Source organism: Pyrus communis, chromosome 12, assembly GCF_041283825.1.
Source record: "Pyrus communis isolate YQ-2024b chromosome 12, ASM4128382v1, whole genome shotgun sequence".
Taxonomy (NCBI): domain Eukaryota; kingdom Viridiplantae; phylum Streptophyta; class Magnoliopsida; order Rosales; family Rosaceae; genus Pyrus; species Pyrus communis.
In genome coordinates, this window is record NC_142576.1 from 22387561 (window position 1) to 22509323 (window position 121763).

Genomic DNA, 121763 nt, shown 5'->3' on the forward strand with positions numbered 1-121763 from the left:
TAATCATTATTTTCCCTCTAATAGGGAACAAGGGATTCTCTCCTAGCTAATATGCTTCGGGGCATCTTATAAACTGAATTTTTTAACTGTTAAATTGTTGTTCAAGTATGTAATGGCCAATATTTTACAGTTAAAAATCTCTAAGTAGTTTTTCTCGTTTCAAAATAATTTTTCTTATTAACTAGCTAATAATGCTACCATGCCTTTAGCTAGCTACATATTTTAAAATGTGTACCTTAATTACTTGTACTTTTCAATCCATTTGGATTGGGCATCTTTTGTCCAAAGCAGGTCTTTTATACAAGGAAAATAAAAGACTAGTTCCAGATAAATCCTAGAGCAGAAACAGATTTGAGCCAGTGACAAAACTGCCCCAACGTAATTAGGTTAAAGGAAGTACTACAGCTACTACTTGGAGATAAAATGAGAGTTAACCCGACCCAACAGGATCCTCTTCAGATCCTTTTGGTGAAGATCATGGGGATCTATGAATTATGTTTGTTTATCGTACATCGTGCAGTCAGTTTTTGTCAAGTATTGTTTGTGTTTAATTTTAAATAAAAATATTTAAAATAATTTTTGACCGCACGATGTACGATCAACGGACAGAATTGATGGATCCCCAGGATCCTCACAAAGAGGATCCCCAGGATCCTCACAAAGAGGATCCGGATTCTAGCCCGACTATGTTGATTTAGACATGTTGAATGACAAAGCAAATTTTAGAAATTGTTATTAGCACTCTAAAAATCTCATTCTACACATCTCATAAGTGTATTTTTCTTTCTAATTATAGAAAGATTGAAGTACAAAATAAGATTTTTGGAGTGCCGATGATAATTCTCTTATTTTATTATATTAAATATGGGTCAGGATCAGGAGACACACACTTTTTAACACACATTTTGACACACTTTCCTTGAGCCCATTCCATAATGTACTTAAATGATCCAACCATCTATCTTTTTGGTATTTCCTCGAAGATAATATCTACAAAAAAAATCACTCAAATGCGAAACCATATAACCGTTGGATTTATTTGTAGTCATTTTAAGTGTTTCCTTGTGAAACCTATTCGTCTATTTTCTTTACTACAATAAACGTTTTAATGGTTTTGGATTTGTCTCATTTTTTGTAAGGATAATATATGAATGATAAATTGAAATATAGACAGTTCAGCCTTAAAGAAACACTACTACATTTAACAGTTCTAACAATGAAGAACATTTGGTCACGCAAAGAGAAATTCCGTCACATAAATATTAAAGCGACAAATCTTCGTCATTTGCACAAGTTGTTGTGCAAAGGCCACGAAAAAAGATCTGCAGGACGAAATTATGAACTTCCTTGCGCAACAAACGGAGCCCCATGATAAAATGAGGTTTCATCGCAATAAATGTATTGGAATGAAGCTCTTCATCGCGGGAAGAATAAGGATACAAGAAAATGTTTCAAAATGGGTGTTCCCCAATCCTAACCCATTAAATATAAGTGATATACGTTACTCGTCATATTAAAGGTTTATAGAGATACTATATATATAAAAGAATAACTTTCATGTAGTCATAAAATTTTTAGGTCCCAACTTGGACTGGTTATATATTGGAATAAACCAAGAGAAAGAGCTCCAACGTATCTAATCCAAATCAAAGTAAAACAACGTACATACGCGTAGAAAAGGAGACATGTTCTCAATCTTCGCTTTACTATGCATCTTCCAGGTAGTCTTTAGCAAGAAAAATCTAGCAACTAGCCAAACATATTGAATGACAAGACAAAGCCAAACACATTGTGCATACTCACGATCAAAAAAGTGAGAAGATAAAGGACACTAGTTGTAATTTTTTGCGTCTTACTATTTTTCTTGTATCTCACAACCAAATTAAGTGCCTGGTAAGCCAAAGCCAAGACACTAGTTGGAAATTTTTTTGCATTCTCATATCAGAAGATAAAAAAAGGTTGAAGTACAAAAACAAAATAACAACTTTAAAAAATAATGCATATGTGTCATCCCAACCCACCCATCCATCCAATAACTTGATGGGCCAACCTAGAAAAGTAACAGATGTTTGAGTTAGCAAACCTAGAAAAGTAAAATACAAAAGTAAAGTCATATACTTATATGATTGTATATTTTAATATCTTAATTATCTTATCTTTATGAGTGTTAAGCTTAAACTTATCTGTCACGCACTTGTATTAGTAATAACAAAGGGCACTTGTGAATAGCGTGACCACTTCTCCAACATAGATGGCATACTCAGATTCTCAACTAAAATAAATACCAAAAGAAATCTAAATTAAAAGAAAAAAAAAGCATAAATGGAGATGTAGAGATGAGGATTGATGCGTGGTTATACCATCATTTCTTTTTACCTTTTGGGTCACTTGGTATTGTTTTTGTGGGGGCATTTTCTCACCACCTTCGTGTTGTGGTAGCAGAGTAATGCTAGGTAAACTAAATTTTGCAGACTAAATGATGTGTCATAAATAAGAAAAAAGCATGTCAATCAATATTTAAGTAACAATACAATCATGAACTTTCATGTCATTTAATTTACAAAATTCAATCGATAAATTTAGTCTCACTAGTATTACCTGGTGATGATAATATGCTCATATTCTATTTTTCATTATTATTGAATAAGTTTAAATTTTAAGATTTGTGTCTGTCTACTATCTCGATCTTGAAATTAAAACTCATTTAACATTAGTGATGAATAAGTTAAGAAGCATCATCATCCACTAAGGGTGGTGAGAAAAATAATTCCTTGTTTTTGTGGCCACTAGCCTCTCACTAATAGATCTCAACACCCTTGGTTTTGAAGTTGATAAATATTAATTAAATACAATAGCCCCAAACTTACCATATTATTATTGTTATTATTATTATTATTATTATTATTATAATAAATTATTTAATTAAGTTATTCTAATACTAAAATACAGAAATATATAAATACAAAAGTGAGACAGGGAGAGAGAAAATGTGTACGGTAATTTTATAGTATTAAGTATGGCACAAAGGCACATATTAGAAAGCGGGGTTGCATGAAAGCCAAAGCTCATTGGCCACTGGTGTGGAGTTCCATATCACTTGTGCGCATATATCATCGCTCTCTTCGGCCGTTTTTCTCTCCCCTTATCTCTCTCTCTTTCTCTCTCTCTCTCTCTCTCTCTGCTTTGCTCTTCTGCTTGTAACTGTACCGACATGGCTCCTAGCAAATGGGGTTTCTCTGCTTCCGTTTAGAACTCAAATTCAGCTGCTCCTTCCACTCACTCTACAAGCACTTCTGCAATTGAGTTCTTCTCCACCAACCTCACTGTTAAAACGGTCTGTTCGGAATCTTTAGACTTGTTTCTATGCTTTCCTTCTTTTCTTCAGTTATTTAGCTTCTACGGTTGCGATTTCCGGTTTTCGCTCACATGATTGTTGTTCTCTCTTCTAAGTAATCATATTTTTGCTACCTCACTGCTAAAAAGGGTCTGCTCGGAATCGTTAGACCTGTTTCTATGCTTTCTTTCTTTTCTTTCAGTTATTTAGCTTCTACGGTTACGATTTCCGGTTTTCGCTTACATGATCGTTGTACTCTCTTATAGGTTATCATATTTTTGCTAATATCCTTCACAATTCAGTATCTTTTGTTGAGTTTGTTTTACTCTTTCTGCTATTTCTCTTTTTTTTTTTCTTTTTTTTCTGTTATCTCATTTTTATGTATGTCTATTTCCTTCTCTTTTTTCTTTCGAAATATTCCATTTATTTATTCCCTAAATTCAGCTTGTTTTCATCTTCTATGTAGTAATTGGAAGCTCATATGAGCAGTTAGACATTCTTTTCTTATATCATAGGAACATTTTAGTTGCATATTGTTGTCAAATATTTCATTAAAATCACACACAGAAGAGGCATGTTGGTCGAGCGATTAGTAACAGAAGGAAAACTGTCCTCTTTGGTGGATTTATTTCAATAGATACATTTCAGTCCTTCTCCTTCTTTAACTGAAAGGTAGTATAAATGGTATGTTTTTAACATTCAACTTTGAATTTGCAGGCCTTGTATGGAATATTTGAATTAGAATTAAGTAAAACTCATTGCTGGGATCATTAATTTTGGAGGACAGTATGGCTATGCAAACTGTGTATTTCAAGGGACATGAAGGAATTGCCCCTAATCCCATAGGCCAGTTTTCATCTTCATTGTCAGGACCTTGGTGGAGTTCCTTGGGATCTCAACCGGTGTATGGTGAATCCTGTGGCCTGTCGAAACCTTCTACTAAGGAGCAGCCCAATACTGGGGACCATTTCACTGCCACTAAACTTGCCGGGCGGGGTACTGAACAAGGACTGGAAAAAGGGAACACAAATCAGTTCACTATCTTTCCTGGTATAATAATCTCCTCCTTTACTTTTGATGTCTTTCCTTTTCTAAAAGACTTCTATTTATGAAGTCTTTTGGTCAATAACATTTACGTAGTGGTTTTGAAAAGAAAAGGAAATGCTTTACTAGCTTCTTTTTTGTCGCTGAAATTTATGTCTGAAGATAAGGTTCGTATCCTTCGTCATGAAGATCCCTCGTTGTTTCCTTGTTCGTCATAGACTGATTGGAGATGGGCTAAAATGTGGGGTCAGGAAATGTGTTTTTTCTTTTCGTATCAAACATTTAAGGATTCCCCTTGGCGATGATTGAAGGTAAAGTGAGTAGCAAAGGTTTAGTCATATTTGGTGAAGAGAGTGAGTGTAGTTAGTACTTGAGAGATACTTGAGGGAGTATGAGAATCTTTCTTCGCCAACCTCGAGGTAAGTTTTTTTTTTTTTTTTTTTTTTTTCACGCGATCTTGTCGATAAGTTTTCTTAAATATCATTGCTGCAGCAAATCATGAAGAAACTAGTTAATAAGGTGTGTGGAAGATGAGAAATGAGATAGTAGAAGAAGGTTTATGAAAAAGACGCACCATTACATGTTCGAATAATATCCTTTTCGGGATCATATGTCAGAGCTTAAGCTGCGATGATCTTAGTGTTAGGGGTTTTAGGAAGTTAAGGTGGAGTTTCTTTTACTATAGTCTCCTTCCCAATAAATTTGATTATGCTGATGCGATATCGGATATCTTATAATTTTTTAAGTATGATCTTCATCAGGTTTAGAAATAATAAAGAAGGGGCTTATCTTTCCCCTAAAGATCGGAGCCTAAATGTCGAACCATCTAGATGCATTCATTGCTTATATGTTATAGGACGCTACTAATTGTACCTTCATTTGGAGTATTCTCATGAATCCCGGGGAGAGTAAGAAAATTATGAAACTGGACGCATAAGGTTTAGGTGATTCTCTAACATTGCCTAGAAAATCAGTGATAGCAATAACATTAACCATGTTCCTCCACTGCCCCTCCCTCACCACTCATTCGAGCTCTTCTTTACTCTGAAGCCTGATTATGTAGCCCACCCTTGTCCCGGTTTAATTATGAAGAAGAGGCTGTCTCAGATCACGTGGGAGTCGGAGCCCTACTGCTGAGAGTTATTTAATTTTAACTGCTTTTTAGTAATCTGGGTGAGAGGAATATGAAGGACCCATGAGAGACTGGTGAGGGTTTTGACGTGAGCAGCATTAAAGCGAGCTTTTAATCCTTTATCGACACTTTTATTCCAAACTGCTCTCGAAATGCCACCTTGTAGGAATTAGGTACAAAATTTGGTTGTCAATTTCCGAAGCATTCTGAGGGTCATTTCCAATGCAAAACTATTGGCTGCAAGTATCGAAAATGATTCGTAGAAGCGTGCGAGTGTAGTTCGCAGTATTATTGTGGAAATTAAATGTAGACTTGGTAAAGTAAGCTTTTCTCCTGCTGAGTAGACATGCCAGTATGAAGGAAATTACTTTATAAAATAAAAAAATGGTTACAAAGAATGCATGTAGATGCTGTAGGAACAAAGTCTTGGCAGTTGATGTTGTCCACTCAAAGTGCTTTGAAAGATCGAGTTCTTACTCAACAACGAAATAGTTGTTGATAATTGCATTATTAGTCACACTTGTTTTCTCACCTTTCCTGACCTTCTGTGGCAATAGAGATTGTTAAACTGGTTTGCTATTACAGAAAACCTTCCATCCTCCCTCACAAGCCCTTGTTAACTAGAACCGATGAATAAATTATCAACTCGTTTACATTATCGTTCTTTCACAACTTGTTCAAAATGATTTACTTCTCAAACAGAAGTTATATTTAGTCATGGTTAACCAGCCAAGTAGTTTCTCATTCAGGTGAATGTTAATTTTCAGGGGATGGACAGAAGTCCCAGGCAGCAATCTCTCTGCAATCATCTCCGGGAAAATATCATGGTCATTTTGAGCTTGGATTCAGCCAGCCAGTTGTAAGCCTTTCTTTTTCGATTACTTTTCATTTGTTTATTTGTGAATCAATAACTGTTTTAGGAATAATGAATATGGTTCTTGTCAAAATTGCTGATAAGTGGATTCTTTGTTTGGAACTTGAACTGTAGATCTGTGCAAAATATCCATTTATGGATCAATGCTATGGACTATTCTCAACCTATGGACCTCAAATTTCGGTGCTTCTTCCATCTCTTCTCCTACCTCACTATAAATGGAGCTATTACTTTTTCAATCATGTTAATTCCTTGAAAACAATATTTCTATTTCTCTGTAACCTGCTAATTTTGGAATATACTATCTTTTTCTTATGAGAAATAGAACCAGTTTAAGAAGCATGAATCTCTATTTATGTTCTTGGTTCTCTACGATAATTTTAGCTTTGCGAACTAGAAACTATTTAGGATTTAACTTAGAAAGTCTCTCTTAGCACCCCTCTGTGTATTTTCGTGAGTGAGTAAGCACGTCTTTGCATGTCTTTGAGTTTTACTCTTACTAAAGTCGGAAAAATGTCAAGACAAGTAGAGAATCTGTTTCTCTGCGAAAGAGGCAGTTCTTTGAGTGTAGCAAATTTACTGATGCACGTACTTATCCGTTTGCTTAGGGACGCATTATGCTGCCACTGAACTTGACTGAGGATGAAGGACCAATCTATGTAAATGCTAAGCAGTACCATGGAATCATGCGTCGCCGACAATCCCGTGCGAAGGCTGTCATTGAGAACAGAGCAGCTAGACTGCGTAAGGTATGACATCTGAATTCGATAGGATGCAAGTTTCAGAAACAAAATGCACATCTGATGAAAAAATATTTCTCTTGTGCAACGACATAGTCAGTTAGAATGACCTACGATCTATTTTGTTTCTACAGCCGTATATGCATGAATCGCGCCATCGTCATGCAATGCGCCGACCAAGGGGCTGCGGTGGTCGTTTTCTGAACACTAAGACTATGAACAATGGGGACAAAGGAACTGAAGGGAAGCAAGTTGGTGATGGGCAGCTGTTTAGGCTTTCAGGTTCTCAGAGTTCTGAAGTCTGGCAATCCGATAGTGGAACTTTAAACTCGTCAAGGGAAACGAATGGCAGCATTTCTAACATATCCGGATCAGAGGTGACAAGTATGTACTCTAGGGGAGACCTTGATTGCTTTTCAATCAATCATCCTGGTCCCTCCCTGCACTCTCTCTCAGACATGAGAGATAGTGCGCGTGGTATGGTCATTCCAACCAAATGGGTTGCAGCAGGAGATAACTGCTGCAACCTCAATGTTTGATAGCAAAGGAAAAGATGGGGTTGGTGCCAACTCCGTTGCCTCAACCCCATCTACTCCGCAACCAGATGGAGAAGCCTTGCTGCAGTTTCTGTTAAGGCTGTTGCAACAGGCTTTCGGTTCTAGGATTGTCCTGCCCCCATTTGGTTGCTGTCAAAAGGCAAATCATTCTTGGCTAATGCTTGCGGAAAAGTTTTCCTGCCGTTCGATGCAGTCATCCTGTTCGGGCGGCTAGCGAAAACAGCGGAAACCTTGAAGCAGCATAAATTAATCAGTAGACTATATATATGGCTCTCTTCCCATAAGAGGAATCAGAACTTGAGAGTCTGGTGTGTCTTTGTGATAAAAAAAAAAAAAAAAAACAAAAAGCTAAATTTCTTGTGTAATACTGTAATATCTTAGTGTCTGGATTTTTGACCTACTTAGTTGGTGTGATGTATAACTGAATGTTTGTGTTGTGTTCCGAACGTTTGGAAGAATAATGTATCATATTTTAAGACATATTTCTTGCCACATTGATGTCAAGGAAGATGCTTTCCAAGTGTGGTGATACTCAAGCCAATCACCTAAACAACACATATCGCATATTGTTATAAAAATTTCCACCTAGGTGCATGATGGTTGGCCACCGTCTTGATTAATCCCTAAGCATTTGAAAATTAAGAAATGGCTCCTAGACTTACTTAGGCACTGGTCTAGCCGATCCAAACCTGCCTAAGTTATGACTCTCACTTAGACAAAAAATAAATAACTTTCATTGAATTTTTTTTCTTTCAATAAATTATAAGAGACTTGTTGATTATTTAGATAAACTCACATTATATGCTTGTTCCCCATGGTTTCATTATGTTCTATTACTTTATAATCTATATGCTATTCTAGTTTGCAATTTATATATCCCAATGTAATTATGTACTTTTTAATTGTAAGAAGAAACTTATTTAAATGATAATATAATAAATTTACTTAAATCTGTCGGGTCTGCCTAGGACCCCTCCTACGCCCAGCCTAGGCCCCGCCTCCCGACTAGCGCTTACCTTCTTTTAGAGCAACTCCACTGTTGCTTATTGCCTAATTGGGGATAGGCAACCCAATCCACTCTCCTTTCCCCCAAAACACTCCAGCCCACTCGAGCAATTGGACCCAAGGCGAGCTCGATGGAAAAGTCAGACAATAATCACCTAGCTCAGCACCCTACCTATGTGACGTAAGGCTAACGTCAGCCTCAATTTAAATTATTAAAAGATTACAAAGAATATAAAAAATATATAATTTTTTTCTATAAAGATGTAACCATGGTCTTCCATTTTACAAATACGTAGCCACATTCTTCCACTTTACATTACATTTCAATATTTTCGAATACTTTCAACTAATCTTTTATTATTATATGAAATTTAAAATAAAGTTATCTTTTATTATTTTATAAAATAAAAAATATTAATATTTTAATATGAATTGCCTTGGCTATTCAATTTAGGGGTGGAGATGCACTCGGACAGTTACTATTCATTGTGGGCAATTACAGTTCATTTAAGGAGATTAAGTTGTCTATTGCCTAGGAGGCCTTCCTACATTAGAAGTGCTCTTAGAGCCTTGATATCAGGTGACGTTGATCTAGGCTCATTACCAAATTCACAGAGCAATACTTCACCATGGAATTTTGATTAGGGGTGGGTTCAAAAAACCGAACCGAACACCGAACCGAGACTGAAAAAATTGAACTGAATTGAAAAAACCAAACCAAACCGAATTCTTTTGGTTCGGTTTTGGTTTTAGTGGTCTGAAAATCGAACCAAACCGAATTAATTAAATTGATATTTATTTTATTTATTTATTTAATTATCTGTTTTGGATATATATATATATATATATATATATATATGTGTGTGTGTTGGAATGTGTAACAGGTAATTATTATATTATTAAAATAACTAAAGTTGGTCGACAAAAGTTGTATCAAGCACATGGGTGCTTGCTTTCTAAAGATAGAAATCTCTCTCTCTCTCTTATTCTCTATTGCCTTAAACTACTACCCTTTTCTGAGATCTAGCAAAAAGCCATCTTGAGCCCAAAGCCAAATGGCTCTCTTCCACATTTCCATCTGTCCTCTTTCTCAAAACAACCCATGCCTCCATTTCTCTGCTCTTTGCACAAATCTCATCGCTGCAACCAAAATCACAGAGCCTCCAATGGTGCATAAGTTTGTAAACGAACATCCAAGGGTGCATAAGTCTGCATACCTCATCGGAAGATCAGTCCCAAAAACAAACCCCCAAGGTAAAAATCTCTCTTGGCTGCTATTTAGTTTTATTGGGTTTATTTTCATGGAAAAATCAAAGAACTAACACATGCATACATTTTCTCTGTGAAAGCCCTCGGATCCACAACAAGAAAGATACACTGACACCCAATAATGTCAAATCCATGGCCGATCATCCAACTCCTGATCATCAGTCATAGAATCAAAACCGCACTCCCGATCATCAATCATAGAATCAAAACCCTCATCAGGTGTATAGTTTCCATCTGTTCTTGACTGCCCAGTTAAAAAATAAAAATAAAAATAAACAATTTTCATGGAAAAATCAAACCGGACTGAAGCTGAACCCAAAAAAACTGAAACCGAAGAAAAACTGAACAGTAACTTCGGTTTGGTTTCCGATTTCGGCCAAAAATCGAACCAAACGGAACCGAATCCACCCCTAATTTTGATTATCTTCACGAATGTGTGATGAAAGAGAGTGGAGTGTCAGAATCAGAAGCCTCTTTCATCACTCAAGGGTTTAGTATTTAGGGTTTAGGGTGTGCTTTACTGTTTCAAAAATATCCCCAGTAAACAGTGTACATGAATCTCTCTGCAGACTTGCCTCTCTCTCTCTCTCTCTCTCTCTCTCTCTCTCTCTAAAGTCTCTCCTTCTTCTTTCCCTCACCAAGGTCTTTACCCACAAACTCTGGTTCCTAGCCGTCGGCCCCTCTTTTGGTTGGGGTCGGTGGCAACCCTTAAATTTACTTTTCCTACAACTCTTAGCTTTCCTTACTTTTCTTGCTTTACTTTTGATCCTTGTATCTGAGCTCAATCTCACTTTCCCTTAGCTCGGTCTCACTTTCCCTGGGCTCTGTCTCAATTTTCTTGGGCTTTGTCTCAATTTATGGCAATTCTTGTCTCAGATTCAGAATTCATGATTTCTTCCACTCCAATGGTTGTTCCTAGCCGCGAGTCGCCGTCCACCAGCCTTTGCCACTCGACTTATCTTGTGTTTCCTCCATGGATCTCTTTGGGAGACATGCTTTGGGTTGGGTGGCTCTTAAAGTGCTTCTAACACTATTCGGTAGGATTATGGGAGCGCTCATAGTGCAGGTGGTTTTCAACCCCCGTTTTCCGCTTCATCCAATTGGTTTGTTGGATCTTCTTTGGTGGCGGCGACCTTGTGATGGTGGTGTGGCTGCTTAGGTGGTGATGGCTGGTCCCTCGTTCCAGATCTAAAGTTTTATGTTTTAGTGTGTTATGGGCTCTCCTGTTAGGCCCTTACCTTATATTTTATTTGGTTGTATTTTTGCTTACTTGGTTGTTTTGGTTTGTCTACGAACTTTCCTAACCTTGTATTAGGCTTTATTTAATGAACTTCACTTCTTTTGAAAACCAAAAAAAAAAAAAAAAAAAAAAAAAAAACCACCAGTCTACATGTATGTAAATAAATCCATAAAGGGGGTTATCAAATGAAAATCCAAAAATCCAGAAAGCTTATCCATGTCCCACACGTGGGCATTCGTCTTAGTCAAATGGGAAGCCCCTTCGTCCCGTCTTCTGCCACTCGAAGACCTTCCATCCCCAAACACCATTTCCTCCCACACAATGCTATCCATGGCTTCCACAAGCACTTCTTGTTCTTCTCCCCTCTGCAACAAAATCTCCAACTTCTCAATCTCCCACTCACTCACTCCAATTCCCACCCACTTCCCACCACACATTAAACTCCTAAAACCCCTCAAGCTCAAAGCCTGTTTCCACAGCTTCCCTCACCTCTCTCCTTCCCCCAGTTTCCGCCGCTCGTTGGCGGCGTTCGACGGCTTCGAAGTCGAAGAAGATAGTGAAAGCCAAGGCGAACTAGACCCAGAAGCAGAGCTCCATGAAAAGCAAGAAGAAGAAGAAGAAAGAGAGGAAGTGCCAAAGATATCAGACGCCGGGAGGCTGTATGTGGGGAATTTGCCTTATAATTTGACTTCGACCCAATTGGCTGAGGTTTTCCGGGAGGCCGGCACGGTGGTTTTCTCAGAGGTTTGAGCTCTTCTTCTTCATGTTTCCATTGTTTGATTTGATGGGTTTGTAAATTGTTGGTGATTGTGTTTGTGTGATGTAGATTATTTATAACAGGGTCACAGATAGAAGCCGGGGATTCGGCTTTGTCACAATGTCAACTGTTGAGGAAGCTCAGGATGCCATTAGGATGTTTGATGGCTCTGTAAGTATCAGCGAAATGTGTTTCTTGTGTTAGTTGATTCTTTTAACATGAAAAAACTCGAGAACTGTTATCCAAGAATGTCTATCCTTCGCTTCACCAAGTGCGATATGATTTTTTTGGAATGTCAATAACAGCTCCCAGAAATTCGAACTCTTTTCGATTTTTAATTGTTTGGGATGGTGGCAATGGTTGACAGCAAGTAGGAGGTAGAACTGTGAAGGTGAACTTCCCAGAAGTGCCCAGAGGAGGTGAAAGGGAAATTTTAGGACCCAATAGCACAAGGACAGGGTTCAAGGTGTACATAGATAGTCCACACAAGGTTTATGCAGGAAACCTTAGCTGGGGTTTAACTTCACAGGGTCTCAAAGATGCCTTTGAAGAGCAGCCAGGGCTGTTGGGTGCCAAGGTCATATATGAGAGGGTTTCTGGACGATCCAGAGGTTTCGGGTTTGTGACATTCGAAACTAATGAGGCTGCGGAATCAGCTATCGCTGCCATGAATGGAGTGGTAAGAAAACTTTCAGTATCTTATTACGTTGCCAGACTGTGAATACGAGCAGTTGGTTAGGTTAATTCTTAAATCAATGTGTGGTCTAGGTTCACATGGTTCCGTAATAATCCGTGTGTTTGTGTATGAAATTGCAAAACAGGAGGTTGATGGGCGGCCTTTGCGATTAAACATGGCGGCAGAAAGAGCAAGGCCTGTTGCTTCCTCTCCGGCAGCATCAGAAACAACTGCACAAGACACAGACAGCAGTGAATTGGTCTCTCCTCCCGCATCGGAAATAACCACAGAAGACGGAGACAGTGGCGAATTGGTTTCCAGCGTTAGCATCTGAATTTAACATTGCACTGAAGGGCCGCCTAGTACCAGTTTTACGAAACAAAATGATACCGGGGCTGCGGTGATTTTTCGGTTGCAGGGGCAGAGTGAGACTCGAGTTTTTCCAAGGAGCGAGTAATTAGGCCTTAATCATGTATAAACGAATGGAAAACAATTTCAAAGTAATATTGTTTCATGTATAAAATAAATCAATACAAATGTACCTATTATTTTAAAATGGGGCCAACAACTCGTCGGAATTTTTCTTCAAGTTCCCTGAACAATGGAGGTTTTCATGTTTTAATGGTCAATTTTGTTAACATGGAACTGCATCGAGTTTTTATCATAACAACCACAATGATTAACTTCATACGAAAATGTAATGCAGCCTGAGAACAAACAAATTAATCTCTTAAGCAAATTTAGGAAAACTCCCAACTCCTCGGAGTCAGATAAAATCTCGATTTTCAGAGCCAGAGGCAGCTAGCAAATAAATACAGAATGCAGTTTAACTATTTTCCCTACTATCCATCGTGTTGTTGAGTATGTCACTTTTAGAAGAAAAAGAAGAGGGTTACGTATTGCCATCCCAATAAAAAAGAGGAACTGAATAACCTTCGGCACGAAGGAGTTTGGCTTTATCACTGAGGGTCATGACCATCAAGTAGAGAATCTGCTGCAGAATCCAAATCCTGAGGAAAGAAAACCCTGCACAACAGTATGTTGTTATTAATCAAAGCTCATACCATGCGGTGATTGATTCTGCTGGCAGATATGGTGTGGAAAAACTGGCATTATCATGATCAGCTTGCACTATCAAAATTCATAAAAGCCAAAATACACAGCGAGAGGTAAGGTTTACTCCATGAGGTTCACTGCACATCTAAAGCAAACAGAGACTAGTACAAAATCCAGAGTCCAGGAACATTTACCTGCAAGTGTTGTGATACAATGTCCGGCTCAGCTGACCTATGTCATTGATACCTTTACAACCAGCTACCACCTCAAGAACTTGCCTGAAAAAAAAAAAAAAAAAAAAAAAAAAGGTCATATTGAATGACGAAGCAGATACATAAATTAGGAGCTAAAACAAAATTTACTTCAGATGAACATGCACTTACTAAGAAGGAAATTGTCATAACCGCCATGTTCAAACTAAATTCCATGTCCTAATGTCAAGTTCATGAAATGAAAAATAGACGGACCACAATGTCTTAATATCAAGTTAAGCCAAACAAGCATGTAAGAGACGGACTTTTCCCGACAAAGATAAATGCATGTGTATTGCAGATGCAAAAGCCCAAGGTTGATGATCACTCAATTGAGGCTGCAGATAGTATCTTGCAGATAAAATTTGGCTTGAGACCCATCTATTATTGTACAAAATTATGCAGTACTATGGCTTCCTAAGCAGTAAATGGTTCATGTTAGGGGAAATACTATTCACTGAACAGTAGAACAGTCCAACTTCACGCTATAAGAGTTTTCTTCTTACACATTACAGGTTCATTATTCTTTTTTACCACAAGAATAAAAGAAAAGAAATGGAGTTCATAATATGGTGGTAGAAAAATATTTCCACTTACCGAACCAAACACGGTTCATTGCGGTCTTTAACAATGCACTCTTGATCATACTTGTCTTTCTTCTTCGAAGGCCAAATGGACTTCACAAATTTAATCCCAGCACTTGTGTTCTTGATTCCACAATATGGAGAGTCTGTCTCAATCATCATCCTCTCAATAGGAATGTCCCTCACAACGTCGAGATTCTCAGTTGTCTTCAGAGAGCAACCATTTACTCCTGTTTAGAACCAAAAGGTATTCATGACCTCTATCTATACCAAGATAAACTGTTCAATATGTCCATCGTAACTAGCAATTAAAAACTACTATTTTATATTCAAAGAAGCAAAAGAGGAACTTTGTTCTCTCCTTTCAAACTTCAGATATGCAATAAAATCAGAAAATAAAAAACGTCAATGCAAAATCTGTTGCTCTATTTGCACAGGTTACAAGAAATATATATATAATCATTTTTGGAAAATGATTTGTAAATTCGATCAGAAATTCATTCTTATGGTGCTCATTACTCAAGATTAAAATAACCAAGTAGCCAGATGTGTTGTATAATGAGGGAAGAGAATCAGTAAATTATATAGGGCAATAAGACAAGTTAGACAAAAGATACCCCTGACCCTAAAAAAGTAAATATTTAACCAAAATCCAGTCTATAAAAAAATAAAAAATCTTTCTGCGCAACCCCATTTTGCCTGCACTGGGGTCATCTTATTCTCTATAAAGCCCCCAAAATTTCCCAAGTACCAAGGAATGTCGGCTAAATTAGTCATAGTGCACTACAGAATATTAGATAGAGGGATTTGAAAATGACTAGACGAAATGCACTAGGGGGATTTGTGACTACTTGAAATGAGTCATTTGAAAATCCTTTATTTAGTGGCTATGTAATGCTCATGTAGTGTGTTTTCAATCTCTCTTATTTAATGTTTTGTAGTGCATAACCATGAATCTTTAAGCATTCATCTACACATAGGATTTAGAGAAAGAAACAGACATTGTAAACTTTTGCAGGCATAGAAAGATTTGTATTAGAAGACATGCTATTTTTTATAATGTTTTCACCTATATACATGTTGTTGATGGAAAGAAGTTTATCACGATCTTCTGCACAACCAGTAAATGAGTGGGCCACCCCAGCGCTGAATCTGTGAAATAGTAGAGGAAATCTGACACGTCATGCACACATGTACAGCACACCACCATCACATAGAATTGAAAGACAGTCATAAAAATTCATTTAGTGCAGTACAAGGCAAAAGGGAAATAAAACAGGGACAAGATAAACTTGCAGCTATTCTTTCTCGTTAACAGAAATGATTATTCATCAGAAAACTAAAATGTACAGCTGGTATTTCAGTTGTCAAAAGTGCAAGTTTAATCCAATTGTCCAGTTTATTCTGCATCCCCAGTATAGTAACTTTGGAATTTGAGGGTGAACAAAAATTGAAAAAATAACTGAGAAAATAAAAACAGTGATGATGTTAACCACCACATTTTGACTCTAGAATTATGGTGCTAAGGATTCTCACCTGCCCCTATTTCTCTCTACAATTTCACAGAAATCTGGAGCAGCTGCACGCATATGCAGAAACATGGGAAGCTTAGTGGTGTGTGCCAATTCAAACTGCTTCTCAAAATACCTGGAGTTCACAATACAGAAAAGATGGAAGAGACACAACGTATCTTGTAACAGAATGAAAGTAAAAGCGTGCAAGCGGAAACAGATAATAAGAAAAACTACTTTTTTCAGAAACCACGTACTTTTTTTGGATCTCTGCTGGGCAAAACTGAAGCCTGTCATAGTCCAGTCCACACTCACCAATTGCAACCACCTTACAAGCACAAGAGAACGAAATAAAAAGTAAAAAATATATTGCTCCATGATATGAATATCTGACCAGACCACTCTCTCAAAGATGTTTTAATGACTTGAAACCCTATAATGCACGCCTCATGTTCGTCGTGATATAGAGAACTTAGGGTACGGGGCACACCTTTCCTTTCTCAATGCCCTCTTTGGCCAATGACAGAAGCGCCTGAAAATGCTTATCCGGATCCCCACTCTCTTCAAATTCCTAAACAGAATAGACAATGATCCTAATTCTCAAGCATCTCTAACCAAAACCGGAAATCAATAGACACACATATCAACTTCTTCCGCAGTTAAAAGTAAAAAGTGACAAAGAAAAAAGGGCAAACCTTGCATCTAGTGGGGTGCACACCAACCGTACAAAAAAGCCTTGCTGCAAAAAAAACCAAGAAGAAAACCCCCCAATTGTAGCTCAAATCGACATTTTTAAAACTTGGCAATGACATTTATTCACAACAATACAGTAACAGTAACAAAACAGAGCAAGCAAAAAAGAACCATCGGTTTCCGCAATTGTTAGAGCTTCCTTTGATTCCTCAAGTGATCCACCAGTGACCTACATTATCCATAAGCCTAGTTCCAATTTCAGAGCGCATTAAACCACAACAATTACTTAACAATTCAAATCGAAAAGGAAAGAGAGTACGATAATGCGGTCGACGCCGGCAGTCCAAGCCCTGCTCAAAACCGTGGCTATGTCCGAGACATGACACTGCTTTCCATTGTATACTCCTCTGAACATTCCATCTGTAATTTGCATTTCTCCAAAATTTCAGTTTCGATAGTCGAATTTGACAAGTATGAAGTTTGATTTTTGGCAAGACAAAACTGGCATGCCAAGTGTTCGATGAAATGCCTGAGTGACTGACCTGTGAAGTTGACGGCTATGTCTATATTGGGCATCACCAAAAACAGCAGAAAGAGAGAGAGAGAGAGAACGTAAGAAGAATGAATGGAGGTACGAATTGAATTGTTGCAGAAAGCAAGGATTTAGGAAGAGATACTTGCCTATCATGCGGATTGTTGCCATGGCCACGGCGAGAGGAAAAGGAAGAGCTGGTGCTGTAATGCTACAAAATGTCTGGTCTCTGGTTTTTGTATCGGTTAGGGTCCGGTTTGGTTCGGTTTAAAACTCAAATCAATCGAACCGGTGATATTGGTCAAATCATGATCGAATTTTATTGGGTTGGTTTTTCTTTTTACTAGATAGAACCTAACTGTAGCTAATGAGACGTTTACTTATAAATTGAATTGAATTAAATTTTGATTACAGAGTGCTCCAGCGTTTACTAAATATTGGAGAATAAAAAAATGATGGGATACAAATGAATTTTGGAATTCAATTCCTCATTTTGAAAGAATTAAACACTGTATATTTGTGGCATTCCAATTCCAAATGATGTTAAAAATCCTTTTTCACTTATTAGGGTTAACTGATTTTATGGGAATTTTAAATCGATTTTATCTGTTACAAAATTAATAATAAGCAACCATTTATGCATTTTCTTTTTTGTAATAATTAGGCTAACAAAAATGAAAAATATAAAAAGAAAAGGGAATTTAGCTTAGGACCAAACCGCCAGAACAGTGGTTCGGCTTCAATTTTAAAATAAAATTGATCCAATCCGAACTATGCTCACCCCTACTTAGCATCCACATGGACCACGTTTCTTTTGTTCATATCATCAACTGAATCTATGAATGTCTTTGCTCTTTGGCCACTACTACAAACTATATAGATCTCATTCTCTTTAATTAAAAAAAATATACAAAATGTCATAGAAAGATCACTATATATGAAAATAATGCACTCTTCAACCAACCAACCTAACCAAAAAAAGTACAAGTATATATATACACAATACAATATACGTACAAAAGAAATGGAGAGAAAAATAAGAACAAAAATGCATATGGACCACAGACATATCTCACGCAAAAAGGTGAAAATTAAAAGCTAAAGAAACGAAATGGTAACCAAATGACTGTTAAATTATGATTTACTAATTAGGCAGCGTCGAGGCCAATATAATCCCGACGATGATGAGTAAGAGTATGATGCCGTAACAGGTCCATTTACGGGTGTTTTTCTGGAAGAACCTGGCTTTCTGCAACTGCTGGGTGCCGGAATGCACGTACGAGTTAGCTCTCTCCACGTGGCCCTGAATGTCGTCCAACTGGTCACCTTGAGCTTGCACAAGAACTGCCATGTCCATGAACACCTGGTGCAACTCATTCAGATTCCTTTCCATGGCCTTCACACCATCATGTCTCTCTTGAATCTCTTGTATGGTGTCCAAAACCCTCCCTCTTCCTTGCTCTTGGATTGCCTTCTGTAAAAATGTCTCGCTCTCACCTACATACATATGCATATATAATAGTTTGCAAATTAGTATTTAGTTGTATGAGCATCATTGACACTCCACTCACTAATTTTGCACAGGGGTAGAGGTAATTAATAACTTAATACATTACTAATCACTACTCGTAACTTAATTAATATAGTACTAATCATTACTCTATAGTTTCATAATCGATCATTTTTTAGGTATTGAAAAATCATCCCTACACAATTCACTTCAATCATAAGTGGTTTGGTTGTCAGACTCTGACCTAATAAATAAGCTAATATAGTATTGTTAGTAATTAAACAATGAAATGTTCATAATAATAATATTCAAAGGGTTAAAATGATTTCTAAATTGAGAAATTTTTTGTAAAGATGATCTATGAATGAAAACCTAAATAAATGAACAAATGGGTTATTATACAAAATGGTCCCTGAGATTTGCATGATCAATAGAAATAGTTCCTGAGATTGAAAATCAATAGAAATAGTCCCTGAGATTGTCCACCATCCATGATTTTGGTCATTCCATTAAAAACAATTTTGGGCACTTTTCAAAGCTTTATAACTCAATCGTTTCTTAACCAAATTCGACCCATAATATATCAAAATGAAGATAGGAAAGTGTAGAATAAGATTATACCTATTTGGAAACTCAATGATTGCCGGAGATGGCCGAAAAACAGCCTGAAAGGTGACTGGTCCGCGAGAAAACTGGAAAACTCGCCGGAAATTGGGTAAACTTTAAACGTTCTTAACTTCTTCAATACTCAACCAAATCGAGTGATTCAAAAACAAAAATAATATTTCTTGACAAGACGAAGATAATGGTATCTTTTTCGAAGGCTAACTCATCGTGGTTTGGTCAGACAACTGCTCGAAAGTGGCTAACTATTTTCGACTTAGCCACTTTCAAGCAGTTTTCCGGTCAAACTACTGCGAGTTAGTAGTAAAGAAAAATACCATTCTCTTTGTCTCGTTGAGAAGTATGATTTTCGTTTTTGAATCACACGATTCCGTTGAGTATTGAAGAAGTTATGAAAGTTTAAAATTTATCCAATTTCCGGCGAGTTTTCCAGTTTTCCCGCGGACCAGTCACCTTTCAGACTATTTTTCGGCCATCTCTGGCAATCGTTGGGCTTCCAAATGATATAATCTTGTTCCACACTTTGTTATCTTCATTTTGATATATTATGGGTTTAATTTGGTTAAGAATCGATTGAGAAGCATTGAAAATTGTCCAAAGAGTTTTTAACGGAATGACCAAAATCATGGATGGTGGACAATCTCAGAGACCATTTCTATTGATTTTCAATCTCAGAGACCATTTCTATTGATCATGCAAATCTCATGAACCATTTTGTATAATAACCCTAAACAAATTAATTAGATTATCATATTATGTTGTAGAGGGCACTAGACTTACTAAATTATTAGCGTTTCCTATGTATATAGATACATGTACATCATTACGTATATGGCATGACATCTTAATACGGTGTACAAATTTACACAAATCATAACATGTGTATTATATATTATCAAGGGTTAATTTCAGTTTACTACCCTAAAATTTCTTGGCTTTCAACATTTCATACATCGAGTTTTTTTTTGTCTCAGTCTGATACATAAAGTCATAATTTTGGGACACTATCATACATCCATTAAGTTTTTCGTCAGAACCTCCTCTAACCGATGACATGAATGATGACTGGACACCACGTGGACATTAAAAAAAATTAAAAATTAATGTCCATGTGACGCCCAGTTATTATCCACGCGAGCGTCACACCATCAGTTAATAGAAGTTCTAACGGAAATCTTAACGGATGTATGAAAGTGTACTATAATTATGATTTTAAGAATCAAACTAGGACGAAAAAAAATTATTATATAAAATGTTGAAAACAAAAAAATTTCAAAACAGTAAACTAATATTAACCGTATTATTAATATCTAACTTCTAAATCTCAAATGAATCCAAGATCTGCACGCCCAAGTGTATCAAATATATGAACCCATATAGTCTTTCATATCAGTAGCACTCAAACCTAGATTCACTCTAGAACTCGCTTCTAGGGACAAATCATTTGTTGAATAAATTTGGTGGGCGTAACGTTATTGACCTGCTATTTTTATTTCAAATATTTCACACATGTTATGTTACCTGTAGAGATGAGAAGGTCTAGGGTTTTGTCGTCGGGGTTATCTCCGGTGACCGTGAAGTACCTACGCTGAACGGTCTCTCTATGCTCCGATGAGATCTTGTTCCTCAAGTCGTTAAAGCTATCCATGGAATCCTTTAGCTTCTTCCTCAGCCCATTGACCACCGACGTCCGTGTCCGGTCAGATGAGGAGCCAGGACCGCAGCCGGGCAAGATCCGATTGGCGGCGTTGGACTTGTCCAACGCATCCAACTGCACCTTAAGAACCTTAGCGGTCTTAAGGGCAGTATGGACGTCCGCGTCCATGCGGGATCGGAGGTCCTTGACTGCCTTGGAGTTGTGGAGACTCTTGCTCTGCTCGTGTGCGCTTTGCAAGCTCTTATTGATCTTTTGAAGCTCATTGAGCTCGTTCTGGATCGACTCCACGTCCTGGAAAAACTTGTTGAGTTCGATGGATGTCGCCGCCATTTCAATGACATGGTGGTCCGGCGAGTCCTCGGAGAAGGAGCTGGAGAGCAAATCGTTCATTTTCCGATGCCGTAATTTGCTCCGAGATCATATACTCTCAGAAGTTAAGCTTTTCTCTCTGAGTTTCTATGCACTCAAAATTTAGGTTTTGGATACATGTTATACACAGAGAGATGTTTTGGCAGTCTTTCTTGACCTGCAGGTCAGGTATTGGCTGCGTTTCAAGTTCTCAACTACCAAATTTGAAGGGTTCAAACAAACATTATCCCCCAAGTACCAAGTACATTCCTCGCAGCCAAGGACCATGTTTTTTCCAACCTTCTGGAATCTATTTGGAGAAATGTAGGACCGTTGTTGTAGACTAGTGGGAACATGTGCTAATAATCTGCCATGATATTTTTTTGGGAGCTTTTAGAGATAAGGACTTACTAAAGATGATTTTTAGAATATAACCTGCAAGGTTTTTAACATTTAGTGATCTTTCATTTTAATGCACCATAACATGCATTTCACCTACAATAATACCACATATTTTACCACTATTTACATGGTTGTCATCTTAATTTTTTAGAATGTAACCTACACTTCCTGATTTCAAAAAAGTAATAGAAGGGGCGCGAAAATATTCATATCACAGAATTGAAAACAAGACATGAAAGCAGGCTACAATTGCACCTGTAATCAATGAAAATTTTCAAATTTTAAAATGGCAACTGTCACAAAACAGTATGTTAGGTATTGTTACCTTCTACAACTCAATAAAAATCTATTTGAAGCTACAATAAAAAGAGAAATTATTGCTCGGGTTAACGATTCGATGCCTTTGTCGGAACCCAAGAATCACTTGTAAGCTGCGGTTTGTATTTTTATTGTTTTAATCAACACATCAGTTGGTACGGTTTGTGTTGTTGTTGTCTTAATCATAAGCTATACAGTGTGGAAAATGTGTGTAGCTCTCATAATCAACACACCAGTTGATACCTGTGTAGCTTTTTGGTACAATTGGTATGTTTAGGTTCGATAGTTTTCATTGTTTTAGCAAGGATAGATTATTTTGCAATGCACACCATGTGTTTGTTGAAATCCTATGTGGTAAATTTGAATTTGGTGGTTTTTTTTTTAATTTAGGTACGGCCAATTAGGTCTGATCGATTCAGTACAGTCAATTAGGTATGCTATATAGGATGTGAAGCAGAGATGGAAACATTGTAAGTAGAATAGGATGTGATGTGAAGGTGGGGGATGAAATCTCATTGAAAAATAGTGTAATGTACATTGTAGCTGGGTAGGGATTGAGGATATGGCCTAAAGTATTTGTTGGCTGTGAAGTGCCATCATTTTTTTGAATTTTTATATGGTCATTTAAGTCTGGTCGATTCGGTATGATCAGTTAGGTATGTTACTTAGGATAGGTTCAATCGTTTTGGTACAGTTAATAAGGTAAGGAAACCTTATGTTTGATTCCAAACAACATGTGATGACTCATATTTGATTCTGAACAACACCAAATTAACCATTGCTACAATTGAAAAACTTATATATGTTTGCTCGGTTCTCTGAGCTTGACAATGATTTTTACAACAATGGGTTGCCTTCAAATCCAACACCAATCAGCAATCCCATATTGGTTTACGAGTTCAAAAGCATGGAAATTGCCAATCAATATCACAGCAGCTTCACAACAACTGTAAGTGCAGTTGACGATGAGTAATAAAACTGAAATCACCGAAAAAAACATAGCTTTATCAATTTCTGGTTCAATATATAGAAAAGAAGCGTGAACATTGTCATCAGCAGCGAAGGAGGAAAAAACTTCATTGCTGCCAAAGATGGGGAATTACATTGTAACCAAAAGAGGAGAGATGTGAAGAATCAATAAATACAAAACACTAAAACATTGATTTGTAGGAAACTAAACTACAATAATTCTATTTTAAAAATGATTAAATATGATATGGAATACCATAATCTGACGTGAAGGACTATTTTTAGTTTTTAATCTCACATAGGGTATTACTGAAAAAATAATCTTATTTAGGGATTCAAATGAAGTTTTCTATATTTTTTTTCCTCAAGGTTTAGGTTTGGAAATCCTTTGCTCTATCTTGGAAGTAGGAAATCTTACATGCCCCAATCACAGATTGACATGTCTGCAATAACTTTTCTTTCTGTATTTTTTATGAGTTATTTTTGCTTACATGTCAAATTGTGATTAAAATGTAGAAAGTCTTTGCATATAAGTTAAACTAAAGTTGATTAATGCTATCTAAACACACATAAAATTTGACAAACTATCTAATACAGGTGAATCTCATATACAACCATATTATGGATTGATCTTTGGGGTTAATTACCGTAACTTCCTTTCACTAATTTTGCGATTAACAATCATAATGAAAGGTAACAAAGGACATCGATTGCTAAGCTTAAGTTTTGACCCAAAAAAAACAGCACAAAAATAGAATTACAAGCTTAAGTCATTTTTTTACACAACGGGTACGCACAATATACGTCATTTACAAAATTTAAACTTAAAATTTTTCATTTACCAACGATGATAGATACCACTTGGCTTTATAGATACCACTTGGCCGTAAAGCCAAGTGACATTTTAATTATGTCATTTTCTTGATGCCCCCCCCCCCCCCCCCCCCCCCCCCCAAAGAACCATTTGTGATATCCAATATTTATTAATATTTGGTACCACATAGTTATCACTCATCTCAATTTTCAGATTCCACGGAGAAAATAAAAAAAGAAAAGAACAAAAAGAGCATTTATACGTGTGATAATTGTCTAGTTGCACACTTCCACGTTTAATGTCCATCCTTCAAGTTAGCGAGTTAGAGTCAAAATTGATCTGCCCCCTTGACCACCAGGGCTCTCCAATAATGATCAGAAATGTCCATCCTTCAAGTTAACAACTCACTCATTATTTTGGCATGGAGGATGCAAAAGGATACAAGAATGGTAACTTAATACTACGGTCGAGCGATATTTTTCTTTACTTGTAAGTGAAAATTTTAAGTTAGAATCACATGATTGTGAAAATTCAGTTTGGGAAAGTCAATCTTCACCACTTATATTTCAGAGTTCAGACTACTTTGGATCCCCCCCCCCCAACCCCCGGGGCGCGTGGGAACTTTCACTAAGTCGTTGCCTTCCTAAATTTTTCCATCGGAAAATTAAGGACTCATGCTTATTTTTTTGGCCTTTTTCCCCCAATTGTTAGTTTTTGGGATGTGCTATCCACACACTTCATTTTACTTCTCACACACTCTTTGATAATTTCCGTCCATTGATCTTCTTCAATTCATCCGATCCGATGGCCAAAAATTAAAAAAATGTGTGAGAAGTAAAATGGGGTGTGTGGATATCACACCCCTAGTTTTTTATTATTATATCCAAATTTATGTTAAATGAAAGCATGTGTACAACATGTAAAGGTAGTTCGATCATTTCGTTCTTTAAAATAATTGAAAACCCTAGATTTAGAAAATGTCAACCTATGCAAATATGTGTGATTATGTTGCTTTTGTGTCTAAATGTTTAGCGAAGTGTCATTTTTTTTCTTCTAAACAAACGATATTATCTACGCTAAAGGAGTAGACTAAGCCTCACAATTGACTAGTAATAATGTGGTTCAAATTCACTTGGCGAGAATCGAACCTAAAACTTCTCACTTATAAGTAAAGAGAAATATCACTAAATTATAATACTAAGTGGTTACAATTTAACTTTTAAGTATTTTAAATCTCCAACCACTTTTCCCACCACAGGTTTGACTCTAAAACTGACCTTTACAAGGGAAAATGATCCCTGTGATCGTGACCGTTAATCTTACATCCTACGGTTAGAAATCATTTCAAAATTTCAAATTTAAAATTAAATATAAATAGTACCTAATGAAAACTAATCGCATGATATACGATAAGCGATCACAGGATCCTTAGGATCCCCAGAGATGCTTTTCCCTTTACAAAATCCATAAACAGAATAGGATAGCTAAAAAGAACACAAAAGGTTACAAAGCAAGCAATGAACCTATACGAGAGCTTGTATTTTTCTTTTTCATTTTTTTCAGACAAAGCGATATTTTAAGCTATTTTAGTACCGGAAAGAGATTTAAACTTGATACGGGTAAGCAAACACGTCTCTGATCAACTGGTCAAACCTAACAAAATAAAATGAAGAAACCCCTACTATAAAAAATAAATAAATAAATGTCACAAAAATTTAACACAAACAATAGGAATGTGGAATAAATCACAATACTCTTTACTCTCTCCTCTCCTACTGCGGCGGCGATGGCGCGGCGGGCGTCGGATTATTGCTATTATTGCTACCGCCACCCCAATTCCAGGGCTTCAAGCTGAGGATCACGATCAGAATAATAACCAGCAGCAGAATAATGGCGAAGCAAGTCCACTTGCGGGTGTTCTTCTGGGAGGCCCTGGCCTTGGTGAGCTGCTGGGTGCCACTGTTGACGAACGAGTTGGCTCTCATGACGTGGTTTTCGATGTCGTCGATCTGCTCCCCCTGCGCCTGCACCAGCACGGCCATGTCCAGGAAGACCTGGTGCAGCTCCTGTAGGTTCCTCTCCATGTCCTTTACGGCGTCGTGTCGCTCCTGGATCTCCTGAATCGTGTCAAGGACTTGGCCCCTCCCTTGCTCCTGTATTGCCTTCTGCAGAAACGTTTCGCTCTCTCCTGCAGATTTAATTCCCAATTTGGTTAATCAAATGGTTCATTAAGCATTACAATTGCAGGATTAGTTTTTAAATTGCGACCGAATGGGAGTTTTGGTCTTTAAATTAAAAATGATTGATCGAAACTGGTATTTGAATTCACACAAAATGTGAAGCCTTGGTCCTTCGTGCCAATTCACTAAGAATTTCCGTCACAATTAAGCGACACTAATAACAAAATCAAGTTACATAATTCTTTAGGCACTTTCGCTTTGCATGCTTAATTTTGACGGAAATTCTAGTTCGAATTATGGTTGCACTTTAAAGTTTTAAATACTAAATCCACGTAATTTTGACGGAAATTCTGACTAAAGTTATAAATAAGGATCAATGCTCTATATTTTGTCAAATTTAAATCGAATTTTAATGAATGTTTAGTTTGAAGGTAAAAGCTATAAGTTAGTCAAAGTGTGGGACTCATGTCACAACCCTCTTTACTTAATTCCATTAAGCAGCAAAATAAATGGCGACGAATGATAGTTAAAATGTTAGAATGACGGATTTGCCCTTACCGGTGGAGATGAGAAGGTCTAACGTTTTCTCGTCGGGATTTTCGCCGGAGACGGTGTAGTACCTCCGCTGTACGGTCTCGCGGTACTCGGACGAGATCTTTTGCCGCAGAGCGTTGAAGCTGTCCATGGAGTCCTTGAGCTTCTTGCGCAGGCCGTTGACGACGGAGATCCGCGTCCGGTCCGACGACGACCCCGGCCCGCAGTTCGGCAGGCTCCGGTTCGCGGCGTTGGATCGGTCTAGCGCCTCGAGGCGGACCTTCAGCACCTTGGCCTTCTTCAGGGCGAGAGTGACGTCAGCGTCCATGCGGGATCGGAGGTCCTTGACGGCGGAGGCGTTGTGGAGCGTCTTGCTCTGCTCGTGGGACGACTGGAGGCTGAAGTACACGCGCTCGAGCTCCTTGAGCTCGTCCTTGACGGACTCGACGTCGGCGAAGAACTTATCGAGGTTGACTCCGGCGGCGCCCGACCCCGCCGCCGCCGTCGACCCCATCTCGATTACGTGATCATCGCGCCGCGGCGACTGCTCCTCGCTCCGGAACCGCGAGAAGGAGCCGGAGAACAAATCGTTCATGATTTTGCGAGCTTTGAGTTTTTCAAATCGAAATCGAAACCAAAATCCGATCGGAATCGATAAGAATAATTGGGAATTTGGGATGAATTGGAGATATGAAATTTTGGGGAGGGGGTTTGAAGAGGAATGTGGGGGGTAGATTTAGTCAACGAGGACTCGGACTGTTCAGCTGTGAGAAGAAGAGAAGGGGATGTGGACGCGGTCTGGTGGACTGGTGCGAAAAACGAAAGAGGTGATTTCTTAGAAGGTGAACTGTCTCTTTTATGATTGGGCCACCTGTTAATCTAGAGAGAGAAAGAGGATGAGAGAGAGAGAAACTTAATCCTTAATCCGGAGAGAAATTTTTTTGTGTCGGAAACTAGTTCTGTTACTTTTTAAGTGGTTGAATTATTTTTTATAAGTATCCAACCATTTGTATTATAACATTTCGTGTATTGAGTTGTTTTCCGGCACACTGAAAAATATCTTGTTAGCAAGCGAGAGACTTAATCCTTAATCCTCTGTTTGTTAATGTGTAGCCACTTGGGCAAATTACGCGTAAGGACTAAGGGGAAGGAAAAAAAGGAAAATTAAGTTGGAAAGCGAGTTAAAACACATGGGACTTGGTCGGGTGTCATTGCATTTTTGGATTGTGAAATCGCCAATGACACACCCAGCATAAAATACTTCGTCGGCTTTATACACCCACGCGGGTACATTTCTTATCACAGGCATTTTACACGCGTGTTTTCACAACTCCTACACGAGAACAAGTTTAGAGAGATTACTAACGAAACATAAAGAGATACAGCCTTTTTTGTCTACTGAAAAAGGGTACATTCATCCATGTATAACAATTTCGGAGTACACCAACTAACATTCACTGCTCTAATTATTCAGAGAACAAAATGGAAAAACAATTTGATTTCATCTCCTAACTTTCCTAACCCTTTCATAGTTCCTGCTTTGCTAAAATAAAAAATTGAAAACAAAAGAGAGACATCGCGAACATTATAATTTACAGGCCGAAGATACAAAACACAGTACACCCATCGTTATGGAGGAGGTAAAAATGAAAGAAAAATTTCAATCTGACTGGAGTACGGTAAGGTAATATGGATATCCCTGGCATGTCCCGGAATACCTATCCCGATTTTCTTGATCGTTAGAAAGTAAAAGGTTCCAATGCAAAACATAGTTCGACAGGTCATGTGTCCCGGGAGAGAATACACAAACTTGAAGAGGAATTTCAGTTCTTGACATAGGATCAAGTTGGACTCTAGTTGAGCTTGACCCGGACCAAATAAATGGGGAGACGCTCTCCACGGCAATTGACTTACTGACCTGGGATCCAAGGGCATCGGAAGTCACTTTGATGTCAGTCGCTAGTGAGAGGTCATGCCATCCATCTTGGTTGCCAGAAGACGTGGCAGGTTGAACTGGAGTTGCATCGCCTGAATGATCACTAGCACTGGAGTCTGAGGTGTTTATGCGTACAGATGAAACGACATCTGATGAGTTGTAGATTGTCATGCTAAGATTTATTTCACAAAAGGAAGCAGAGAAGTTATGATACAAGGTTCGAGGTCCGTCCACTAGCCATGATATAGGACTTGGCCTTGCAGTACTGTAGATTAACCACCATAATAGATGTCAGCGTAACATAAATTAAAACAAGAAACTACAAAGTTAGGTAAAGAGAGCAAAAATCCATATTAAAACAAAACTTGCCTGCAGTGACATGCATGATGAGAATAAAGATGCGGTGGCTCGGAAACTTCAGGATTAATGTCATTCTTCAAAGGCCGGGAAATCAATATGAAGTCAACTGGATTAGTGTCTCCCTAATCCATACAAAAAGAAAAGGGTCAGTGTGAAAATAATGCTGAGAAGCAGCCACAGTGCACAAAAGCGTAAGCTAATGCGTCATGACTTGTACATGTTCTGATGCACACTTTAGTTCCCCTTCAAGACATGGTGATTTATGAGTCAAACCAAATCCAAACGGTGTCATGAACACAAAAAAAGATTGTAGAAATGATATAGCAAGAATATATCAACCTTATGTAAAATTTCCTGGTGCAGTCTTTCAGAATGGTGGAAATCTGCCAGGGGAGAGCTAGCTATATCAAAAAGTGGTCCATTACTGAATCTCAAATCAGTTCCCCGAAGTCGGGAATGGGAAGATTTCTCATCTTCAGAAGTTGATGACTTGCCATGATTCTGAATCCAAAATTAATTTCATTCATTAGAAAGAAACGAGGAGAGGGGAGGGGAATAGAGAAAGGGGATGGGGGGGATGAAATTCTGTAAAAAAAGATGGGACCACAGTTTCAGCTTCTTCACGAACCTTGAGCATGAAGAAACATGACAATGCTTGATGAGCGGTCAAAGATTGTGAAGGAATGATGTCATCAACAGGTTGAAGTAATGAGATTTCCCATTGGTTCCCAACAGATGACAACTGTTGAATTTCAAAACTTTCAGAGCTTGTCTTGTTGACAACATCCATGCGCACAAGAAACTCTTGCAATCTTGATGGACAGGGACTAATAAGGAATGACACATCCAATGACGGCAGTACCTATTAAAATAAATGTTCATCATTGATATATCTTAATCAATATATTTGAAGATAAGCATCTATTTCAAAAGATTGCATTGATTTATAATCATAAAATTAAAAATAAAAAAAAAACCATGAAATATTTCTTAGAAAAGTGAATCAAATCAAGAAACTTTCATAATTGACATTGATACACACACCTGCAAATTGTAATGCATGCGTAAAGTGCGATATCTCATGGTGCTTGAAGTATCGCCCATCTCATAATATATAGTTATGTACAAGGAAATGTTCCCAGGAGCAGCTGCCCGAAACCAAAGAGGCCACAATAATGGTGTTTCCCCTTGAATAATTGTGTCCTGAAGTATAGAAAGAGATCAACATAAAACACTAAGACCAGAAACTGGAAATTTATAGCTTCATTACAAACCGGGAGAAATTGGATGCTGACCTCTAGAAACAGTGCCTGAGAAATGTCATTAGGATTAGCATGTTCAGCACACTGATCAGAATTTGTCTTTTCTAAGCAAGCAGGAAACTCGGTGTTCAAACTTTCTCGCTTTCCAAGATTTAAGAATCTAGGATGACTAATCTTTATTTTCAGATTCTGCAAGAATATCAGGCCATAACATGTAAGCACATTAAACAGATTGTAAGAATATGGTAAGCCTCTGCCTAACATAAAGGTGTATAATCATTAGCTCATGCAATGGCATCTAGTACAACAATCCTGCATGGCAAAGTGATCAAAGAAATTTCAAGACAACTACCTAGACTACGTCCTAAACAATGAAGAGCAAACAAAAATTTCACAAAAACAACACAGATAAACCAACTAGCTGATTATAGATTTAGAACATAAGAGTCCAACTGAGCATACCTTCACAGCAAATTCAGATTTGTTCTTTAACTCCAACACAAGATGCCGTAAATCTCCCGCATATGCCCTTTTAGGTGGTGGATGAATGACACCCTCAAGCTTGGGTACACTCTGACATAGGAAAGAAGATAGTCAGAAGAAATGGATGCCCGAACATAGTCATTGCAGAATTCTGAAGGTGGAAAGAATAGGAGGTGGGAGCAAACACCTTAACAACTACAAACTTTAAATTATCACTATGAGGATGCTTAGCCTTCTGTATTCGCTTTCTGCTTATCTTCTTCATGGGGTTAGTGTCAAATTTATGGAAGCCAACAACAGAACCTGACAACTTCCACTTCACACCAACAATCTGTAAAATGCCTTCTATTCTAGGAGTAACCATTAGTTGCACCTGAAGGGAACGGGAACTGACAATAAGTAGAATTCGAGAAGTATAATAATGAATTTGTAAAAAAGATGGTTTATAAAATGTGTTATGGGAAATCAATTTAACTATATTTTTCAAGCAGAAAGAATAACCAGACATGTAAAATAGATCTCAAAATGTCTTCAAAATAAATAAACAATTGAAGTTGGCACAATGTGCACAGGAAGTACACAGGAAAAAATAAAAATGTAAAGGACTGAGAAAAAAAGGAAGAAAAGACAGTGATTGAAGTCATGCATCATATTAGCTAAAAACTCAGCTCTATTTTATTCTTAGTACAAAGTTACAAATCAAGTTAAGAATGAGAATTATAAAAACATATATTAAATTTTAGTAGTATAACTAACCAGTTTTATTAGTTTCAATCACAAGCGACTTTCTATCATTTGCACAGATCATGTAGATGCAAATTAATTCACTCCATAGACTAAGAAACACCAAAAGATATATAGTACTCAGTGATTTTAAAATTTTGCAAAAGGAAAAAATGTGAGAAAAGGGTCTTAATTACTTTACATTTATGGAGGATCCTAAAACACTTCATTCTGCAATACTTTAACAACACAAATGAAGTACTCACCACAATTTTTTCACCTCCTGCTAATGAAAAATCAACACCAGACAAAGAAAATAAAGAACTCTCAAAGTTCACATCCCTGCAAAAGTCAAGCAAACAAATCCACCTTAGCAGGTGCAAACATGATAAGAACCGAAATAGGGATATTGATATAGACAAGTAATGAATGTTTTCAAAGCCAAAGCTTAATTATCAAAGCATTTATGAGTAAGCCTTTGGGACACAAAGCTCTACAACAAGAAATATACACTGGTCATGGTTTAAGCCCCAAATACACTGACTTATTAAGTAGTCCATGGGACAGCCTAATATCCATTAAAATCATGAAATACGGAAGCCCACAAGCCCCACTATAAGGCCCAAACTTGGCAAAGCCAAAACTCATTTTACAAACCCAACTGGTTCTGGTTCATATTAAAATAAAATAAGTAAAGAATCCACCGGTTGTGCAATATAAAGGCATGCGGTCAGCCAAACCAATGACAGACAGTATTACTACAGGTTGATACTAGTCTTGCCAAAGGAGAAGATGAGATTTCTCTACGAACTCCTCAAACTTTCAGTGATGTCTTGATTAAGAGCTTGCAGAGTCATTAAAAGATAACTTTGGCCAGTAAGTATTCAAAAAAAAAAAAAAACTATCAATTCAGCAACAAAATAGCTCATGCCCGGTAATGCAATAAGATGCTGAAAGTCATCGCCCAATGCAGTTTAGGGTCGCATTGCACTGAATGCCTCACCAATGCCTTAAAAATACTGAAAGTAATTATAAACAATCATATACACACCTATGAATTAAATTAGTAGATTCCCCATCCTGAATCTCCGTCAATGAGCTACTTGCATCTGCATCATCACAAACCGATCCACCCAATGATTGTGACATGTGCTCGCCAATAATCAACTTAAAGAGTTAAATTGTGTTTGTGTGTGTTGGGGGGTAGTTACCAGATTTCATTTCATCAGAGCCTGCAGAAAGCTCGCATATTAGGGAAACACTAGACAGGAGGAGGGGGATTTGCAATGGGTTTTTGAATTCGATATCAACCCTGACAGCTTCTGCATATGGTAATAAAGAACAAAATATCAAGAAATGTCAACAAAGCGTAAAATAACCCTACAACATCTTCTTTCTTCAATATCAATGGCAAGAAGAATGTGCATTAATCCTTAGAAGGATGCAATTTAATATATAAAGTACAAATCATGCAACTTTATATATTGTTCGTGTTCATACCTCCTGCAACACAAACATTTGAATCTTTGTACTTCTTTGGGATAAGCTTTGATTGTAACTCCAACCAATTAGTTCTAGCAGTAGACAAATTTGGAATCATTTCCTCCTCTAAGGAGACCCATATTCTTTCCTTGACATTTGCCTGGAATGTTTGTAACACAACACTAGCAATTACAAGCCATGGTCTAAAAACCTTAAAGAGTCATTCAAGAAAGTCCATGAGAAAGGAAGGCTTCTCATCAGCATCACATATTTTTTTTTTGAGAAGAAACTATAACAGTTTATTAAAAACAAAGAGTAATACACAGAAGTGGATAAGAAATCCACCAAGAACAGAACAAGAAAATCTCTCCAGAGTATCAGATTACAAGTAGGACAACCTCAACCAAAATCATTTTACGACTGCTAACATATCCCACAATATGTGAGAAAGAGAGTAATTCTTAAAATCATTTGAAACTGAAGCCCAGAAAGCTGCCCAATATCTTATTCTTCCCCACAGATCTGCTACCCCCACACCAGAATAATCCTCAAAAATTCTTTTGTTACGCTCCAACCAAATGTTCCAAAAAACTGCCGACACCAGACAACCCCACAAAGCTTTAGCTTTCCTCCCGCTTCCTAGAGCCTCAAAATTAGTGCTTAGAAGCTCGAAACAACCCTTTGGGATGACCCAACTTACTCTAACCTCCTGAAACAATTTCCACCACAGTTGAATCGTGTAAGAACAATGAAGAAAAATGTGGTCAACACTTTCCTCCTTTGCTTTACACAAACTGCACCAATGGGGAGAAATGCAAATAAAGGGACTTCTCCTTTGAATTTGATCACAAGTGTTGAGCCTCCCAAAAGCCACTAGCCACACAAGGACTTTGACTTTCGGAGGAACTTTTGATTTCCAAATCTGAGAAGAGGGTGGAAAATGTTGCACAATCCCATTGTTGCTCAAGAAAGAGCGATAGGATTTGCATGTGAACAATCCTGATAATTCCAGTTTCCACCTTCTATCATCCACTCTTGATTGATACAAGCGAACATTTTCCACTTTCTGTAATAATCTAGCCGCCTCTTCTATCTCCACCTCGTTCAAATTTCTCCTGAAATCAAAATTCCAGCTCAAAGAATTGATAGAAAGATCCACAAAACTTGCGATGTTCTGGTTGTGCTTTCTCGAAAGCAAGAATAATCTAGGAAATTGTTCTTTCAATGGTCCCCCTTCCAACCAACCATCCTCCCAACACCTCACTCTCTCCCCATTGCCCACCTTAAACTTGCAACATTGTAGAAATGATTGGAGACCACACGAAATATCTTTCCAGGGGCTTCGACTTGAGCCCCGCAATGGAGGATTTGCATTCCACCCATTATCCTGCAGCCCATACTTGCTTCTTATCACCTTGTGCCAGAGAGAATTTGATTCCTTTGGAAATCTCCACAACCACTTAGCCAATAACGCTTCATTCTGATTCCTCAAATTCCCTACTCCTAAACCCCCTTCCTCCTTACTTTTAATAACTATCTCCCATTTCACCAGGTGATTTTTCTTTCCTTCCTCCACCCCCTCCCAAAGAAATCCTTTCATTAGTTTTTCTAGGCGTCCAATCACCCCGCAAGGAATTTTGAACAAGGACATGTAGTAGATTGGCAAGCTTCCCAAAACAGATTGAATCAAAGTTAATCTGCCTCCTCTGGATAAGAAGGCCTTCTTCCAATTTTGAAGTCTTTTTTCCATTTTTTCTACCACTGGATCCCAAAACGTAAGTGCTCTTGGCCTACCCCCAAGAGGGAGACCCAAATACTTTATTGGCCAACTACCCACCTCACAACCCCAAGAATCTGCCAACCTTTTTAATTTCTCACAGTCTGAGTTTATTCCAGCCAAAGAACACTTTGCTTTGTTGATTTTCAACCCTGAAACAGTACAAAATAAATTGAGCACCTCTAATAAATTGTTCCAAACTTCCTCATCATCTGGCAAGAAAAAAATAGTATCATCAGCAAATTGAAGATGAGAGATCTCCACCCTTTCTTGCCCAATGCCTAAACCTTTGATCAGTTGATTTTCTTGAGCCTTCTCCATTAATCTGCTCAAGACGTCCACTACTAAGGTAAAAAGAAAAGGTGACAGTGGGTCGCCTTGTCTCAAACCTCTTGAAGCATGAAATTTTCCCCTAGGCCTCCCATTGATCAAAACGGAGAAATTTGCAGAATTTAGACATCCCTGCACCCATTTTCTCCATCTAATGCCAAAGCCTTTTCTTTGTAAAACTTCGTCTAAAAATCTCCACTCAACATGATCATAAGCCTTTTCAAAATCGATTTTAAACACCAATCCCTCCTCTTTCTTCTGCCTCACCTCTTCTACCACCTCATTTGCAATAAGTACAGCATCCAAAATTTGTCGGCCTTTAACAAAAGCTCCTTGATGTGGAGAGATTGTGCTGCCCATAACCTCCCTTAATCTTGAAGCTAGGGTTTTCGCCACAATTTTGTATAAACCAGTAACTAGGCTTATAGGCCTGTAGTCTGTCACTTTCAAAGAATCTGACTTTTTCGGAATTAGACAAATAAATGTTTCATTTGTCACCGCATTTATTATTCCGGTCTCAAAGAACTCCTCCATGACCTTCAAAATATCCACTTTCAAGAAATCCCAACAGTGTTGAAACATTTGCAAGGAATAACCATCTGGTCCTGGCGATTTATCCCTTCCACAATCAAAAACTGCTCTTTGTACTTCCGATTCCTCAAAAGGCCTCTCAAGCCAAGCTGCCTCAGATTCACTTATTGAGGCCCAATTGATGCCTTCCAAGCCCCAACATACCTCTTCGTTACTACTAAACAGAGACTTGAAGAAATTAACGATATGTTTTTCTATCTCTTCTGCATCTTCTACCACTCCCCTATCATCCACTTCCAACCTTTCTATATAGTTTCTCTTCCTTCTTCCACTTGCTATTCTATGGAAAAATTTAGTATTACCGTCCCCTTCTTTAGCCCATTCCACTTTACCTCTCTGTCTCCACTTCACTTCTTCCTTAAAAGCTAGATCTTCCACAAGGAAAAGTAACTCTTCCTTCTTTCTTTTAGCAGCAACATCTAGCCCTTCCAACCCTTCTCTCCTATCTAAATCCTCTATGCTAGCCTCAGCATCCTTAATTTGTTTCTCAACATCACCAAAACTTTCCTTGCTCCAACTTTGCAACTTTTTTTTGATAGCTTTTAACTTGTACAAAAATTTATAACCTTCCCAACCCTCCACCTGCTCAGATTGCCACCATTGTTTGAACTTGTTCCTGAAATCTGGGTGCTGTAGCCACATGTTTTCAAATCTGAAAGGACTTGGCCCCCATTTCACCTTGTTAGTATCTAGTTGGATTGGACAATGGTCAGAAGTGACCCTTGCCAAAGCCATTTGTCTTACCTCTGGAAAAATCTCTTCACAACCTACCGAGATCAAAAATCTGTCTAACCTCCGACACACAGGATCTTCTCTGAAGTTTGACCAAGTAAATTGAGCATTGAGCAACTCCAAATCCTTGAGTTCTGTATCTTGGATGAAATCATTAAAATTCCTCATGCTTGTAGTCATTCTTCCCCCATTTGATTTCTCATTTACAAATCTCACCACGTTAAAATCTCCTCCTACACACCATCTTGGTCCGCAAAGACCGTAAAGGCCAGCCATTTCTTCCCAGAACTCCTTTCGCTCTCTATTTTTGCAGGGACCATAGACACCAGATAACCACCAGTCCAACCCATTGAGAGCTTTAATTTTTATGGAGACAGAGAAACCTCCAACCAAAGATTCAATAACCGAGATATGTTTGGTGTTCCAAAACACCGCTATACCCCCAGATCTTCCTTGAGCAGGGGCGAAAATCCACTCTTTAAATCTACTTCCCCAAACACTAGCCACAAGCGATCTGTCAATTGATTCTTTCTTTGTTTCTTGTAAGATAATAATATCGGGCTTTAATCGCCTGAATTGCTGTTTCAAAATCAACCTCTTCTGCCTACTTCCCAATCCTCTAACATTCCAGCTAATTATCTTCATTAAATCTGACAATGCCCCCTTGAATTTTCTTTTCTGCCTTGTTTCCACCCACAAGCTTGCTAGCAATGGCTTTCCCAGTATTCCTCTCAAGAAATAAAGACCTTTTCAGTGGCACCAAAGAAACTTTCATATTTGACATGAATTTGGTAGTTCGAGTTTGTGCTTCACGTTTGACTGATACTCTAGCCGACCTTTTCCTTCTGCTGTACTTTAACAGTTTCTTGTTTTTCCCAGTATCTTTGTATTCAAACTGTTCCACAGTGTCTAAATTCGCTATATGATGCGACTGAGAAGGTACCTCTTCCATCGTCGTCCTTGTTTCCATTGTTGTATCAGTGAAGAGATTGTGAAGCACATCGTTAGAGCGATCCAAATCATCGAAGGTTTCTTTTTCGTCTTGTGAAGAATCACCAAACTCCTCTGAAACTGATGATTGTGACATGTATTCGTCTACACCAGAATCTGATAATTGAGAATAATCCAGGCCCAGATCCTCTGTCAACCTCATCCTTTGTTCAGATGATTCCTCTTCAATCAACCTGCCCGATGGCCTAATTGGAACTTCATCGACATCACTTTCCTTTTCCTCCTTCTGTTCACAATCATTGTTTAAGAAGGTGAGATTGGGAGATTGAAATTCCTTCAGTTTAGGCCTCTCGAAAGCAGTCAGATAAGATCCGAACTCATCTGGAAGAACAAGCTTCAGTCTTTTTCCACAAATATCAGAATCGCCAAATCTCCCAAGGAAATTTAAATTGAAACACATTGGAGTTTTGCTTGAAACACCCTTGTGATGAGCTTTCATAGCCGAAGAACATTGAGAATTGTTCACTGTTGAATACTTTGAAGTGCTGCTTCCTATTGTCAACCAATTCGAGTGCTTTGATTCCACCGGCAAGGATGTCTGCGTTTTATCCATGGTTGACAAAACCATTCCTTCTTGTAGTTGAAATCTCGGCCCGTTGAAATTTAGATTAATTGGGCCTAAACATGACCCAGCAAACATATTATGTGGGTCAAGACCCTTGCCTATATCCGAAAAGACCACTTCTTTCTGACTTCCTTTCTCTATTGAATTATTAAAATAATCCCCTGCAACTGCCTTTTCTGCACCTTCTGAGAAAACCACCGCTTCTGTCATTTCCCCCGCTCCTGTCAGTTTTCCTACTCTCTGTTGTTCACCTTGCTTTCTTACAGAAAAGGTAGAGTCATTAATTACAGGCTTCTCAACCCGCACTCTCTCTGTCACATGCATGCTTTCTCCTTGCTTTCTTTCATATCCAACAGTGACAGGGCATTCAAAATCTCCAATCTGAAAACAGACACGTGTCCCTGAATTAAGGACAGTCTGTTGAAAATCTGCTTTCGCCGGAGGGATAATTCCGGTGATCCTTTTTAACTTCGATTCAGACTTCAAAGAGCCATTTGATATTGTGGATACTCCACAATCTGCAGCCGAAAGATTAGGTCTCTTTGCTGGCGAAAGTTGACGGATTTTTACCCTGAAAACTGATTCTCCATCAACCACATTTACGAACTCTGGAATAAATCCAATGTTGTTGGGTTTGATTTTTAACTTTGCTTCAATCAAAAAACCAAAGTTAGCTGTTCTCCGATCAACTTCTACCAAGCCACCGCATGCATCGCCGATCTTTTGGAAAAAATCATTGGTCCAAAGATGCGGTGGTAGACCTTCCAGAGCAACCCATCCACCATAACTAACCACCTTTCTGTCGTTTGATTTGATACTGTCCCACCAACCAGACATCACTACATCTGGTAACTTATTCATGGGTAGAACTCCAAGTTGTGCAATTTTTGTTGCTTCCTCTTCGTTCTGACAAACAAACAAGGCCTTGTTGCATTGGAACGGTGAAAGCCAAATTTTCTTTCCCAGCATATTTTGAAGTGAGGCCTCCACAACTCTCCAAGGCTGATGCACCACAAGTCTCTCACAAACGATTACACTCCCCCAACTATAGGATTCCGTGGAAGTATCTCTCGTATTCCAGTTTTTCTTGATCCATCTTTCCTCTCTGACGTTTGGAAGAGATGCCCCATTTGTCAACATCTTGCCTCCAAGAACTGCGTCTCTATACGAAACCTGAGGGCCAAAACCCGAGTGGCTGCTCAAAGGCTCAATTCCATCCCTCTTCACATTCCTCTGAGAAGCCCCGGCTCTCTTTCCCCCTTGGAGAATTTCAGACAGTAAATCCTCCAAACTTCTCCAGCCGAAAAAGTTACTTCCTTTAGGAACGAAGATATTCCTGACAAAACCATCCTTTTCTGTTTTGGACAGAACAAGAAAATCCCCGTTTTTGTTGTGGAATCTTTCAACCCAAAACTGATAATTATGACCTCTATATTTTCTGAAGAAATTCTGACCGCTTGTAACTACCGCCTCCTTTAACTGATCAATGAGCCAAGCAGCGCAGCCCAAATCGAAAGAAATCTGGTACCCTCTGTATCTAGTTCTCTCTGTTAACTGAATCCTTTCCCCAAAAGACTTATCTTCCACCTCTAAGATGAAAACCTTTTGCTCGACTTTGTAATCCCTGGATAAATGTCGGTAGGTCATCTTATCCCCCATATTCTCATATTGGCATGAAGGCAGAGATTCCTCTCATTCCCGTTCCAATAGCCACAAGAAAAACTGGAGGCTTAACCATCAACAGCATTGACCTGGACCTGCTAACTTGTATCCATGGCACTAGACTGAGGAAGATTGAACTGAGCTTAGAAAAAAAACTTCCGGTTTTGATCGACACAGTCTGCAACACCTCTGAAGGATTCTCGACAAATATTTGAATCGGGCTCTTTCTGAGTTGAATCAGGCTCTTGATAAGAAGCGTCGGCTCTGTACTCGGAGTCCGACCCGCTCGTGAAAGCCTAGCCGGATGGGATTGACCCTCCGGATTTAAGATCGAGAAGTCACCCAGTCACCGGGTCGACTCGGCCGCGATCTCCGAGGCACTCCAGATCTCCATTGATCAAGCGAAACTCGCCCTCGATACCCTAGCGTCGGCTCTGCACTCAGAGTCCGACCCGCTCGTGAAAGCCAAGCCGGAAGGGAATGACCCTCCGATTTTAAGATCGAGAAGTCACCCAATCACCGGGTCGACTCGGCCGCGATCTCCGAGGCACTCCAGATCTGTAAAACTTTGCGTCGGCTCAGTACTCGAAACACAAAGTATTCATCAGCATCACATATAGATGAAAGGAATAAGTATGATCACATTTCATTTTCTGCGCCTATGATCAAAGCACAAATTACGTGAGTTTTCATAAGTAATTCATGCTCATTAGTACATCATACTACGTGTACCACATTTAGAAATTCCTATACAACACTCTCAAGATTCTTTTCTTGAAGTTCGCAAAAATTCAGTCCACAATTTAGTAAGGCTACAAAGCAGAATATGTGTCCATAAGAATAAACAATCAATTTGTAAACCTTCATTTTTCCCAATCATGTTGTGTGTGTGTGTCACAATACATTCATTGATATGTTGTACAAGGTTCTGCAAAAGCAGAAATCCAGCAGCAGCATAGGAAAACTAAAAGAGCCAAGCATGTCAAAAGAGTTATTCAGGCAGTTTTGTTTGTTGTACGTTGTGGCAATCCCTACACTACAATTTGTAACCTCGTTCAAAGACTTTATGCACCTTGGGAATATATGCATTAACAATGCAAAGCCCCTAGAGGTTTACAAGAGCTGGCATATTTCCATCTATTTGTGTTCCACTGCTGTACCGAAACAGCAACATCCATATATTTTTCATAAGGGAGGTACAACCCTTATATACAATAAGAACATCATCCTCATATTCTACAAGTAAACTCACCAGCCTCCTAATAGCTTCATCAAATGGGAGAGAAATAATGAAATTACATGGAAGAAATCATTGAAAAATAAGGAAATAGAGAGAAAAGGGGGAGCATTGAATAGAACATTTATAAGATAGAAAGGAAATATAACTTACAGCTGCAGATGATGCATAAGTCCGATGATCCTCAAAAATTACCCTAAGAGATGAAATATTGATCTCTGGCAATTGAAGCTTTGATACTTCAAATGTTTTCCCTGCTTTCTATATAATCGAGGAGGAAAGCTCAGTTAGTTTTTAGTAAAACCTAGTTGAAGGACTATGTTGATCTCATTTCAATTGCTTAAAATATTTTAAGAAATTTAATCTGTTTAATCTAAGAAACATAACGTAAGCAAAAAGCGCAAACCATAAAAGAGTGATAAATAGGACAGAAGTCTACTAATTTTTGCTACAGAAGTTGCTAAAACTTCCATTCCAATTTGAACAGGTCTGTGGATGTCTACAGGGCCTGAGAAGTTATTCTGTTTCCTATCAGGATCATATTTAACTTTACAGACTCTGGGGGTGTAGAATCACCTAACATTTTAGTCCACCCTACGTGGTGTATGCATGTTTTAATGTTTTAAAATACCAAAAAATTTTAAAATATGGCATTAAACTCATTCTGAATGCAGGTTAATGAATTTAAAAGGTCAAGCCAAACCATATTATACCTTGAGATCTGAAATGAAAGTTAATTTTTCCTACTTTCTAAAGAGCAAATACAAACTATTTTAAGGACCTTACACTTTTTCCTTCTCCTCAATCAAGCACAGAATACAAAGAGTACTAGTGCTGACCTGAACAATTTGAAGGAAATCTCTCAGGAATAACTCCTGCGTTTTCTTGGACTGATGACTACAGGCCAGGACCTCCAACACATGATTTACAGCCAAATCATATAGCCCAAGAAGAGCATACCACCTGAATCACAGAAATTGTATGAAATATGCTATAGATTGGTCCGCAAGAAGTTGGCATGCAAAACTACATACCAAATAAAGCTGCATCTAAACTTACTGTCCAATATGGAAATGAACATGGTCTTTGATATGACACCACGTAGTCCCTGTATACACAGACATGGCACCTCTATATGTGCGAATTGCATGTTTGACCTGAAGAACACAAGGCAAGAAATCTTTCAAAAGATGCAGCATTTATTTAAACAAGTTAAGTTGAATAAACTAAAGAATAGCTACCTGATCACATTTCTTGTAACGGTCACCAGAAAGAACAAGATGAAATCCATATTTGTGCAACATAGGCGGTCTAGACAGCAAGTAACAATAAGAAGCTTGCTCAAGCATTACAGCGGAATGTAGCGGCTCCTATCAAAGAATTAGTCAGGAATGAGAAAACAAGACCTCCTAACTGATTATAGAGAAAAGCTAGCAGTAAGACGCTTGCTCAAGCATTATAGCAGACTGTAGCAGCTCCAAAAAAAGAACTGGCCCAGGAGTTAAAAAAAGGTTCCCGTAACATATGAAATTGAAAAATGAGCATAACCTCAGTACAAACACGGAAGTAAACAGTTGCAGCCTCTTTATACTGATATCTTGCCTTCAACATCTCCACCCACCAAAGACCACACCTAGTTGCATTTTGCTGGCTAGATGGTGCAACTTTCTGCTTGGATACCAATAAAATGAAATTAGGAAGGATCAACCAGAAAGAAGAACAGGAAAGATATGGGGGAGCTGCAAGTGGATATTATAATGTAAGTCAACAGGCTAGAAAATTTGCCAATTTAGCCAGTCAAGTTCCAGAAAAAATGCAGAACAATCCCTGTAAATGCAAACCTGAGAATCTATTGAGAGCAAAAATGGAATTGTAGGACGTCGGAGTTGGATTTTAGGTGGATGGGTTGGATGGGCATGAAACTGATGAGGAGACAGCAAATTGGTTGCAACGCCTTTAACGGAAGATGAAACTTGAAAAGTTTTGTTTGCCTGTGGAAGGATAGATCCCTTTGGTTTGGTGGGTTTTACATGACAGCTTCCCAGGATTGTTGGGCTGTGACTACTGACTAGAGACTAATCATCTAACAAAATATTTTGAGTATTAAGAGTGAGCTTGTGATGAACACTAATGCTATTAAAATATGCTTGATTCCTAAAACTCCATTTGTTCAAGTCATCGACTACAGACCTACAATTTGGTTCACTAGTATCTACATGATCTTAGCTAAAGCTCATATCCCTGAGATTGAGACAGGCATTGGGTAAGGTCATGTGATACCTATTCCTCAAGGGCTTTTGGCTAGCAAACATATTAATCTCAAACGAAACAGGAAAATTAAAAAATATACATACTAAATAGGTAGTAAATGCGTTTTCCATGCAATACTCTGCATCCTTTCTTGATTGGTCTAACATGAAATATGCAAGCCCCATCATTTCCTGCAAGAACAAATGAAATAAGTGAGATTTGTTACACCATGAAACCCTCACAACAAAATAAAGACCTTTTAGCCAAGGGAGAGAAATCGAATGTAGGGATACATAAGCAGAGGGGTAAAATCAAAATCCAAAAAAGAAATATATAAAATTAGGGAAAAAGTTACAATCCAAAAGCCATTAAACCCACCTGTACGCCAGCATAGCGTTTCCAGGCTTTGTCAAGCTTGTAATCTGTGGATATTAGGCGATAATTTGACAATGCAAGTTCATAATCACGTAGCATGAAGGCATAATCACCCAAAACTCTAATTTGGGATTCAATGGAGTTAAAGGTATACCTAGAACAAGGAATGTAAACTCCACATTAGTAGAATAAAAGGATATAACAAAGAACACGTAGTAACAAAATAATAATGAAATGAAATATATTGTACAGCATACGTAGGGCCACTGGGAGAATCCACCACATCATCTTTTCCTTTTCTCCACCATAGATTTTTTATTTGATTCCTAAAACCTTTCCTTGTTGCAGCAACCTGAAAACCAGAGAGTCAGACATAATCTAATTAATTACACATATACCAATTGTACACTAGAAAGTAAAATACACACAGAACTAAAGGTAATATTGTCGAGTTACATACCTGCTGATTAAGCGCACGTATTTTTTGCTCCATGTAGGGAATAATGTGTTTAGTTGATAAATCTTGCATAAGATCCCTTATCTGTCCCAGTTTGTACAAATTGGATATCATGGTCAAAATTCTGACGTAAGCAAAACATTTGAATTATCAACATAGCATTGGATTATAAGAAAATTAGATAATGAGCAACAAAAGGTACTTTACCTCATTAAAATCGTTAATATTAAGGAAGCAGCGAAGCGGTTGACTAGGTAAATCTTCAAATTTCTGTCAATAACACACACAAGCATAGAGGCTCAGCTATAATTCATCTAATTAATTTGTACAATAATACCATCAGACAATCTACCTACGGAAAAGCAAAGCAGAACAAAGTAAAAACAGAGTACTTCAGAATAGCTTACATAAAGCACCCAGGGATAATCTTGATGTTCAACCACACCATCTTGAGAAGAATTAATGCATAGTAATTGACAGTCAGAGCCAAAAGTGCTCCTCATTTCAGTTAAAATTTTAGTTGCCCTGCAAAAATAATAAGACTTAACAATATCAATTTTCCATTGTTGTCACCTTTGATTATCGAAAGTTACTATTTCTCTTAGAGAGCTCATCCAACAGAAAAGTTACAAGATTGTTTGAAAAGAAAATAAGAGAAGAAACATGTAGAAGGAAAGAGAAACAAAATGTCCAACAACAAAAAGCCCACAATCAATATAATACTCCCCTCTCCCCTCTTTCCAACACCAAATCTAGAGAGGAACTCAAGAAACCTCACTCTGATTTTTTATTTATGTTTATAAGATAGGACTCTATTGTTTCTTATCATTCCATCCAATGAGTTCACAAAATTTCCAAACATGACATAACCACAAAGTTCAAGCTTTCATTTGAAGTAACTCCAAAATGATACTCCCCGAATAAGGAGTAGCAATCTCTTGACAGCGCATCACAATACTAAACACCTAAAGAAACTTCCCCCAAATATGAGTGATAAAAGGACAATGCAGGAAGCAATGACTAATACAATTTGCATCTATAAAGCAAAAAAGGCACCAATGAGGTGGTCTTCTTTTTTGGACTATGATGTACACCCCAGAGTATCTAGCAAGGATTAGAAGAAAAAAATAAGATTTAGATGAAAAACACCAAGCACTTTTTAACTCCATATGATGCAAAGGGAACTGAAGATCAAGAACACTCACAATTCTCCGACACTCATGTAACACCTAAAAGTCAAGAGCCAATAAACAGATGTAGAGGGAACTGAAGAGGCAAACAAGCAACTGAAGAGAAAGCAGCATACTGATTTAATGACACCGATTATTAATAAGGGAAGAAGACTCCCAAGACAAACTTCTACCAAGATCTACTCCTATTCCATCCCCCCAATTTTACTTTGCTACCTCAATGGTGCATCTTAAGCAAATCTGCCTCTGAATCAACCGACCACCTTTTTTCATTGTCCTGTGACATTGAGTTTATGGCTGATGTTGTTCAGGGAGAAGGTATCTCTTGGGTAATACCAAAGAATTGTCTTTCCTCATCAAAGCCGGGTATTGTTTGTCTGTATGTTTCATGCTGTGGTTTAGGTTGTTTGGATGCAGAGAAATAAAAGGATCTTCAAGGATTATGGGGGAGCAAATAAATTTCAGTTTCTATCAGTCTAATGGTCTTCTGTTTCTAATGAGTTCACACTGGAATATCAGTTTCCTTCCTTTGTCTAGATTGGAAGGCAGCTATTTGCTAGTCTGGCTGTTTTTGGCTCTAGGCTGTTGTTTGTTTTTGTTTGCTTGGGTTTGTGGTCTTTGTTGTGGTAGGAGTGTTCGGGCTGGTATGTTAGACCACCCTCTCCGTTTGCTTCTTTTGTTAATGAAATTGATCATTATTAAAAAAAAAGTTTCAAATCTTCATCCTTTCCTGTAGAAAATCTCTAGGATTTTGTTCGCTCTTTGGGAGTCTAAATATAGACATGAAATTAGTAGGAATAGTACTTAAGACTGACTGCATGAGCATGAGTTATATCCTCTAGGCAAACAAGGACATTCCCAGAATTTTACAATTCATAATCCCCGAATTTCAGAAAGCACGGATTACACCCCGAAGGGTGCCCAAGATAAATCAAGGCCACCCACCAGCTTCGCAACTCATACCCAAATCAGGGACACCCTTATCTGAACATTGATATCCACCATAACACTCTTGAACACCTTGATTATGAAGCTCAATAATCCTAATATAGTTTATAAGAGAACTAAGAAGACTATTTGGATTATCAATGTTAGCTTACCTTGTTTCAACTCCATGTACCTTGATGGTATGAAAATAGCCCTTAGTTCCTTACCTCCCTATATTTACTAAATTCAGTCAAATGTGTACACAAATTAATTTGCTAAGTTCTGAGACTGCTGACCAACAGGTATAAAAGTTTTATGGCCATGCAGATTCTTCATTCACTTTCTAACATGATTAGAAGACCAGAAAGGTACGTACTTCTCTAAAGGTCCATCTTGATTATCATGCACTAGTAAATAATGCTTCAAAATCCTTGGGTCCATTGCCCCATTAGTAAGAAGGGAGGGCAACTTGGTCGAGTTAAAGAGGTCATCAAATCTGTTGATGGGCTGATCATCCTTTGAAGAAACTACAACGAGACCTGCAAGTAAAATCAAACAAGATAGTTACATCAGACCACCAATTAATACCACAAAAAGAAAAAATAGCATTTTGAGAACTACGATTCTGTGACTGATAGCGTGGACCAGACTTTTTGAGCTTTGTCATTAAATTGTAACTAGATAGGCAAAAGATAGGTACTTTATAAGTTTCAAAGGTACTTTATAAGTTTCAAAGGTACTTTATAAGTTTCAACATCTTACATGCCACAGGATGATCAAAAGCTTCGTGGTCTGAAAAAGACACCGTATGCACAAGCTCTTTATTGAAAAACTGAAACCATGATGGTTGAACTTCAGATTCCGATACTGCAAGGGAAAGCCATAATCAATGTTAAAAATGCAGATCTGGGTAAAAATAAGCATTCATTTCAATTTCAATTGTACAACACAGGTGCACAGAATAGCCTATGAAAGATAATTGCTCAATCAATTTCACAAAATCTAAAATTAAGAATAACAGAAAATAGTTAGCCACAGCACAACTCCCTTGAGAGCAGAATGTTGACCACGGATCTATACGAGGAATAATACTTACTGGATAATGCATTATCAATTTGAGGCAGGTCCGAGCACAATTCAGAAAGATCTTTCTCCGCAGCCTGGGTTATGACTTGTTTCAACCTCTCTTTTGCTACCTAGGTGAAGTTAAACAATATATCTCAGGCTCAGACGGTTGAGAATCCGAGAGGATATTAACCTTAACTATAAAACTACATATACAAAACAGACATAATATTCAAACCCAAAAGGGCCAAAACCCACCTAAACTTCAACACGATACTTCTTCTCATTTTTTTCTCCCTTTGCTTCACTGAGAAACATACCACGATGGAAAGCAGCACAGTGTACATAAGAGTTTGAACCAGCCAACGAGGAACATTTAACATTTAACAAGTTGGACTTGTAATTGTTTCAACTTGAGCTTAAGTTTCTTCTTAATGCTTACTCTGTCTACTCAATATCTAACAAGTATAGTCCTTTTTCCCTTTTCCCCTTCCCATCTCTCGGTTAATGTCCGTGCTTTCAAAAATCAAGTCAAATGTTTATATGTGCCAGCCTAGTAGCCTACCAATATCAACTAGTCAAATTAGCAGCCAAGAAAACTTGAGTTCAACTTACTCCAATTTTTTTAATTCCCACATTTTCACAGCAACAAAACAGCACAATCGAAAAATTACCTCTAAGTTTGGTTGCCGAATATCCGACTCATAAAACAACCGCAACCCGAACTTCTGCAGCCTGTAGGGTTGATCACTCGCAGTCCGCACCGGCACTGAACCGAAACCGAAACACAAAAATCTCAATTTCCACCCAAATTCCACCATCAGAAAACCCTAACACACACATAAATAGGTGCATAAATTAGTAGAGAAGTGAGAAATAAGCGCGTGGCGTTCACCGTCGATGTTGTTGAAGACGCAGAAGGGCTTGAGCATTTGAACGAAGGTGAGGCCGTTCTTGAGGCAAGCTTCTTCGACGAGGGGCGTACGGAGGACCATGACGACGGGAGTGATCTCCTCCAATAACATTCTGCCAAGTGGCGTATTCGCCGGATCAACCATTTCTCTGGAAATGCGCGGTGAAATTGGCGACGGCGACTCGGAGTAAATGACGGGACTGAGTCACTCACCGGGTCGATGCGAGTCGGGTGAGTCAGGCGGGGGCTGGGCTCTCTCAGATCCCGGGCGTCAATGGAAGATCAAAGAACGAGCGATTCTGGCGAATGAAATCTGCGTAGAGAACTCAGAGAAGAGCTTCTACGACTTCGTTTTTGTTTTTGTTTTCGTTTGTTGTCCGGTATTCGGGTCGGGTAATTATTTGGGCTTATCGGGTTTGTCGGTGGGAAGCCCAATTACATCACTTGGACGCGTGCCCGTTCTCGGCAGCGCGCACAAACATAACTGAAGTGGGAAGTGCGGTCCGTGTGTTCGTTATAAATGTCAGCGCGCTTCCTCCTTGGCACAACAACAAGCTGCCCGCTTCCCCGATACCTCCTCGCCGCGCCCAAAATCTTCGCGTTTCGCCCTGGGATCTCCACACTCGCCATGTCCGGACGCACTAACTTCCAAGGCGGTCGCCGAGGCGGCCCTAACTCTGGCGGAGGCCGCCGCGGTGGCGGCGGCAGAGGTGGAGGCGGTCGTGGAGGTGGAGGTGGAGGCGGCCGCGGCGGAGAACAGCGTTGGTGGGACCCGGTATGGCGCGCAGAGCGACTGAGGCAGCAGGCTGTCCAGGTAGGCAGTGGGTTAGATTATGTGTTTTGCTTTGGTTAATTGAAATTTGAAGAGTTTAGAGTATCTGTGGTAAATTAAGGAGTTGTTTGGTACACACTTAACTCATTGGTTTCGAAAACAAACAAAAATTGGATATAATATGGGTACCAAACAGGCCCTAATGATAATGGATATGATATGGATAGCAGATAGAAGTTCTTGATATGGGTTGTTTGGTATTCTATTTGAAACGAATTTATAGTTTTCAAAAAATGATGAATGTAGCTAAATCACCTTGACTCGTTGGTTTCGGAAACAAAAAAGTTGGATTCTAGTGGATAACGAACAGCCTGTAGATGTAATGAATATGATATGCTTGGCAGATGGAAGTGCTTGATGAGACAGAATGGTGGGGAAAGATGGAGCAGATGAAGAACGGAGCGGAGCAGGAGATGGTAATTAAGCGTAATTTTAGCCGGAATGATCAGCAAATTCTATATGACATGGCTTATCAACTGGGGCTTTACTTGTAAGTAGCCTCACTAAGACATTATTTCGTACATTTGGTGTGCAATGCATAGTCCTCTTATTTATATTTTGGGTAAAAGCAAAGCTGCTTATTAGTCTTACAATTTCATTTTTTGCATGTTTTTTTATGCTTGGGGAAAGAAAGCCATGCATACAATAAAGGGAAGGCTTTGGTGGTCAGCAAAGTTCCATTGCCGGACTACCGGGCAGATCTTGATGAGCGCCATGGTTCCACACAGAAAGAGGTACGACATTACTTACTGATCGTTGGTACAATGCTTCAAATTTGTGCCGGAGTATTCATTTTTGTGTTTTGTACAGATTAAAATGTCTACAGAGACTGCCAATAGAGTTGGGAGTCTTTTGCACAGCTCGCCGTCACAGGGGGAAATATCTGTCAATGGGCCTTCTGGGTCAGGGCAGGGAAACAGACAAACTTCAGCTAGCGTAATTACGAGTAAACCTGTCGCCCAGTTAGAGCCTGATAATGTTAATGAGAAAGAGAAACTCAGCCTTCAACTTAAGGAGAAACAGGAAAAAATGAAGGTACATACATGCATATCATACTTCTTGTTTCGTTTAATGGGTTTTGTTGGGAGATTTATCGGTGCTATTGGTTATTTATGAGCAGGTGAGCAATAGTTTAAAAGCAATGCAATCGTTTCGAGAAAAGCTTCCTGCTTTCAAAATGAAGTCCGAGTTTCTGAAAGCTGTTTCAGAAAATCAGGTGCAATATTTTGCCAACTTTCATTTAAAATTGTCCTTTTTTATCCAGAACCTGTGCAAGTTGAACTCTTGTATGAATTGCTATTTATGATGTTTATTATAGTCTAAACGGAAAAAAAATGGTTTGAACATCTTCTGCACAGAGAGAGAGAGAGAACCTAATTGGGACACTCTGTGAGTTGCATCAGATGAAATTCATTGGTCAGTGTATTTGTAAATATACAACACCATTTCGAGATAGCTTGGTATGGCTCACGAGGCATTTTGCAATTTTGCAATGAATCCCCAGATGTGTGTACAGCTTACTTTTTGTAAATTTTAGGTTACACTTGTCAACCTTCCACGATAATTTGGCATAAAGATACACATTTATTTAGGTCAAAATTTGAAAAGTATTTCTTAGGTGTTTGCTAGGAAGAATAAAGGATGAAGGTGGAATATATCAACAGTATCGACTAGGTGTTCATCATTTTAGTTGATCTTGATCTAGTGGTCTATATTGATCTGATGACTAGATACTTTTTACAAATCTGTTCAGGAATAGAGGTTCTGTTAACTGTTTACCATATAACTGATCCTTTTTTCCAAAATGCCACTAATTTGCTTACACTTCTTAAATTTGTTTACAATCCAGGTCTTGGTAGTCTCTGGGGAGACAGGTTGCGGAAAAACAACGCAGCTTCCACAATTTATTCTAGAAAATGAGATCTCACGTCTGCATGGTGCTGACTGCAACATAATATGCACACAACCTCGTCGTATTTCTGCTGTATCTGTTGCAGCTCGTATATCCTCTGAAAGGGGAGAGAATCTTGGTGAAACTGTTGGTTATCAGATCCGTCTTGAATCAAAGCGCTCTGCTCAAACACGACTGTTATTTTGCACCACTGGAGTGTTACTTCGACAGTTGGTAATATGTTTTCTCTGTTTTGTTTCCAACAATTGGTTTAGACTGGTATCCTGGTTAGTCCTTGTTTTCTTCCCTAGCTAGCCTTCAACAACGTATTAATATGTTTTTTTTTTTTAACTTCTTGACTTGGATGTTGCTTGATGTGTAGCTTGATTCAGTCCTTAGGTTTATGTTTGTTCTGAGACCTTGAGATAAATAATTGTTTAGACCTCCCCTGGGAAAACAAGGTTTTTTTGTTTATTCACGAGTTATAATTTTGTGAATCCTAGCACTCAGAAAAGTAATGTTAAAGTGTATAATTATACTTCGCAAAACAATGGTGAGTGTTGGAACATTTGTTAGTCCATGTTTTAGAAACCTCCTCCCGTTTATTTTCTGTAAAAGCTATCATCTAGGGAATATTTTTCGAGTTTTTAAATTAGTTCTAATGATATTGGTAGTGGTAACAATTTTGTAACATTTAATACATTCTAAGTTACCTTAATATACTCTTTAAGTCGGTGCTATATCATTGATGGTAATATGGTTGTATTCCAATGGCACCATTATACATGGAATCTTTCTAATCCATTTAATTTATACTATCCGTGACAACTCTCTTGTATTTGATGTTGAACTACAGGTTCAAGACCCAGAATTAACGGGCGTGAGCCACTTGCTGGTTGACGAAATTCATGAAAGAGGCATGAATGAGGACTTTTTACTCATAATCTTGCGTGACCTTCTTCCTCGGCGTCCAGATCTACGATTAATTCTAATGAGTGCTACCATCAATGCTGACTTGTTCTCCAGATACTTTGGAAATTCCCCAACAATACATATACCAGTATAATTTTCTTCTTTTTCTTTTGATTTACTTGAATCTTTTGAGTTCAAATTTAACATACATGTTTAAATGTTATTGTTGTTGACAAATGGCAGGGATTAACTTTTCCTGTGGCAGAGTTATTTCTAGAAGATATTCTGGAGAAAACTCGTTACGCTGTCAAGTCAGAGTTTGACAACTTTGAGGGGGGGGATTCCAGGAAAAGAAGGAGACAGCAAGATTCCAAGAAAGATCCTTTAACTGAATTATTTGAGGCAATCCAGCATTCCCTTATTATTCTCAATGTCCTCATTGAAATCTACCTAATTATCTTCTAGTACACATTTTTAATACTTGTACATGTTTAGAGAAATGATCCAGCTCTTGGTTCATTAAAATATTTGATGGCATAGACTTATAATCAAAAGAATGTCTGTGTTTATAATTTTTAGCTTGAGCATTTCCTATATTGTTTGTGTTAAGTATTTATGAGGATAATGCTTTGGACATGCAGGATGCCGATATTGATGTTCAGTTCAAAAATTACAGCACAGCTACAAGAAAGTCTCTTGAAGCTTGGTCTGGTTCACAGCTTGATTTGGGGCTGGTAAATCACTTACTTTAGCACCAGCATGTTTCTGTTGCTTTGAAGAATGTGTTGCATCTCACTCTCTAATGAGCATATGCTGTCATGCTGAAGGAAGTTTTTCTATGTAGAAAATGAATTCTCGTCCTTTATTGAAAATGGATAAAACAAATTTGCATTCAAATCATCATAACTTTTGTAGGTGGAGGCGACAATTGAACATATATGTCGCAATGAGAGAGATGGAGCAATTCTTGTATTCCTTACGGGCTGGGATGACATATCAAAGTTACTTGACAAAATTAAGGGAAATAGATTCCTTGGAGATCCCACAAAATATATGGTTCTTCCCCTGCATGGGTCAATGCCTACCGTCAATCAACAAGAGATATTTGATCGTCCTCCCCCTAATAAAAGGCAAGCATGTAGTGTTGAAAGAATTTGAAGTTCTTTTCTGTTTAGGCATTGAGATTCATCATTTGATCTTATCTTCTATATTTCATGTTTTATCTCCATGTCCTTTGGATCATATGCTCTCGTCTATACGATTAAAAATCATTATGCTTAGTGTTTTCATCAGTTGAATCAATTGTTTGAACTGATTGAAAATGAAATATGTGCTTTTGTTGTGAGCTAACTTGTTGGTAATCAAAATTACCCTGCATGATCCACATTGTTATATTTTATTAAGACCTCCTTAATCTTGTTTACTTCACCTGTTTTCCAAATATTAAATTTCCTTGTATTTATGTTTTCAGAAAAATTGTGCTAGCAACAAACATAGCCGAGAGTAGTATCACCATAGATGACGTTGTGTATGTCATAGACTGCGGAAAGGCAAAGGAAACCAGTTATGATGCTTTAAACAAGTTGGCTTGTCTATTACCATCATGGATTTCAAAGGCTTCAGCACATCAGGTATAATTTACTAGCAGAAGTAAGAGAATATGAGGCTTTGCCTGTATTTTGGACTCGCTGAGACCAAGCCGGAACCATTTTTTGTTTGGCAAAATGAGCATTAATTTTATTGCTTTGGTGCAATGATTTCAGAGGCGAGGGCGTGCTGGCCGTGTGCAACCTGGAGTTTGTTACAGACTATATCCGAAAATGATCCATGATGCAATGCTCCAATATCAATTACCTGAAATCCTCCGGACGCCGTTGCAAGAGCTATGCCTCCACATCAAAAGTTTGCAACTTGGAGCTGTTGGGTCATTTTTGGCAAAGGCACTTCAGCCACCAGATTCTCTTGCAGTTCAAAATGCAATTGAACTTCTCAAAACCATTGGAGCTTTAGATGACACAGAGGAGCTTACCCCGCTTGGTATGTATCACTTTATGCAACTTATGTCTCTACTGAATATGTGCTCAGGTAGTTGACCAAATATCTTACGTAACAGGTCGCCATCTTTGCACGCTACCATTGGATCCAAACATTGGGAAGATGCTTTTAATGGGTTCTATGTTTCAATGCCTCAATCCTGCTTTAACAATTGCAGCTGCTCTTGCTCATCGTGACCCATTTATACTGCCAATAAATAGGAAAGAGGATGCTGATGCTGCAAAGAGGTCCTTTGCGGGTGATTCTTTCAGGTACAGCTCATTAAACTGAGGCATATTGCTGAGTGTTACAAGGTTGAGCTTGTTCTCTATATTATTGTATCTGTTTATTTATTTTCTTGCAGTGATCACATAGCTCTTGTGAAAGCTTTTGAAGGATGGAAAGATGCAAAACAAAATGGAGCGGGAGCAGGAAAGTCGTTCTGCTGGGAGAACTTTTTATCCCCTGTAACATTGCAGATGATGGAAGATATGAGGATCCAGTTTCTTGATCTATTATCAAATATTGGCTTTCTTGACAAATCCAGGGGTGCTAATGTAAGCTCCTTTAAGGGCTTGTTTGTTAATCGTTTTATGTTCTGTTTATTTGCTGCTTTTTTTTCCTAATTACAAGACAATATGGAACAAATTTTACATAAAAATTGAAAAGTTTAAAATTGTTTTTCAGTTTTCAGCGTCTAACTTTTAGTTCACTTGGATGATGTGCAATAACTAAATATAACATGTGCGTGCGTGCAGGCTTACAATCAATACAGCCATGACTTGGAGATGGTGTGTGCGGTCCTGTGTGCTGGGCTCTATCCGAATGTCGTTCAGTGTAAAAGAAGAGGAAAGCGGACAGCATTCTATACTAAAGAAGTTGGTAAAGTTGATATCCATCCTGCATCAGTCAATGCTGGGGTTCATTTATTCCCTCTCCCTTACATGGTTTATAGTGAAAAAGTGAAGACAACCAGCATTTACATCCGAGACTCTACAAATTTATCAGATTATGCTCTACTTCTATTTGGTGGTAGTCTTATCCCTAGCAAGACCGGGGAGGGCATTGAGATGCTCGGAGGTTACCTTCATTTCTCCGCATCAAAGAGTGTTCTAGAATTGATTCGGGTAATGCCTCTCGAGATCTTATGTTAAATCCATCACTTCTAGAGGACAGCAGTTGCTCCTACACTATTTTATTTGGATAGTGAAAACAATGTTCTGAATATTTGTCTTTCGTTATGGCTTTTTGCAGAAACTGCGTGGTGAACTCGACAAGCTTTTGAACAGGAAGATTGACAACCCAGGATTGGACATCTCCAGCGAGGGAAAGGCAGTTGTGTCTGCTGTGGTAGAGTTGCTGCATAGTCAGAATATACAATATTGAAAACTTTGTTCCTTTCGGACTGTCACGGTTTTGGTAAAATTTTTGCAGTAAAATTTTGTCTCCCATTATGTAATGCAGATGTAATTTTTTTCGTTTTCCATTTGAATGCGCAGCTTAATTTCTTGTGATGTCTTTCTTGTATGACGAGTCTTTAGAAAAAAAGTGGCTACGAAGTAATCGTTTACCATCATGTGGGCATCATAGCTTTTTCATCAATGAATATTGTTAAAACTAAACTTCGAAACAAGATAGAAGATTACTTTCTTGCTGATTGTATACTTCTCCATATGAAAGAAAATTTCTTGATGATATTGATTCAGATTCATTAATCGACAGAAGGGATATATATGGGACACAAGATGAATAAAGAAACATGGTGTAAGGATAATGTATAAAACAAAAATTGATAATGGAAATGACTTATGATTGTTTTTCATTCTTTGGTTTTAATAAGGTTTTAAAAGACGCTAATTACTAGTTGGGCGGTGGACTGGAGTCTAGCGCATAGGCAATTAGGCAGGGCCTAGTGTCTAGGCGAGGATTTTTAGAACAGTGATTTTAATTTTCATGCTGTATACAATTCCATATATACTTTTCCACATTTCTCCGATCAACTCTTCTTTTATTCATTCTCTATTCCGTGTATATTTTCCTTTATATTTTTATTCAAAATTAGAACGAAAAACAAATTAACTATCAAATAGTACTGGATTGTACTAGGGAAAGACATTTATTGCTTCATATGGATCGCACTTTAGCTCTTAAGGATGATGGAACTTAAGTATTAAAGGTAGGGTTTCGAAGCCTTAAAGATTAGTCTAAATGGTGAGGACGAGTGAAATAATGAGTTAGGATTAATATATGTTTATAGTTTAAATTTATGTTTATAGTTTATATTTCTCTAATTAGAAGGCCAGAAGCATACTTTGGTGTCTCAAGGCTTCACAAAAAAAAATATATTGGATTGAAAAGCCCCTTAAACAAAAAAAATTAGAAATGACCAAATTTGATGCATGAAAACACGCAAGGGCAATTTTGTAAAAACAAAAAACATAAATCTGAAATTCGTTTTATATTTCTCTAATTAGAAGGTTAGAAGCACACTTTGGTGTCTCAAGGCTTCACAAAAAAAAATAAAAAAAAGGAGATTGGAAAGCCCCTTAAACAAAAAAAAAATTAGAATTGACCGAATTTGATACATAAAAACACGCAAGGGCAATTTTGTAAAAAAAATATAAATCTAAAAATCCGTTTTATTAGAAGTAAAAAAAAAAAAAAAAAAATTAAAAAGGGGGAAGATGTGATGGACTAAAAACGCTGACTACTAGTCGAGTGGCAAACTAAAGCTTAACGCATAGGCAGTTAGGCAGGTCCTAGCGCCTAAGCGATAATTTTTAGAACAGTAGTTTTAATTTTCATGCTATATACAATTCTATATATACTTTTCCACATTTCTTCGATTATCTACTCTTCTTTTATTCATTCTCTATTATGCGTATATTTTCTTTTATATATTTATTCAAAATTAGAACGAAAATCAAATTAACTATCAAATAGTACTAGATTGTACTAGGGAAAGACATTTATTGCTTCATATGGATCGCACTTTAGCTCTTAAGGATGATGGAACTTAAGTATTAAAGGTAGGGCTTCGAAGCCTTAAAGATTAGTCTAAATGGTGAGGACGGGTGAAATAATGAGTTAGGATTAATATATGTTTATAGTTTATATTTATCTAATTAGAAAGGTAGAAGCACACTTTGGTGTCTTAAGGCTTCACAAAAAAAAAAAAAAAGGATTGAAAAGCCCCTTAAACAAAAAAAATTAGAACTGATCAAATTTGATACATGAAAACACACAAGGGCAAATTTGTCAAAAAAAAAACATAAATCTAAAATTTGTTTTATTAGAAGAAAAAAAAAATTAAAAAGGGGAAGACGTGCTGGACTAAAGAGATATTAGGCCAACCGACCTGGTGTCACATCCCGGCCCGAGCGGAACCACTTCCCTAGCTCGACTCCACCGTAGCACGATATTGTCCGATTTGGGCTTACCATTCCCTCATGGTTTTGTTTTTGGGAACTCACGAGCAACTTCCTAGTGGGTCACCCATCATGGAATTGCTCTAGCCCCCTTCTCGCTTAACTTCGGAGTTCCTACGGAACCCGAAGCTAGTGAGCTCCCAAAAGGGCTCGTGCTAGGTAGAGATGAGAATATACATATAAGGATCACTCTCCTGCCCGATGTGGGATGTCACACCTGGCCAAAGAGCTATAAGGCTAAAAATAGCTCAAAATGACACGAAAATCGTCTTCAACCAAGGGCTAGGCCAAAGGGCTTGTAGGCCCCACGAGGCCAAAAACATGAAATTAGGCCAACCGGCTGGCCTATTCCAGCCAGCCCCAGGGCGGCCCAAAGTTTGAATTGCAACAGCTACATGGCTTTAGTATGATGCCAGCTAGCAATGGCTAGATGACATCATGCTGATGCCAGGTTACTGTTGCATTTGAATTTTTTTTCCAGACAAAATTTAAAAAAAAAAATTTCTAATTTTTTTTTTCCTATAAATACCTAAGCCATTCCTACACCATTTCTCACATAATTTTCACCATTCCATACTATCTTTAAATTATATGAGAATTATGAAGATGATGATTATAGTCTTTAAATTGAAGTTGTTGTTGTCTTTAATATTTAAGTTGTAGTTTTTAAATTTAAGTTGTTGTAGTTTTTAAATTGAAGTTGTAGTTTGATAAATTCTTCCACAAATTTCATTTCAATTCAGAATTAGAGAGACATGCACAGAGTTTCCATCTTACGAAATTCCCAATTACTTCTCAACCAGGTTCGCTACATATTATCTGATTACACAAATTTTTTTTTTTAATAGCAAATTGTTTCTCCGTTCATTGCAGAAATAAAGGAGAAGAGAACGAGGGCGAGGGAGAGGATGAAACAGGGAGACAAATTGACAAAGAGTGTCATATCCCCGCCCCGGGCGGATCACTTCCCGGGCCCACTCCACCACCGTAGCACGATATTGTCCGCTTTGGGCTTACCATTCCCTCACGGTTTTGTTTTTGGGAACTCACGAGCAACTTCCCAGTGGGTCACCCATCATGGGATTGCTCTAGCCCTCTTCTCGCTTAACTTCGAAGTTCCTACGGAACCCGAAGTCAGTGGGCTCCCAAAAGGCCTCGTGCTAAGTAGAGATGAGAATATACATTTAAGGATCACTCCCCTGGGCGATGTGGGATGTCACAATCCACCCCCCTTAGGGGCCCGACGTCCTCGTCGGCACACACGCGGCCAGGGTTAGGCTCTGATACCAAATTGTCATATCCCGGCCCGGGACGGATCACCTCCTGGGCCCGCTCCACCACCGTAGCACGATATTGTCCACTTTGGGCTTACCATTCCCTCACGGTTTTGTTTTTGGGAACTCACGAGCAACTTCCCAGTGGGTCACCCATCATGGGATTGCTCTAGCCCCCTTCTCGCTTAACTTCGGAGTTCCTACGGAACCCAAAGCCAGTGAGCTCCCAAAAGGCCTCGTGTTAGGTAAGGATGAGAATATACATTTAAGCATCACTCCCCTGGACGATGTGGGATGTCACAAAGAGTCTTCCTCGGTACAACTTCTCAACTCTCAATCTTAATCTTTTATTCTCAATTCTCAATCTCAATCATTTCCTCTTGTCAATCTTAATCTTAATATTTTTAGTTTGTATCTCTTTAGATTAATTCAAAGGGTTGTTTATATTCCTCCTGCGTATTAGTTTATTTTAATTCATTAGTATAAATTTTCATTTTTATGTTTCTTCTGCCAATGAGTTTATTTTAATTAATTAAATAAAATTTTCATTTTTGGTTTTTGGGTAAGTGAATGTTTGAAAAATTTTAATTTGTATAATCAGTTTTGAAGTTGGTTTCACAGAAAAAATATGGGAAAAAGTATATTTTGCACCATCCGACTCTCCCCTTTCATTTGTTTTATTGCAAGAAGTATGCTTGAAAATTTCCATTAATTTCTTTATTATATACTAATTTATTAGTTAAATAATGGTTACTCATTTTTCAGAATTTAAAGGGTGGGGTGATTTTAGTTTCACTGTCCATTTTAATATGATGTTTTCCAATTTATATTGATTACTTATGTAATGCAAGGTGGATGTACTCATAAATCTTGAGTGACCAAGATATCACTATCAAGTTTTTAAGGTACACTAATATGTATTTTTATGTTATTTTTTTTGTGATTTCATGAACCCCTGATTGTGTTGCACTATTATGTTAACAATTTCTGGTTTAATTTTATTAAGGTATTGTATTGGATACAAAATGACACCAATTCCATTCAATGTATGTATATTGATTATTGGCATGTATGGTGAAATAATTTAAAAATATTATTAGTTTTATTATTTGATATGTTTGTATATGTTGCGTGACTAATTTGGACTTCAAGTTTGTAATTTTACTGTGATTTTTTTGACACATAGGGTTAGTTTTCTCTTTGCACATCGAAGTTGTCTTTTTGTGCGGTTTATTTACTCAGTTTGATGATAATTTAAATGGTGTATTCATATGTGACTTTTTTGCTATCATTTGGACATAAAGTTTCATTTTTGTGGCATTTGTGATGTGGGAGATTAATCATGAACATCTTGTTTAGCTTCGTTTTGTTTATATGCTTCTCTCTTTTCAAGTTGAGAGGCTTGTAGTATCTTAATTTAAATATAACGGTGCAAAAGTGCATACAAATTTTTAGCCAAAAAAATTATAATGAAAGAATGTCTCTTTACAAGTAAAAATTTTATAATTAAACATTGTATGTTGCGCTTAGCACATTGTAACTATAAGAATGTCTTCAAGTGTGAACAAATGTAAAAGGAAAAAATAACTCTAGACGCCGTGCGTAGCGCGCCATGATGAAAGGCTTTTCGCATGCACATAAGCACATGCAGAAAAGCTAGTATTTCTCTAATATAATTTAAAAATAGAAGATGGGATCTTGCGGGCGATAATTGTTAAAGGGAGAAAATATGAACCTATTAAACAGAAAATATTAGTTTTTTATATGTGAGGCAGCATTTTTCATTGCATATAAATTAGATTGTCATGGCACAAAACTTTTCTTTTGTAATTTTAATGAGATATTTTGCTACTATGTAAAAAAAAAATGATTGACACTTAGAGATGAAATGATGTTTTATATGTAAAGAGTCAAACAATGTTTTTTTAAATGCCCAAATTTGGTCATGTAATCTAAATGAACTGAAAAAGGACCAACTCATGTAATAGATACTGTTCTAAAAATCAGCCTAGACGGCACCTAGGCACTAGGCGGTGGAGTGCCACTCAGATTTAGTCTAAATCGCCAATGAAAGTCGAACATCTTATTGGGTGACTTTTGGACGGATCTATGCAGGATTAGGCAGAGTTAGGCGGAGTTGGGCGGAGCTGGTCGGGGCTAGGTGAAGATAACTAGCTTATGTGGAGAACGAAATCTGGAAAAAGAAGTTTCAAAGCACTGGAGACTCGCGAAGAAGATGAAGTCTGTTTGAAACTTACCCGACGTCGTTTAGGTTTAAATAAAACTTTTTGACTTTTCAATTGTTTAGCTTTTTTATGGAAAGGGATCATCTCCGGATCCCTTTCCACCTAATCTACCTAGTTCAGGATCCGGACCATTGAAATTTGATCAAAATTATCACTTTAAAAGGACCCCTGTTTGTAGCCGTTGGATCAAATTTCAATGCCTTCGATCCCAGATTAGGTGGATTAAATGGAAAGGGATCCGGAGATGATCCCTTTCCCTTTTTCACCTCTCTAACCGGACCCACCATCTTCTTGTTTTGCTACCATTTCGCCTCCATTCGTTTTATTTTATTTTTTCTCTTACCCCACATCTTCCATTTTGCAGATTTTGACTATTATTCTTTAATTTTTCTAACTATTTATTTGTGCCCACATATTTAAGACCCAATATATTTTATAATTCTTCTTTTTATTTTTCGGTTTAAGGCTCCACCATATTTTTAAATGTACTAAAATATTTAATTTAACCTCACACGTAAGAATTAACCTAAAACCCTCATCTTACATATACTTTTCTTTTGAAAAAAATAGCCTATTATTTATTTTTTATTTGTATATCAATAGTAAATTAAATCAACTTATAATAAATATAGTAAATTTAATCAATTTATAATATTAAAATAAATTTAATCAAATCCGCCTAGGCACCCATCTAGACCCCTCATAGACGCTAGGCCACAACCAGTCGCTCAACTAGCATCTAACATCTTTTAAAGGATCACGGGCCATGACTTCATCCCCAAGATTAAAGAATTAAGAGGCCTAAACCAAGAGGAATGAAGATCTTGCCTTTTTTGGGAACCAATTTAAAGAAGTTCTTAAGTTTTGTAATAGATTTAAAAGGATCATGGGCCATAACTTCGTCACCAAGATAAAAGGATTAAGAGGCCCAAACAAGAGAAATGAAGATCTTACCTTTTTTAGGAACCAATTTGAAGAAGTTTTTACATGTTTCAAACCCTAAAGTATGCAAATGTGGGTCAGACCATTTTGGCCATAGATTGTGCGCCTACTAAAAAAATGTATAGTAAAATCTCACAAGGTTTTGCCGTACAACTTAATACAAGTCTTGATTAAGAATGACGATGATCTACATTTCCTCCGATGTGCATGATTTTGTAGATAATCAAAATAATTTTGGGCCATTGATAGAAATAAATATATGATTTTAAGCTGGACATGAAAGTCCAAAATCAATACCCAATCCAACGTATTTCACCATTCCCATTAGCGCGTGATTAAAAATTTGTTAACTCCCCAAAAAGACCTTTTACATAGGGCATGAGCACGTACGAAGAAGTTAGTTTCTATTTAAACTAGTATTTGCCTACACACTTTGTGTGTATGAACACATTTTTTTAGAAAATGAGAAGGAGAGAGGGGGAGAGAGAGAGAGATAACGTGGGGGAGTGAGAGATTTTTGTTTTTGGTTTTTTTATTTTTTATTTTTTATTTTTAATATTAGAGCTATTTTAACATTACATGTAAGTATAAAAAAAATAAAATTTGGACATGTGAAATTACATTATTACCCATCTTTTTTTTTATGTGATAGAAGACTAATTTGTTTTTTCATCTTCTTTTAATTGACAAAGAAAATTTTATTAATTAGTAGAGATTAATTAATTAAACCCCAAAACAATAATTAAAAAGTATTGAACAAAAATGATTAATTAAAATGATTTTTTCGAGCCAATACCTATTTTCTCTCTCTCATTCACGTCGGTGACACGTTGACAAGCCTGAAACCCTCCTCCCTCCTCACATCAAAACCCCTAACTTTTGTTCCGGGGAAGAACCTCCAAAACCCTAGAAATTCAAATTCAACGACTCAAATTTCCATGTTTTCTTGATAGACACTCGAAAATCACAGCGAATGGGTCGCCCCGAGCCTTGTGTGTTGTTCACCCAGACCTTCGTCCATCCCCATCTCGATGAATACGTCGACGAGGTTTCTCTCTCTCTCTCTCTGTGTGCAATTTTTTGAAATTTTAATTGACCGCCATTCGGTTAATTTAATGCCTGTTTTGCAATTAATTTACGAATTTTGATTTTTAAGTTACTCTTACCTTCTATGGATTCTGTGTTGCCAATGCATTGATCGAACTATGCCGTGTGTATAAGTTTCTAAATTTGTTGAATTTATGCTTGGTTTTTACTATTAGTTAAATGTTACTCATTCGAAGCGGAATTTCATTTTTTAGGTTTTGTTTGCTGAGCCCATTGTCATCACTGCTTGCGAGTTCCTCGAACAGAACGTGTCGTTTGCTTCTCAGGCAGTATCACTTCTCGGGTAAGCGGATTTATTGATTTCGGAATTGTTTCAGCCTTTACCTTTGTTTGTGAATTTTAGAATATTGTGATAGGATCTTTTAGATTAGGCCTGAACATGAACATGCTTGTCATTATATTCAGCATTCACTTAAGCTTGTTACAAATACCGTATCTTAGATCCGGCCCAAAGCATATGCTTTCACATCTGACAAAATGTTTTTCTATCTTACGAATGCCATATCTTCTGCTGTAGAGTTTTGGTGGCATCTGTTATTTTGTCAGATGTGAAAGCATGCGTTTTGTTGCACTTTGGGAATTCTGTTTGTCTTGATGTATCTCCCCTAGATATGAGTTGTTGCTGCGGATTACATGTTTAGAATTGTTGAAATTGGCGAGTTCTTTTACTTAATATTTCTATTTCTTATTAAAAGAGAAAAGAAAAAAACATTAGTACAGTTGCTATTGCAAAGTTTAGTAACTTAGTTAAAAGATTCAAAGTCAGAAATCTAGTGTGAGATATTTTATGGGATAACCAAGGAGAAGGGATAACACAGGGGTTATTTAGTGAAGGGGAATTCGTTTTAAGATCTAAGGAAAATGTGGTTTAGGTGTTGGAATCTTGATTAAGAGGAAAGCCCCTTGATTGTGGACAAGCAGTTAGCATGTTGTCACCTGAAGTAGGTATTTCCATGGTGCTAGGAGGTGGGGTTCCCATTTCAATGTGGTGTTCAGAGGCTCTTGAAACTCTTCTAGAAGCCTTTGAAGAAACATTTCACAGGGAATGAATTCCTTTTCTCAAAACCTTTGCTTTGATATAGGATTAAATTTCTGAAGATAAATGGTGTGGGGATAGGTTGCTTATACTCGTGATGTGTCAATTGCCAATTTGTCACTCATCCTCTTACCTATTGGGTTGGAATTTAACTTCTAAAGGAGCCTAAATGTCTTTAAATTAACGAAGGCTTTCTTCCCTATTATCAATTTATCAAAATTCAATGTTAACTTTTATTAGGCCTGGTTGATATGGGCTTTTCAATTAAAATTTCCTAAAACTTAAAAATCTTGTTTTAATTGGTTGATTGATGACATGTGTTTACCTATTCTCAATCCAACCCAACATAAATAATTTGGAATTCTAGGATACATAGTGAAGTACAAGTGCTTGTTTGGAGAATTACTCATGGGAGAGTTGAGACGTACAACAATGTTGACCGTAGGAGGCCTGATATATTTCTTTCACTTTCATGGTCTTGTTGTGCAAACTGGAAGCGGTCATTTTTGTGGAGAATCGTTGTTGTGAAAACTTTTGGGGGGAAGTGTGGTGTATTGACATTTTTTTTTCCATTTGTATGGCTTGGAATGGCAATAACTTTTGAATAAAAGATGGAGAGGAGGTGTCAGAATTTGGGGACAGATCATAGAGTCAGGTTTTGGGCTTCTCTGTGGGCATTAGCTGCAAAGTTTTTAGAGATATCCCTTTGCTCTTCTGCATGCCTGTTGGGGAGATACAGTTTATTGATTAATTTCATTGAAGTTTTTTTTTCCTGTGTTAGTAACATGTTGTAGGAAGATTGAATGAAACTTTTGCATTAGATATCACACAGTTTAGATGGTAGACTTCTTGTTCACCACTTAACATTATGGCTATGTTTGGGTGAGGGACTAACGTAAAGTTAGTAAGGAATGGACTACAAAATGTTAGATAGAGGGGATTAGAAATGCACTTCATGATCATTACAAAGGAATATGAGAGGGATTTGCAAATAACTACTTGGAAGGAGTCATTAATCCCTCGTACATGCTTGTGTCATGATTATGTAGTGCATCTCTAGTCCCTTTTGTAGTCTATTTCTTCCTCACTTAGCTTCCATGCGTTGGAAATTGGAAGCCCCTCACCCATACTTAGCCTGTATTTGTTCTCTTTCTGAATTTCAAAAATAGGTTTCCATTCTTATACCAAAAATCAATAAAATTTTGGGTTTTTACCACTGAAATTTAGTTTGCCTGTGCCAGATTATGCATGATAGATATTGCATTAGTATCAATGTAGTATCAATGTTTTGAAGTGCTAATTGTTGTTTACAGGGCTACTTCACCTCCTTCATTTGCTTTGGAGGTATTTGTTCAATGTGAGGGGGAGACAAGGTTCAGGCGCCTATGTCAGCCTTTCCTATATTCTCCTTCTTCTTCAAATGTGCTAGAAGTAGAGGTAATTATCATATTTACACATGATTATGGTACATGCTGTATTCTGCAAATTTCTGCTCCTGTTTTTGAGTACCTTCCGATGGTGGACTGTCAATGTTGAGATGACAAGTATGTTCCTGTTTATAGATTTATTTGTTTTAGCTTTTTAAAATGTGTTTATTCCCTCCGTAAGTAATGATTTTAGGTCATCTTAAACTTCTTATGTGTAATCTACTTCTTTATGGAGTAAATAAATTTCTAGACTAGCACTATACTAGAAAATCATAACGTAATGGGTGGACAAATGCACTTAGAGAAAAAAGGGTTGGGAACATTTTGGTTTCAGTTTGTTTTGTTTCTGTTCCCTTCTACTTGTCCTAGCTATAGGTGAACCTAGTTGTTAATATTGATGAACAGTCTCCTTATGTATTGCTGTAACACACATTTACAAGCACATCGTTGTTTCTTCTCTTGACTATTCTCACAGGAGTCATTGCTTATCTGCAGGCTGTTGTAACTAATCATCTCGTTGTAAGGGGCAGCTACCGCAGTCTGAGCTTAGTCATATATGGAAACACGGCAGAAGATCTAGGGCAATTTAACATTGAAATTGATGATAGCTCCATAACTAATCTTGTTAGCTCTACTGAGGGAAAGCTTGAAGACCTCCCTCTTGCTTTGCATTCAACTAATCTGACAACTGGGGAATCCATATCAGCTCTTAATACTCTATCTCTACCTGTTGCGGCATCAGATATATCTGTTGAAGCTAAGCATTTATTACAACTGATTTTGAAGGTTTTTGAGTTGCCCAATCTAGGTGATGCATTGCATAAAGTTGTCGCTGCTGTAGTAACAGCTGCCACTTCTTATGTCACCTCCTCTTGGGGAAGATCCAACGAGTGTGAAGAGTTGCACAATGTTCTTAGTGAGGCCAGAACAGAGGTTATGGAGCTCTATAAAGTCTTTAAACACAAATCAGGGAATGGCTTAGCTGAACCACATGAAGACAACGGGCATTTTGAGTTTGAGGCTGAATTAGCAAATTCTAAACAGTTGGTGGATGTGTTAAGTCAGTACTTTCAATTTAGTAGGGACTTCTTGAGTGTTGTGCATCACCAACTTCCGCAGGTGATTAAATTACAATTTCTTTCATTTCTGTACTCCATATTTTCAAAATACACCAGACAAAAGTGCGTGCTCTCTCTCTCTCTCTCTCTCTCTCTCTCTCTCTCTTTCTACTTGTGTGCCCACATTGAATGTGATCCATTTTAATGTTGTATCTTTGTTTTCAGAATACAAATGTCATGTTGGGGTTGAGTGTGGCTTTTCTTTTGTGCTCTGGAAGAGAGAGTTGCTTTCATTTTGTTAGTGGTGGGGGAATGGAGCAGCTTGTACATGCTTTTTGTTGTGACAAGCAGAATTCTACTGCTAGTACATTACTACTACTTGGAGTTGTTGAGAAGGCTACTCAGCATTCTTTTGGGTGTGAAGGATTTTTAGGTTGGTGGCCACGTGAAGACGAAAACATCCCATCTGGTGTCAGTGATGGTTATAGTAGATTGTTAAATCTGTTATTGCAAAAGCAGCGTCATGATCTTGCTTCTTGTGCAACTTACGTCCTTCATCGGTTAAGATTTTATGAGGTTGCTTCAAGATTCGAGGTATACTTTCACTTTTGTGACACTGTTTGTGGTTTTACTTGTGTTTGTGCGACCTATATTTTAAGTGGTTTCCTATGGTAATTCTATTCTTTGCAGTGCGCAGCTTTATCGGTATTGGGTGGTCTATCTACTGTTGGTAGAGTCACAAGTGGAACTCTGGACATGCTTATCTGTGCAAAGTCACAGCTTAAAAAGCTGTTGGTCAGTTCAGTTGTCATTTTGTTGCTTTTGTTTTCAGCTATGTGAAACCTTTGGATATATTTTTTCCACTTTAGATGTCACTGAAACTTGCATTGCAGTTTTTTTGTTCATACTTAATAATTACTTATTGACAAGTATTTATGCAGAAATTGATAAATTCACGTGGTCCAATTGAAGATCCTTCTCCAGTTGCCCAAGCAACCAAATCCTTGATTCTTGGTCAGACTGAAGGTTTGTTGTCATTCAAAGCATCCAATAACTTGATTGCTTCTTCAAATTGTTGTTTCTCAAATTCAGATATCGACATGCATTTGCTGGCTCTTCTCAAGGTAAATTCCCTGTTTGCTCTTTCAGCTTCTTCCTAAAAAACTGAGCTATGGTTAATTTATATAGTTTATTTGTATAGTCTCTATGATGTATGGCCTATTACTGCTCCTTATTTCACTATTATTCTAAATTGCATGCCTTTTTGTCATTAATTTTAAAAGGGTGAAAGTCTAGGCTGGGGACTAACTTTGTTAGAATTGAAAACTATACTTCTCTGAACATTGGCAGACCAAAATAGAGAGGTAGAAGTAGCATGTAGCAAGTAAACTAAGTATGTGATAGTAGGGATGCGGTGGAGAAATATAGTTTTGGATAGACCTGACTGACAGAGGTTGGTCCATGTTAAAAAACCTGACTCCCCAAAGACTTGGATGTTTATGTATTATATGTTAATGAACATAGGGGTAGAGTTAATATTTTATTAGCTCAACTCTATATCCAAATTGTTGCATCACCGTTTATTTAATCACTTGGAAAGGGACTAAGAAATACCTTGCAGTACTTGGATCTAACGGAAGACTTGGCACAAAACCGAGCTCAGTGGCGTTCTAGGATTCATAGAGCTGACCCCACATAGTGGGATATACAACTTTGTTGTTGTTATTCAACTGCATGATCAAATTAAATCACTAAAATACCCTCAAGTTCGTTATCCAGAATCAACACAAATTAAACTCTCTAATCTGTTCATTCCCTGAATCGGGTGAAGTTTTGTCCAGAAAATTGTTTTTTCCAACCTGCCTATTATTTTCCTGTGTGTTCACACTCGCTCTTTATTTACATCACAGTTTAAATTTAGGTAGTTGTTCTTGTTTACTCTATGTATTGCAATTTATGCTGCAATTTGCAATGGATATTTTAAGTTTTTTCTTTTTTGCTCAATGTTTAAACAATATAACCATATTAGTTTTTGACTAAGCAATGTTTAAAATACCTTGGTAACAGGAGAGGGGATTTCTACCTCTATCAGTTGCAATATTGTCGTCATCCATATTGCGTTCAGAAGTCGGATGTGTGAGGGACATATTTGTGGATGTTGTGTCATCAATTGAGGCCATAATTCTCTCCCTTCTTTTTTGTCGCTCAGGTCTCTCTAATGCTCTCCTATTATCAAGCTTCTTATATCTGTCAAATCCAGATCATGTTAATGACAATTATGACATCACATGTTTTCTTACTCAGGCTTAATTTTTCTTCTGCACCACCCTGAACTTTCTGCAACAATAATAGGTGCACTAAGGGGTGCTAATGATGTGAATAAGGATGCGTGTCTTCCTCTTCGATATGCATTTATTTCATTATCCAAAGGATTCTTTTGTGCTCCACAGGATGTTGGAATGATTGTTGGGGTCCATTTGAGGGTGGTTAGACTTTTGGCCCCTGTTGATTTTAAAATCTCTGTTACAGACTTTCAGCTAAGAGCCTAAGATAGAAACTTTCTAATGCTTTGGTGCAGGTTAATGCTGTAGACCGTTTGCTTACTGCAGCACCTAACTCTGAAGAATTTTTATGGGTGTTGTGGGAACTGTGTGGTCTTGCAAGGTGGAACGGAATTCATCTTGGTGATTCTCAGTTGTTAATACATGGTCTTTAACCACTTTTCTGTTTTGATTTGCAGGTCTGACTGTGGACGTCAAGCATTATTGGCTCTGGGGTATTTTCCGGAGGTACTGATGAATTTTCTATCTGAAACCATATAGTAATAATTATTGCACAAGTCTACTTCCAACCAATTTAAACTAGCTTGATTTTAAAATACAACTTTTTTCATCTATATGGAACTTATCTTGGCTTTTGGAAATCATTCTTATATTAATGATTTACTAAATAGTAACTAATTTGCTAAGTTCTTATGTTGAATTCTAAATTTTTCATGTTTCACATTATATTTTTGAAGTTTTGTTTTGTTTGATGGGTACAAACAGTTTGAACTTAGGCCTCATAAACAAGCCAAAGAGGGTTTACGAACTAACCTAAGCAGTATTATGCAATTTTATTTTGGTATATAATTATGATCACAAATGTAGATTTGTTAGTTTTACAAGTTCCAAAATCTAACAATGTAGTATCTGTGGTATCTGAACAATAGTTCTGTATGTTGTTCTTGGTATTCCTATTGTTAGATTATCCTTTATAGATACATACTTCAGTTATTGACAAATGAGTGAATATCTATTTTGTAGGCTGTTAAAATTTTGATTGAAGCTTTACATTATGCCAAAGAAACAGAGCCGCTTGCTAAAAATAATGGTTGTGCACTTGCCTTCATCTAAATCTGAAAGTTTGACAATTATGTACTTTTTTTAGTTATGTATTTAGTATTTACTCAGTTGATGTTCTGGATATTCAGGAGCCTCGCCGTTAAATATTGCCATATTTCACTCAGCTGCTGAGATTTTTGAAGCAATTGTTTCTGATTCCACTGCATCTTCTCTTGGATCTTGGATTGGACATGTTATGGAGCTCCATAGGGCTTTACATTCCTCTTCTCCTGGGTCAAATAGGAAAGATGCCCCCACACGGCTGTTGGAATGGATAGATGCTGGTGTAGTATATCATAAAAATGGGGCAACAAGTCTTATACGGTATGCTGCTGTGTTGGCTTCTGGAGGAGATGCCCACTTGACTTCAAACATACCGCTGGTGGCAGATTTGGCAGATGTAGAGAATGCAGTTGGAGATACATCTTGTGGTTCTGATGTGAATGTTATGGAAAATCTTGGAAAGTTTATATCTGACAAGACTTTTGATGGTGTTAATCTTCGTGACTCTTCTGTAGTACAGTTGACAACAGCATTTCGCATTTTAGCGTTCATTTCAGAGAACTCAGTATGTGATTTTCTACTTTTTTATTTACCGTTATAGTGAATTTTTTATGTTGCTCATGTTTATTTTGTTGATGTAGACTGTTGCTGCTACTTTGTATGATGAAGGTGTTATACCAATAATCTATGCAGTTCTGGTCAATTGTAGGTCTATGCTTGAGAGGTCCTCAAACAGTTATGGTATGTTGATTGGAAATAGTTGATTTGCATATATATTGTATAACCATTATAAGTGTTTCTTTGAAAAGTTTGCTACCAAACTTGTCCCATCAAAATCCAAATATTTCTACACTGTAAACTTAGGGGGAAGAGGTGATTTCAACATCACCTCAACTTTTCAGTGTTAAGAGTTCTCTGTACATTTATATGTCCTTGCTCTCTGTTCATTAGGTTCTTTGCTGTCTTCAATTTGGCTTCCCCAACTTTTCTTCCTCTTGCTTATAAGTTTGTTGCAGTTACAGATTCCTCTCATTTCTTTTAGAACCTTCTCCTCAAATCAGACACTTCCTTATTGTACAATATTCTGATATTTTAATAGGTCCATTTTGTTTGACTTGTGGAAAATTTGCTCTTATTTTGTCTTGAACAGACTACCTTGTTGATGAGGAGTGCAATACTACATCAGATTTATTGTCGGAACGTAATCATGAGCAGAGTTTAGTTGATCTTCTTATTCCTACAATTGTGTTGTTGATCAATTTGTTGCAGAAATTGCAGGTTTGCTACATTTTGTTCCTAGCTTCTATATGATTGATTTATATATATGGGAAGTTTTGTTTGATTGAGAGAAGCAGCATTTCACATTGGAGTAAAGTTGTCTGTAAACGGTTACCATCTAATCTGGATGCTCACATCATTCATGTTAGAGATTCTAAAATGTTGGTAATCTCATTGGATAAAACAACCTTTTATCTAGGGCGTAGGATAGATGTGTTGACATTAGCAGCTATGGTCTAACTAAATTTTGAGAAAATCATGACTAACAAACTGTCAGATGCTGAAATGTTGGTAATCTCACTAGATAAAAAAACCTTTTTATGTAGGGCATAGGATAGATGTGTTGACATTAGAAGCTATGGTTTTGGTCATGTTATGTCATTGGATTGATTGGGTATGAATCTATCTAAATGGAATTTTCCTTTCATTCTACCCATGACTAGTAGAAAAGAGGGAAATCTTTTCCTTCTATGTAGGGCAGAGAATAGTTGTGTTTGGTTTTGTCCATGAATATATCTCATTTTTGTGAAAGGATGCTTTCACTACCTCACGCTATAAACAAACTGTTAAATGTAAATTTCATTACATCCTACTGATTTGTAAAGAGGAAATGTTTGATTGTTTCATCCTTATGTTTGATTGTTTCATCCTTCTGTTTTTAGATCTGGGAATTGCATGAACTTGCTGCTGCATTTTAATTTCCAGTTCATTTGGGACTTGCACACTGTTTGTATTTGTAAGATGTATGCTCTCACCAGTTGTACATTAAAATGTGGTCTTTTGACTGCTATCTGTAGGAAGTACAAGAGCAGCACAGAAATACCAAGTTATTGAATGCCCTTCTACGATTGCATAGAGAAGTAAGGTAACTGTCTCATCCTCATTTTCCTATTCCCTAGACGTGTTAGTTTTATTCATACATAATTTGACTGAATTTATTCAATTGCAGTCCAAAATTGGCTGCATGTGCAGCGGACTTATCCTCTCCATATCCTGTTTCTGCACTTGGTTTTGGAGCTATCTGTCATCTTCTGGTGTCGGCACTTGCTTGTTGGCCGGTCTATGGTTGGACTCCTGGCCTTTTCCACTCCCTCCTTGCTAATGTTCAAGTTCCTTCTTTGCTGGCCTTGGGTCCAAAGGAAACATGTAGTTTGCTTTGTCTCCTGGTATGCATTTCTTCTCTTGTTCCTTTCTTTTGTTTTTGGGAATATCATGTAGAACAGTCATTGTAAGTGATTTAGTGAAAGATTAAAGATACGTACGTTTCATAAGGAGCTTGACTTAGAGCTGTCTGAGACTTTCCTAGTAGCAGGATCATTAAAAACAGCAGTGGTTTAGCATGCCTAGTCCATTGTAGTTATTCATAGTGCACTTAACAACCCTTGTGTATCTGTAACTAGTGGCGCTTTCCATTCCCGGTATCTGTTTATTGTGCGGTTGCTGTACCAAAGAGAGTGAATACATACAGCATCATGCTATACTGATTATTCACTTTGTAAATTTCGGAGTGATTCTTTTCTTGGCCGATAACTTGGACTGTATTCAATGCTTTTGGTTTAAGAACTGCTTGTCTAAATTGTTATTTTGATATAATCAACGATCATTGACAACATCTAGTTTCTTTTCTGATACTTTGTTTATTGAGTTGGTAAATGTGGCATACTTTGCCTAAACCATCAGTTATGTTATAATTTCCACCTTTTGTGGGCTGCTAAAAAACGTATGACACAAGTTTTAACATGTTTTCTCTTGTGTTTTCTTCCTTTCTGGGAATGCAAGAATGATTTATTTCCTGATGAAGGGGTCTGGCTCTGGAAAAATGGGATGCCCTTGTTGAGTGCCCTTAGAAAGTTGTCTGTTGGGACTGTTTTGGGTCCTCAGAAGGAGAGACAGGTCAATTGGTATTTGCATCATATGCACCTGGAGAAGATGCTCGGCCAATTGACGCCACATCTTGACAAAGTTGCCCAGATTATTCAACATTATGCTATCTCTGTATGTGATTTCTTTCAGTGAAGTTACCTGTTATTTTACTTTTTGTTTTCTTTCTCGTACCTCTGAGAGAAAAGAGTAGGCAGCGGACCCACTCTTAATGAATACTTGCAGCTTTTGTCATCTTGCACGACTAATGAGATCACTTTAAACAGGCACTGGTGGTCATTCAAGACATGCTTCGAGTCTTTATTATTCGTATTGCTTGCCTAAGAGCTCAAAGTTTTCCCGTACTTTTACGACCCATATTCTCATGGATTCGTGATCATACGTATGATACATCTTCGCCATCAGATACGGATGCTTATAAGGCAAGTTTCTTGCCACTGTTAAAAATTAATAGTTTGTGTATTTTTGTATATTTAAGTATCCTCTTCTCTTTCCAGGTTTATAGATATATTGATTTCATTGCTAGCTTATTGGAGCATCCACGTGCCAAGGTTTGCATTTTAATTTCTCATTTATTTTGTTCCCTTCCTTTTGTATATCAAAGAAGCATTGGATTTTTAATTTCGGTTTTCCTTTTGCAGTCACTATTATTGAAGGAGGGTGCATTTAAGTTGCTAATCAGAGTGTTGGATAGTTGTTTAGTTGCCACTGAGACAGAAGGAATAGAGAATCTTGATGGTAGAAGTTCAGCTACATTTGGATTCGGTTTGCTCAATTGGTGCCTCCCTGTATTCAAGTCCTTCTCATTGATTTTCATTCCTCAAGCATCTCCACACCATGCTGGGGTAAATGATTTGTAAGTAGATAATATACATATACATATACATATTAATATTATTTCTTTTCTTTTTAATTGGATCATACAATTTGAATTTGTGTATGCTAAACTACTTCTGGTTTAACAGGCACGAATTTGAAAAGTTGAGTGCTGAAGATTGCAAAATCTTTTTAAAGTATTTCCTCAGGTTTTGTCAGGTAACTCTCTCCTTCCTCTGGACCTGAAGTTGGATAAGTGTATGTTGGTCAGTGTGATATTTTTTCAGTAGCTAGTTTTTGTTGTTTACTGTCTGGCTGCCCAATGGGTCTGAAAGAGTAAATAAGAATTGTGCTTGAACACAAAATAAGCAAATACTTGGCATTCTGAAGACAGTTGGGAAAATTGAGCATTAAAGATGATAATGATAATAATTTTCTGGGACTTCCTTCTAATGATTTTGAGCCGTTATGGAATTATTAATATGACAAGCGACTATATCAACTTCACATTGTAAACTGTTCACTCATATTACTAATAACTAGACGAGGAAAGAGTTCTTTAGTTATATATTTTTTTTTTGCAAGAAAGTAATTGGGAAGAGATTGAGAAGTATAAAGCGCAATGGATGGTCCATCAGAATCAGACAACTAAAGATATAACCATACTATTCAAAACCGGTACCAAATGGAAGAAACCAGTAAAAGATTTGGCTCTTCTTATTTGATTTGTTGAGAGTATCCTTCCTTTCCAGGTTCTACCAGTTGGAAAAGAATTACTTGCCTGTCTTACTGCTTTTAAAGAACTGGGTGCTTGCAGTGAAGGTCAAAAAGCTTTAGCAGCCACTTTATATCCTGCCCTCTCTGTTGAGGACCATGAATGGAGAAAGAGTCCCCCATTGTTAAGTTGCTGTAAAAACTTGTTAAGATCAGTTTACTCTAAAGATGGGTTGTCAAGTTATGGAATTGAGGCCGTCAATGCATTGTCTGTGGGATCTTTCCGCTTCTGCCTTGATGGGGAAAGGTGACTACTCTTACCTTATCGGCTATTTTACCAAATCATAATTTTAGGGTAGACTTGTTAATTGTTGTATGTTTTGAGTTGTTTAACATTGCCAATTTATTTGCCTAAAAACCATCTAGGTTTCATGGCATTGTGTCCTTGAACTATATTCTTTTTTTCCTTCTACTTGTTTCATTTAGTAGTTTCACATACTTGGCAAACTGCAGAGCTATAAAAGATGAGTGTCCCTTAGGCCTTGTTTGGCACATCGTATAAGAGACCAGATAGTATTATATAATACGAAACAGGTGTTTGGTGAGCTTTCATACTAAATAAGTACTGGATTATTAATCCGGCCCCACCTATTGTCTCCCTTACACCCGCTTGTTTATCCCGACCAAAACCTTGGGATTATTTAGTTGGGTTCACGCGAACAAAAACACACTGGCTTTTCTCCAGGCCATCTCGCCATCTGCTTTGCACATCACAAACTTCTCAAGGTATTCTTTCTCTCGCTCTTTCTCCATCCCCACCTCCGATCAGCATCAAGCAAATTTCAAACGGAAAGGTTGCAGATCGAACTCAAATCACGCCGGGACACATTATCTGAGTTTTTGGCTGGTTCATTGATTTTGTTGATGTGTGGTGATTAAACTCAAAACTGGGCAAGATTTCATCTGGGTTTTTATTTCAATGGATTAGAAACTCAGAGCTGGGCGAGATTTTATCTGGGTCTTTTAATTTAATGGATTACAAGCTCAAAATTGGGTTTTTGGCTGCCATGATTCCCCTGGAAGGATGGAATTGATGATTTTTTAAGTGCGTTTCATTTTTGAATGAATGAATCTGGAGGTTTGCTTCTGTAAATTGAACCCACCTCTGTGCTGGGTTCTTTCTGCACCGCTGCTTGACACCAACCACCCACGCTGTTGTGATGGCTGCTGGGTTCTCTCTGACAACTTTGTTTTTTTTCTGTTCATTTTCTTTTCCAGCAATCATTAAACTGGGTTTTTTTGCATTTGACAACTTTGTATTTTGTTTTTTATTCTTTTTCTTTTTCATTAATGATTAATTTTTTTCTCTTAAAAAAAACAGTTGTAAGTTTTCTTATCCGGTACAGTACACAGTATAAATAATACGACTATTAGTCTGATACTATACCAAACGTCTGATTAATTAGTCAGCACTATCCGATGACAAGTTATCGTATCCGACTGAAATAGCTAGTACAGTCTGAGCTACAAACGAGGCCTTGACGTTAGTTTTTTTTTTTTTTTTTCCCATATGTAGGGAGTTTGTTGCTCACTGGGGCTAAGATGGTGCCATATAATTAATTTTTCCAATGGGCCTTTTGTAATACGACACACATTGGTTAGAATTAGGATTACTGGGATATCCTCGAACAGATTTTGAAATGCTTGCAAGTCAATTTTGACTTTTTAGTATAGTGATTTTGGCATTAGTTGCCAAATATGTATACTTTAGGATTCATTAAAATGTTATTTCCCAAGTAAACTTTTGGCTTTTTTAGAACCATTATATTAGAATTCTATTTCCTGATAAGTAACTTTGCATTACAATTGTATGACCTTACTTGAACAGGGTTTGTGCTACAGGTTGTACTTTTCTGTCCTTGAGTTCTGAAGTAATTTGGGGTGTCTCTATGCACATGTGCTATAATATATATATTGGCTTTGGTTTCTTCTGTTCGGTATCTGCATTCTTTTAAGCTTTGGAATGGAATTTGTAATATCCATGTCACTGGTTAGACTTATTGCTTGGTTCTTTGTTAGATTGAATCCAGACATGGTTGTTGCGGTGAGACTCCTGTTCGGAGTGTCTGATGATGTTATAGCTGAAGCAGATGGTGTGCCTGATGAAAACTTGAGCTATATTCATGAATTGACCTCTCAATTGAAGACCATGGAGGCTGCCCATATTGCCGGCTCTGATACTCAAACCCTTCTGTATCAGGTATAACTGGTTTTGATTTCTTCTTTCATGGGATTCTTTGTAATCTCCAAAATTGTTTGCATAATTTTAATATCTGACATTGTCTTCATGAATGCACAGGTTTTAGAATCTGCGAAATCATTAACATTGCTATTGCAAAAACCTAGTTCGTCGTTAAAGGTGGATGATGTCTTTTCTGTTGATTCCATACCTCTGCCACCAAATATTCTAGTTTCTTTAAATACCCATATAATGCCAGATGGTGGTGCTGAAATGGATTGTGATTGTCTTTACCAAGGATCACTTGGAGACAAGTTTCACTGGGAGTGTCCTGATAAATCATCAGAATCAAATCTTAAAAGGAAACAGCCGCCATCACTTGATGGCCCAAATAGGCGTGCAAGAGGAGAAAACTCCCCGGCTGAAACTGCAAATCAAAATGTGTTTCCACGAGGACTGGGTTCAACTACTGCGTCATTGGGTCCTACTCGTAGGGATACCTTTCGGCAGCGCAAACCAAATACCAGCAGGCCTCCTTCCATGCATGTTGATGACTATGTTGCAAGAGAAAGAAATGATGGCGTTTCTACTTCTAATGTAATAGCAGTCCAGCGGGTGGGATCTACTGGTGGGCGACCTCCGTCAATTCATGTAGATGAATTTATGGCCAGGCAAAGGGAACGCCAAAATCTAGTGTCGCCGGTTGTTGTGGATGCGGCTGTACCAGTGAAGAGTTCAACTCCTGTGAATGACACAGCTACAGAGAAGTTCAACAAGCCTAAACAATTGAAAGCAGATCTTGATGATGATCTTCAGGGCATTGACATAGTATTTGACGGTGAGGAGTCTGAACCTGATGACAAACTGCCCTTTCCTCAGCCGGATGATCACCTGCAACAGCCTGCTCCTGTCATTGTTGAGCAGAATTCTCCCCACTCTATTGTTGAAGAGACAGAGAGTGACTTGGCGACTACAGTAGCATCTAACATGGATGAGAACACACAAAGTGAATTTTCTTCTAGGATGTCAGTATCACGTCCTGAAATTCCATTGACTCGTGAACCCAGTGTTTCTTCAGATAAAAAGTACTTTGAGCATTCTGATGACTCGAAGAATGCTATACTACACAAGGCTTCTAGTGGTTTTGACTCTGCAACAGCAGCAAATAGTCCTAGATTCCCTGTTTTTGCTTATAATAACTCTTCAGCATCTTCCATACAGATACCAGTTGATTCTAGGATGACTCCACAAAATTTCTTTCCGAAGAGTAGTCCGCAACATGCTGGCAATGTGCCTCCAGGATTTTATGACCAGAGATTTCTTCCAAATCAACCTCCTTTACCTCCCATGCCACCTCCCTCAACAGCTGTGATATTGCAGACTTCTGATTCTGTTCCAAGTCAATCATCACCTTTTATGAACTCTATGACTGATGTACAGCAGTCACTTCCGACACCCTTTCAGGTACGTTCTGTAGACATTTTTCTTCACCTGTCTTGTGTAGCTGTCTCTTGCTGGTTTATATGCATTTATGTAACCTCTTTGCTGTGCTTCATTGCAGATTCGCTCAGATTATCTTTCTCCCTTCAATAATGGTTCCACATCTTCAAGAAATTTCATCTCTTCTCCTAGTGGGGCTGTCAGACCACCTCCACCACTTCCTCCTACACCACCTCCTTTTTCCTCTAGTCCATATAATTTAACGCCCAATAGAACTATTACCCAGTCTTCAGTATATAATCAGACAAGTGTGGGAACAAGTGAACTTCTTCATAGCTCTACCACACCTTCAGGGGCCAGAGTAAATACCTACTCGCCATCTCAGCACATGGTTTTCCGACCTGGTTCTAATTCTATGAGTCCTTATGGAAGCATCCCAACTCAGCTGCAAGGCGACAATGCAACTGTTTTGCAGAATCTCTCTATCGCTCAGTCTTCCATTCAGGCAATTCATTCCCTTGCTCAGTTGCAGCCGCTGCAGCCACCACAGGTTCCACGCCCTCCACAACCACCTCAGCATCTTAGGCCACCTATGCAAGCTTCACAACAGTTGGAGCAAGGTGTATCTATGCAGAACCAAGTTCAAATGCATTCACCACAGATTCTGCAACAGCCACACGTTTCACCTATGCATGCGTACTATCAATCCCAACAGCAGGAGTTTGCTCATGTGCAGCAGCAACAGCAAGTTGACCATTCTCAACAGCAGGCAATGCATCAATCAGGGGATGGTACATCCCAGCAACAAGATCCAGCAATGTCATTACATGAATACTTCAAGTCCCCAGAAGCTATTCAGGTATTTGTTACGTAGGATACTTGCAGAGCGAAAAAACCTTTTCATGAGTTCTGGATTTCCCTTCAATATTGGAGACCATTTGGTGTCGTCTTAGGGGCAAAAATGCATCTGTGAAGAACTTCAGTTTTAGAGCTTTCTTCAAGTATACTTTTTAAAATGAAAACAAAAAACAAATTTTTTTTTTTTGTGAAAGATGTTTCTGGAGATGCTCCTTCATATGGACCCTTGCACTTTCTGTTTAAGCTTTTAGACGTGTTTGACCGATTTGACCTTTGCTCTCTTCTAATTATTCGTTTTCCTTCTATGGCAGTCTTTATTGAGTGACCGAGATAAACTTTGTCAGCTTTTGGAGCAGCATCCAAAGTTAATGCAGATGCTTGAGGTATTTTCTTTTGTCCTGGGGTCCTATATCAGCCTGCTAGTTCGTGTATCCTCTTTATTAATAGTGTTGCTTTTCTTAATCTTGAATGATGGGGAATACATAATGAACACCAAATGTGTAGGGTTTTAGATATAAATGAGGCTAAAATGTTAAAAAAAGAAGCTATAAAACGTTAGATACAACGTATGTGAAATGACTATAAATGGTTTTGAATGAACCCCAAGGAATCTTTGTTATCACGTGTTTTAAAAGTTCTGTTCTTTTAATTTCAGTTTTGGTTACTATGGACCGTAATAATCTGATAATGTACAACAAAATGCCCAGGCTTGAATTCTCTCCTCCCATGTAGGTCCTTAGTTGACAATTGACATGCATATGACTTGATGGCTTAAAGCTTCTTTCCGCTGGTCTTGTCTTTGTTTGCGCTGAACATGTCTTTCTATATTTTAATAACCGAGTTGAGTCTCTTCCTCGTATGCCTTTTGGTTTACTTTATTTGTTCTCTCCTTGTATGTTTCTGCCTGGAGAAGGGCATATTTCTTGTTTGTACTCGTTGCAAGGTGACCTCGGATGCTATGCCGTTCTAACGTGCTAGATTTGTTTGGTTCTTGTGAATTAACAGGAGAAGTTGGGCCAGATATAACGGAAGGACCAAGAGTCGGAAGAGTTTCTCATGCTTCCTAGGAGGTTAACCTTTGATCAATCATTTAATTTTTTGGTCACCTGAAATTTTGTATCGCTAATGTACTGTAAAACTGTACATTATATTTTTCCAACCTTGATAATGTAATTCAATCCTATAAGAAAAGGTGTCATATTAGTGTAATTCCTGCCTGGTTTAATTAGCTGCAATGCAAACGCGTTTAATCGGTAGCTCGAATGTGCATTTATGACCTCATCAAAAGTTTTCACTGAGGTTTTGTGCTCCATTTTTGTATACTCGGGTTGAGTTCTTCCAAGGTTGGCCAATTTGTTGGGTATTCAATTATACCTGTCGTGTGTGACACACCCTGACCGTCATTTGGACTCTGAATCGAGCTGTGCTGTCTAATATCTGGAAGGTGACGAAGTCATGAAGTGTACTGTAGTGGAAAATGTGGATAAATTTTAACCTAAAAGTGCCTATATATAAGAGTGCGCTGTGAGCGGGAATGAACTTATTTCACACGTGATGTTAGACCATAAGTATAGTAGAGTGGATTGAGAATCATACCATCGAAGGTAATCTCCAATGCCAAGAATTGCCATAAATCCTCGTCGATAAGAATGCTTAGTTATTAAAACTTGGAGGGGCGAAAAACAAGGGTGAGTGGGTTTGAAAATAAAGTTTTATAAAAACATTTCTGAAAACATTGTAACCTCTCGTCGTAAAACAAGTATAGTTTCCAAAATATACTTACTAAGTATAGTATAAAAAGATACTTACCATAATCTGTAAAGTCTCAAGAATTCATTACGGCACAATATCTTGTAACTAAGGGCAGGAGATCCAAAATCACAAAATCTCAATAGTATTACAAATAAAATCAGTTGCTTAACAACCTATGCTAGCACACGAGTTGGAGTCGCCTAATGTGACCTGTACGACTGAACTGATGCTCATCAATCTATGCTAGCACACAGAGTCGAAGTTGCCTAATGCAACCTGTACGACAGGACTGAGTGTAATCATAATATATGCTTTAGTGCTATAATCACGTGAAGACTGACACTATTCGCAGTCACCTACGAGTCAGAGTTGCCTAATGCAACCTGTATGACAGGACTGGCACCTACTTGGATCCAGGACGAGCGTGCGGTGCGGATGTGAACATACACGTGAAAGACTAGCCATGGCCCTGGGTGAGCATTAACATCGGGTGCAGCAATGTATGATGAGCAGATAACATAGATATAATCATGCTACAACAATTCAACAATTCTAGTCATTATAATACTATTCATGACCATAAATATAATTAAGGCATACCCTTAATAATAAGTTTACCTGTGCATTCTGTAGGATTATTTCGTCATTTCCCAACAATGAGGCATTTCTTATAACGTTAATTTAATCATGCCAATCACGTAGAGAATTTATTTATAAATGTATATATGGAAACTAACCTATATATATAAAAGACCCACTCACCTGAAGTGCGCGCTACAACTTCCTAGCACGGATATCGAGGTGTCACAAATGATCGTTGCCTAGAACAAATATCGAATTATGTCTTAGAATTCTTATTGATAGAACATGTAATTTACATAAAACACATCCCCAATGATGTTCTAGAATGATTTGAACCCCATTGACCAAAAGTCAACCATTGGTCAAAGGTCGACGGTAGGGTCCACAACCCTACGTAACTCGATCTGGAAGATCTGCACCTCGAATTTCCGATTTGTAACTTCTCAAGAGTTTCAATAAGCTTCTAAAACAACATCCTAAAGTTTCGGAATGATCCAATAGTCAAATCTTTGCCAATCGCTAAAATTAAGTGGCGACCAACGTTTTATTTTATGAACTTAAAAATCCAATTCGGGAAGATCCGTACATCAGATTCCCAATCTATAAGTTCCTAATGTTCTCAAATATTACGTACTATAACGAATTAAAGTTTGGTGATGATCCAACAGTCGGATCGTCGATTCATTTAATATCCAAGTGACGGTCTCTATCAAAACAATAGTCTTACGACGAGATTTCGTCAATTGAAAGTCACATATGGAATTAGGGCATCCAAATTAGTCTAGGAAGGGCAGATGGGGTCTCGGCCCACGTGCCACCGCACGTGGCGGCCGGCTGCCGTGGCTCACCGGAAAATTCAACTATTTCCAAAAATTCTCAAATTTTATAGGAATGAAGATCTCAATGAGTAGAGCAAGTTTTATACCTGTGGTCAAGTCCAATTTAGCCAAGAAATGCTTGACTTTTCCCACGAACGGCCGGAACCCTAGTTTTGGGTGTGCTTCGATTTGACTTCCATGTGAGCTCCGACGCCTCTACCACAGCTTGGACTTTGTTCCAGACCTCAAGAGAAGTGTTTTGGTGGTGGAGATTGATGTGATTTCCTTCGGAAATGGCCGATCGCCGGTGTGGCCCTTCGCACCCATCGATGCAATTCTTCGTGATTCTGAGCCTAATTTCTTGGATTTGGGGTGGAAATGATAAGGAAAGGGACATGGAGTACTTCCCAGGTGGTGGTTCAGCTTAAATCGTCGGAATTTGGCCGGCGGAACCCACGACTTCCATTGTTTTTGACCGGGTCGGGTCTCAAAATGAGTCAAGGAGGTGACCCAGTTTCTTCCCCTTCATTCTTTCTTCCCTCATTTCCCTCATTTCTTTCTTCTCCTATTGGTTCATTCCTTCCTCTCTCCTCTCCCATTCGGCCAACCTCTCTCTTTACGCTTACACGATCGTCTCGTCAAGAACTTCGAGAGTATGGTAAAATAATAACTCGTACGCGTCACGAAAGGTGGTAAAAAAAAGTCAACAATCTAGCCTCTAGGGCATTTTTGTCAATTCACTCATTTAAAATTTAATAAAATCGTAAAGTTAGGGACGGGTTGTCATAGCGTGCATGTAGGATCTTACTATCTTCTTGTTAATTTTAGGGTTTTTATCACAAATGGTCCCTGAGTATACAAAATCAATCAATGTCTTCCCTAAAATTCATTGTCGTACATCAATTTGGACCTTCAGTTGATATTCCGTCAATTATTCTGTTAGTATGTATGTGGAACCCACAAATTTAATGGTGACACATGTATTATGCAAAATAAGGGTTTTTATTGCAAATGGTCCCTGACATTGATTAAACTCCTCATTTGGTCCCTGAGTTTCAAAAATCGATAAATTTGGTCCCTGACTTTCAGTGGCGAAGCTACATATAGGAGCGAGTCTTAAGCCCCTTTGGTTCGGCCGGAAACTTGAAAACATGGTGGCTATTTTTGTTTGTTCGTACTGCTGCGCTGCTTACTGTGTGCAGGGCTTTTATTTTTTTAGAGTAAAACGACATCGTTTTACTTGCTATTTGAAAAAAAAAATGATAATATTGCGCCCGGAGAGGGGGGGGACCACTGGTCTCCATTCCCATCCAACCCGTTCCACTTTTCCTAAATGACCAATCCCTTTAAATTTCAAATGTGTGCCCGAATCCTAGAAAGCATTAAAAGGCCACGGCAGCTACCCAATCCAGTTATGCTAGCTTTCTATTCCAACTGCCACGCCACGCCAGACTCTAGAAGCCATGCCAGCAACCCCTTCCCAAATTTGAGGTAAATTTTTTATTTTCTGAGTTTATATTATTTCAAACCCTAATTGATTATTTTTATTTAATTGATATAGAATTATAGGATAATACACTAATATGGTTATTGATTATTGATAATTGATATGAGTTCTATGAGTATTGATGAATGAAATTGTTGTTTAGGATGAAAAATAAATTCTTAATTATTGATTGATTAATTGAATTATTGAATAATGTATATGATTATACATATTGATTAGTTGAATTGAATTTTTGTTTATTTAATAATTTGTATGATTTTTGGTATAGATTAATTGAATTGTTAGTTTTATTAGTTATTAGTCATATTGGTATAGTTTACTCTAGGATTAAGACTCTAATATATATATATATATATATATATATTTTTTTTTTTCTTTCCATTATACAACGATACTATAAGACCTTGGACATAGACATCGAATGCTTGATTATCCACCAAATTATCGTGAAGCAAATCGTAAACACTATCTCTAAAATACCATTGCCAACCTAAATCCCACATTATGCCAAGGAAAGTTAGCGATAATTGATGTTTTATCCCTCATTAGTTTGTCATTTTTTTAACCTTGAACTCCTTTAAGTTCGTCCCTCCCCTAGACAATTCCTAGCGTCGCCACTGCTAACTTTCACTACCGCAGATCAATTTAGTCATTCTGTTAAAATATCGTCAATACTTTTTGTTAGTGTGCTGATGTAGTCCTGCTAGTCCAATCATATGGCGCCACGTGGATTAACTATAAGAAACTATTCTTTTAAGAGTGAACCAACTGACGAGTATTCCGCGCTGGCATTTCTCTTGTAACTCACAACCCCAATTAGATAAAAAATTCAATCTAAATTTTATAAAATCGAATCCAAATTCAATTCAAATTTGATAGCATTATAACCAACTAGAGGGAATGATGAGTGAGTTTAGGGAGGCCAAGTGCTTTACCGGTGCCATGGTACCTTCTTTTTCATTTTTAGCACACCAAGATGAAGACGATGATGTCTTTTTATTCTTTTAGTTTTTGTTTTTAGTTTCTTATTTGACTTTTAGTTTTAAATTTATCGATTTTTGAAACTTATGGACCAAAATGAGAAGTTTGATCAATGTTAGGGACCATTTGTGATAAAAAAATCCTTATTTTGTGTAATCCACTAGTCACCATTTTATTGGATTTGTGGGTCCCACAAACAAACTAACATAATAATTGACGGAATCTCAATCGAAGGACTAAATTGATGTGCGGTAGTGAATGTCAGGGAGCATTGATTGATTTTGAAAGTGAGGGACCAAAATGATGAGTTTGATCAATCTCAAGGATCATTTGTATTGAAAACCCGTTAATTTTATAACTGAGAAAAATTATTCGTTCACAAGATGGACGATGCTTGTGGGGCTGCTATAGGTTGTTTAGAAGTTTTTTCGAGTTCTATAATGTGACAGTATAATGTCACGTGTATAAGAAATGAGCTTGGGGGCCGATTCCAAACCAGATTTTGCGGAATTGTAGTCGTCCTTGTTAGAGTTTAGGAAATATCGACACAAATATTCATGGAAATATTGATATCGATGCAAACTTTGGGAAGTTTTAAAAGAACAGAAAATGACTATGAAACTATAAGGACACGAAATTGATTAAATATTGATCAATTAAACATACAATTTTCATAAACTTTGACATATCAAATGAATACATTGCATGTGAGTGTGTTCTTGAGATTGTAACACACTAATATGCAAAAACTTCTTGATTTTCAGAAGCTTTCATGATTAGGTTCTTTAATATTTCGACGACACGGTACTTTTTTTTGTAACGCCCTGCCTTGAAATATTTATTTCGGAAATTAATATCGGTGATAGGCCCAAACTAAACTCTTGTTTATTTTACTACCATTAATCGCAATCCTTTAATTAAATTCCTTAATTCCACAGATGATCTATAACCATAATTATATTCTCAATTATGTAACCTTGTTTATTTTATGGCTGCATCTAACTTCTCGTTAGATTGCCTACGTGCCCTTCGACGGGATCAAACCATTCATAGTTCACAATCATTTTACTAAAAGATAATTGAACACACATATAACACAATCATCATCATCATCAATACACAAGCCAAATCATGTTTAATAATCATAGGTCTGTGGCTAAACATATAAAAATCACATTTCAATAGAAATCATATTCATAAAACCAAGTCATATTCACAAATGATATTAATATAAGAAATTAAGGTAATAACCATCTCACATATATTCGTCGGCCCACTGGCCAAAGCTCCGCCGTAGGCGGCGATCGGCTACCCTGACTTTCCGGAAAATTCAACTATTTCCAAAAATTACGAAATTTCACAGGGTTGTATATCTCAATGAGTGGAGCAAGTTTCATACCTGGGCAAAGTCCAATTTGGCCGGGAAACACCTCAAATTTCACACGATCCGCCGGAAACCCTTGATTTTGGGTGTTCTTAATTCAACTCCAAAACAGCTCCAACGCCCCAAACAATGCATGGGATTTGTTCCTGAGGTTGAGGGGAGTCTTTCGGTGGTGGTGGTTGCCTGAGTTACCTTCGGATTTAATGGATCACCGCCAATGCCCGCCACACCCACTGATGCATTTCTCTACAAAAACACCACCAATTTCCTTCTAATATGGAAGAGGGAATGATGATGGTCAGTTTTCAGGTGGCGGCAGAGTTTGAATCACTGGAAAATCGATGCAAAAGCGTCGGAAATGTGGCGCACGAGTCGGGTCTGAAGGGGTATACGGGTTAGCCCGTTTCTCCCCCTTTTCTTCTTCTCTCATTTCCCTCTTTTTTTTCCCTCCCTATTGGTCCGTTCCCCTCCTTTTCTCTCCCGCACTCTCCTTTTCTTTTCATCACAGCCACACACGTGGCTCCTGATCAAATCTCCAACAAATTTGGAGCATTCCAGATTTTACAATTAAATGACTATTTTGTCCCTAACCTTAATAACTTTTAACTTTTTCATTTTAACTCCATTTCACAAACGGTTTGCGCCTACGCGTTCGTAGGATCAAGCTCTATCCAAATACGTCAAGAATTAAGATAAAATACATGAGGATAAAAGACATCCCCGTATAATTACGTTAAGCCAACTAGGGCATTTTCGTCTTTTTCCCCTTATCGTTAAAATTTTACGACGTAAATTATAATAATTTCCAGAAAAAAAAAAAAACTTTAAAAATTTTTAATTAAATTTTCATAACCATAAATCGATTTATTTTCGATTTTCTCCACATATTCATAATCATGAAGATCTTATTCATGTATTTAAATTTTCAGGGTATTACATTTTTTCACCTCCATAAATGTTAGTGGTTTAAAAAATCTATAATTTCATGAAAATGTCAATATATCAATGAACGTTCATGAAAGTATCGATATTGTTGTAGTTAATATTATTTAGGAATGTGATCGTATAAATCTGAAAATAGATTATGATAGGATTTTGGAGATCTAATTCTTTTATGACTTGTATTACTTGTTAAAACCCACTTGATTAGTATACATAAGGCATAAGGTCACCAGTGAGCGTGTGCAATTCACAACCTTACCATAAATAAAGGCATAAGGTCATAAGAGAGCGTGTACAATTCACAACCATCATGTTCTCTCATTCTCTCTCTCTTGCCGTCCCTCTTTTACCCTCACTCAACAAATTTTCCTTCAACAGTATATCAACGAATGTTTTCATCCGTCGCCTTTCTACTGATGTGTTTCTTAAAGCTTAGTATGAGCTTTTGCTCACCTGCGCATGGAGGGACGAAAGAGAACGGCTAAGATTTATGAAAAAACATGTGTGAAGAAGAATTTCCAAGCTTAGTATTGGTTTCCTTCCCAAAAGACACATAAAATTCACGAGCTGACGGATCCAAGAAGCCCATGATCCAAGAGATCCTCCATAAAGAATAACTGTATATGTGTAGCTAAGCACCGATCCAAGGGACATTCCCACTTTAAGAAATTCTAGGCTCAAGAGCTCCCACATGCTCTAGCTTTGCAGTACTTTGACTTGTTCTTGGTGTAATGTGTTTAATACCAAAAGATGAGGACTAGAGAACAATTTGTGTTTAGGTTTATATGGTTGAGAACATATCGATGCCATTGCTAGGCATACTAATTAAAGTACAGTATGGATTCGTTTTACACTCATTCCCGAACAAAGGTAGGTAGTTAACCAAACTAAATTAGTGCTCACAATTTTTATGCTAGCGACAGTCTACACTGTATTAATCTAAATTACGGAGAGACGACTCAACTTGAATGCAAAGGGAAGCACATTACTTTAACCTGTAATGATGTGAAGGTTAAAGAGTCCCACATCGGTGAAAGGAAAAACCTTGCAAAAGCTTATAAGAGGTTGGGCTATTCTGGAACCCCAACTTTCTTCATGGTATCAGAGTAGGTTGGCCACGCGTGCGTCACCCAATTAGTGTGTCCACATGCTAAGCTTAAAAATTCAATAAACATCAGACGGCGTGTTGAGAGTCTCAATTTCATGTCAGGAAAAGGAGGATTCTCAATCAGTAATAAATTGGAGTGATTAGTTTTAATTAAACATAAATAATAAAGGGACAACGATTATTTGCCCTCCCACTTCCGGTGCCCTCCTGTTTGTGTGATCACGATTAAGCCACATCAACATTATATATTACTATTCATTTTTGTCTTATTATCTCTATAAAAAAAATAATATAAAATGTTAACGTGACTTAACCGTGATCACACAAAACAGGAGGGCACGGGAGGGTACCAAAAATGGGAGGGCAGACAATCCTTGTCCATAATAAAGAAGGCTGCCTGCTCCTCAAAGGGTCCTGAAATTACCCGTTTCGAGGGTTTTGCTTCCTTCAACTCCCTGACGACTGTGCATGATCATGGCATCATTATCCTTGTACTACGTGTGGCAAACACCGACACCCGCTATCAGCCTACGGGGACGTGACACACGCACAACCCTAACTCCCTTTGCGGCCTCAACGCCACCGAAACCTCCTGTGCACGGGTGCATACACACAGTCAACATTTCTATATAACAAACTTCACTCTTACATAATAATAATGGCATTAGAGTATATTAACTCAAAAATGTGAAACTTTCTATTGCCTATTTGGTTCATTGACGATGATCACTTTTTATTTTGTTGAAAAGATTTTGAGTTCAACTCTCATAGATATTGAAAACAAAGATTAATTGTAAGTTTTTACGTACATGTATGAGATAAAATCTCAACACATATCCTCATATTTGGCATGAATTAAACCAAATAATTACACAATACAAATTAGGCTTATTCTGATATCCTGATAGAACTAAAAATGTACCTTGAACCAAAATCAATTAGCAATCGTTGAAGACCATAATTATATATTGAAAAATCAGAGTTTACATTATCAATGTGAGAAAATCTCTCAACACACTACGTACTAGTGTGCAATGTGCATGGGGTTGTGTACTCCACACTACTGCTTTCTTAATTATAATTATTTTACCCCATATAAGCATATAGACTATACTATTTCATTTACATGCAACCCAACTGAGCCTTCTCTCTCTCCCTCTCTCTCTCTCTCCAACTCTGAAAGGAAGAGGGAGTGTTGGAAATTTTGATGAAGCCTAAGAAGAATTGGGTCATTGGTGATGGAGAGAGCAGGATGGAAACCAAACGATGATCATCATCACACATTTCCCAATTGTCCCCGGTGTGGTTGTTCCAACACCAAATTTTGTTACTACAACAACTATAGTTTAACTCAGCCAAGGTACTTTTGCAAGGGCTGTAGAAGGTACTGGACCAAAGGAGGGTCCCTCAGGAACGTCCCTGTCGGAGGTGGCTGCCGCAGGAATAGAAGAGGGTCCAAGTCTTTAAGGCTATCCGCCACCACCACCAGCACTACAGAAGGTCACGCGCATCACAACACAAAGAAGAGTAGGGCCAGTACTTATGAGGGTGCTCATAATTCCTATGGCACCAACGTATTGGGTGATTCCACAAGTCCCTCAGTGACTCAAGATGGGTCACATATTGATCTTGCACTTGTTTATGCAAATTTCTTGAAGCAGAAGCCCGATAATTCAGATAGTACTACTGAATCTGATCATCAACTACCAAAATTTCCAAGCGAATTCAACCCGGCAACTTTAGATTTTTCGAGCATGGAATTAAACATGAACAATGCAAGCTCAGACAATACTAGTACTCAGTTAATGGATAATCATTATCATCAAAATGGTCTTGTTGGGTCGCTTGGATTTCACACTCTATCTCATGATCACTTGTCCACTGAAAATTGTAGCACCAATGACCGTATGTACTTTGGTGGATTAGACCCATTAATTCATCATCCAGAGAAGCATCATCATCAACACACAAGTGAAGTAGTACAATATGCAAGCGATTTTGGGTTGCCCCTATTGCCAGGCCAAGAGGCATTGTGGTCTACTACTTCGCAAATGATGGATAGTGGTAGTCATACAATGCAAGCTGGCACATCGATACTAGGACATGAACTTCATAATCCCAACTTGTTAATGGATGGTTGGAGCCCGTTTGATCTGCCATGTAACGAAACTTTCTCCAGGAGTACATGATGAGAGAAGAAATGTTGTTCATTGTTTTCATTTTGTTTTAATATACTATGAATATGATTACTTATGTATAGAATAGATTGGAAATTAAGAATCACACCATGAATAATCCATAAATATAAATATGATCATTTTACTTCAGTTTTGTGGTAGTATGTACTAATTATAAGCGTTTCATTCAAGAAAAATTAGCTGATATTCGGATTTTAAAACTCCGTTGAAATAAAATAACGACAACATATTACCAAATCATTTCATCAATTGAGATTTGCATTTTCATCATTTCAACCAATTTCCCTTCATTTAATTAAAACGCAATCAACAATTTCAATTTCCATTTTAGTGAGTGAAGCACATATGTAATGCAGAGTATTCAACTAATCTAACGAAAGGTATTTCTCAATGTTATCTTATCAGTTTAAGAGAGGATTATTTTGTAGCTAGCTAGAATTTCTTAGTTACTCTAGGATATCTTTTCAAAATTCATGCATTGCGCAAATGAATCTCCTGTATAGAAGTTTCTTTAATTTGTAAGTTAGTAGACCTTTCTATTATTTAGAAGCTCCCACAGAAGCTTCTGTGGCTTAATTGTTCCCCTACTCACTAAAGTTCAACTACTCGATCAATTTCCGACGAGGAAAATTATTAGTGCCAAAGCCCTACGATAATGAAAATTATTACTTGGTCAAACTGCATGTAGGACTGTAGGTTGACATGTTCCAAGTGGTGTCTCTTCCTCTTTTGAAGGGAAAAGTAGTCACTCTTGTGCCGTTTATAACCGTCATTCGAATTAAAAAGAAAAAAATACATACGAAACTTTCAAATTTATTGAAAGCATGTTCTGGGTAGCCATGAAACCCCATGCTGCATGCGCAAGTTTGAAAATTTCAGAGGATTGACAATTGGAATGAGTCCCTAATAATCTCATATGTATTGATGTGTGTAATAGTGGTTTACTAGGGGAGGTTGCCAAGTTAGTTAAATATTTTTGAGGATTACATGAAATTTAGTGCAACACATGATCCCAGAAGCTCCCATGATCCAAGAATTAACTGACTTCCATAACCTTCTTCCAACCGACAAAAATCTAGTATACAGTGCCTGCAAAGTTTGATCAAATCATATATTGACTTGTAATATGAAGATTAGTGCTCCCCAAATCTATCTTGCAACATTATGAAATCGCCAATGAGAAGTACACGTTCAAATATGATTTTTCTTCATTGATAATGTCAACGGTAATAAAAAACTGCTTAAGAGCTAATATGATATTTCCAGAAAATCAAATTTAAGGGGGTGTATTGGATATATAGTTTGATGAATTTTCATAAGGTTATGAATACATTGGATTTTAAAGGAGTTTACTTGACTTTCATGGACTCTATGTGGATTTTGATCGAATTATACATGACTTTTAATAGAGTTTGTGAGACTTTTATCATAAATTTTAATAGAGTTATGTGAATTGTCATGAACTTTTTATTGATCAATTTATTAATTAAGTATTGTTATTTTTAATTTTTTTCTCATTATTTGAAATGATTATTATGATCATGACAAAGTGGTTGTATAAGGTGGTGGATTTGCCCATGTGGTATTTTTGGCAATATGGTGGTAGTAATGGTGGCGTATTTGGTGGCAACGTTAATAGTATGGGTGAAAATAGTGGTGGCGGTGTGGTGTTGGGATGGGTTGGTAGTGATGTTGTGGTAATGATGGTGGTAGAGGTGGCAATCATAATGAATGTGGTGTCAGTGATAGTCATGCTGGTGGTAACAACGACAATAAAAAAGTGGTCATCAGAGGTTGTGGTATGGTGGTGATGATCGTGACACGATGGTGAAAATGGTACCATGGTGACGGTCATAGGAAGGTGGTAGTAGTCAAGGTAGTGTGGGGTGGGTGGGGGTGGCGGGGAGAGGGAGTGGGGTGGTGATGATGCCTATGGCAATGATGGTGGTGACAACGATGATGACCATGGTAGTGGTGGGCTAAAGAGATGGTGTTTGGGCCATAAATGAAATAAGGCATACTATAGTACTTATTTATTTTTATTTACGCAAAGTCACACAACTCCGGCCCACTAACTTTGAAGCCTAAAATTGGGGCTTAGATGACAAATTCATTTCACTTTAGCCCGTGTAAGGGCTTGGATGGGTTCCTATCTGAAGCACATCTGCCACATAGGCAACCAAAGCTCGAGAATATCTTGCCCCCTTAAATGCCTATGCACATGTAATCTGACACACTGATGTCATTACTGTGATCGTGCTAACCGTCTCAAGACACAGTTGAAGGCCACCTACCAAAAATTATAGTCACTGTCAATGCTAAATGTGCAGTCTACCTTTACTTTAGCTCAATGATATGATCGAGGTTGCTCATTCTCCTTCCCTATAAATAGAGCCTAAGGTCTTCAAGGTCAAGACCTTCGTCAAGTTCAATCTCTACGATTAAACAAAAACTTTGAGTAATTATTCAATTAACCCAACTGCTTTTCAGCACAAACCTAGTTGCTCTTTAGTAAAAACTCTCTTAGCTCTTCAACTACAATCTCAAAGCTTTTCTTCAAAGAAAATACTGCTTACGATCCCTGAGATATAAAACTTTCACAACTCTGCCACCTCGTGGTATGATTTAGTTGATGTACAATTCCAACCACACTAATTTCCTCTATGAGAAACATGTTTTGTACTAAGTCCAATCAGACACCAATGATCTCAGTAGACTCCTTTAGCATTATCTTTCCCTTCATGGACTGAATCTTGCTAGATTTTAACTGATTTCTTTACATTTTCAGTCAATTACATTTAATTATGTAGCTTAGCCGATCGGCCTAGAATTTACTTTTGTGAAACGTTTGTAATCTTGATTACATCATGAGGTGATTACATTTTGTTTCTCATTTTAATTTATACTTTACTTCCATTTAATTTTTAGGCAAGCATACACAAAGCTACACTAAACTTTAAGTCCACATTTGCTCAATGAACAAAAAAGAACTAAATTGAACCAGTGTCCCACTTGATGCATAATCATTGGTTAAAAAGTTAGATTAATGCGCAACTTTCACACACAATCAAACACAAACTTTATTTGTTGGCAACCTTCAATTGTGGCACGCCTCTTTCTCTTGAGCCACCCTGTGGCATTGAGACCAAAAGCAACACTCAGGGCAAATATGTGTTGAACCCAGTCCAAACTCCGTCCAAGTTTTGACACCAATAAATGATCATGGTAAGGTGGTGGTGGCAACATGGTGGTGAAAGGGTAGTCATTGCATATGGTGAGTGGTGGAGTATATTATCAAAAATGAAAAAAAATGAAATCCATTAAAATCTTAGGGGTAGAGGTTGTATTTGATATGCAATAAACTTACTATAAAAGAACTCAACGTTCATCAAAGTCCACGACCTTTTAAAATCCTTTAAAATCAATGAAACTTTGAATACACCTATTTGTTTTTTTTATAGACTCGCAAAAAGTCGTAATTGAATACCATAAGATTTTTTGACTTTTTAGAAGACATAAAAAAATCTTTTTTCAATACAATGTGTCTTATTTACTCCTCCAAAGTCTGTATTTCCTAGATTTCAAAATCAAGTACATCAAATTCCATATACAATACATTCCCCCGCCGCCTTAGTCATTAATAGGATTCCTTGTTCTACAAGTATTGTAATTAATTGTAATCCTTGTATGCTCAAAGACTTAAGATGTATACAACTCTTTAAATGAAATCATCCAATATCCTGGAAATCCATGATCCACAAATAACTAATCAGTAATTCGTAGGGCAACTAGAAGCTCTTCAATTAATAGGCTAATAACAAATTATATAGTTGGTATTCTAAAAATTTAATTATGACTCTTTATAATTAAGATTATTTTTCTTTATATATATATATATTTGACCGATTAATTCATGGATAAAATAAAAAACATCACCTAGTCAATTGCATGGTACCCAGTACCAGTTCTATGCCTTTTATGTTAGCATGTACTAGCTAGGTTATTTTATAGTTTCCTCATCCATCACGCAGTCGAATAATCGATCACATAATCTTTGGTGAACGACGTGAAAATTAATTTGTTTAATTTCCAGCTTTCCATTGTTGCGATTGTAAGTTGCAAATGCTGATCTGATCATAAGTAGTGGATTGCAAATTGAAAAATTACTGAGACAGCATGCTTCTAATTGTCTAATAACATACAAATGTCGGGCGATCGAACTTGGATGATATCCTCGCGTCATGATATATGCAAAAGTCAGTTAATTAAAGCTTTACGATGTGCAAGATGTTTTTGGCCCCTGAGAGTAGAGAGAGGCACAAGATTTGCATGGCTTTATTGTCACATATTATTAGTTGACTATGAGTTGGTGCTTTTTTTTTTTTTTTTGAGAATTGAACTTGCAACGAATTAAACTATCTAATCTGCACCACAAAATATGCTGGGGTTATTATTCTAGCATGTTCAAACAACATTCATGGTAGGTATAAAATGGTCATATAATTCATGCACTATTTCTTTTGTGGAGTAAACTGTTGATTTACCCCCTGAACTTTCACTTAACTTTCGATTCACCCATGAACTTTTCTATTGGAAAATTAAGGACTCAAACTAATTTTTTTTAGCTGATATGCCCCCTATTGTTAGTTTTTCATATATTCCATCTATATTTCTGTTAAGTGAGACCATGTGCACAACATGTGAGGGTAGTTAAGTCATTTCACTCTTAAAAATGATTAAAAAACTGAAAATAAATAAAAAGACAAAACTTTCCCTCTATTTTTTCCCGCTAATTCCTATCCTCAATTTTATTTTTCCCTCTCATTCCTGTGCATGAGAAATGACTATATGGTGTTATTGTCTTCATAAGTAGCTAAGTTGGTCTTTTTCTTAAAGCATGTACTACCATTTTTATTTTCTCTAACAAATAAATAATTTGATAAATGCTCATGGTGTTATTGTCTCCAAAGCAGTGCATTAATATTAGAAACATGTTCATAATACTCATAAAAAAATGCTCAAGATAATTACATACTTTTCATAATGTCATAATAATCCCAATACAATTCCAGAGAATGATCCTTAAGAAGTTGGAAAGCATAACACCCTCAACCTTACTCAGCCATAAAAAATGAAAATAAGTTCAGGTACAAGATTCCAACCAACCGAGGAAGGCCATGGAAAGTGTAGTTGATCTCCACGTGTCATGTGCATTTTGAGCAAAATGTTTGTGCTCTTGTTTTGATAACTAAAACCTTATTTTGCTTGTATTTGGTTAAGTGGAATGCCCATATTTTGTAATCGAGATTCTATGGGTTATGTTCCTTATGGATGGTAAAATCTCTTATGTTTTCCAACTTCTTAAGGATCATTTTGTGGAATTGTATTGGGATTATTAGACCATCTCCAAAGGAGATGTCAAATTTTAAACCTAAAATTTAAATTTGAAAGCTTACATGGCACTTTGACATCTTTTAAACTTTTGCTTTCTAACCGATATGTCAAATTTTAAACATAAAATAATAATTCATATGTATTTTCTTCGCATTGGGAATGAAAAGAAACAAAAGGATAATGCTTTAAACCAATAAAAAAATTAATAAAAATCATTTAATAATTAATTAAAAAAATCTGAAGGTGCTGTCAAATTTGGCAACAAGGGGGAGAGATGTCAATCCATGTCATGCCACATCAGATTTGGCTTCTCGGTTGGAAAACATTAATGATGTCTTTTGTTACCGTTATTGCTGATTTGGACAATTTGACATCTCATTTGGAGATGCTCTTATGACATTATGAAAAGTAAGTAATTATCTTGAGCATTTTTTATGAGTATTATGAACATGTTTCTTATATTAATGCATTGCTTTGGAGATAATAACGGCATAAGCATTTGTCAAATTATTAATTTGTTTGAAAAAATAAAAATGGTAGTACATGCTTCAAGAAAAAGACTAACTTAGCTACTTTTGAAGACAATAACACCATATGTCATTTCTCATGCAGAAGAATGAGAGGGAATGATAAAATTGAGGATAGGAATTAGCGGGGAAAAATAGAGGGAAAGTTTTGTTTTTTTTTTAATTTTTTAATTTTCAGTTTTTTAATCATTTCTAAGAGTGGAATGACTTAACTACCCTCACATCTTGTGCACATGGTCTCACTTAATAGAAATATGGATGGAATATATGAAAAACTAATGGTAGGGGACAAATCAGCTAAAAAAATTAGTTGGAATCCTTAATTTTCCAATATAAAAGTTCAGGGGGGGGGGGAATTGAAAGTCGAGTGCAAGTTCAGGGGGTAAATCGACAATTTACTCTTCTTTTGTGTCCAGTGGAAAGGTAAGGAAATCATCTTAAATAACTATATAGATATAATTTTTCAGCAATGGAAATAAGTTATCGAGCATATATGTTACTATATATGGGCCTAGAAAATAAAAAAAAAAATACTTTAAGAAGGTGATGTATGATCATATAAATTAAAAGCTTAACCGTTAATTAGTTAGTAATTTATTACAAAACTATGCATCCATGTGTAGTCCTGAGTCCCTGATGCAAATCCTTTGTGAAAAAAATAAGAAATTAAAATTTTAACCGCTAATCAATTAGTAATTAAAAGTTTAAAAGTTTAAACAAGATTACCTGTTTTCAGTTTAACCAATCGGCTTTACGTTGTCATCCATCAACGGAACGTGGTTTTAATGTCATCGCTAACCATGATGTCAGTAGCTATTGTGTACACAAATGTATCGTCGACAATCATCTCATTCCTATTCCAAACCTCATCTAATATTGTGTAGTGGACCGAAATCTCACGATTCTCGAGAGATCGGTTTGTCTCGTCTAAAACATTACCGTAATCTAGAATAACCTTAAGCGTTGGAACAGATGAGTGAGCGATGGTCAAATTTAAACTAGGGTTGGTGTCATTTTCCTTTTTCGAGGTTGTGAATCCTTTAAACCAAGGGGCCTGCCACGCTTAAGTGTTGGGGTAGATGATTGGCTAACCTCCAATGTACCGAGCCGTATGGAAGGTGGGGCCTCCCCACCTTCGGGGACAGTTTAGCCTTCCCAGGTGAGATGGTAACGTATGTAGGGTACATCTATCCTTTGCAGATGCGTTTATAGCGGGTATATGTGATCTTGTCACCTTAGCTATATCATTAAAAGCATCTGGCATGCTCTGAAGATCTATAATTCATTGCACTTCAATTTCAGATTGGGCAGTGCGAGGATCTAAATGAGACATAGTGGGAGCATACCACTACAATTGGCGGCGTTCTCCAGAAACGTTAGCATGCTTATCTCCCCCTTAACGACTGGAAGACTGTCTCATCAAAGTGACAATCCACAAAACGTGCGGTAAAGAGATCTTTTGTCAAGGGTTCTAAATAACAAACAATTGATGGCGAATCATAACCGACATAGATTTCCATTTTCTCTAATGACCCATTTTGGTATGTAGTGGTAGTGCTATTGGCACATAAATGGTGCACCCAAACACTTGTAAATGCGAGACATCAGACTTGTATCCAGTGACCAGCTGTAACGGTGAATGTGGTTGGGTAGCGGTGGGCCTCAGGCGGACAAGCATAGCTGCGTGCAATATTGCATAACCCTATGCAGATACCGGCAGTTTGGTTCTCATAACCAAAGTCCGATCTATTAATTAAATGTGCTTTATGAAAGCTTCTACAGGTCGTTTTGGGTGTGAACATGGGGTACATGATGTTCCACATCAATCTCTACTGACATGCAATAATCGTCAAAAGTCTGTGACGTTAACTCTCCAGCGTTATCTAGTCGAATCGACTTAATCGGATAATCAGGGTGGTGAGCCTTTAACTTAATAATTTGTGCTAGGAGTTTAGCAAATGCAGCGTTGTGTGTGGACAATAGGCAAACAAGTGACCATCATGTTAATGCATCAACCAACACCATAAAATATCTAAATGGTCCCCATGTTGGTTGGATAGGTCCCCAAATATCCCCTTGAATCCTCTGAAGAAACTTAGAGGGGGTTGTGAATAATCTTTGTAATCGAAGGTTGAGTATTCAACTTCCTTTTTGAGCACGCTTTGCATGGCGGGAATCCAACATAGGGAGGTAACTGATGCCCATGAGATGTTTTGAGGATGCGACGCATCATGTCACGTCTAGGATGTCCCAAATGGTTATGCCAAAACAGCAAAGTACCCTGGAACTCAGGCATAGGGCTAGCCACATATTGGGCTTCTATGCCGTAAATGGTTGTGATGTACAACCCACTCGAGAGACGTTCCAACTTCTTGTGAATACGTTTCTGGCCATATTCATACAAAGTGATACAAAGAAATTCAGAACCATTATCTTCAGTGGTTTCAACATGGTATTGATTATCTCAAATATCTCTAAAACTCAGCAACGTTCTTTCGGAACGTGAAGAATAAAGTGCCTCTTTAATGGTTAAGACTATACCATTGGACAACATGATACGTGCCTTTCCGTATCCTTTAATCAGGTTGGATGGGCCTGAAAGGGTTGTCAGATGTGCTTTCTTGGGTATAAAGTTAGTAAAATAGTGTCGCGCATGCAAAATGGTGTGCGTGGTAGCATTATCAGCCAGACAACTTACTTCCCCACTAGACATACCTAGAAATAAACTGATTGAATTGGTCACATGCATAAATATAAGTCCATTCATTCAATTAAGCAATTCGAGAAATAATATCCATAAAATAACAATCCATAATTCAAAACAAACCAAAACCAAACAAATTATTCCAAATACTTAGAAAAATTGTTCAAAATTAAACCATAAACCTAGAAAAAAAGGAGAGAGGGGCCGGCCACTAGGGTCAAACACCCTAAAAACATGTCTAATTTATTCGACCATAGGTGCTGACGCCTCCTGAAAATCCGATATCTCCATAAATGTAGTAACATTTTCCGGATGATCCAAATGTGCAAAGTTAGACTCATGATGGTAATGATACTTGGCAATAGCCTCGGGGTTAGCTTGGCATACGCGTGACCAATGATCTTTTGATCCACAACTGTAGCATATGTCCATTTCAGTGGAAATCGGTTGAGCAGTAGCTTTTCCCTTGTTTTTGAAGTTCGGGGCCTTAAATGCATATGGTGGACGTTGCTGGGTCATATTTCCTCCCTTGGGGCTGGCGCTTTGTTGACCTTGGGCTAATGGTTGGGCTTGCTGCCTATTGCCACGGCCATGATGATTCTTTCATCGTTTGTGACTGTTAGAATTGGGCATGTGCGCTTCAGGCTCGACGTTCAAGCCAGGTGGTCGAGCTTGATGATTCTTTATCAAAAGATGGTTCTGCTTTTTAGTGAAAAGTAATACAGAGATCAAATCCAAAAACTTGGTGAATTTTTATGCCCTATATTGTTGTTGCAGGATAATATTGGTGGCATGGAAGGTCGAATAGGTCTTCTCCATGAGATCTGATTCAGTAAGTTCCACTTTATAGAACTTCAATAGTGATTGAATTCTACAAACTTCAAAGTTGTATTCATTCACGAACTTAAAGTCTTGGAAGCGAAGATGTTGCCAGTCGTGTCTTGCTTTAGGCACGTATATATCTTTCTGTTGATCGAAACGGTCAGCCAGAGCAAGCCAGAGGGTGCGTGGGTCATCCTCAGTGAGGTACTCGATCTGCAGAGCATCATGGATGTGTCTTTGAATGAAGATTATTGCACTAGCTTTCTGAGCTTCGTCGACAGGTTTATCGTTAGTGGGTGCCTCGATGGTGGCTCTAATACCTTTTGCAGTGAGATAGAGCTTCATGTCTTGAACCCACTTCAGGTAGTTTTTTCTTGATACTTCCAGAGCGGTGAAATCGAGCTTGTTTAAGTTCGACATGTCCCTAAAACAGAGGGTAAAAAAAATGTGATTAGTCATATGGTGATCCATAGACATATATCGTAGAACATTCAGGTTCTATAGACATGTATTGGTTTAATTTACGCATGAAAACTACCGATTTCATGTGGTAAGTTTTGAATGAAAACTTTAGGTTTCAAAGGCACTAAATATGAAACTACAGGTTCAATTTAGTTTTTATGAACAATTAATTCATAAATGAAAGGTTCCTACAAAAAACACAGAATGCAATATACTGACTTAAGTGTAGTGAATTTGAGTTTCTTCAGGAACTCAAGTGTGAGAGCTTCATTACTACGAAGGTACGTCAACAGTTCAAAGTATAAAAATAAATTATTGAATCGATAATGTCCAAAAGTGATATTCAGGTCAATAATTTCGGATTTAATCACCAGATTAATGGACTGCAGGCCAATTTTAATTAATTCAATAAATCGTGACCGAATAGAGTCGATTGTGGAAGCAAAATAATATGGGAGAAAGGCCCTGCAGGTTTGACTGCAGGCGTGTTAGGCTCGTTGAGGGCTGCATGCCTCGGGTTGAGAGGGTTTGGGGAGCTTAATAGCCAAGGCTACTAGCTTCAGGTTGAAACTGGGACACGGGGCAGGCCCAGCAAAAAGTTGGCCTTTTAAGTTGGTCCGGGGAAGCCCAGAAAAGTTGGGTTTCATGTTTTAGGTTTGGGGAAAATTAAGCCCAGCAACATAAAGCTGCTGGCGAGTGGGCTGAGACTAGGACGAAGCCCAATGAGCATACAGGCTGCTATAGGCGAGCCGGATTATGGGCAACAAGGAAGCCCAGCAGCTTAGGGTTGCTAGAGTTGGGCCAGGGACTCGGGACAACGGGCCAAGAAAAAGCTATAGGTTTTTCTTGGGTGGGCTAAGGGACTTCAGGCCCTATAAAGCTAAGTAGGTCGGAGGCCTAGGGTCCGGGTCAGCGTAGCAGCCTGTCGTGAGGTCTAAGTTGTCTAAAATGACATAGTGCCATGTTATGCTCCACACGGTTGGGCTTCAGGCCAGCGGTGGTGTCTTGGTGAAGCCACGGTGGTGATGCGGTAGCGTTGCCGCATGTTTCCCAATTTTTTTTTTTTGACATTCCTAGGGTTTGAAAAACCCTAAATCGTTTCTAATTTATTAATAAGCTTTGACTCACAATTCCACATAGCAAATTAATTGCGTAATGCATGAAACATATATATATATATATATATACATATATATATATTGACAATCATATGAAACATATACAATATATTTATATTGTAAGGAAAATATAAACATAGAGGGGTTCATGCATCATGGGGAATGTTTTCATGCTTCGTGGACGTTTCAAATATCTTCATTTATTTCAAGCGTACCTAATTAGCAGAAAACAAAGAATAGCCTTTGAATTGTGTGGAAGATAGCCTCCTCCTACGATCCGTCAAGTCCTCAGCTTCTAGCAAGAGCATGTTGATAATGTATTGTAGGCCTATTTAATTGAGCTATCTAAAGGTTTAGAGAGAGGGAGACCGGCGGTAGTGAGAGAGAGAAGAGAGATTTAATTGTGAGATGTGTATTGTATCACCCCCATTGTACCTTTATTTATAGTAGTAGGATAGGCAAAAACCTTACCCTTTAGGATTACAACTCTTAATAGGTAATCAACTCCTAATATGAATATAAGATATATTCCTAGATCTACTAGGATTTACTCAATCACATTCTTATTCTAAATATGACTGCAACAACTTGGTTATTTTGCAATAATTCTCCTTAAAAATCTTTGTTTTCATTTATTTCTTCTTTTCTTTTGTTGTTTTTAACTTCTGGTCCACCATTCCCCATCTATTTTTTTAATTTCTCCTCTCAACTCTTAGTCGAATTAAGCGATGAGTAGTGATTGCGGTTCGTAATATCTTCTTCTAACTATCTTAATCTTACTCTATAGCTTACTCTTTGATTGTAATTTTACTTTATCTTACTCTTTCTATTGTTCGCTCCACTTGAATAGGTTCGATTCATGTGGTGACAAGTTCGATATACCAATTTATTATAGTTAGTTTATTGTGTGCAAATTCTCATCTCTTTGTGTAAATATATTGCTTTATAAAAAATAAACAAAAATACGATAAATCCATGGTGCATATTAGAAATTAAAAAAAATAGAGCTTCACATTTCTAAAATGACCCCTTATATATGTGAATTAGCAGATTCACCACTACTTGTGTCCACTGCATAATATTTCTTATGATCTGAATTGATCATTTTAAAGTGATGTCATCACTGCAACAATTCACTTAAATCGGAAAGTATTTAGTTATCTAACTATACTTGGGTTTTTATTTTTATTTATTTTTTATATATTTATATATTTTATTTTATTTATTTTTTTAAAGGAACAGTTGGTGATAAGCCATAATTATCTACCCATTCCGGGGGCTGGGAAGACTTACAGAGGCATTTCAGCCTTTCCCTGGTCACAATCAAGCAAACTCACCAACTTGGAGTTTCAAACACTGGACTTCCCTGTTTTTTGTATTTTAGGAGCTGAAATCCATGCTCTTACCACTAGGCCACTTGGATTTTGACTTTGGCCAAATAGTTAGACAAATCACAATGTTGTAGATGATGCTTTACCACAATGGGGAAAAACAATCATATCTATGTATTCTAGTGCGGGTTCAATCTCCACCGATCTTCTTTACCCAAACAACTAACAATTTAACCCACTACCAATATCATTTGTCAAAAAAAAAAAAAAAAAACGTAGGTCTCAAACAATTCCCCGTTGAACTCAATTTTCTTTAACTTTAATCCCACTTATTGAGGTAATTGATTTTCTATGATCCATAAATGGGAAATTTGAAAATGTCCTTTTCTAGAGGCTTGAAAAAGACCTTTTTCCCTTTTATTACCGAACTCTTATAATTTTTTCCTTTTTTACGTGTCAAAAAACTTAACTAATCCTATAATTGCATTGAAATTTTTTGTTTAGTTTCTATTGCTCCTGACCCCCTCAAGAGCAACTCAACCTCATGTCGACGCCCTTGAATAATATAGCAGCAAGTAAATATAATACTCAAGACAAGAGAAATGATTCGACAAGCACTCGAGGTGTCGTCGAAGGATCTCGAGAAATGAAGAATAGGCTAATGGTTTGCATGCGATTAAAACTATAAGAAAAATAGTCTTTTACTTTCTTCCCAAAAAACGAAATGAAGAATAGGCCAATTTTTTATTTTTTATTTTTTTTCCAAATTTGAAAAGAACAATTCCTTTTCAACCTCGAAAAAATAGCACTTTTCTAAATTCCTAGGCATAATCAAATATTTTAAACATAAATTTTAAATTTGGTAAATATTGAATTTTATAGGATACATAAAACAAACAAAAACTCTAAAGGGCCATCAATTTTATGCTCTAAACAATTAACTATGACAATTTAACCTTAAGTTGACTATATTAACTACATTGGAGAAGTAGCAGAGATGAACAATTATAAAACCAAAAAATGAAGTTTTATAGGGAGAAGAGAAATGTGAGAAAAAAATGAATGAAGGTTTTGTATTGAATTCAATGACTAATTTTACTATATCTTTATAATAGCTATATATAGCTGACTAGAGGACTAGCTCATAAGCTTTGAGTAACAAACTCTAACTAACTCTTTCAACTAACTATTACATCATCCAATCCTTTACAACTGTTTTGATGAGTGGCAGTGATGAGTTGGTAGTGATATATTCAACATCCCCCCTCAATCTCAGATAAAGGGACTGAAAACATAACCTTCGCAAAAAATCTTGAGCTGAGCATTTCGTCAAACACTTGGACTGCATAAAGTTCTAAACTTTCTTCCACACTGGAAAACAAATTAGGGATCAAAGTCGCAAAAAATATAATTCAGAAAGCTGATCAGAGTACACCACCAAGAGGAAAGAACTATATCGAAGGCACCGAAGAAAACGTACCATAAATTGATGACCGAGTGTTATTCCTAACACCGCACCATGTCCGGAGGAAAACCCATTTCCAGAGCAAAACCCAAATTGTAGACCACCATCACGAGCCCCTCCAAGGTGAGGGTATTCCACTGGATCCAAGAATTTGCTTGAAAACCCATTTTTTTCCCTAGTATCAGGAGGTGAAGAACTCGATGAAAATCTGTTTTAAAAGCCAACAAATCAATTGGATTACCACATATTCGATTGATCCTACCAAGCAATGACCATAACAACTGGATACATACATACATACATACATACTTACATACATACATATATATATATATATATATATGAATGGGACTTCACTTAATGTGAAAGCTTGTTGCAGAAAAGAAACATGGAAAGTGAAAAAGGTTTAAGAAATACAATACCAAAAGTAGAAAGAAATTAAGACAAACAAAGGAAAATAACGAAGAAAAACTATGATAAAAAGGAAGTTTCTGTGTGCACTAAAACATGCCATGACCTACTGGCAATGTTTTAAAAACTCTCACCTAGCGCCTAAACGTGATAAAAAAGAAGTTTTTGTGTGCACTGAACCATGCCATGACCTACAGGCACTATTCTAAAAACTCTCACCTAGCGCCCCCAAGACCTCGTTTAGGTGTTAGGGGGTTGATCACTGCTCTGATTAATTCTTAGACATTTGAAAATTAAAAAATGACATTTAGACCTGCTTAGGTGCCCACCTAGACCGCCTAGGCGTCTTCCTAACCTGCTCAGACACGCCTAGGTCACGATTCTCAATTAGGCAGAAAAGAGATAATCTTCATTTTGCATTTTATTCCTCATGTTTTCATTACGTTCTAATACTTTATAATCTATATGTCATTCTATTTTGCAGTTTTGTCATCCCAATAGAATTATGTATTTTTTTAAGTATAAACAAACCTTTATTTGTACGATATATAATATACTTAAATCCGCTTAGGCCCTGACCTAATTGCCTAGGTAGTATGCCCCAACCTGTCGCCGACTAACGCCTAGCATCTTTTAGAATCTTGCATGTAGGTCTCAGCTGCATTTTCCTTTCTAATGGGAGGAAGGTAAAGTTTCCTTTTTATTTTTATTTTTTATTTTTTTAATGTGTTCTCTTTTATATATACTTAGGTAGCCCATGGAATTTTTTTTTTTATCCACACATCTCTTTTTACTTCCCACACATTCTATGTTGATTTATGTTTTTTGATTTTCTCTTTATTTGATTCAATGATCGGAAAGTAGGAGAGGTGTGAGAGGTAAAAAGGGGTGCGTAGATACCACCACCCACTCATTGGGTTTGTACATCTCCTAGATAGAGGGAAATTAGTACAATAAACATATTTTTGTTGAAAACCTAGCCTATTTGAATTAGGGTTTTTTAGGTTTTATTTTATATAAATATAACTTGTAGTTTAATATAAGAATAAAGTTAGCCACAATATAGTCTCTCACAGTAGCCGTTTGGGGAATTTGTTGTGTTCTTTTTCTTCAATTAATAAAGTTTTATTCGTAATTTTATATTCAGTTTGAACCACATTATTGCTAGCTCATTGTGAGGCTAAACCCACTCCCTTCCCTATAATATCGTTGTTCAAAAAAGAAAAGAAAAACTATTTTGACATCAATGCATAAATGATCAACATTTATTATGTCGTCATTATATATATCATTGTTTTCGTTATGTTATCGCTAAATCGTTGATATGTGATTAATATGTCGTTATTACTGAAAATGATCATTTCTACAAACTCAATGTCAAAATGTGTTTATTGTAGCTATTTTCCTTAAAGAAAACGCATCTGATTAATGTCTAGCAATATCTATTCCACACTATGTATACTTAATTACATGCAAAACGTACTATGCTAGTTAATATATAAAATATTAATGTTTGACTTGTGACATGATGTTCTACAATTTGATTTCAGGTAACGTGTCACGTATTTAAAAGGTGGATTTAACTTATATATTGGATTTTTTTTTCATAAGTACAAACTTAACTATATTGGTTTAACTTATAAGTTTACAAGTATTCACGTTATAAATTATATATCACATATACATATAATATTTTTCTTTCTATAATTGGAAGTCAAGCACAAGATGGGTTGTACTTTGTTTGGTAATTAAGAAGGAAGTTTGTACCGGTGGTGTTTGTACATGTGGTATTATTTATGTTTGTTTGTGTTATGGCAAAAAAAAATGTTTACCTTGTTTGTGCAAATTACCTCCTGACCGAATAATTGATCACTTAAAAAAATATTCTCATAAAACTCTATCGTTTTCTTTAAAAAAACAAAAAAAACAACAAATTAAGAATATAACTATAGCTATAGTTATAGCTTATCGGGAAAAAAAAAGGGAAACAACAAAGTAGAAATGATCCCATTGTTAACTCATGGGGTTTTTTGATATGGGTCCAAAGTAACTAAAAATTGGACCTATTTCAAAATTTCCCTTAATTTTCATTACATGGATATATGTATATATTGTTTTTTTAATAAATGATAGGATATTTTACATTAAATTATTGAGATTAAATTCAAACGTGAGCGCAAAGAGATGAGCACATTACTATCACATCCCGGCCCGGGCGGGACCACTTCTCGGGCCCCACTCTATCATAGCACGATATTGTCCGCTTTGGGCCCCGACCATGCCCTCACGGTTTTTTTTTGGGAACTCACACGAGAACTTCCCGATGGGTCACCCATCCTGGGAATGCTCTCGCGCGCTACTCGCTTAACTTCGGAGTTCCCATGGAACCCGAAGCCAGTGAGCTCCCAAAAGACCTCGTGCTAGGTAGGGATGAGAATATACATTTAAGGATCACTTCCTTGGGCGATGTGGGATGTCACAATCCACCCCCCTTAGGGGCCCGACGTCCTCGTCGGCACACACGCGACCAGGGTTAGGCTCTGATACCAAATTGTCACATCCTGGCCCGGGCGGGACCACTTCTCGGGCCCCATTCCACCGTAGCACGATATTGTCCGCTTTGGGCCCCGACCATGCCCTCACGGTTTTTTTTTGGGAACTCACACGAGAACTTCCAGATGGGTCACCCATCCTGGGAATGCTCTCGCGCGCTACTAGTTTAACTTCGGAGTTCCCATGGAACCCGAAGCCAGTGAGCTCCCAAAAGGCCTCGTGCTAGGTAGGGATAAGAATATACATTTAAGGATCACTTCCTTGGGCGATGTGGGATGTCAGGCCCGGGCGGGACCACTTCTCGGGCCCCACTCCACCGTAGCACGATATTGTCCGCTTTGGGCCCCGACCATGCCCTCACGGTTTTTTTTTGGGAACTCACACGTGAACTTCCCGATGGGTCACCCATCCTGGGAATGCTCTCGCGCGTTACTCGCTTAACTTCGGAGTTCCTATGGAACTCGAAGCCAGTGAGCTCCCAAAAGGCCTCGTGCTAGGTAGGGATGAGAATATACATTTAAGGATCACTTCCTTGGGCAATGTGGGATGTCACAATCCACCCCCCTTAGGGGCCCGACGTCCTCGTCGGCACACACGCGACCAGGGTTAGGCTTTGATACCAAATTGTCACATCCCGGCCCGGGGCGGATCACTTCCCGGGCCTGCTCCACCACCGTAGCACGATATTGTCCGCTTTGGGCTTACCATTCCCTCACGGTTTTGTTTTTGGGAACTCACGAGCAACTTCCCAGTGGGTCACCCATCATGGGATTGCTCTAGCCCCCTTCTCGCTTAACTTCGGAGTTCCGATGGAACTCGAGGCCAGTGAGCTCCCAAAAGGCCTCGTGCTAAGTAGAGATGGGAATATACATTTAAGGATCACTTCTTTGAGCGATGTGGGATGTCACAATTACTCTAGCTAATTTAACTATGTCTACTAAAGACACGATATCACTGAAAGAATAAATAAAGAATTAAATTATGAGTATATAGTATTTGGTCCACAAAGATGGGCAATTAATTAATTGTGTAATGCACTTGGAATTCGATATGACTGCTTTCTCTGTCCGGCTGGCTTTTTTGAGCAAGTCTAGGACTTCCTTATTTTACTTAATCCTTGCATTTTCAGTTGGTTCCGGTGCTGGACCATCTGTCAATCAATTTGAAATGAACAAGGGACCCAGAACTGCTAAAAGTATGGAAGCTTAATATAATTTTTGGATTTCTCTTCCCAAAACGACTGAAATAAAAAGTTTCTAAAACAAGAGTTTGATCTAGAAATCGTAATCTCCTAAAAGTTCCAAATGTATTGAGCAATTAATGGTATTCTGATTTCCCAAAATGGCAGAACCAGAAAAGAAATTCATAGGAATGCGATCAAACATTTGTGGAACTGTAACCCATGCCCATTAATCTGTATATCTGTGTTGTAAAACCAACCAAAAATCAATTACGTACACAAAAAATGGAAAATTACTAAAAATATAGAAAGTCACAATTCTTTCTTTTTCAAGATGGATAAGAAGAAACCAAATTGCTTGGTATACAAGTAGAATTCTTCCATGTCCTTGCATGCAATTTTAAGATCTCTCTAGCCTTCTCCTTGGTCTTGCTCCCACTATCCACCTGAAGAACTAAGCATAGCTTCGCCACAATACCCAATTGCATCATCTCCTGCAAAACATTCGACGTCGCGGAAAACTTGCAAATGAAGAACAAAATCTTCACCGCCCTCTCGCTTGCCACCTTCGAGACCCTCATTATCTTCTTAGACAGCACGGCTAGTCCTGCGCCGTGGGTCAGCAGTTCTGCGCGGCCTTCCGCACAGCCGCATAGCATGTCAAGCACCAAGAGTGTCATTTCCAAGGTTCTCCTATCGGAAGAAGTATCTAGAAGAAGCTCAATCAAGACCATAACCGCCCCGGATTCAACGGCTTTGATTCTGTTTCGTCCCCATGGACAGAGCTGGATCAACAGTTGCAATGTGGCTTTTGAGGCCTGTTGTGAGATTTGATCATTTAAGACCCGAACAACTTGGACGAAGAATCCAGGTTTTACGTTTGTCATCCTCATCGAATCAGCAACCTCGAACATTGATCTCAACAACATCACAGCGTACGTCCGAGACTCGTCGCTCCCACGTTGCATGAGTTTGATTAAGGCCTCGACAAACTCACCCTCTTTGCCTATTAGGGTTTTGAGAACATCTTCACTAAGACTTAGGTTGTAGAGGATGCTCAAAGCTTCTTCATTTTCGACATTTTCTCTGTCGTTCTTGATGTTGTTGATTATCGTTGAAGCAAGGAACTCGCCTGCACCAGCGGCTTCGATGCTTCTCTTGTTGGCTTCGCTTTGGGATGAAATGGATCGAAGCTCACTGAGGCATTTTGCCAGACCGTTTGGGGACTTTTTGGCGTCTCGGAGGAGCTTATCGATCTGAGATCTGTTAACGGGCGGCTTCGGAGTTGGGATCCTTTCGATGCCGTGAGAAGCGTTCATTGTGCACCAAGCTTGGAGCAACCGGCGAAGAGTGTGGTTGGGAGTTATGTCGGAATCCTCCGAAACCACTTGTTTGGTAACGGGACAAGTCTTGTTCTTGCTCGAGAACAACCATTTCTCTATGCTCTCTCGATCGTATGTGATCCCGGTCCAGATTGTGACGGGATCCTTCATGATTTCTAGAGAAATGGGGCACAGAAAAAATGTGGGAACATCAATTTCTTGGTCCATTTGATCGAGAAATCCAAAACTGAAACGAGAAATCTGACGAAGATTGAGAACTGACAAAGGATACTTTTGGTTGATCAACAAAGTGTTTGATTAAAGTTGAGAGTTGAAGATTGATATGAAGGTTTATTTTTTATTTTTTATGTAGTTGTGAATTGGTTTGAACTTTGAAAACGTTGTGAGGAGGATATATGACAAGGGAGTTGAGTTTGTTTATATATATATATACAGGTGGGGAGGAAAATGAGATTTTCAAATTGAGAAAGTCAAAACACGGTACATATGAGAGAGAGAGAGAGAGAGAGAGAGAGAGAGAGAGAGAGAGAGAGAGAGAGAGAAGGAAGAAGAAGGTGAAGACTTTTTCAAGTTATTGAATAGCTCAAGGTTGACGAACGTTTCCAGATCATTAAACATACAAATACATACAAAGTTTTTGGGCAAAATTGACACACGCACAACCCTAACTCCCTTTGCTAAGTGAACATCAAAGCTACGGGGACGTGACACACAACTCAATTATTATTTGATATCTTTGATATTTTGAAGATTTCAAATAGCTACGGGGACGTGACACACGCACAACCCTAACTCCCTTTGCGGCCTCAACGCCACCGAAACCTCCTGTGCACGGGTGCATACACACAATCAACATTTCCATATAACAAACTTCACTCTTACGTAATACTAATGGCATTAGAGTATTTTAACTCGAAAATGTGAAACTTTCTATTGCCTATTTGGTTCACTGACGATGATCACTTTTTATTTTGTTGAAAAGATTTTGAGTTCAACTCTCACAGATATTGAAAACAAAGATTAATTGTAAGTTTTTACGTACATGTATGAGATAAAATCTCAACACATATCCTCATATTTGGCATGAATTAAACCAAATAATTACACAATACAAATTAGGCTTATTCTGATATCCTGATAGAACTAAAAACGTACCTTGAACCAAATCAATTAGCAATCGTTGAAGACCATAATTATATATTGAAAAATCAGAGTTTACATTATCAATGTGAGAAAATCTCTCAACACACTCCGTACTAGTGTGCAATGTGCACGGGGTTGTGTACTCTACACTACCTTTCTTAATTATAATTATTTTACCCCATATAAGCGTATAGATTGTACTATTTCATTTACATGCAGCCCAACTAAGCCTTCTCTCTCTCTCTCTCTCTCTCTCTCTCTCTCTCTCTCTCTCTCTCTCTCCAACTCTGAAAGGAAGAGGGAGTGTTGGAAATTTTGATGAAGCCTAAGAAGAATTGGGTCATTGGTGATGGAGAGAGCAGGATGGAAACCAAACGATGATCATCATCACACATCTCCCAATTGTCCCCGGTGTGGTTGTTGCAACACCAAATTTTGTTACTACAACAACTATAGTTTAACTCAGCCAAGGTACTTTTGCAAGGGCTATAGGAGGTACTGGACCAAAGGAGGGTCCCTCAGGAACGTCCCCATCGGAGGTGGCTGCCGAAGGAATAGAAAACGGTCCAAGTCTTTAAGGCTATCCACCACCACCACCTGCACTACAGAAGGTCACGCGCATCACAACACAAATAAGAGTAGGGCCAGTACTTATGAGGGTGCTCATAATTCCTATGGCACCAACTTGTTGGGTGATTCCACAAGTTCCTCAGTGACTCAAGATGGGTCACATATTGATCTTGCACTTGTTTATGCAAATTTCTTGAAGCAGAAGCTCGATAATTCAGATAGTACTACCGGATCTGTTCATCAACTACCAGAATTGCCAAGCGAATTCGACCCGGCAGCTTTAGATATTTCGAGCATGGAATTAAACATGAACAATGCAAGCTCAGACAATACTAGTACTCAGTTAATGGATAATCATTATCATCAAAATGGTCCTGTTGGGTCGCTTGGATTTCACACTCTATCTCATGATCACTTGTCCACTGAAAATTGTAGCACCAATGATCGTATGTACTTTGGTGGATTAGACCCATTAATTCATTATCCAGAGAAGCATCATCATCAACACACAAGTGAAGTAGTACAATATGCAAGCGATTTTGGGTTGCCCCCATTGCCAGGCCAAGAGGCATTGTGGTCTACTACTTCGCAAATGATGGATAATGGTAGTCATACAATGCAAGTTGGCACATCGCTACTAGGACATGAACTTTATAATCCCAACTTGTTAATGGATGGTTGGAGCCCGTTTGATTTGCCATGTAACGAATCTTTCTCCAGGAGTACATGATGAGAGAAGAAATGTTGTTCATTGTTTTCATTTTGTTTTAATATACTATGAATATGATTAATTATGTATAGAATAGATTGGAAATTAAGAATCACAGCATGAATAATCCATAAATATAAATATGATCATTTTACTTCAGTTTTGTGGTAGTATGTACTAATTATAAGCGTTTCATTCAAGAAAAATTAGCTAATATTTGGATTTTAAAACTCCGCTGAAATAAAATAACGACAACATATTACCAAATCATTTCATCAATTGAGATTTGCATTTTCATCATTTCAACCAATTTCCCTTCATTTAATTAAAACGCAATCAACAATTTCAATTTCCATTTTAGTGAGTGAAGCACATATGTAATGCAGGGTATTCAACTAAATTAACGAAAGGTATTTCTCAATGTTGTCTTATCAGTTTAAGAGAGGATTATTTTGTAGCTAGCTAGAATTTCTTAGTTACTCTAGGATATCTTTTCAAAATTCAAGCATTGCGCAAATGAAGCTCCTGTATAGAAGTTTCTTTAATTTGTAAGTTGGTAAACCTTTCTATTATTTAGAAGCTCCCACAGAAGCTTCTGTGGCTTAATTGTTCCCCTACTCACTAAAGTTCAACTACTCAATCAATTTCCGACGAGGAAAGTTATTACTTGGTCAAACTGCATGTAGGACTGTAGGTTGACATGTTCCAAGTGGTGTCTCTTCCTCTTTTGAAGGGAAAAGTAGTCACTCTTGTGCCGTTTATAACCGTCAGTCGAATTAAAAAGAAAAAAATACATACGAAACTTTCATATTTATTGAAAGCATGTTCTGGGTAGCCATGAAACCCCATGCAGCCAGCATGCGCAAGTTCGAAAATTTCAGAGGATTGACTATTGGAATGAGTCCCTAATAATCTCATATATATATATATATATATATATATTGATGTGTATAATAGTGGCTGACTAGGGGAGGTTGCCAAGGATAGTTAAATATTTTTGAGGATTACATGAAATTTAGTGCAACACATGATCCTAGAAGCTCCCATGATCCAAGAATTTAATTAACTGACTTCCACAACCTTCTTCCAGCCCACAAAAATCTAGTATACAGTGCCTGCAAAGTTTGATCAAATCATATATTGACTTGTAATATGAAGATTAGTGCTCCCCAAATCTATCTTGCAACATTATGAAATCGCCAATGAGAAGTACACGTTCAAATATGATTTTACTTCATTGATAATGTCAACGGTAATAAAAAACTGCTTAAGAGCTAATATGATATTTCCAGAAAATCAAATTTAAGGGGGTGTATTGGATATGTAGTTTGATTAATTTTCATAAGGTTATGAATACATTGGATTTGAAAGGAGTTTACTTGACTTTCATGTACTCTATGTGGATTTTGATTGAATTATACATGACTTTTAATAGAGTTTGTGAGACTTTTATCATAAATTTTAATAGAGTTATGTGAATTGTGATGAACTTTTTATTGATCAATTTATTAATAAAGTATTGTTATTTTAAATATTTTTCACATTATTTGAAATGATTATTATGATCATGACAAAGTGGTCGTATAAGGTGGTGGATTTGCCCATGTGGTATTTTTGGCAATATGGTGGTAGTAATGGTGGTGTATTTGGTGGCAACGTTAATAGTATGGGTGAAAATAATGGTGGCGACGTGGTGTTGGGATGAGGCGGTAGTGATGTTGTGGTGATGATGGTGGTAGAGGTGGCAACCATAATGAATGTGGTGTCAATGATAGTCATGTTGGTGGTAACGACGTAAATAAAAAAATGGTCATTAGAGGTTGTGGTATGGTGGTGATGATTGTGACAAGATGGTGAAAATGGTACCATGGTGACGGTCATAGGAAGGTGGTAGTAGTCAAGGTAGTGTGGGGTAGGTGGGGGTGGCGGGGAGAGGGAGTGGGGTGGGAGTGGTTGTGGCGATGGCGATGGTGATGGGGGTGGTGATGATGCCCATGGCAATGACGGTGGTGACCATGGTAGTGGTGGGCTAAAGAGATGGTGTTTGGGCCATAAATGAAATAAGGCATACTATAGTACTTATTTATTTTTATTTATGCAAAGTCACACAACTCCGGCCCACTAACTTTGAAGCATAAAATTGGGGCTCAGACGACAAATTCATTTCACTCTAACTTGTGCAAGGGCTTGAATGGGTTCCTATCCGAAGCACATTTGCCACACAGGCAACCAAAGCTCTAGAATATCTCGCCCCCTTAAATGCCTATGCACACGTAATCTGACACACTGATGTCATTACCGTGATCGTGCCAACTGTCTCAAGACACAGCTCAAGGCCACCTACCAAAAATTATTGTCACTGCCAATGCTAAATGTGCAGTCTACCTTTACTTTAGCTCAATGATATGATCGAGGTTGCTCCTTCTCCTTCCCTATAAATAGAGCCTAAGGTCTTCAAGGTCGAGGCCTTCGTCATGTTCAATCTCTACGATTAAACAAAAACTTTGAGTAATTATTCAATTAACCCAACTGCTTTTCAGCACAAACCCAATTGCTCTTTAGTAAAAACTCTCTTAGCTCTTCAACTACAATCTCAAAGCTTTTCTTCAAAGCAAATATTGCTTACGATCCCTGATATATAAAACTTTCACAACTCTGCCACCTCGTGGTATGATTTAGTTGATGTACAATTCCAACCAGCCTGATTTCCTCTTTGAGAAACATGTTTTGTACTAAGTCCAATCTGACACCAATGATCTCAGTAAACTCTTTTAGCATTATCTTTCCCTTCATGGACTGAATCTTGCTAGATTTTTACTGATTTCTTTACATTTTCAGTCAATTACATTTAATTATGTAGCTTAGCCCATCGGCCTAGAATTTACTTTTGTGAAAGGTTTGTAATCTTGATTACGTCATGAGTTGATTACATTTTGTTTCTCGTTTTAATTTATAATTTACTTCCATTTAATTTTTAGGCAAGCATACACGAAGCTACACTAAACTCTAAGTCCACATTTGCTCAATGAACAAAAAAGAACTAAATTGAACCAGTGTCCCACTTGATGCACAATCATTGGTTAAAAAGTCAGATTAATGCGCAACTTTCACACACAATCAAACGCAAACTTTATTTGTTGGCAACCTTCAATAGTGGCACGCCTCTTTCTCTTGAGCCACCCTGTGGCACTGAGACCAAAAGCAACACTCAGGGCAAATATGTGTTGAACCCAGTCCAAACTTCGTCCAAGTTTTCACACCAACAAATGATCATGGTAAGGTGGTGGTGGCAACATGATGGTGAAAGGGTAGTCATTGCATATGGTGAGTGGTGGAGTATATTATCAAAAATGAAAAAAAAATGAAATCCATTAAAATCTTAGGGGTAGATGTTGTATTTGATTTGCAATAAACTTACTATAAAAGAACTCAACGTTCATCAAAGTCCACGACCTTTTAAAATCCTTTAAAATCAATGAAACTTTGAATACACCTTTTTTTTTTATAGGCTCGCAAAAAGTCATAATTAAATACCATAAGATTTTTTGACTTTTTAGAAGACATAAAAAATCTTTGTTCAATACAATGTGTCTTGTATTTACTCCTCCAAAGTCTGTATTTCCTAGATTTCAAAATCAAGTACATCAAATTCCATATACAATACATTCCCCCGCCGCCTTAGTCATTAATAGGATTCCTTGTTCTACAAGTATTGTAATTAATTGTAATCCTTGCATGCTTAAAGACTTATGATTTATACAACTCTTTAAATGAAATCATCCAATATCCTGGTAATCCATGATCCACAAATAACTAATCAGTAATTCGTAGGGCAACTAGAAGCTCTTCAAATAATAGGCTAATAACAAATTATATAGTTGGTATTCTAAAAATTTAATTATGACTCTTTATAATTAACATTATTTTTCTTTATATATATATATATTTGACCGATTAATTCATGGATAAAATAAAAAACATCACCTAGTCAATTGCATGGTACCCAGTACCAATTCTATGCCTTTTATGTTAGCATGTACTAGCTAGGTTATTTTATAGTTTCCTCATCCATCACGCAATCGAATAATCGATCATATAATCTTTGGTGAACGACGTGAAAATTAATTTGTTTAATTTCCAACTTTCCATTGTTGCGATTGTAAGTTGCAAATGCTGACCTGATCATAAGTAGTGGATTGCAACTTGAAAAATTACTCAGACAGCATGCTTCTAATTGTCTAATAACATACAAATGTCGGGCGATCGAACTTGGATGACATCCTCGCGTCATGATATATGCAAAAGTCAGTTAATTAAAGCTTTACGATGTGCAAGATGTTTTTGGCCCCAAAGAGTAGAGAGAGGCACAATATTTGGATGGCTTTATTGTCACATATTATTAGTTGACTATGAGTTGGTGCTTCTTTTCTTTTTTTTTTTTTTTGTTTTTTTTTTGAGAATTGAACTTACAACATAGTAAGTAACGAATTAAACTATCTAATCTGCACCACATAATATGCTGGGGTTTTTATTCTAGCATGTTCAAACAGCATTCATGGTAGGTGTAAAATGGTCATATAATTCATGCACTATTTCTTTTGTGGAGTAAACTGTTGATTTACCCCCTGAACTTTCACTTAACTTTCGATTCCCCCATGAACTTTTCTATTGGAAAATTAAGGACTCAAACTAATTTTTTTTAGCTGATATGCCCCCTACTGTTAGTTTTTCATATAGTTCATCTATATTTCTGTTAAGTGAGACCATGTGCACAACATGTGAGGGTAGTTAAGTCATTTCACTCTTAAAAATGATTAAAAAACTGAAAATAAATACAAAGACAAAACTTTCCCTCTATTTTTTCCCGCTAATTCCTATCCTCAATTTTATTTTTCCCTCTCATTCCTGTGCATGAGAAATGACTATATGGTGTTATTGTCTTCATAAGTAGCTAAGCTAGTCTTTTTCTTAAAGCATGTACTACCATTTTTATTTTCTCTAACAAATAAATAATTTGATAAATGCTCATGGTGTTATTGTCTCCAAAGTAGTGCATTAATATAAGAAACATGTTCATAATACTCATCAAAAAATGCTCAAGATAATTACATACTTTTCATAATGTCATAATAATCCCAATACAATTCCAGAAAATGATCCTTAAGAAGTTGGAAAACATAACACCCTTAATCTTACTCAGCCATCAAAAATGAAAATAAGTTCAGGTACAAGATTCCAACCAACCGAGGAAGGCCATGGAAAGTGTAGTTGATCTCCACGTGTCATGTGCGTTTTGAGCAGAATGTTTGTGCTCTTGTTTTGATAACTAAAACCTTATTTTGCTTGTATTTGGTTAAGTGGAATGCCCATATTTTGTAATCGAGATTCTATAGGTTATCTTCCTTATGGATGGTAAAATCTCTTATGTTTTCCAACTTCTTAAGGATCATTTTGTGGAATTGTATTGGGATTATTAGACCATCTCCAAAGGAGATATCAAATTTTAAACCTAAAATTTAAATTTGAAGGCTTACATGGCACTTTGACATCTTTTAAACTTTTGCTTTCTAACTGATATGTCAAATTTTAAATATAAAATAATAGTTCATATGTATTTTCTTTGCATTGGGAATGAAAAGAAACAAAAGGATAACGCTTTAAACCAATAAAAAATTAATTAAAAAAATCTGAAGGTGCTGTCAAATTTGGCAGCAAGGGGGAGAGATGTCAATACATGTCATGCCACATCAGATTTGGCTTCTCAGTTGGAAAACATTAATGCTGTCTTTTGTTATCATTATTGCTAATTTGGACAATTTGACATCTCCTTTGGAGATGCTTTTATGACATTATGAAAAGTAAGTAATTATCTTGAGCATTTTTTATGAGTATTAAGAACATGTTTCTTATATTAATGCACTGCTTTGGAGATAATAACAGCATAAGCATTTGTCAAATTATTAATTTGGTAGTACATGCTTCAAGAAAAAGACTAACTTAGCTACTTTTGAAGACAATAACACCATATGTCATTTCTCATGCAGAGGAATAAGAGGGAATAATAAAATTTAGGATAGGAATTAGCGGGAAAAAATAGAGGGAAAGTTTTGTTTCTTTTTAATTTTTTAATTTTTAGTTTTTTAATCATTTCTAAGAGTGGAATGACTTAACTACCCTCACATGTTGTGCACATGGTCTCACTTAACAGAAATATTGATGGATTATATGAAAAACTAATGGCAGGGGACAAATCAGCTGAAAAAAATTAGTTGGAGTCCTTAATTTTCCAATAGAAAAGTCCCGGGGGGGGGGGGGGAATTGAAAGTCGAGTGAAAGTTCAGGGGGTAGATCGACAATTTGCTCTTCTTTTGTGTCCCGTGGAAAGGTAAGGAAATCATCTTAAATAACTATATAGATATAATTTTTCAGCAATGGAAATAAGTTATCGAGCATATATGTTACTATATATGGGCCTAGAAAATAAAAAAAAAAAATACTTTAAGAAGGTGATGTATGATCATATAAATTAAAAGCTTAACCACTAATTAGTTAGTAATTTATTACAAAACTATGCATCCATGTGTAGTCCTGAGTCCTTGATGCAAATCCTTTGTGAAGAAAATAAGAAATTAAAAGTTTAACCGCTAATTAGTTAGTAATTAAAAGTTTAAAAGTTTGAACTAGATTACTTGTTTTTAGTTTGACCAATCGGCTTTATGTTGGCATTCATCAATGGAACATGGTTTTAATGTCATTGCTAAGCATGATGTCAGTGGCTACTGTATACGCAAATGCATCGTCCACAATTATGTCATTCCTATTCCAAACCTCATCCAATACTGTGTAGTGGACTGAAATCTCACAATTCTCGAGAGGTCAGTTTGTCTCGTCTAAAACATCACCGTAATCTAGAATAACCTTAAGCGTTGGAACGGATAAGTGAGCGATGGTCAAATTTAAACTAGGGTCACTAGTTGGTGTCATTTTTCTTTTTCGAGGTTGTGAATCCTTTGAACCAAGGGGTCTGCCACACTTAAGTGTCGGAGTAGATGATTGGCGATATCTCCATAAATGTAGCAACATATTCCGGATGATCCACATGTGCAAAGTTAGACTCACGATGGGAATGATACTTGGCAATAGGCTCGGGGTTAGCTCGGCATACGCATGACCAATGATCTTTTGATCCATAGCTGTAGCACATGTCCATTTCAGTGGAAAACGGTTGAGCAGTAGCTTTGCCCTTGTTCTTGAAGTTCGGGGCCTTAAATGTAAATGGTGGATGCTATTGGGTCATATTTCCTCCCTTGGGGCTGGCACTTTGTTGACCTTGGGCCAGTGGTTGGGCTTGCCGCCTATTGCCACGGCCACGATGATTCTTTCATCATTTGTGGCTGTTAGAATTGGGCATATGCGCTTCAGTCTTGACGTTCGAGCCAGGTGGTCGAGCTTGATGATTCTTTATCAAAAGATGGTTCTTCTTTTCAACGAGAAGTAGTACAGAGATTAAATCCAAAAACTTGATGAATTTTTATGCCCTATATTGTTGTTGCAGGATAATATTGGTGGCATGGAAGGTCGAATAAGTCTTCTCTATGAGATATGATTCAGTAAGTTCCACTTTATACAACTTCAGTAGTGATCGAATTCTACAAAATTCAGAGTTGTATTCATTCACGAACTTAAAGTTTTGGAAGCGAAGATGCTGCCTGTCGTGTCTTGCTTCAGGCAAGTATATATCTTTCTGGTGATCGAAACGATCAGCCAGAGCCAGCCAGAGGGTGCGTGGGTGATCCTCAGTGAGGTACTCGGTCTGCAGAGCATCATGGATGTGTCTTTGAATGAAGATTATTGCAGTAGCTTTCTGAGCTTCGTCGACAGGTTTGTCGTTAGTGGGTGCCTCGATGGTGGCTCTAATACCCTTTGCAGTGAGATAGAGCTTCATGTTTTGAACCCACTTTAGGTAGTTTCTTCTTGATACTTCCAGAGCGGTGAAATTGAGCTTGTTTAAGTTCGACATGTCCCTAAAACAGAGGGTAAAAAAAAACGTGATTAGTCATATGGTGATCTATAGACATATATCATAGAACATTCAGGTTTTACAGACATGTATTGGTTTAATTTACGCATGAAAACTACAGGTTTCATGTGATAAGTTTTGAATGAAAACTTCAGGTTTCAAAGGCACTAAATGTGAAACTACAGGTTCAATTTAGTTTTTATGAACAATTAGTTCATAAATGAGATGTTCCTGCAAAAAACACAGAATGCAATATATTGACTTAAGTATAGTGAATTTGAGTTTCTTCAGGAACTCAAGTGTGAGAGTTTCGTTACTACGAAAGTATGTCAACAGTTCAAAGTATAAAAATAAATTATTGAATCGATAATGTCCAAAAGTGATCTTCATGTCAATAATTTTGGATTTAATTATCAGGTTAATGGACTCCAGGTCAGTTTTAATTAATTCAATAGATCGGGATCGAATAAAGTTGATTGTGGAAGCAAAATAATATGGGAGAAATGCCCTGTAGGTTCGGCTGCAGGCATGTTGGGCTCGTTGAGGGCTGCAGGCCTCGAGCTGAGAGGGTTTGGGGAGCTTAGCAGTTAAGGCTACTAACCTTAGGTCGAAACTGGGACACAGGGCAGGCCCAGCAAAAAGTTGGCCTTTTCAGTTGGTCCGGAGAAACCCAGAAAAGCTGGGTTTCATGTTTTAGGTCCGAGGCAAATTAAGCCAAGCAACATAAAGCTGCTGGTGAGTGGGCCGAGACTAGGACGAAGCCCAATGAGCATACGGGCTACTGCAGACGAGCCGGATTATAGGCAACAAGGAAGCCCATCAGCTTAGGGTTACTAGAGTTGGGTCAGGGACTCGGGACAACGGGCCAAGAAAAGGCTATAGGTTCTTCTTGGGTGGGCTAAGGGACTTCAGGCCCTATAAAGCTAAGTAGGTCGGAGGCCTGGGGTCCGGGTCAACGCAGCAAGGCCCAAAGGGCTGCTGCCGTGAGGTTAAAGTTGTCTAAAATGACATAGTGCCATGTTATGCTCCACACGGTTGGGCTTCAGGCCAGCAGTGGTGTCTTGGCGAAGCCACGTTAGTGATGCGGCAGCGTTGCCGCACGTTTCCCATTTTTTTTTTTTTTTTGACATCCCTAAGGTTTGAAAAACCCTAAATCGCTTCTAATTTATTAATATGCTTTGACTCACAATGCCACATAGCAAATTAATTGCGTAATGCATGAAACATATATATATATATATATATATATATATATATTGACAATCATATGAAACATATACAATGTATATATTGTAAGGAAAATATAAACATAGAGGGGTTCATGCATCATGGGGAATGTTTTCATGCTTCGTGGACGTTTCAAATATCTTCATTTATTTCAAGCGTACCTAATTAGCAGAAAACAAAGAATAGCCTTTGAATTGTGTGGAAGATAGCCTTCTCCTACGATCCGTCAAGTCCTCAGCTTCTGGTAAGAGCGTGCTGATAACGTATTGTAGGCCTATTTAATTGACCTACCTAAAGGTTTAGAGAGAGGGAGACCAGCGGTAGTGAGAGAGAGAAGAGAGAGATTTAATTGTGAGATGTGTATTGTATCACCCCCAGTGGACCTTTATTTATAGTAGTAGGATAGGCAAAAACCTTACATTTTAGAATTACAACTCTTAATAGGTAATCAACTCCTAATATGAATATAAAATATATTCCAAGATCTACTAAGATTTACTCAATCACATTCTTATTCTGAATATGACTGCAACAGTTTGGTTATTTTGCAATAATTCTCCTTAAAAATCTTTGTTTTCATTTATTTCTTCTTTTCTTTTGTTGTTTTGAACTTCTGGTCCACCATTCCCCATCTATTTTCTTAATTTCTCCTCTCAACTCCTAGTCGGATTAAGGGATGAGTAGTGATTGCGGTTCGTAATATCTTCTTCTAACTATCATTATCTTACTCTATAGCTTACTCTATGATTGTAATTTTACTTTATCTTATTCTTT

At 37.5% G+C, this 121763-nt stretch overlaps 12 protein-coding genes, 1 long non-coding RNA gene and 1 pseudogene across 24 annotated transcripts; 6 read left to right on the forward strand and 8 right to left on the reverse strand.

The window, feature by feature from the left end:
• Positions 1-3031: 3031 nt before the first annotated feature.
• Positions 3032-8161, forward strand: LOC137746256 (nuclear transcription factor Y subunit A-10). The gene is made up of 6 exons (XM_068486332.2): positions 3032-3334; positions 4052-4384; positions 6278-6369; positions 6499-6567; positions 6993-7133; positions 7259-8161. The coding sequence occupies exons 2-6, from the start codon at positions 4123-4125 to the stop codon at positions 7661-7663; spliced, it is 969 nt and encodes a 322-aa protein (XP_068342433.2). The 5' UTR covers positions 3032-3334; positions 4052-4122; the 3' UTR covers positions 7664-8161.
• A 1525-nt stretch (positions 8162-9686) lies between these two features.
• On the forward strand, positions 9687-13273 carry LOC137744975 (33 kDa ribonucleoprotein, chloroplastic-like). 2 transcript variants are annotated; one of them, XM_088681578.1, is made up of 5 exons: positions 9687-9940; positions 10036-11939; positions 12022-12123; positions 12320-12631; positions 12774-13273. In XM_088681578.1, exons 2-5 carry the CDS (start codon positions 11412-11414, stop codon positions 12960-12962), a joined length of 1131 nt encoding a protein of 376 aa, XP_088537704.1. In that variant the 5' UTR covers positions 9687-9940; positions 10036-11411; the 3' UTR covers positions 12963-13273. The 2 variants fall into 2 exon arrangements, with proteins under 2 accessions (XP_088537704.1, XP_068340914.2); XM_068484813.2 differs by having other exon boundaries at positions 9701-9940; positions 10832-11939.
• Positions 13274-13329: 56 nt separating this feature from the next.
• Positions 13330-17546, reverse strand: LOC137744976 (TatD related DNase). Of its 3 annotated transcripts, none has more exons than XM_068484814.2 (12): positions 17405-17546; positions 17266-17286; positions 17043-17143; positions 16895-16952; positions 16726-16769; positions 16521-16601; positions 16288-16358; positions 16056-16166; positions 15589-15671; positions 14533-14749; positions 13879-13962; positions 13330-13654 (listed from the first exon to the last, which is right to left on the reverse strand). In XM_068484814.2, the coding sequence occupies exons 1-12, from the start codon at positions 17424-17426 to the stop codon at positions 13588-13590; spliced, it is 960 nt and encodes a 319-aa protein (XP_068340915.2). In that variant the 5' UTR covers positions 17427-17546; the 3' UTR covers positions 13330-13587. The 3 variants fall into 3 exon arrangements, with proteins under 3 accessions (XP_068340915.2, XP_088537705.1, XP_088537706.1); XM_088681580.1 differs by having other exon boundaries at positions 13633-13759; XM_088681579.1 differs by lacking the exon at positions 17266-17286 and having other exon boundaries at positions 17043-17158; positions 17401-17460.
• A 572-nt stretch (positions 17547-18118) lies between these two features.
• LOC137744977 (syntaxin-121-like) lies at positions 18119-21613 on the reverse strand. Its single transcript, XM_068484815.2, has 2 exons — positions 20911-21613; positions 18119-18752 (listed from the first exon to the last, which is right to left on the reverse strand). Exons 1-2 carry the CDS (start codon positions 21434-21436, stop codon positions 18400-18402), a joined length of 879 nt encoding a protein of 292 aa, XP_068340916.2. The 5' UTR covers positions 21437-21613; the 3' UTR covers positions 18119-18399.
• A 3787-nt stretch (positions 21614-25400) lies between these two features.
• On the reverse strand, positions 25401-27440 carry LOC137745170 (syntaxin-121). The gene is made up of 2 exons (XM_068485074.2): positions 26636-27440; positions 25401-26085 (listed from the first exon to the last, which is right to left on the reverse strand). Exons 1-2 carry the CDS (start codon positions 27204-27206, stop codon positions 25670-25672), a joined length of 987 nt encoding a protein of 328 aa, XP_068341175.2. The 5' UTR covers positions 27207-27440; the 3' UTR covers positions 25401-25669.
• Positions 27441-28050: 610 nt separating this feature from the next.
• On the reverse strand, positions 28051-48342 carry LOC137746207 (uncharacterized). 4 transcript variants are annotated; one of them, XM_088681384.1, is made up of 29 exons: positions 47922-48267; positions 47701-47795; positions 47285-47333; positions 47058-47157; positions 46724-46828; positions 46338-46500; positions 44252-44369; positions 44052-44114; positions 43848-43928; positions 43645-43739; positions 43391-43541; positions 43117-43203; positions 42311-42430; positions 42004-42132; positions 41822-41919; positions 41602-41725; positions 40916-41023; positions 32876-33017; positions 32587-32697; positions 32427-32484; positions 31642-31717; positions 30840-31025; positions 30632-30742; positions 30203-30358; positions 29952-30110; positions 29536-29769; positions 29247-29408; positions 28917-29029; positions 28051-28812 (listed from the first exon to the last, which is right to left on the reverse strand). In XM_088681384.1, exons 6-29 carry the CDS (start codon positions 46400-46402, stop codon positions 28272-28274), a joined length of 3288 nt encoding a protein of 1095 aa, XP_088537510.1. In that variant the 5' UTR covers positions 46403-46500; positions 46724-46828; positions 47058-47157; positions 47285-47333; positions 47701-47795; positions 47922-48267; the 3' UTR covers positions 28051-28271. The 4 variants fall into 4 exon arrangements, with proteins under 4 accessions (XP_088537510.1, XP_068342385.2, XP_068342384.2 ...); XM_068486284.2 differs by lacking the exon at positions 47285-47333 and having other exon boundaries at positions 43848-43968; positions 47922-48342; XM_068486283.2 differs by lacking the exon at positions 47285-47333 and having other exon boundaries at positions 47922-48283.
• LOC148692510 (uncharacterized) lies at positions 33211-39625 on the reverse strand. The gene has a single exon (XM_088681388.1). It carries the CDS (start codon positions 39520-39522, stop codon positions 36919-36921), a length of 2604 nt encoding a protein of 867 aa, XP_088537514.1. The 5' UTR covers positions 39523-39625; the 3' UTR covers positions 33211-36918.
• A 117-nt stretch (positions 48343-48459) lies between the features above and the next one.
• LOC137746208 (RNA helicase family protein) lies at positions 48460-55181 on the forward strand. 3 transcript variants are annotated; one of them, XM_088681387.1, is made up of 17 exons: positions 48460-48625; positions 48695-48753; positions 49116-49261; positions 49406-49505; positions 49582-49806; positions 49892-49987; positions 50621-50896; positions 51519-51722; positions 51818-51976; positions 52216-52308; positions 52490-52704; positions 53046-53205; positions 53338-53611; positions 53688-53880; positions 53973-54165; positions 54367-54735; positions 54863-55181. In XM_088681387.1, exons 1-17 carry the CDS (start codon positions 48460-48462, stop codon positions 54992-54994), a joined length of 3060 nt encoding a protein of 1019 aa, XP_088537513.1. In that variant the 3' UTR covers positions 54995-55181. The 3 variants fall into 3 exon arrangements, with proteins under 3 accessions (XP_088537513.1, XP_068342386.2, XP_068342387.2); XM_068486285.2 differs by having other exon boundaries at positions 48460-48753; XM_068486286.2 differs by lacking the exon at positions 48460-48625 and having other exon boundaries at positions 48718-48753; positions 49402-49505.
• A 7111-nt stretch (positions 55182-62292) lies between these two features.
• Positions 62293-79947, forward strand: LOC137744809 (protein virilizer homolog). 3 transcript variants are annotated; one of them, XR_015954142.1, is made up of 29 exons: positions 62326-62546; positions 62800-62888; positions 64955-65078; positions 65564-66187; positions 66352-66720; positions 66817-66921; positions 67068-67250; positions 68194-68335; positions 68431-68612; positions 68705-68790; positions 68867-68915; positions 69432-69498; positions 69599-70077; positions 70154-70253; positions 70663-70790; positions 71588-71655; positions 71740-71956; positions 72570-72785; positions 72938-73093; positions 73169-73222; positions 73313-73527; positions 73637-73706; positions 74240-74508; positions 76281-76461; positions 76561-77904; positions 78002-78739; positions 79050-79121; positions 79471-79578; positions 79744-79947. XR_015954142.1 is itself a non-coding variant. In XM_068484609.2 (28 exons), exons 1-28 carry the CDS (start codon positions 62472-62474, stop codon positions 79762-79764), a joined length of 6423 nt encoding a protein of 2140 aa, XP_068340710.2. In that variant the 5' UTR covers positions 62293-62471; the 3' UTR covers positions 79765-79947. The 3 variants fall into 3 exon arrangements, 2 of the variants coding, with proteins under 2 accessions (XP_068340710.2, XP_068340711.2); XM_068484609.2 differs by lacking the exon at positions 79471-79578 and having other exon boundaries at positions 62293-62546; XM_068484610.2 differs by lacking the exon at positions 79471-79578 and having other exon boundaries at positions 62333-62546; positions 68479-68612.
• Positions 79948-89050: 9103 nt separating this feature from the next.
• LOC137744711 (dof zinc finger protein DOF3.5-like) lies at positions 89051-90001 on the forward strand. The gene has a single exon (XM_068484498.2). It carries the CDS (start codon positions 89051-89053, stop codon positions 89999-90001), a length of 951 nt encoding a protein of 316 aa, XP_068340599.2.
• A 13426-nt stretch (positions 90002-103427) lies between these two features.
• Positions 103428-104334, reverse strand: LOC148692511 (uncharacterized). 2 transcript variants are annotated; one of them, XR_015953990.1, is made up of 3 exons: positions 104256-104334; positions 103849-104041; positions 103428-103739 (listed from the first exon to the last, which is right to left on the reverse strand). It is a non-coding gene; the product is annotated as an uncharacterized LOC148692511 (long non-coding RNA). The 2 variants fall into 2 exon arrangements; XR_015953989.1 differs by lacking the exon at positions 104256-104334 and having other exon boundaries at positions 103849-104170.
• A 3731-nt stretch (positions 104335-108065) lies between these two features.
• On the reverse strand, positions 108066-109650 carry LOC137746333 (E3 ubiquitin-protein ligase PUB23 pseudogene; annotated as a pseudogene).
• Positions 109651-110812: 1162 nt separating this feature from the next.
• On the forward strand, positions 110813-111763 carry LOC137744738 (dof zinc finger protein DOF3.5-like). Its single transcript, XM_068484531.2, has one exon. It carries the CDS (start codon positions 110813-110815, stop codon positions 111761-111763), a length of 951 nt encoding a protein of 316 aa, XP_068340632.2.
• A 7510-nt stretch (positions 111764-119273) lies between these two features.
• LOC137744549 (uncharacterized) lies at positions 119274-119762 on the reverse strand. The gene has a single exon (XM_068484335.2). It carries the CDS (start codon positions 119760-119762, stop codon positions 119274-119276), a length of 489 nt encoding a protein of 162 aa, XP_068340436.2.
• Between the last annotated feature and the right edge of the window lie 2001 nt (positions 119763-121763).

Excerpts from the sequence above, each read along its gene's own strand:
- LOC137746256 (XM_068486332.2), top strand. The coding sequence starts at position 4,123 with ATGGCTATGCAAACTGTGTATTTCAAGGGACATGAAGGAATTGCCCCT. Across the intron at positions 6,370-6,498 it reads TTGGATTCAGCCAGCCAGTT|ATCTGTGCAAAATATCCATT; the intron begins GTAAGCCTTTCT and ends CTTGAACTGTAG. Across the intron at positions 6,568-6,992 it reads CCTATGGACCTCAAATTTCG|GGACGCATTATGCTGCCACT; the intron begins GTGCTTCTTCCA and ends CCGTTTGCTTAG.
- LOC137744975 (XM_088681578.1), top strand. The coding sequence starts at position 11,412 with ATGTCCCACACGTGGGCATTCGTCTTAGTCAAATGGGAAGCCCCTTCG. Across the intron at positions 11,940-12,021 it reads GCACGGTGGTTTTCTCAGAG|ATTATTTATAACAGGGTCAC; the intron begins GTTTGAGCTCTT and ends TGTGTGATGTAG. Across the intron at positions 12,124-12,319 it reads TTAGGATGTTTGATGGCTCT|CAAGTAGGAGGTAGAACTGT; the intron begins GTAAGTATCAGC and ends AATGGTTGACAG.
- LOC137744976 (XM_068484814.2), bottom strand. The coding sequence starts at position 17,426 with ATGGCAACAATCCGCATGATAG. Across the intron at positions 16,953-17,042 it reads CCGGCGTCGACCGCATTATC|GTCACTGGTGGATCACTTGA; the intron begins GTACTCTCTTTC and ends TGGATAATGTAG. Across the intron at positions 14,750-15,588 it reads CATCAACAACATGTATATAG|GAGTAAATGGTTGCTCTCTG; the intron begins GTGAAAACATTA and ends GGTTCTAAACAG.
- LOC137744977 (XM_068484815.2), bottom strand. The coding sequence starts at position 21,436 with ATGAACGATTTGCTCTCCAGCTCCTTCTCCGAGGACTCGCCGGACCAC. Across the intron at positions 18,753-20,910 it reads AGACCTTCTCATCTCTACAG|GTGAGAGCGAGACATTTTTA; the intron begins GTAACATAACAT and ends ATATGTATGTAG.
- LOC137745170 (XM_068485074.2), bottom strand. The coding sequence starts at position 27,206 with ATGAACGATTTGTTCTCCGGCTCCTTCTCGCGGTTCCGGAGCGAGGAG. Across the intron at positions 26,086-26,635 it reads AGACCTTCTCATCTCCACCG|GAGAGAGCGAAACGTTTCTG; the intron begins GTAAGGGCAAAT and ends TTAAATCTGCAG.
- LOC148692510 (XM_088681388.1), bottom strand. The coding sequence starts at position 39,522 with ATGGGGGATAAGATGACCTACCGACATTTATCCAGGGATTACAAAGTC.
- LOC137746207 (XM_068486283.2), bottom strand. The coding sequence starts at position 48,084 with ATGGTTGATCCGGCGAATACGCCACTTGGCAGAATGTTATTGGAGGAG. Across the intron at positions 44,370-46,337 it reads CAAGATGGACCTTTAGAGAA|GGCAACTAAAATTTTAACTG; the intron begins GTACGTACCTTT and ends TTATTTTTGCAG. Across the intron at positions 43,929-44,051 it reads ATATTAACGATTTTAATGAG|ATAAGGGATCTTATGCAAGA; the intron begins GTAAAGTACCTT and ends AAACTGGGACAG.
- LOC137746208 (XM_068486285.2), top strand. The coding sequence starts at position 48,460 with ATGTCAGCGCGCTTCCTCCTTGGCACAACAACAAGCTGCCCGCTTCCC. Across the intron at positions 48,754-49,115 it reads TGAGGCAGCAGGCTGTCCAG|ATGGAAGTGCTTGATGAGAC; the intron begins GTAGGCAGTGGG and ends TATGCTTGGCAG. Across the intron at positions 54,736-54,862 it reads GTGTTCTAGAATTGATTCGG|AAACTGCGTGGTGAACTCGA; the intron begins GTAATGCCTCTC and ends GGCTTTTTGCAG.
- LOC137744809 (XM_068484609.2), top strand. The coding sequence starts at position 62,472 with ATGGGTCGCCCCGAGCCTTGTGTGTTGTTCACCCAGACCTTCGTCCAT. Across the intron at positions 68,613-68,704 it reads TTGGGGTCCATTTGAGGGTG|GTTAATGCTGTAGACCGTTT; the intron begins GTTAGACTTTTG and ends GCTTTGGTGCAG. Across the intron at positions 78,740-79,049 it reads AGTCCCCAGAAGCTATTCAG|TCTTTATTGAGTGACCGAGA; the intron begins GTATTTGTTACG and ends CTTCTATGGCAG.
- LOC137744711 (XM_068484498.2), top strand. The coding sequence starts at position 89,051 with ATGGAGAGAGCAGGATGGAAACCAAACGATGATCATCATCACACATTT.
- LOC137744738 (XM_068484531.2), top strand. The coding sequence starts at position 110,813 with ATGGAGAGAGCAGGATGGAAACCAAACGATGATCATCATCACACATCT.
- LOC137744549 (XM_068484335.2), bottom strand. The coding sequence starts at position 119,762 with ATGTCGAACTTAAACAAGCTCAATTTCACCGCTCTGGAAGTATCAAGA.